The sequence below is a fragment of the Hirundo rustica genome, chromosome 19, assembly GCF_015227805.2.
Source record: "Hirundo rustica isolate bHirRus1 chromosome 19, bHirRus1.pri.v3, whole genome shotgun sequence".
Taxonomy (NCBI): Eukaryota; Metazoa; Chordata; class Aves; order Passeriformes; family Hirundinidae; genus Hirundo; species Hirundo rustica.
Genome location: NC_053468.1, coordinates 1,667,285 through 1,803,461, shown reverse-complemented (window position 1 = coordinate 1,803,461; position 136,177 = coordinate 1,667,285). Strand labels below are relative to the sequence as shown.

The 136,177-nt window shown below is 51.2% G+C and overlaps 8 protein-coding genes and 1 long non-coding RNA gene across 17 annotated transcripts; 7 read left to right on the top strand and 2 right to left on the bottom strand.

Moving 5' to 3' along the window:
* Nucleotides 1-7,199: 7,199 nt before the first annotated feature.
* Nucleotides 7,200-22,337, bottom strand: CA4 (carbonic anhydrase 4). 2 transcript variants are annotated; one of them, XM_040082638.2, is made up of 8 exons: nt 22,098-22,337; nt 13,649-13,699; nt 13,077-13,247; nt 10,483-10,640; nt 10,255-10,347; nt 9,906-9,969; nt 9,631-9,794; nt 7,200-8,762 (listed from the first exon to the last, which is right to left on the bottom strand). In XM_040082638.2, the coding sequence occupies exons 1-8, from the start codon at nt 22,153-22,155 to the stop codon at nt 8,574-8,576; spliced, it is 948 nt and encodes a 315-aa protein (XP_039938572.1). In that variant the 5' UTR covers nt 22,156-22,337; the 3' UTR covers nt 7,200-8,573. The 2 variants fall into 2 exon arrangements, with proteins under 2 accessions (XP_039938572.1, XP_039938573.1); XM_040082639.1 differs by lacking the exon at nt 7,200-8,762 and adding an exon at nt 8,771-9,318.
* Nucleotides 22,338-29,347: 7,010 nt separating this feature from the next.
* LOC120761440 (lysophosphatidic acid receptor 3-like) lies at nt 29,348-30,345 on the top strand. Its single transcript, XM_040082677.2, has one exon. It carries the CDS (start codon nt 29,377-29,379, stop codon nt 30,343-30,345), a length of 969 nt encoding a protein of 322 aa, XP_039938611.1. The 5' UTR covers nt 29,348-29,376.
* A 1,383-nt stretch (nt 30,346-31,728) lies between these two features.
* ZNHIT3 (zinc finger HIT-type containing 3) lies at nt 31,729-32,871 on the top strand. Its single transcript, XM_040082873.2, has 4 exons — nt 31,729-31,813; nt 32,005-32,036; nt 32,102-32,251; nt 32,374-32,871. Exons 1-4 carry the CDS (start codon nt 31,734-31,736, stop codon nt 32,562-32,564), a joined length of 453 nt encoding a protein of 150 aa, XP_039938807.1. The 5' UTR covers nt 31,729-31,733; the 3' UTR covers nt 32,565-32,871.
* Nucleotides 32,872-32,879: 8 nt separating this feature from the next.
* Nucleotides 32,880-57,992, bottom strand: MYO19 (myosin XIX). Of its 5 annotated transcripts, XM_040082864.2 has the most exons (25): nt 50,627-50,683; nt 49,588-49,667; nt 47,830-47,974; nt 47,431-47,579; nt 47,084-47,197; nt 46,230-46,362; nt 45,944-46,013; nt 45,467-45,569; nt 45,157-45,253; nt 44,624-44,700; nt 44,215-44,305; nt 42,726-42,897; nt 42,466-42,539; nt 42,251-42,372; nt 40,647-40,760; nt 40,092-40,268; nt 39,106-39,252; nt 38,773-38,880; nt 38,136-38,206; nt 37,668-37,777; nt 35,743-35,906; nt 35,012-35,141; nt 34,769-34,854; nt 34,153-34,434; nt 32,883-33,711 (listed from the first exon to the last, which is right to left on the bottom strand). In XM_040082864.2, the coding sequence occupies exons 2-25, from the start codon at nt 49,597-49,599 to the stop codon at nt 33,583-33,585; spliced, it is 2,877 nt and encodes a 958-aa protein (XP_039938798.1). In that variant the 5' UTR covers nt 49,600-49,667; nt 50,627-50,683; the 3' UTR covers nt 32,883-33,582. The 5 variants fall into 5 exon arrangements, with proteins under 5 accessions (XP_039938796.1, XP_039938795.1, XP_039938798.1 ...); XM_040082862.2 differs by lacking the exon at nt 50,627-50,683 and adding an exon at nt 57,866-57,992 and having other exon boundaries at nt 32,880-33,711; nt 42,251-42,539; XM_040082861.2 differs by having other exon boundaries at nt 32,881-33,711; nt 42,251-42,539.
* Nucleotides 37,160-48,879, top strand: LOC120761548 (uncharacterized). The gene is made up of 7 exons (XR_005703674.2): nt 37,160-37,294; nt 39,844-39,975; nt 44,234-44,877; nt 45,165-45,271; nt 45,744-45,917; nt 46,000-46,081; nt 46,287-48,879. It is a non-coding gene; the product is annotated as an uncharacterized LOC120761548 (long non-coding RNA).
* Nucleotides 50,812-52,988, top strand: PIGW (phosphatidylinositol glycan anchor biosynthesis class W). The gene is made up of 2 exons (XM_040082871.2): nt 50,812-50,935; nt 51,449-52,988. The coding sequence occupies exon 2, from the start codon at nt 51,463-51,465 to the stop codon at nt 52,981-52,983; it is 1,521 nt and encodes a 506-aa protein (XP_039938805.1). The 5' UTR covers nt 50,812-50,935; nt 51,449-51,462; the 3' UTR covers nt 52,984-52,988.
* Nucleotides 57,124-74,323, top strand: GGNBP2 (gametogenetin binding protein 2). Of its 4 annotated transcripts, none has more exons than XM_040082869.1 (14): nt 57,124-57,214; nt 57,888-58,015; nt 61,840-61,920; nt 63,540-63,793; nt 64,405-64,503; nt 67,032-67,145; nt 68,625-68,828; nt 69,829-70,003; nt 70,882-71,076; nt 71,638-71,788; nt 72,001-72,126; nt 72,209-72,360; nt 72,724-72,972; nt 73,645-74,323. In XM_040082869.1, exons 2-14 carry the CDS (start codon nt 57,923-57,925, stop codon nt 73,846-73,848), a joined length of 2,097 nt encoding a protein of 698 aa, XP_039938803.1. In that variant the 5' UTR covers nt 57,124-57,214; nt 57,888-57,922; the 3' UTR covers nt 73,849-74,323. The 4 variants fall into 4 exon arrangements, with proteins under 4 accessions (XP_039938803.1, XP_039938801.1, XP_039938802.1 ...); XM_040082867.1 differs by having other exon boundaries at nt 68,625-68,834; XM_040082868.2 differs by lacking the exon at nt 57,124-57,214 and adding an exon at nt 57,278-57,366 and having other exon boundaries at nt 68,625-68,834.
* Nucleotides 74,324-75,106: 783 nt separating this feature from the next.
* Nucleotides 75,107-98,429, top strand: DHRS11 (dehydrogenase/reductase 11). The gene is made up of 7 exons (XM_040082617.2): nt 75,107-75,267; nt 85,738-85,947; nt 92,106-92,200; nt 92,645-92,774; nt 93,856-93,948; nt 94,536-94,601; nt 95,795-98,429. The coding sequence occupies exons 1-7, from the start codon at nt 75,136-75,138 to the stop codon at nt 95,834-95,836; spliced, it is 768 nt and encodes a 255-aa protein (XP_039938551.1). The 5' UTR covers nt 75,107-75,135; the 3' UTR covers nt 95,837-98,429.
* A 1,867-nt stretch (nt 98,430-100,296) lies between these two features.
* Nucleotides 100,297-106,123, top strand: MRM1 (mitochondrial rRNA methyltransferase 1). Its single transcript, XM_040082814.1, has 5 exons — nt 100,297-100,961; nt 101,362-101,455; nt 102,015-102,135; nt 105,360-105,479; nt 105,614-106,123. The coding sequence occupies exons 1-5, from the start codon at nt 100,297-100,299 to the stop codon at nt 105,661-105,663; spliced, it is 1,050 nt and encodes a 349-aa protein (XP_039938748.1). The 3' UTR covers nt 105,664-106,123.
* The last annotated feature ends 30,054 nt before the right edge of the window (nt 106,124-136,177 follow it).

Below are 136,177 nucleotides of genomic sequence, written 5' to 3'. Positions count from 1 at the left end.
AAGCTGGAGCGTGGGTGTTGGTTGGGAGCTGGATAACGACAAAGGGAAGCTGCTGCTGCCGCAGGGCCAGAAAAAAAGGATCCAACACCAGCAAATCAAACCCCTTACAAATGGTGTTTGTACTGTGATGTTTGGAGTAGGGAGACAATGCAAGGAACAGGGTGATTACAGAGCTCAGCCCGGACATTGTGAGGCAGATCCCTCCTCCAGGGGCTCCCTGACAGGGTGACAGCTGTCCCCTGGTGCCTGGGGAGGGCACAGGATGTGGGGGGCTTGTCCAGAGCCCCTGGATCCCCGGCAGTGTCCAGGCTGGATGGGGTTTGGAGCAGCCTGGGATGGTGGAAGGTGTCCCTGCCCGTGGCAGGGGTGGGATGAGGATGTTTAATGTCCCTTCCAGCCCAAGCCTGGGATTCCAAGAGAGGGAGGAAGAGCTCAGCAGTGGGGCAGGATGAACATACCCCAGTGTGATGCGGGCTCCAATATTTAGGAATACTCGGCAGGAGCAGAGCTTTTAAATCTGGGCTGTGATGATCCTGCTCAGCTCAGGACACAGCCCCAGCCCAGTTCAGCCCAGGGCAGCTGCAGAGGTCAGGGCTGACGTGGCTGAAGTTGGAGCTCTGGGGCTCAGCAGTTCACGCAGGGATGATTTCAACCACGGCTCAGTGCTGGAGGACAGAAATGTGGATGAATTTTTGATCCGTGGTGCTTTCCTTCTGATACAGAATAAAAACCCCCTTTAAATCAAAGCCATTCCTGTTGTACCCAAAGGCTCCTTGAAGGGCAGGAAAGGATTCCACACAGGAAGGCCCCGGTGCTGCCATGAGCTCATGTTTGTGGCCTTGCTCAGGAGTTATCACATTGGAAATGTTTGCTTGCCGTGTGGCCGTGCCTTTTTATCTGCAGGTTTGATTATATAAAGGTTCCTGTTTAAAAGAAGCACGCCAGGGGATAAATCTCCGGGCCCACAGCCTCCCAGAGCACAGGCAGCCCCAGCATTTAACTGGTAACAAAGAGAGTTGGAGTGGAAGCTTTTTGATAAAGAGTTGGCAGCATATCAGAGGAGCAGCTTGGCCATGAGATGCGAGCAAGGATGTCACATTGGGTGTTTAAACTTCTTACCTTTCCTTCCAATTCTTGGGGGTTTTTTTCCCTTTAAATGATTATGAATGAGTTATAAGATGGAAGGTGATTGTTTTCAGCGTGTATGTGTTCAAATAGTGGCTCGGTTAAAAAAGACATTAAATTTGGATTTTGACATAATCCAGAGATCTGGCTGCTCTAACTAACTGCAGTTTAAGTAGTGAGAATTAAGAGTGACCTGAAGAATGATCAGCTTTTAGCACGAAATCTCTTGTTCAACTGATTTAACTGGGCCCAAACCTCTGGCTATAATTTAAAGTTTTCTTCCACGAGAGTGGCAGGTGCTGCAACACAGCAAAAGCTGAGTTGAGTGTAAGGAAGGGTAGAGTTCAAATAAACAAAACACGCTTAGGGATGACTAAAGGCAGGTGAGGGATAGAACACAGATGTGGATTTCCCTTCTCAATATCTCTGCCTGCCTTTGGCTTTGATGTGGCAGGGCACAGAAACTCCTCCTGTACCTGGGCTCTGTGTTCCAGGCACAGCCCAGCCAGGTTATAAATCTGTAACGTTGCACTCCACCTTTTGTGTCTTGCTTAATGACCTTTTAAAAATAAATGCAGGATGGCTGAGGGGAACAGGATCAGTGGTGGAAAAGCTGACACGTCCGCAACCTGAGCTCTGATCCCTCTGATTGCTCCAGCCCGTTAAACAAAACTTCTTTTGCTTTGTGCTTAAGGGGAAAAAAAAAGGAAAATGGGGACAGGGAAGGGTTTTCTTATCTGGGTTCTCTGTCTTAAAATGCAGCTGTAAAGTGCTTTACTGGGGCAATGCTGCGTGGAGTTGCCTGCCTAAAGAACAAGGGTGCAGTCACCCAAATATCAAAATATTTTCTATCTGCAGTTTCATTTTCATGGAAAGCTGCTGTTTTAAGGGGCTTTTTCCCCCTTGGAAGTGTCATCCTTCATTTCTCTTGCATAAAAATCACCATTTAAGATCCTCATCAGGCTCTTGTCCTGTTTCCCACAGTACTAAATTTAATATGCACAGCCGTAATAGGAATAAATGTCTGATAACTCTTACTCGAATCCATGAAACTGTATGTTATCCCTGAGGAATATCTTTCCATAAAATGTCCTGCACTTGAATGAAAGGAAAACTGCTGTTTCCCACCATTTCAGACAGGGATAATCATTTATTTTGGTGATGATTATAGTGGATATTTTTGATTCATGCGTACAATAGTAAAACTGACACAATTTTCTTTTGTTTGTGTATTTTGCTTAAAATAAAAGATTACTCCAAAGGAAGACATTTGAGGAAGACTGCTTGCAGAGAGGGGCCAGATTTATTTTGGCTGGCTGTGCTGTCCTGTCAGCTGGACAACAACCTGCACCATTCCCAGTCCTTCAGCCCCTCTCAGATTTTCTTTTTGTTTGTTTGGGGTGTTTTTTGTGCCTTTACCGCAATAATTTCCCTGCAGAATCCCTCCTGGAGCTCAGCTGCCTGATGCTGACAACCCTTTGCAAGCTGTACCAAAAACTTTCCAGCAATTTTCCCACTTAGGATTCCCCAAAGGTCTGGGACACCAAAAGCTGAGTGTGTTTTGGACAGGTCACTTGTATAATCTTTAATTACTGCGGTTGTGCTGTGCCCTGTTTGGGATTTTATTTCTTTTGGTAGGGCCCTGATTGAATTTTTAGTTCAGAAGATTGCTGTTTCCATCTAATCTTTGCAGTTTCCTCATGTGCCTGGTGTTGCATCCCTGGTTTGCTCCTAGGAGCAGCTGGTGAATTTGAATTTTGCTGTCATTGCTGGGGATTCTCTTTTAAACAAAAGGCGAAAAGGAGCAAGGGATGGGAGGAGAGGAAATCAATTACATTTTATGTATCTTGCTGTGCACGCTGGTTCTCTTCTGTAAATGAATTTAAAACTCTGTGAGGTGCTTCTGTGAGCCGCTGCGTGCCCCAGCCCTTGTGGGAGCTCCTGGTGTGGCTTCACCAAACTGACGCCTCTTTCCTGAGGGTGAATCCTCCCTGAGGTCATTTAGTGCTCATTAAGGAGCAGTCAGGCAGGATTTTGCTTTTTTAATTAGCTTTACCCGAGGCATTTGTAAATGGCGGCCTGCGGGTGGCCCGCGGTGCCCCCAGGCCTTCACCGCCACAGCCCCAAACCAAGGCCGCAGCGGGAATTGCGCCGGGATTTTTAAAGTGCAATCCGAGTGTTTGTGCTCTGTGAGCTTTAATGGCCGCTTTGTTTAGGATAAATCAATCTGGTTCCATCCCACGAGCGCTCCTATCTGTGGGATCATAAACCCCAGCTTCCCGTTTATGGCCGGGCACCGCCACAGGAACCCGGGTGACACCGGAGCGCTTTTTGCTGTGCTTCATAAGACACCGTGTTCCTGCCAATTAAAAAAAAAAAAAAAAAAAAAAAGTTTTGAAAAAAAAAAGGGGTTATGAAACCCTCGGAGTAAATGGAGCCTTGGCAATTTTTCTGCTCCCAGCCTGCTCTGAGGACTGAGCTCTCTCCACGTTCCTGGGGCTGTCCCAGCTCTCCCAGTCCCCCAAAATGTTCGAGATATTTGAGCTGTGCCAATGATTTGGAGCCCTGAACTTCCCTGAGGAGATGGAAAGGAGGGGAGCATCCTCCTTTTCTGGGATGTGTTTGGCAGGAAGGGCTGCACAGGTCGTGGGGCATCCTCAGTCACAGAGGGTCTCACTGGCAGGGCCGGAGAAGCTTCAGCACCTCCACTGTTGATTTTTTTTTTGTCTTTATCCTGCTCTTTTAAGGTTTAAACTCCTTTTATTTTCCTCGGGGAGGTCACTGCTGCACTACCAGCATTATTCTTACGTTTCTCAGTGGCTCCTGGGCTCCAGGACACGAACCATTACGTTTTACTGCCTCTAAGAAAAGCATTTTGTGAAAAGCTGAGAGCTTTGTGCACCACAAACTCCAATGATTGTAGGCTTACAAAGACACTGCACTCTTGATAGGGATTGTCTGTGATTTATCTAGATTTTAATCTCGACATCAGCACAATCAGCAAAATGTAAAACTCCTCTGCCTTTCTTTCTCTCTCATAAATTCTTCATAACCACCTCCAATCTGCAAACTCGTCCATCAAGATCTCTGCTGCTGGGAACAAGGAGCAGCCCTGGTGAGTGGGGAGGGGAAGGGTGGTGGTGTTCTAAAGGTGATTCCACTCGATGGAAACCAACTGGGGTTTGTGAGGCAATGAAAAGGAAGGGCAGGGAAAAGCTTAGATGGCTTGGAGTGGATTGTGGGGAAACAAAACTCATCAAGACCGTGTCAGCTGTTTGGGTTTCTTTCACATCAAACTGTGTTTGAGTACTGGGTGTCTAAGTCACTTCAGAAGATGTTAATAGGTAAAAGGTAATAAAATAACCCAAATTGATTACCATCTTATACCCTTTATGACATAATTTTAAATGCAAATTGCATTCAACTGCAAGAAGGAAAATAAAGTGCCAAAGGCATTTCGATTAATTGCTGTAGTTAATTACACTCATAATTTTACTTGTGTGACTAATTATAATCAGGTTTTAGCGGTGTATATGGATTTATTTCTGCTACTAAAAGCCCCAAACAGCAGGTTATTTTTAGGAAATGCATTTAAACCTCATAATGAAAACTGCATGTTCCCATTCTCAGCAGTTGTCTTGAAGGAGCTGTGTCTGTTCAGGAGGAGTTTGGAGGAGCTCAGGAAGGAAAAGTGTCCTGGCTGAGGTCACTGTGTGTGGCCCCGCTGTGCCTCCAGCTGGGCTTTCATTGTCCTTTCCACAGGTACACATAATTTACCAGTAAATCCTACATTTCCTTTCTTTAAAAATCCAATTTACATATGATTTTCTCCCACACAAAGCATTTTCCACAGCCATTTCAGTTGCCAGGTCATTTGTTTTTCTGTCATAGCAGAGTTTTTGAATCCCATCTGTCTTTTTTTGTTGTTGTTTCGTGGAAAAAAATCACCAAGTCCACTTTTAACTCCATCAAAAAGATCCTCCCATCTCAAAGAGTAATAATTTTTCATAGAATCATTGCTAGACTATTAGAACCATTTTGGTTGGAAGAGATCTTTAGGATCATCAAGTCCAGCTGTGATTTTTGGGGTGTAGCTCCTGGGCAATGGGATTCCATCCCTGGAGCAGAGGGGATGGATGTTTATTAAACTCTAAAACCAGCCTCAGAATTTTGATAGGCTTTTCTGATTTTTTTGTTTGTTTGTTTGTTTTTTACTGCAAGTGGATGAGTGGATTTTTACATGGATTTGCTGTGTGACATCTTTTTAACAGGGAGGGTGCTGGCAAGTGCTGATTTCCTTGTGGAATCCACATCTGGATGGGTGAGGAAGGAAAGAACAGAGGAAAAACCTTTATCCTCCTCTCCCAGCGGTCACAGAAAACTAATTTTGTCCAGACAAGTGCATTTTGAGCTGGTGTTTTGTCACAGGAGGAGCTGACTGTAAGTGGAGTCGCCAAATTCGTCAGAATTCTTTGTGGGTAATATAAATACGTTTCTCGTGAGTAATGGTTTGGTTTCCTTGTCTCTTTGTGCTTCCTGAGAAAGATGTTTTGCTGAAAACACATTGTATTAGGAACTTTTTTTGTGCCTGCCCCTGCTGTCACCCCCTGCTCCCCTGATGACTGGGAAGGAGCAGTGCCTTCACCTCTCACACCTCCGGAGGCTGCTCTCAAACTGAGGTGCAGCCCAGAGCTGGGAAAGGATTGCTTTTGGGTGGGTTGTACAAAACCCTGTTTGTTGGATTTGTTTTAACCCCAATTTTAATTGCCAGTGTTGTTTCATTTTCCCCAGGACTGCAGCTTTCAGCCCCACAGTCATCAGCTCTGGCTCCAACATATGTGAAATGTATCAGTGCACTTCTGTGCTAAACCCTTCTGGACATGGGAAAATAATGTTCCTGCTGGATCCTTCCAAATGCTTCTGTTCCTCCCCCCCACCCTTTCCTGTACCATGCCTTGGCTATTTGTCCTTCAGGAGTGACTGTCATTTCCTGGTGTCTTCACAATAAAAGAATTTCATGCCAAACGTCGCCGAGACAAAATTCCTGAAAGGCAGCACCTCAAGGTACCTGTGGAACAGCAAATTGCTTTTCCATAACCATCCTCATGAAGCAAATCAGATGTCCCACTCGAAGCCTTCTTGTCTTTTCCTGCTTTTTCCTGGGAATAGCTTCTGCTGGGGGTTTTTGTTTATTCCTTGCGTTAATGCTGGTCCTGTCCTTGTCACCTCCTGCCCCGGAGCAGAACCTGGGTGCAAACAGGGCAGAGGACAGACTGGCCTCAGTCCCTGTGACAGAGATGCAGCCTCTCCCTTTTCCTTATTGCCACAGCACTGAGGCCCTCAGTAAAAACACTGATCCTTGTCCAGGGAGATTTTATTCACGCTGGGCTTGGTGCTGAAGAGCTCCTAGAGAAGACTCACCCTATTTCCAGCAGATTTTTTTTCTTCCTTTTAGTTCTGTTTTAATCTGTTTCGTAGTAAATAAGATGCTCCCACACTGTAATTAGTGGCTGTGCCCTGTGATTTATCATTTATTATTAGCAAAAAGTGACAGCTGTGACAGATCCTGCAGGGTTTATTCCAATCATCCCTTAGAGAGCTGCCTGCAGAACAGGAATTGAGGGAATAACCTGAAGGAGAGGGATGGTGGCTCTTGCACACCTTGGTCAGTGTCCCAAGGAGTGGGATTTCTCACTCTCTCTCGTATCCCAAGGGATGTTCCCATCACTGCTTTTTAGAACAGGAGCTCCCTGTCCAGGAGCTGGCTGGGGTTGGGCACAGCTCTGCTCACCTGGGCACGGTGCCAGACTGCAGGAATCTGCTGAGTGCAGGGAACACCCTGAGGGGGTCAAATACAGCCCCAGAACTCTGCTGACAGTAGAAACATCCCAAGCCACTGCAAACCCCTGCCCCAAAAATGCAAACCCGGCCCTAAACCCAACCCTAAATATTGTGAACAAAACAACGGGGGGAAAAAAGGTCACATTCCTCTTCTGGGAGTTTGTGGATTCCCCTCCAGCAAGGACAAAAGAAATAAAAACTCAGAACAATTCAAATATAGGTCAGTTGTTCACCTTTAATATTTCATTTCTGTTTGTTCTTTCAAAGATTTTTCAGTCACATAAAAATACAGTTAAAGTATTAATCTTTCATTTAAACTTAAATAGGTTCATTTGCTTTCCCCTCTGGGTTTTTTTGGTTTCTTTTAAAGCTTTACTGATTGATTAATATGAAAATAATTTCCCCCCTTTTGGTGAGGTGTGGTTGCTCTCACTGTCAGGATTTTCCTGAAAATATATAAAGTCATCTCTGCAAACACTGCCCTTAAAGGAAAATAAATACAAATCTGCTAATATGAAATCCTATTTTGGTGCGGCCAAAATCTAAAATCCTAAAAGAAGCTGTAACATGTTACATAGCCAAAGGGAAATGTTATATCCCTCTTCAGAGAGAGTGAACTGGAATAATATAAGGAAAGCCCATTTCCCAACATATTTTCTATAAGTAATTGGGTAAGATCTGAAGGAACTGGTTCAAACTACAAACTTCTTGGGAAAAACCATGAATCCTGACCGTATGTGAATATTGCAGGTAGGTTACTATAGAAAAACTATGTATATAAAAGAAATATATATATATATTTATATATAAGAAAGAGCCATTCCTTGAGCTGTCCTATTTTATTAGGCAAATAACAACTACAAAGGATCATCAGAGTCTCCTGCTTCAAAAGGAGCCCTCCAAAGAGAGGGAATTTCCACAGATGTGCCTCTGGTCCGTGAGGATCAGCCTCCCTGCTGCTTGCCCAGCACATCGCATTGGCCATGGCATCCCGGAGAAGGATGAATAAATAACAGAGGAACCTGAGAGCCCCCCGCAGGGAAGGAATCCCGTGTCCTTATCTGAAATGAACTGCGATATTCGGGAGGAAGGAGGGGGATTTGTGTGTTGGGTGGGTGCCCTTCCCTGGAGGGGGTGAGCCAGGTGCTGCTCGGTTGTGTGTGAGCATTTTATCTCTGCTCTGTGTTGTACCTTCAGGTAGGACAGTGTGGGATTGTAGGAATTGCTCCACATTTCACTGCCAGACTTGCTGCAGCGTTGAACGTGCTCCAAACCAACCCCTTCACAGGCACTTAAGGACAGATTCCTTTCCAAGGTTCTCTGTGCAGCTCCTTCCAGTGCTGGGTTCAAACTACAGGATAACCCAGACTAACGCTTTCTCTAAGTGTACTGGCTTTTAAAATTGAATTTTCACTGCTTTATCTCCCAGTTCCTTTGAGTTCTGGTGGTTTGGGTTTCACCAGAGCGGCACAGAAGTCCTTGGTCGGTGTCTGGAGGAGGACAAGGCTATTCTGTATTGGGACACAATCCATGGAGAGGCTGAGACAAAGAACAGCAAAAAATAACAACAAATAAAAGCCCGGGATGTTGGGTGAGGTGGGGGAGGCTCAGTGGGACAGAGAGCTGAGGGTGCAGGTCAGAGCCAGGGGCAGCAGCAGCAGCTTTGCCGTGGGCAGGGCGACGCCGGCACCCGACCACAGCACCTTGCGCCCGTTCAGGGGCTGAGCTGGCCGGAAATTCTCCGTCATGGGAGTGGAGTTCTTCCCATCAAAGTGCAGTACTGCGAACTGGGAAAGCTGCAAAACACAACAGGCTGGTAAATCTTTGTGCCAGGGCACTCTGGGAGTCGTGGTGTTGCAGAGCTGTGCCGCCTGGCTCCGGTTTGGAGCCCGAGGGTTGGACGGGCGCGTTAAACCTGGCAGGAAACGCCGTGGCAGAGGCCACCGGAGAGGTCACCGAGGGATGGCTCCCTGCAGCCTTGGAAATCACGGGCACTTCCTCTGGGGGGGAGCCAAACGCTTTGTGCAGCCCAAGGACCGGTTCCCCCGAGCTCCTGACGCACGCGGCGCCGCGCGCGGCCGCCACGTCACGGTGCCACGAGGCGGGAGCTGCAGGAATTCTGTCCTGGCTCGGATCCCTGGCTGCTCTCTGTGGCCCTGGGCTGTGCTGGGGGCACTGGGAGCACACTGGGAGTGAGGAGCTGAAATGCAGGCGCTGGCTCTGGGCCATCTCTGCACAACTTGTGTTTTCCAAGCACTCGTAACTCCATCTCCTCTTCCCGCAGGTCAAAAATGTGGTCACTTAACTCTGATGCTGATGGGCCCAAGGTTTGGAATTATGTGTTCTGCTGTCCTGGCAAAGGGAGAGAAGCCGTGGAATTGGGGAGGGAGGAGGTGGCAGCACTGGAAGTGCCGCTGACGAAGCGCTGAGCTTGGGGGGGTTTCTTGGCTTTCTCCTCACGCCGTCATTTCCCCTTCCTGCCCCTTTCCTGCCATTTTCTGAGGGATGATTTAACGGGGTCAATCAGCTGGCACCGGGGGGGGGCAGGTTTAGACTGCTGCCAAGTGAGTGTGCATGAGGAACAAGGCAGCTGAGGTGTCACCCTGCGGGCAGGCAGCCCAGGGGACGCAGCCACAACCTCCAGGCTGTCCCTGTGCCACTCACCTGGGGCAGGCTGAGCTCCACTGGCTTCTCAAACACCGTCCAGGTGACGCCCTCGTAGCAGTCAGGGCTGGTGAGGGACCCCTCGTAGCGATAGTACCTGCCCAGGTCTTCCTCAGGTGGGAGAAGGGAACTCAGTGGCAAAGCATCCACCTGCACTGATTGCCCTGGAAAAACCACGGGGGGAAATCCCTTGGAGTGCTTGTGGCTGCAGGTTTTGCCCACGTTTATCCTCGCCCCACACACGGCTTGAGAAATCCCTGGCACGGGTGTCTTACCTTTGTATTTAATATTCTCTAATTTACTCAATAGAGTTGCATAGTTTTTATTTTCTTCGTCAGCCTGAAAGGGAAATGTTTTCATTCCACACCGTGTATTTCTCTACAAGCGGTTGCTTTTAATCAGTGGTGGATAAAGCAGAAAAGGGCCACAAGAAAAAATAACAGCAAGCAGGATGCAGAAAAGGGTAGAGGAACTCAGTGCTGGCAGAATGCCTGCGGAAGACAGGGAGGCTAAAATCTTGGGCTACTGTAATACTGACACAAACTTAAATATTGACACAAACAATCCCTCAGCCAAACTGCCGGCTGAGATGGGAGAGGGGCAGTTGGAAATTTCACTGCCTACCTTGACAAAGAAGGCCAAAACAGCCAAACCATCTGGAGTTCTCTTGGCTTCTGTCACATCTGAAGCATCTTCTCTTATGTGGACGATGTGAAGCTGGAACACAACAGCCAAGAGCGATTTCCACCCTCAGACCTCCCACGGGGAAACAGCCAAGAGCTTTCGTGAGCAGGATCTCAGAGTTCCAGAGTTCTGGAGTGAAATCCACGCTCCACACGCAGTCCCACCTACCTCCATGGGGTATTTCTCTCCATCTATGCTGTGCTCTGAGCCAGGGATGTTCTGTGGCTCGCCTGGGACTCCCCAGTGCAAATGGAATTCTACTGCCTTGTACTTTCTCCTCAGGCCTCCTCCTCCCACTTTAGGGGATGCGCTTAGCGCCACTTTAACTGGAGGAAAAAACCACATAAATTGTTTTAAAGGAGAGGAGCAGATCCTACGTTAACAGCGTGTGAGAGCAGAGATGTTCCTGAGATTCAAATTTATCTTCGAGTTCTCACTTGGCTTTTCAGGCCAAGTGTTCCAGAAATTCTGCTCTGCAGAAACGGAACTCTTACAAAGCCATAGCTAAGCTTAATTTGAGATTAATTGTAACCTTCAGAGCTTCTTATACCTCTCAGAAGACTCTACATTCCTTCATTTTTTTTCTAAAAAACCCTCCTCCATCAAAGTAAATTTGATCCCAGTTTATTTGGGTTTTAACCATCATTTTAATCTCCTGTTGTCTGCACTGTAGCATTTCCTTTGGGCAGGGTTTAAAGATATTTTGCTTTAATTTAGAGTAGTGCTGCAATTTAAGCCTAAATCATACATATTTGAGATCCATTTCAAAATTTTGCTTTTTACGACCCCCACGTTAAGCACAGCTCTTTTCTTTGCATAGGAAAATTCCGGGTTGCAGCCCCGGAGGAAAATTCTGGATCGCAGCCCCAGAGATTTCATTTCTGTTCCGAATTCCAAATGAACTCGGAGAGTGCATGAGTCATTTAGTTCCTTTGCTTTTTAATCTGTAAATGGATGAGTCAGATGTCTTTGTGGGCTTTGTTTATTTTGCTTAAGACCTTTGAGACAGCGACCTTTGCTGTGTGCCCATCGCGGAGCATAACGAGGGTCTAATCTCACCTGCAGCCTCTAACTGCAGCTGTCATTGGAGCAATCACCTCCTCATTTAGCGCAGGAATTGGCTGCCCTCAGAAGGGAGAGGTTTTAAAAGCCCCAGATTAAACCCCTAATCCTTATGCATGGCTGGGGAAGATGAGAGCTCGGGAGCAATCCTTATAAATATTAATTTCGGTGTAAAAGGGGCTGTAATTGGACATCCTGGAGTATCACCCTGTAATGGGAAAGTCATTAATCCATATAGAACTGAAAAGTCAGATCAATCCTTTTTTTTTTTTTTTGTGGTCTGCCGCGACAGCAATGTTTTAAATCGGAATTTCTGGCTGCTGAAATCTCCCCAGCTGCCTTCCCACCTTTCCCTTTTAAATCAGGAAATATTTGCCACTTGCTACTTTCTGCTTTGAGGATTTGGCAGTTAAAACAACCCATCCAGGATTTTAAGAACATCTACACGTAACTTTAAAAAAAAATTAAAAAATAAAAAATTAGACCACAGGTATATTTTTAAAGTAGAAGTAATTGAACATCTTTTTTTTTGGAGCAGCATCCTCAGCATTGTGAAGGAAGATGGAGGAAGTGGAACAGTTCTGAATTACTGTTAATTGATTCACGGTTTACTGATTCACTAAGTAGCTGATCAACATCAGATAACTTCTGTGTGCAGAGAAAACAGGTCTGAATCTGAGAAGAATATAGCTCATTATTTAAGGAGCTAATAACACACAGCACTGGGGATGACTTTCCCACACGAGGCTTTTCTGCAGCAGGATTCTTTGTGCAGAGGCGAGAGCTGGAAAGGAAGAGCCCGGGAACGAAGGGGTTTCAGCAGAAAGTGGTAAAATTCTCCCCAAATTGTTGTCCTGCCCCCAGTCCTGGGCTCTGTTTGGGTTGGGGGTTTTGGTTCAGAGCTTCTGTTTCTGCACAGAAATTCCTGCTGAGATGTTCAGTGACCACAACATCCACAACTCCAAAACTTGCCAGGAAAATTCTGACCCCAAAAAAGTTGTGGGAGTTTCACTTCTGGACCAGAGGGGTGGGATCTCATCTGTGCCTCCCTGCTGGGCTCCAGGGATGGGGAAGGAGCCGGGGGAAGCCCAAACCCATCCCACAGGAGCAGGTTGGGTGCAGCTTTTTTATTTTCTTTTCCCGTCAGAGCCGGGATTAAATGCTTGAGAGACGGATTTTGTGTTCGGACTCAGATGCTTATTCATTCTTATCTATGTTACAGTCTCACAAGCTGTGAGCTTGGCTAACAAAGTGAGAAATGGCTCCATCTCTCTCTCTACAAGGTCTTTTAAGAACAAACTGTCCAATCATGAAATGACACCTAAATTATCTTCACTTTTAAACCAATAACCAACCACCCATGGTCTTCAATGCCGATTTTTCTACCCAATTACAAAATCCCACCCAGACTCATGAAGAAAAAGGTGAAAAAGAAGAACTTAGCCCATGCCCTAAAACCTCCACCTTGCTCTCAATATATATTACCATACACTAAAACCTTAAACTCTGAGATTTGCACCCTGTGATATCGCACACTTCTATCCAAACCACACACCCACAATCCCAGCGCTGGCACTCAACTTTGGGAGCTGTTCCACGGCCTCAGGTCAATGCAGTGTTCTCCTGGGGGTCAGTGCCTGTGGGCACAGCAATCCTGGAATTCCCAGTGCCCAGGGTTCCCACATTTGGGCAGCACTTGCCTGTGTGGCCGTTGTTTTCCAGGGCCCACTTGGCAGAGTCCTTCACATCGTACCCTTCAAAAGTCAGGGGCTGCAGGCTCCTGTCCTGGACCACATTTCGGGTGACAATGTTGACAGGGGACTGTCTGTTCCCGCTGCACGCCGCGCTGACCTGGTGCCACTGAGGAGGATCTGTCCAGGGATTAAGAAAAATGTGGGTTTTTTATTTAAATTTTTTTTTTTTTTCCCTGTAGAAAGCAAATCCTTGAGAAAGCCAAACCTCCCAAGCAAATCAGGGCATTCAAGAGGCATCACCCCAACTTCTGGGGTGATTTTTACATTTGCATATTTACATTTTTGCATTTCTTTGTACATTTCTACATTCTCCTTGGTCGACACAAAATGAGCAGTCACCGCAAACACCGGGGGACTTCAAAATACCCTGATCAGCACTGACACGGTCACAAATAATGTGACCACGATGCATTAAAGGCTGACTTCTGTGAATTTTTTGCATTATTTCTCTCAGCAGCCCCTTTGCAAAGCAGGAGAATCACCAATGTGTTTGGAAAAATGAATTGCTTGGCCAGTACCTTCACACTGTGGCTGCTCACACTTCTGCGACCGATAGCACCAGTGGCCCACTAAAAAGCAATAAATAGAACAGGTGAATGAAAATCTGTACAAATTATGCCCCCCAAAAAGCAGCAGGGAAATGGATTGGCAGCTCTGCCCTCTCTAGATCTCTCTAGATCTCTCCTGATCTCTCATAAATCACTTTACAGCCGTTAATATCCCCCCAAAACCAGTGCTGGCAGGAGCCTTTAGGACTCTGGATCATCAGAATTCTGGATGGGTTGCAGTCTTGAATTTGATTTTCAAACCTTGGCTTCCTCAGCTTCTTGAGGCAAAAATCCCACCTTTGAATATATGCAGTGTTAAAGTAAATTTCCTTTTATCAGCTCTGCACTTGCCAGCCTTTCACAGACTTGTAAATTCACTTATGCAAGGGGATTTATCTCAGCTTGTTCCAGGAACTCCTTTGAAGGTTACTGAGGAATTCTGAGAAGTGAGAAGGATCTCACTTCCTGCAGGATCTTTGGTCTAACTCAACCGGGACTGAATTCTTCAGCAGAACATCTGAGTTTCACTATTTCATTGTCAAAAGAAATACAAAATTCAGAGGAAAAGAGCTGATTTAACTTTATGCATTTATCTAGTCAGGAAAGCAGGGGCTGTTGTTCATCCCAAGTTGCTTCAGTGGCTCTTTATTTACTTTAAACTTTAAATTGACTTTGACAGGGACAGTTCTCTGTGGCCATTTAACTTCCATCCATAACAATTCAAACCCTCTTGTAATGATGATTAATACCACACCTTCTGTTTGCTTGTGATTAGTAAATTATAGACATTTTAATAAATGGGTAATCAATTTTAAGGATAATTATGAAGGAGCCCTGTCACTTGACTGGTAATTACCTTAATTTGTGATTTATAACACACCTGCTGGAAGGTTTTTATCACCTTTATCTTGATATCAGTGGCATAACAATACATCCATCCATTAAGGATTTAGAAGTTATAAATAGGGAATTGTTATAGAGCCTGAGCCGCTGTGACACAGAGGGAGACCTGGTGGCAATTAATATAACATTGAAAAAACGACACTTTTGGTTTTTCCTTCACAAAAAAGAAATTTCTGCTGAAAACTACAGACAACGTTGCCTCATTTTGCAGTTTAGCAAGACCGGAAAGATCAACAAACAAACTTTGCTTTTTTTGTGTGGTAAGAACCGCAGGGATTTCTCTGTTGTTATCCAAAACCTGGGTCTGAAGAGGTTTTATCCTTTTGTATCCTTCTAAACGCACACACAAACTTCACTCCCCACCACTGATGGTTGCTTTTTTTTTAAATTCCAGGAGGGTGGCACCGAGCTTTTCCTCATCCCCACTGGGAAACAGCAGAAGTTCCAAGCACAGGATGTCGCCGAGTGCCGGCATCGATATTTTATTGATAAATGCCTGCAGAATTCCAGCTGAGCTGCTCCCCGCCCTGCCCAGGTGAGCTCCACGCGTGCTTTTTGCACGGATGAGAGACTCCAGGTGTGTTTTTGGCGTCTGCTCTGGGGTCAGGGCGAACTTTTAACAAGCCCAGCGGGGTGGGATTGGGAATTCCTCGGTAATTCGCACACGAACGAACCTCCAGGAGTGAAAAACCCCTGGTGCCCAGCAGGAATCAGCGGGAGGGATTTGCTCCCGAAGCCTTTGGGGTGGAAAGCAGAGCGGGGAGGTGGCAGCGGAGAGCTCCAGGAGCTTTCACTGGGGTTCACTGGAGTGGGACATGGGAGCAGATTCTGCAATGCAAATCCGATTTTCCAGGCATCTGAGCCACAACTGGGACTCGGGGCAGCAGGGCCAAGGCTGTGGAGCTTTTAAAGAGCTCCCAAAAATCAAACAGAGCCACAGGGGGAAGGGAGTGATCCCCAGATTGTGCTGGTGGTGGTCCTGAGCCAGTGTCTGTGTGCCAGAGGGGGAATGGAAATGAAATGGGTTGTGGAGCAAATCCACGTCCCACCCTTCTCAAACCAAGACACCACTGAGTTTTTACCACCTGAACAGTTGTCTCAAATAAACTTGTTGGGTTTAATCGTGTCTCAGCACAGATCTTCCAGCCTGGGCAGCAAAATGATGGGGAGAAAAAGCTGAATGAAATAAAATTTCCTTTTGAAAATCCAGCCATCAGTGGCTGCACCTGCCTCACACCCAGCACTCAGGAGGGTTCAATAATTAGGATCTGATTTTTGCATCTTTCCACCAAATTCCTGATGCCTCTGAACGAGGTAAGGATTGAGTTTTCTACCCAGTCCTTATCACCCTTGTGGTTGGATGGTATCAGTGAAATAGAACAGCGCATAAATTCAGCATTTGGTAACAAAAATGCCCTTGAAGCTGTCAAACCTTAAAGAGCGAGCTAATTAAACATTACAGAATGCCTGAGCAAACAGTGGATTCCTGTTTATGTGAATTAGGGTGGTGGTTTTTCTTTTTCCTTTTTTTTTTTTTTTTTTCCAGGGGGGTGTTGTTTTTTGTTTGTTTGGGGTTTTTTTTTTGTTTGTTTGGGGTTTTTTGGTTTTGACTGGCAGCAATGGAACATTGGAGAACAGGATCCTTTGTGCGGGTGCTGCTCAGGAGGAACCACGGAGTCCCAGAGGAGGAAGATTTGCATTTGGATTTTATCTGAGCTGGATGTGACAGCCTCCTTCCCTATAGGAACCTTGTATGACAATGGCTCTTTTCTTCCCCGAGCTTTGGGGTTTTATTTCCGACGCAAGAAGGGAAGATCCTTGTCACGTCCAGGCACTTCTCCCGGCTCTAGGCAGGATTCTGCCACGTTGTCCAGGCCGCTCTGAATTGTCTGAGCGGCTCCTGCCACTTCCCTTCGAAGACTTTTCCACAGTCCATTAGCCCAGGCTGTCAGGAAATGTTTCCTCTTTAATAGCTTACATTTTCCACTTCCTTATCTGCATCCCGTCACTCCTAGGAATATCACCGAACCTCCGAAACAATTCCTTTCCCTCCCTGGTGTTTACAGCGTTCAATCAGCTCCCTCTCCATCTGGAATTCCTGTCCTTGGCTCCATCCATCTTCTGTCCCATCTCCTGAACTCCAAAGTCTCCCTCTGAACCCTGTTTTTTACAGGGTTTGGGGTCCCCTCAGATCCCCCCCTGCGCTGCCCTTTCCATCACACCTCAGCTCCCACCTTCTCTTTCCTCTAGCTTATTTTATTGCTGGAAAAGCAGGGCAGAAAAATGAGGTTTTCAGTGTTTCAGGGAGGATTTTTTGTTTGGTTTTGTGGTTGAGGTGCTGAAATAATTTCTATGATCTATAACGATATAAATATCTATATATAAATATAGATATAGATAATATAGATATAGATTAAATATAGATAAAGATGTAGGTGTAGATATGCACACCTGCACCCACTGTATTATCGATTATCTCTCTCTCTCATATTTTATTATGGATTTATCTTTGATTTGAGTGGTTCTGTACCATCCCACAGGTGCCACAGTGACTTTATTTGGTTGAATTTAGGGTAGGGCTGGCCAGGCACAGATAAATTCAGGGAGTTTCTCTTGGCACGTGAGCAGTCCCACTCATCTCTGCCTCTTCCTCCTGGAATTTACAACTGCTTTCCTGCCCAAAGCTGCTTTTGGCACGGGGGGTAGCCAAAAAATCCGGTACAATTACGTATTGTTTTCATTTCATTGTAAACGCTTTCAATTGTTTTCGCTGTCGAGCCTCGCTTGGGAGCTCAAGGCAGAATAAAATAAAATGAAATAAAGTGGAATAAAATAAAATAAAATAAAATATTCCTGCGGTTGAGAACTGCCTCTCCTGTCCAGTTACCCAGGAGGTGCTGCTGGCTGCGGCCAGGCTGGAGCAGCCCTGCCAAGGGACCATTGTGTGATCTCAGAAAAGACCCTTCAGCTCTTTGGGTCACGCTCAGATTGTCCAAATTCCATAAAAACCCCCCGAATCTGCTCGGCCCCGCTCGTGCCCTGCCTGGAGCAGCTCGGAGTGCTGGGGGACGGGCTGGCAGAAAATTCCATTGAACCTCCCGTGTGCACTTTAAAAACTCACTGGAACAGGGGCTGCTGATAGAGAGCCTGCTGTTTATCCATTTTATATTCTGCTTCTATATTATCATTTTATATTTAGCGTTTTCATTAACGATATCGAGTGTAAATGATCTTTTTTTTCCCGGTGCAGCAGGGATGTTCTGTGTTGATTTTTAATTCCAATCCCTTTTCTCTTTCACCTGAAGCCCTTTGTTTGTCCCTGAAGCCTCTTGTCACCCTCCCAGCCAGGTCCTGCCTGGCCATTCCCAGATTTCCCTGCTCCCTCATCCTCGGGTCTCAAATCCACCCCCCAAATCTGCTCTCACCTCTGCATCCTTTTCCACGCAAATGGCAAAAGCTGGGCTTGCATGTGATTTATTTTTAGGCTTGGCTTGTGTTGGGCTCACCCTATTTTTAGCCGGCTTTGCGAAACTTTCTATTTTTAGCACAAAAAGACAAAGCAATTGTTATCTAAGCCTGTCTTTCTAATTAATGGCATTACTGAGCATATAGACATGAGAATATTTAGAATATTCTGAAGCATTGCACATCCTCAGGAAGCCCCAGTCGGCTCCTTGGACAGACAGAGGCAGTTCCAAAAGTTCACCCTGAGATTTCTGTGTCTCTGCGAGTGTTTGTGGCCGCTCACCGCTCTCCGCTTTTCACCTGGAATTTGATTTTTTTTCCTGGGGATGCACATCTTTGTGCAGGTTTATGGCTGGACACGATGACAGCCCTGAAAATCAGCTTTGTTGCGGCGCTGAAGCCTCGCAAGGCAGAATTTGCACGCTGACAAACCGCAGGGAAAATCCCGGGGGACTCAGGGATTCGGGATTAACACCTGCAAACCACTTCCTTTGTGTCAGAGAGCGAGGGGAAGGTTTGGAGCCGTGACCTTTGATACTCTGCTGTAGATAATGTGCCCTCAGAAATGTCCTGGATCAAATGAGAAGCTGTAACAAATAAAACGATTATCCAGGGCTAAGGTGACTTCCTTCTGCGAGGAGTTTCGCCTTGCTCGCTTTAATGAAAATGCAATTCAGAGTGATTGATTTTAAAGTATCCCTAAAATTTAATTCAAACCAATCACTTGGTAGCTTTGCTGGCCTTCTGCAGCCTTTTACACCGAGCTTTTGATGGCTGATCCTGTGGCTAAAAATATGACTAAAAAATCTAATGACAGGCCACTGGATATATCCTGGAACACAGCGAAGCATCTCCTGCAAGGCCACAAGCAGGGAAAAGAGTCTGCACGGGGACACACTCAGGATCTCAAGGTTGGTGCTGGTTTTCTGAAAGTGTCAGGGGATTTTCTGCTTCCAGCATCACCCTGGGAGAGCCAGGAGGATCCGTGGCTCGGGGAAATCGTGGATGGAACACAGCAGGATTCATCCTCGTGCCTGGGGAAGGGGCAGCTTGGACTCAGACCTGATGGAGACACCAGAGGTGCCTTAAACCCCTCATCACGTGGGTAATTCCACAATTCCTACAGCTCACTGCCTTTTCTCTGTGTTCCAGGTCTTCCATTGCATTTATTGGCCTCTTTCAATCAGCTGAAAATGCAACTTTTCACCCCAGAGGGTGTCCAAGTGCTCCAGCATCCCAACTTTGCCAGCCCTAAAACGGATTTGGAGCCCAACCATGAACCTGTGTGGGACTGCAAAGGGAAGAAGTCACAGCTCTTCTCTTTTTTTTTAAGCTGCTGCTGGAGCTCTCAGGGATATTTTGTACCTGACTGACCCTGAGGAAAGCCCAGAGTGAGAATTGATGCTGACGTCAATGTCCGCATGGTTATGTAAATTTAATGTTTGTGAAGGGTAAAAGCACGTGAGCAGAGATATAGAAAATTAGAGGGATCTGATCTCATCTAAATCAGAGGAATGTCCTATCAGGCATCGATCTTCTGGAGCACCAGAGCATGGACTCTGGGAGATTTGTCTCCTCATGCCTGAGTCCTGCTCTGTGACAAAGCAAAAGGTTAAAACGTGCTGGGGTTCATTCCATTCCCCCTGAAGAAAATTAATTATCAGTGACTTTGCTGTGACCCCACCCCAGAGCTGCTGGAGGGAGGGATGGAGGGATGGATGGATGGATGGAGGGATGGATGGAGGGATGGATGGAGGGATGGATGGAGGGATGGATGGATGGAGGGATGGATGGAGGGATGGATGGATGGATGGAGGGAGGGATGGATGGATGGATGGAGGGATGGATGGAGGGATGGATGGATGGAGGGATGGAGGGAGGGATGGATGGAGGGATGGATGGAGGGATGGATGGAGGGAGGGATGGATGGATGGATGGAGGGATGGATGGAGGGATGGAGGGATGGATGGATGGATGAGGGATGGACGAGGGATGGACGAGGGATGGATGAGGGATGGATGAGGGATATCTCTGCTCTCTGACTGGCACAGTAACAAAGCCTCACCCTCACGAGGTTTGGAATATTCCTGTTGGAACTTGCAGACACTTTGTCTCTCTTTCCCCCCAAACCAGCGTTGGAGCTCTCAAAGGAACCAGACAGGAGACCTGAGGTGGATCAGCGCAGCTGTAAATGGAATATACTGAGACCTGGACAGAGGTCTGGGGGATGGTTTGATCCCCGGGCAGGGGATGGCACCAGCGTGCCTCAGTTTCCCTCTCCTACAACAGGCATAATGACCCTCCCCTAAAAGCCCTCAGGGGACTGTTCACACTCATTTTAAAGCACAGGTGCTCTGCTGCTCCAAGGCTGGCAGCAATTCCAGAGATTAGCAATCAGTCATTTGACTGTTTCGGCGTGGGGAGCTATGAAGTGCCCAGGTGGAGCTGGGTTCAGTGAGCTGAGCAGGGCAGATCACCCACGCTGCTCCTGAGAAGGGGCAAGACAGGAAGGAAAGGTTTATTCTTAATTAAAAAAAAGATAAAAAGAAGGAATACAACGAGAAGGAATTTCAGCTGAGTCTCAAAAGTGCGGTTTCTTGAAGTGCGTAGCCTTTAACCTAATCAAATGTATCCTGTGGAGCTTCTGCCTGGGGAAAATTTGGAGAAGGAGGCGTAGAGAGCAAATTTCTTGTGTATTAATGACTGTGTAATTTGGGCCACACTCAAGGAAAAATGTGGAAATAAACTGGGGGGGGAGAGGGGGTAAAAAATGCCCACAAATTATCACGTCTGCATTGTGTCACTTCCTTCTGTTAAAGAGGTAAACCGTAATTACTGACCCCAGTCTAATCAAGTCACAACGGTTTTCTAGATAATCTTTTTCTCGTTTCCCTAATAAACCCCCGATGGGGCAGCAGATTTAGCAAAGTGTTGATAGGCAGGAGTCAGCAGCAAGCAAACACGGGGGGCAGCAAAAGCTTTTTTGTGTTTGTGTTTGTATTTGTGTTTGTGTTGTGGTTGTATTTGTGTTTGTATTTGTGTTTGTGTTTGTATTTGTGTTTGTGTTTGTGTTTGTGTTTCCTGCCCCACGTGCAGGAGAACAGCCCTGCACCAGGGGCTGCAGGAGAGGGGAGGGATTGGACCCCTCAGGTAAGAATCTGGGGAAGCCAAGCTGCTGAGGGACGGAGAATTAATTACGAGCAGGGAAATGAACGCAGGGAAACCCTTCAGGGCTCTGTGAGCACCTCTGAACCTTGATCTGCTTCAGCACCATCTCCCTGCAGCAGATCTCAGGGCAGCACTTCCCCCGGAGAGAGCTGGATCCCTTTTCCCCTGACTGCACTCTGCTCTATTTTAGTGCAAACAATGGACCCCTGAGCGCTTGGAAGAGCTGCAGGGTTTCATTTCGAGCCTCTGTGCTGGTATTTGCACGGGAAAAGGGGATTTATTCAGCGCTGCTGATTGAACAGAAGCAGGGGGAAAAAATACCTTCTGCATTTTTCAATACTAATTATAGATCACTATTTAATTGAGCCATCCTAAGTGCACAGTGTACTTATGGTGCCCAGGGAGCAAAAATAGATGGGGCTGCTGGGCTGATGCAGCAGAGACACATTGTTCTTTCTCCCTCAGCAGAATTTCATCTTGGATCATACACAGCAGAGCAAAGGGAGTAGAAATTTCAGACAAGCCATTTCTGTCAGGTTTAAAGGAGTTTTAAAGATAAAGAAATTAAGTTTGGGTATTTCAAATGCACGTACATAATAAAATACAGGGATCAAGCCAAAGCTCATTGATTTTTCTTGGAGGAGGAAGGCAGATGGAATCTCCAAAGGTGAAAAGAAACCCCCAAAGCACTCATTCATTCATGAGAAAATCCTATCCTTGCTCTTCTAGCACAAATAATAAAAGGCAGAGAAATAAATAAATCACCCCTCAATTGCCACAGAGAAGAATCAGAGAGCCTGCAGTGCACGTCCTGCTAGTCAGAAACAAATCAGAAATAAGAGTAACCTTAACGTGGGGTTAGAAAGAGCAGGGAAGGACTTACCTACTGCCTCTGTCTTGAGAATGTGCAGGCAGAGCAGAGCAAGGCACAGCAATCCCATTCTCTATTTTAAATAGGCTGAGTGTTGACACCAGAATTGATTAGGCTCCTCAGGATGTGATCATATTTCTGCTCTCAGTTTTATACTGGAGTAAGAAGTCCAGGACAGACCTGAAAGCCATAGCAGGAAGGTGAACTCCTCCCCTTTGTAATTTCTCCAGATTTGCCCTGCTCCTGATTTGCCTAAATTTATTCATTCTCCAAAGTGAATGGCAAAAGGAGTGAGGCTTTCTGCACTGGGCAAGGAGCCTGTAGTGAATAACTGAGGCTCTGCAACCTGCGCAGGTTGAGCAGCCCAGGAATAAAATGCTACGTTTTTATTTACTGGGAGTTTTTCTCCTGGCAGCCTCATGCCATTCAACTAACGCATGTGTTAATGTTTCCTTAAAAAAAAAAAAAAGCCCAGGGAGACAAATAAAACCCCAACTCCCCCTCACTTTTACCCCACAGCTCTCCAAACAGGATTGGAGTTGATTTGTGGGACTGGAAAATGGGAATTCCATGTGCAGCAACAGGAAATGTTTATTAGGTGACATACAACACCTTACGTACGTAATTAAGCAATGATACATTTTTTATATAATCCTTTTTCTCAGCTTTCTGCTTCTGCCACTGCAGTATGATATAGACACCGATTTTTAAATTTCATTACTGGAATTAAACACGAATCAGGGCCAACTCAGACTTCACACAGCAAAGAAAAGCGGCACAGCTTTGTTACAGAGACACCGTCTCTGGGATTTCGGGGGGTGGGTTTTGATCCAGCTGAGGAAAACAAACGAAGCAAATGTCTTCTTCCCCAAATGTCCTTGTGGGCACAACCTCGGCGCTGGGCTGGGTGGAAGGGGAGCAGGATGGGCACAGTGAGGGGATCAGGATGGGCACAGTGAGGGGAGCAGGATGGGCACAGTGAGGGATCAGGATGGGCACAGTGAAGGGATCAGGATGGGCACAGTGAGGGGAGCAGGATGGGCACAGTGAGGGGATCAGGATGGGCACAGTGAGGGGAGCAGGATGGGCACAGTGAGGGGAGCAGGATGGGCACAGTGAGGGGAGCAGGATGGGCACAGTGAGGGAGCAGGATGGGCACAGTGAGGGGATCAGGATGGGCACAGTGAGGGATCAGGATGGGCACAGTGAGGGGATCAGGGTGGGCACAGTGAGGGGAGCAGGATGGGCACAGTGAGGGGATCAGGATGGGCACAGTGAGGGAGCAGGATGGGCACAGTGAGGGGAGCAGGATGGGCACAGTGAGGGATCACATGGGCACAGTGAGGGATCAGGATGGGCACAGTGAGGGATCACATGGGCACAGTGAGGGATCAGGATGGGCACAGTGAGGGATCAGGATGGGCACAGTGAAGGGATCAGGATGGGCACAGTGAGGGGATCAGGATGGGCACAGTGAGGGATCAGGATGGGCACAGTGAGGGGATCAGGATGGGCACAGTGAGGGGAGCAGGATGGGCACAGTGAGGGGATCAGGATGGGCACAGTGAGGGGATCAGGATGGGCACAGTGAGGGGAGCAGGATGGGCACAGTGAGGGGATCAGGATGGGCACAGTGAGGGGATCAGGATGGGCACAGTGAGGGGAGCAGGATGGGCACAGTGAGGGGATCAGGATGGGCACAGTGAGGGATCAGGATGGGCACAGTGAGGGGAGCAGGATGGGCACAGTGAGGGGATCAGGATGGGCACAGTGAGGGGATCAGGATGGGCACAGTGAGGGGAGCAGGATGGGCACAGTGAGGGGATCAGGATGGGCACAGTGAGGGATCAGGATGGGCACAGTGAGGGATCAGGATGAGCACAGTGAGGGGATCAGGATGGGCACAGTGAGGGGATCAGGATGGGCACAGTGAGGGGAGCAGGATGGGCACAGTGAGGGATCACATGGGCACAGTGAGGGATCAGGATGGGCACAGTGAGGGGAGCAGGATGGGCACAGTGAGGGGATCAGGATGGGCACAGTGAGGGGATCAGGATGGGCACAATAAGGGGAGCAGGATGGGCACAGCGAGGGATCAGGGTGGGCACAGTGAGGGGAGCAGGATGGGCACAGTGAGGGAAGCAGGATGGGCAGAGTGAAGGGAAGCTGCTCCAGCTGAGCCGAGCCTGCAGAGTCATCCAGCAGAGCCTGCACTCAGTAAAAAGGAGCCAAGCTCTCTCCTTGCCCCGCTGCTCTCGCAGAGGGGTCGCTCCGGAGCTGCGGTGACAGCCGCACCCGGAGCAGCTCCTTTATTCATAAAAATAAACATAAATGTCATCCCCGCAAGGGAGATCTGCCGGGAGTGTTTTTCCAGCCCGCACACGGGGATGAGGTAAGGAATTCCTGCAGGGGGGAGGACAGTGAGGGGATCGGTGGAATTTGTCCCTTCCGAGGTCTCTCGGGGCCAGGTGAGTGCTGAGCACGCAGAGCAGCGGGGCGGTGCCGGCTGCAGCTCCAAGGGCATCCGAGAGACAATTCCCTCCTTCCCTGGGATGCTCCTCACTGGGAGCTCAACCAACACTGCTGGATTTATTTTTTTTTCTCCCCCCCTTGCTCTATTTCCTTGAACTCCTCTGTTCAGGACTGAAAAGCTGAGGGTTGGAAATTTTGGTCTTGAAAATCAGGATTCTTGATTTTTTTTTTTTTTTTTAAATTTTTTTTTCCTTCTTTTTGGTTTCTAAACCTTCCAGCCTGTCATTATCCAAGTGACACTGCACTCACGTTAATTAAGCCTTTATTTGAGCCCAGAAGTGAAGGTGCACCCAGGCAAAGACATTCCCTTTCCTTCTAAAGCCTGGCATCGAAATAAGCAGGGCTGGCATAATCTGATCTCCTTATTTTTCTGGGTTTTGATTTTTTATTTATTTTTTTTTTCCCTAAGGAAACTCCCCTGACAGGTGCTTGGATATCAGCTCCTGATGGCAGCGTTGCACTTCAGGAGAGTTCTGATCCCTTTCAAAACCAAACCTGCCCTGAGGTGCAGCGATGCCAAGAACTGGGTGCATCTGAATAAAGACTTTTGGGTATTGAACCTGAAGAGGTGAGAGGATCCTGGTCAGAGGGGATGACACAAAGTTAAGCAGATCTCGGAATCCCAGGCTGGTTTTTCCTGGCAGCTGCAGGCTGGGGAAGGACAGGTGGGAATCTCAAATCCAGTAAAGGCTGCACTCGCTTTGTGGCCTTGAGAGTTACAGCACAAAGGCTGAGAGGGTGAGACTGGCTTGAGTCCAAAGCTGGTCAGAGATCAGCTGGGATTGCCCCTGCAGTGGGGCAGGGAAGCACTTCCAAGGGATTTACACCAGATGGATTTCAGGATTAGCGAGTGGGTGATTGGGAATCCCACCCCGCAGAGCGAGAAAACACAGAGTGCTCTTCATTTCGCTGTGTGCCGTCACTTTATTCCTCAGAGTTCCCGCTCCACTGAAGGGGAAATCTGGAATTTCAGAGCTCGTGGCGGAGCAGAGACATTAAAGCTTCATCCTCCACGTGCAAAACGTGGGCTGGCTGTGGTTCTCCCTGCTGGGAATGCCGTCCCAGCACCGGGGCATTCCACGGAGCAGCTGGGAGCAGGGGTCAGACGAATTCTGACTCCTTCACACCCAGCTCATGGGTGGGTGGAGAGGCTTTGTTTGGCACACCCCGGAATTCCAGGTGTTCGTCTCCCTCCACACAGCACAGCTTCTCCAAAGGGGTGCACTCCAAACCCGGGAGGCAAAAATTCCCCCCCGGGAGCGGCTGGAGCGGGGAGGAGCAGAGCAGAGCCCCGCGCTTCCCAAACAGCTCCGAGAAATCCTGGAAGGAGATCACACACCCCGTTTGTGCCTTCCTCTCCAGAAAGGAAGGCTTTAATCCGCATAAATTGAAACATAAATTGGACAAATGGGCTCCTTCTTTGTCTCACTCCCTTTCCTGGCTGTTTGTTCCTCGCAGGCCTCCCGGTGCCGTGGGGAGCTGGGCAGGGGGAGCTCTGATCCCACGGAGCTCTGATCCCACGGAGCTCTGATCCCACGGAGCTCTGATCCCACGGAGCTCTGATCCCACGGAGCTCTGATCCCACGGCCTCGCTGGCAGCGGCACCTGGATCCGTGGATCCATTCTGCTCACGTCACCCAGCTTCTCTGGCCCAGGAGTGGTGACAGCACAGGGCTGAGTGCAGGGACCAGGGGGACAGAGCGGAACCATCCCATTTCCCAAGGTTTGGCGTCAGGAGCTGAGGCTGTGACGGGGCAGGGAGCAGCCAAGCCAAGCCCCTCATCCTTTTTGGGTTTTCCTGTGACTTCACAGGCGACACCAAACCTCCTGTGCCTGGTGCTACCTCCCCTCCCCTCCCTGGGCTGGGGGACTCCCATCTCCAGCACAGGGATGCTGTTTAGCTCTGTGCCTCACCCCAGGGTGAGGGTGGGAGCTGCCCGAGGGTGGCTGTGAGGGCTGGGGCTCAGCTCCTGCATGAATTCCCTGCTTTGGGATCAGTTTTGGCAGCTCCTGCATGAATTCCCTGCTTTGGGATCAGTTTTGGCAGCTCCTGCATGAATTCCCTGCTTTGGGATCGATTTTGGCAGCTCCTGCATGAATTCCCTGCTTTGGGATCGATTTTGGCGTTCCCTGCCGGGGCCTCTCCCTCTGAGCCCTTCTGGGTGCTGAGAGCTGCAGCTGGGGGCAGTTCTGAGGCTGAGAGCTCAGGTGGGTGCACTTGGATTTTCCACACTTGAACCATCACTAAAAATTCAGCCTGAAGCCGCTGGTGCCTCTTTCTCAGTGTCCTCAGCGTGGTCAGCGGTTATTGTCTTCCCCTCAGGCACAATCAAGAGATAATTCCACAAAATGAGGCCATTTCTTACACACACATCAACGCAAATTGGGCATTCGGATAAAGAAATGTGAATACACTCGCAGAACTAAAAGAAAAACGGTCACAGGACTAAAACAAACAAACAAACAAAAAAACAAACCCCACAAAAACAAACAAAAACCCCAAACGTGCGTTGAAGAAGGTGAAATCTCAGTAAATATAAATCAAAGACTGCCCAGAGCAAGGCACAGTCAGCGTCTGAGGTGTCAGCCTGAGATCCTGGAGATTAGATTGTGTTCCCTGGAATCCTGTGTCACCTTAAACAAACAATGGGATTGTTCTTTCCCCATTTATGGGATGCAGATAACAATTTCCTCAGGAGTGAATAGTGAGGTAAGTGCAGGGAATGCTGCACAGCTCCTGGAATATGGGAACAGAAAAATGCCCTTGAGTCGAGGCTGTTCCGTGAAGAGGTTGGGCTTTAAATTTAAAGTATTTTTCATCTGTTTTTTTGAGAGCTTCAGCTGCATCACAAAGGGTTGGAATATATAAATCTGGGGGTTTCTGTATATCAAAGCCCACTGAAAAAGCAGCTTCCACACTATTGTCTCCCTCAATCCAGACACATGAGGGTAATTTGTATGCAATTCTATTAGGGAAATCAGATTACAAATCTTTCCTGGAGAGCTATTTATACCACTTGATGTTACTTTAATTGCATTCTGCTCTCACATCGTTTAGCGTTTGGCGCTCGAGCACCAAATTTTCAAATTAGAGCAACTTCAAGCAGCATTCTCAGGAATCTCTGGAGCCCTTTGGGGCCCCAATTCACCGAGAAGTTATTTTTTTTTGCCACCAGGGCTAAAAAAATCAGGAGTTTTGCTCTGTGGATGTTCTGCTCATCACAGGTGTCCCGTGCCCACCTGGGACGTGCTGCCACCTCTGCTAGAGCGAAAGGATTTGCTGGGCTGGCACAGCGGTGGCAGAAATAGTGGAGCCTTTGTTCAGCAGCAACCTCACACCAGAGGGGAGGCTGCCAGGGCTGCTCCCGCTGGGGATACAGAGGGTGTTTTATCTGGGACTCTGGGAATATTTTATAGGGTGTTCATTCACCCCCAGGCTTGATTGATCGACTCTCAGCCCTTACTTTTACGCAGTCGTTCGCCCGTGATCGTCTGAAATACCTGCTGCTCACTTTAGACCCGTATCAAGTGTAGTAACCGTACTTTAAAAGCGTATTAATTAATTATAAAGTATTCCTAGCGAACAAAAATTGTGTGTGCTGACGGCACATGTACACTTCAATGGGGGGGGGGGGGGGGGGGGGGGGGGGGAAGGCCCTAGAATTCCCGTTTTTGAACTCCAAGTTACAGCCTAAATTTCTTACATTTTAAATCTGGCAGAGCCATCAGAGTTCCCAGACTCCCATCCCTGGGGCTGGAATTGCTGCTGGAACGATCCGTGCTGGACGGGGGAGAGCAGAAATTCAGCTGAGCTGCTTGGCAAGGCCGGCGTGGAAAATCGTGACCAGACAGGGCGAATCCTCTGCCAAGGTAACAACAAACTGTGAACTGAATAAATACCGTGGATAATTGTCCTGCTCACCTGGGCTGTTTAAAGCCTCCCTGCTCCCTCTGCACCCTGTATTTTATTCCCGCAGTGCCCTCTGCTGAGAGCATGGAATGTGAGTCCCCAGAGCTTTTTCCCCCCACCCCAGGTCTCACGTATTTTCAATCGAAGCTCCCAAAAATCATTGGCCTTTAAAAAGATGGAGAAAGAAAAGCCACAGCGGTGCTGATACTGGTTTATTAATGAAGAAAGCACATGAAATAAACACAAAAACCCGGCAGCAAAGGCATGGGCAGTGGGGTTGGTTGGGGCTTGGCTGTGTTATCATGGAAGGATTACGTGGGAAAAGGGCATTTTCTGGGCTGTTGGGGTCCAGGCCGGTGTCACAGCACTGGTGTTTTATTTCAGCTCCCTCAGCCTCACAGTCCCCCCTCCAAACGCACAGAACTCTGCTCTCCCTCTCCCGCCTCTCCAATCCTTTAGGATGTAACGAATTGGAGAGTTCAAGCCGAATTCACTTGGCTCCGTTTCAGAAGGAAGAGCTCCACAGCGCAGGTGTCACCGCTCATCCCCCCAAGGCCCGGCCGGGTTTTGCTCTTGTCAAAGGTTGCCTCCAGCAGCTCATCCGTGTGGGAAACGTGCCCTGCAGTTTGGGCTGTCCTAGCAACAACGAGGCGACCGGCGCAGCCCCCAGCTGGCAACCCAAATATTTAAAAACAACGCCTGGTTAAAGTTTAATCCCCGTCACGGCGATGATGTGGCAGCAGCAGCTGCGCCTCGGGTTCTGCGCCCGGGGATCGAGGCGGGAGCTCCTGGGGAGAATGGGATGAGCGGAGCCGGCCTCGCCAGGGGCTGGAAGGAGGGATTCCCACCATGAATGGATTCCCAAACTGCTCTGCCAACCACACCAAGATCTGGAGCCATTACCTGGTGCTGGCCCTGGGCGTCCCCCAGCTCACCATCAACGTCGCCTCCATCATCTTCAACTGCGCCGTCATCTTCACCCGCCTGGCCACCAGGGACCTGCACAAGCCCATCTCCATCCTCTTCTGCAACCTGGCTGTCTCCGACCTCTTCACCAGCTTCTCGGGCTTCTGGATTTCCATGCTGTTCATCACCAACCCCGACATCACCGTCTTCGGCTCCCGGGACATGCTGGCTCCCTACGCCCTCTACACCACCTCCATCTTATCCACCATCTACAACCTGGTGAGCATCGGCGTCGAGCGCTACCTGGCCGTGGCCAAGAGCATGAGGACCAGGTTCAGGGTGGCCAGGCACCACTCCGTGGCCGTGGTCTTCATCAACTGGGTCCTGGCTTTCTTCCTGGGCTGCCTGCCCCTGATGGGCTGGAACTGCCTGCAGGCGGAGAGGAGCGTCTCGGTGCTCTACAGCCCCTTCTGCGTCGACTACCTCGTCCTGATCACGCTGCCCCACGTGGTGCTGGCCTTCCTCGTGCCTCTCTTCACCTACCTGAGGATCATCATCATCCTGAGGAAGAGGAAGCTGAGGATGCAGGCGTGCGGCCAAGCCACGGGCACCTACAAGTCGGCGGAGACGCAGGTGGCCAGGACCAGCATCTCCATCTGGCTGCTGGCGCTGGTGTCCTACGCGCCCTTCTTCGCCGGCGTCATCTTCGACGCCGCCAACCAGCGCTGCCACGTCGACCTCTACCCCGGGGCGTACATCTTCAGGAACTGCACGGCCACGCTCATCACCATCACCTGCCTGGGCAACCCCCTGCTCTACACCCTGAAGCTGCGGGAGCTGGGCTCCAAGCTGAGGTCCGTGCGGTGCCTCTCGGCCAACCGCGTCCGGGCCTGCGCCATCGAGAACCTCTGAGCCCCGGCGCCCCGCAGAGCCCCGCCGGCGCCCATCGGGGCTGGACGCGGTGCGTGGAGGGGGCTGGAGGTCTCAGAGGTCTGCTCCAGCCCGGTTCCCTCGCCGGGGTGATGGAGCCTGGTGGATGCTCCCAGCAGAGTCCCCGCTGTCCCTGTCCCTCTGGGCAGCCCTGCTGCGCTCGGTGGGAGCAGGGAGGCGCTCTGCTTGCGGTGATAAATAACTCCATTAACTGTGTTTGCTTTGTGCTCGCCGCCCTCACGTCCCTCTGCCGTGGGCTGTGGCTCTGGAGAGGGTGAAACAGCTGGAAAATTCCCAGGAATTTTGGGGGAAAGGCGGCGCGTTACTTTCTTGTCGAGTCGGTCAAATTGTGACTTCTGGCTGCTGGGTGGATCTTTATTTATTAACAGCACCCAGCGCTGTTTCCCTGCTGTCATTTTAATTGCTGGACGAGGTGTTTTTGTGAGGTATTTTGGCTGCACTTCCATATTTCTGCTTTTAAGGGCACACTCAAGTCCCTGGCTTGTGAAATTTGTACTGTTCCAGGTGAAAACCTTGGCTGGGCTCCTCAGGATCAGAGCTGCAGTCAAGTTGCTTGGACAGAAAGAAATAAAAATGTCAAGACCAGAGGTTTTGTAAAAGAAAAAGGTCTTAACTCCTCCCTCTCAAAAGACAAAAAAAAAAAGAGTTGGTTACTGAATATTTATTTAGCAGATATTATTCTGTCAGATCCCAGTGGAGATGGGTGCTTATTCTTAGTTACACTGGGATATTTCCTAGAGGAATCTCAATGTTTAAACTTCTTTAGAAGCCTGGATTGGATGGATCTTGTGACATCAGCTCATGTTTATGGTTCTGCACTGCTCAGCTGCTGCTCTGTGGTATTTCATCAACGCACAGCAATAAAATTCCATGAAAATCCACAGTGATGATGTTCTCACATTCGTGACACACAATACCACCTACATCAGCCCTTCGAGTTTTCAGGGGCTTCTTTCCAGGTTCTTTGATTTGTTGTTATTTCATCATCTCCCTCTCTCTATATATATACATATATATATTTCCCTATTATATCCATAGAGTACATATCCATATCTCCACCTATATATATATTCTATATATGCCCGTACCTACACCTCTATCCCTATCTCGATATACACATCTCTCTCTCCACTCCCTCCTTCTTTCCCCATATACAGAGCTATCTCTCTATGTCTCTATGTCCCTATATCTCTCCACATTTGTTTATTAATTGCAAGATCTGTGCATATCTCGAGAAAACGCCCGGGTAGGGCTGCGCTCGGCGGTGGATTAAGCGCGCCTGGCTGGCGGCGCTCGGCGGTGGATTAGCGGCCCTGGCCGAGGCGGAAGCGGAAGCGCCGAGCGCGGCCATGCGGGTCCCGGGGCCGTGCGCGGAGTGCGGGGCGCGGGGAGCGGCCCGGTACCGCTGTCCGCGCTGCGGCACCGCCTAGTGAGCGAGGGGCGGGCGGGGAGGGGCGGGGGGCACGGCCCGGGACCGCTTTCCGCGGGGCCGAGGGGAGGAGGGAGCGCGGGGCTGAGGCCGCGCTGCGGGAGCGGCGGGCGGTGCGGGGCCGGTCGGTGTCCCGCCGTGCTCTCCCCTCTCCCGCCGTTCCGCTCCCTTCTGACGCCGTTCTCCCGCAGCTGCTCCGTGCCGTGCTGCCGGACCCACCGCGGTGAGTACGGGCCCGGGGTCGGGAGGGCCGGGGCCCGGCCCGGGGCTGACGCGGTGTGTCCGCAGAGCGCTGCGTGCCCCAGCCCCGGCAGGAGCCGGGGGCGGCCGGGCAGGGCTCCCCCCCGGGCCCCGAGCGCGGCCCCTGGGCCCTGGACGACATCCTGAGCGAGGAGGACGAGCAGGACCGCGTCCCGCCGCAGAAACTCAAACTCCTGGGTAACTCGGGGGATCAGCTCGGCACGGAGCGTTAGCCCCGGCCTGGAAGCGCTAAAAGCTGCGTTTGTCCCAGTGAAGGTTTGTCTGCACGGTGTAGCTCTGGTTTTTTTACCCCGTGACAGGAGAATCGGAGGAGCTGAGGGATTTGCTGCTGAACCCGCACCTGCGGCAGCTGCTGCTCACCCTGGAGCAGGCTCGGGACAAAAGCTCCCTCATGAGGAAGTTCATGCAGGAGCCGCTGTTCGTGGAGTTTGCAGACTGCTGCCTGAGCATCGTGGAGCCTCCCGAGAAGGAGAACGTCCTCCCCGAGTGAGCTGCTGGAGGAACGTTTGGGGTTGTTTTTTTTTTTTTTTGTTTCGTCCTTGAGGTTTTTATTTTTGGAGGTTTGCCAGCAGCCAGAGCTGCTCCTCCGTGTCTCGGCCGCTTTGCCCGTGGTGTCAGTGCTCTGATCTCAGGTCAGAGCTGACAGGCAGGGGCAGGCTTGTGCTGGGACGCGTTTTTACATCCTGGGGTCGAACCTGACCCTCTCTGGAATTCCTTCTGTTGGCACAGAAATGCTGGCAGCCCCGTGAAATGTCGCTTCACGGTGACAATATTAAATACATCTGCATTTATTTTAACCCACCAGTACTCTGAAATGTTTTTGTTCACTGAGGGCTGTTGGGAAGGGTCAGACACCTTGACAAGGCATTGAGCAGTTTATTTTAAATGACATACACAGAGCAGCTGAACATTTTCAAGATCCACGAGCAGCAGAGGGAGGGTACAGAGCAGCCCTGGGCAGGGTGGTGCCGTTTGGGGAGCTCTGCAGGCGCCTGGCAGCTGTGAGAGATCACAAATTTTGGTTCTGTAGATAAAAGCAAGAGCCCAGTCTTGCTCTTCCCTGAGACATCTGCCCTTAGTGCTGCAGCTGGCTGCTCCTCACTCCCTTGGGCACACTCGTGGTCAGCCAGGACGGTTGCACCTCTGAGAATCCAGCGGGAATCAGGAATATTTATCTGCATTATCTGCTCTCTCACGAGCAGCCTCTGGCTCGTGCAGGCAGTGCCAGCAGCATTCAGTTCAAGTATTCATTGCTTCAAGCACCTGATCTGTGTGAATTGATTTGTTCCCTAGTGCTGACATTTCCTGTAACGTGTGGGGGAGGAGGAGCTGCCCCTACACACTCCAGATTTAATTTCATGTGTGTTACGATGTGTGTTCCGTCCCATCACCTTGGGCCTACGAGGCAGCGCCGTGGAAGCTCTGAGGTAGCAGCAGAAGTGGACGTTGATTTGGAAGCAGCAGCTTGCAGAGAGCCCTCCCTGGAGGCCAAGGCCAGGGGGGCACAGCTATGTGGGCACGAGTTCCTTTCTGTCCAGCAGGATCTGGTTGAAGCCCGTGATGGAAAACGCCTCCGTGCGGGGGCTGACGTTGGCGAAATGCAGGGGGGACTTCCTGCAGTGGAACCTGACAGAGCCCTGCAAGGACAAGAAGGGGAGAGTTTTCAGCCAGAAGTGCGGCTGATTTTGTTACTCACGTTTAGTTCTTGAGTAGATGAAACCACTGGTGGATGGGGACAGAGGAACTCCTCCAGAGGAGCCCGCTACAAACGGATTTAAGAGAAATGGTCGCTACCAACGATGCCAGTGCTGTGAACTGAACCTAAACCAGCTCAGACTCTGGAGGATGGAGTGCTCAGCACTGAGCCTGGCACAGGTTGCAGTAGCTGTGGCAGTTCCTGCGCACAGAATTTGATGCTAACACAGAAATGTTTTCTCCCCCAGACCCAAAGGTGATTTGGAACTGCAGATTCTGAGGGGAGCCAGTGCCTGTGGCTGGTGGGAAATGCTACCCCAGCCCCTTCCCAGGCTGGTGGCAGCTCCAGGTGCTGCAGGCAGGAGGGAGGGGTGGGTGGGTACCTGTGGGAGGGCTCTGATGGAGGCGATGCCACAGCCCAGGGCCCCCCTGGAGCCCTCCTGCAGCCCCCTGAGGCAGCTGAGCAGCGCCAGCGCCCGCCGGGGCCCCGTGGCACTGACGGGGGCAGCAGCCAGCACCAGGCCCAGGGGCCAGAACTGGACAATTGCCTGCAGAGGCCACGTTGTGTCCAAAGAACAGGGAGGTTTGGCCAAGGTAGCTCCAGGAGCTGGGAGCTCCTTTCCTTCCCCCTCGTCCAGCTCAGCTGCTGCCAACGCGGCTTTCACCTACAAAAGACACAGAACAACAACGTTCTCAAATGTCCCAGACACAACTTAGGATTGCAAAACAGGGAGTCTGAAAAAGAGGGAATCTGGAAGGACAGCACAGCCCCGTGTCCATGCAGGTAAGGACTGGGTTTGTTCTGCAGGATGAAGCAGAAACAGCTGTGCAGGGGAGCACGGCCCCATTCCAGTGTCCTACAACTGCTGGGTTAGGTTTGGGAAGTGACATCCGCTCTTCCGCTGGAGAAGAGTTTTCTGGAGCACAGGGTTTGCAGCTCCCAGAGTTACTGCTCCTCCTCAGGCTCCCTGTCAGTGCTGTCCTGTCCCCCATACTCACTTTCCATCTCCTCCAGCCACGCTGGATGACACCGGCAGCCCTGCGCATCCTCCGGAAGCGATTCTTGGCTAGCCAGGAGCGAACAGCTGAGGATTGAACAGAGACAAGCCTGAGGCAGGGGATCTCAGAGCTCTTGCACGCGCTGTGAGGGACGGCACTCAGGCACTCGTGCCACTGCAGTCCCCCAGTGTGACTGGGAACGTCCCTCGCTGTGTTCTGTCAGCCCCACCCTTAGCAAGTCACCTGCTTGGATGAGAGTTGCAGAGCGTTTCTCCTTTGCTGTTTTCTTCTCTTTAAATCTTCTCCAGCAGCACTGGATGCAAAATGCCTTCTCATTTAACACCTCTGTTCTCCTGGCTTCCAGGAGCTCCAGCTGCAGTGGGGAACAGGAGCCTGGAGTTAGGGGTGCAACTGTGCTCACAACTCTCCCCTGTTTTACAGCCCCTTGGTGTTTGAGGGGGCCTCAGCCTCATCCCTGTGTCCATGACTGCTGGATTAGCTTTGGGAGGGGACAGCACTTCATCAGTGCTTTTTAGGTAATGTGAAATGAAAATGGAAGTTCTGTGGGGAGGAAAGTGGAGTCTCCCAAAGTCCCAGCAGCAGCAGGTTCATCCCCAGCTCCACTGAAGGGGCTGCATCCTGCAGACTTGGCAGAAGTGCCTTTGTCTCCTTCTCTTTCCCAAGGAAGCTGTGTAGCAGTTGGAGCAGCCAAATCTGCCACCTGGAGCTAAGGAAAGCTGTCATCTTCACTGGAACCCTGACAATTCCAGTGCAGCTCCTTGTCCAACACAGAGGCCATGACACAGAGTGCCCTGCAGAGCTGGGTGCTGATGGGTGCTTGATTGAGTCAAACAATTGGAAGGAAAATGCCCAGTTTTGGCACGCTGGCTTGGCAGTTTTGCCTCCACCATCTGTGGCAGAATGGCCCCGAGGCAGGAGCACTCCAGAGCCATCAGCCAGGGAACAGCACTTACCATGGAATTGGCCAGGAACACTTTGGTTTTGCCACAGTAGACCAAGGGGATTTCTGCTCCATTCCCCGTTTCCTGAGCAGGGGTTTGTCCCCTAACAGCATCCTGAAGGATCTCCAGAACAGCAGCACGTGGTGCTTTGTCATCATCCAGCACTGGAGTCTCACCTGGAAATGAAGCAAGGAGGAAGAGGAGGCGTCACAAAATCTGGAGATCAGGGCCAGGGAATTGTCTTTGCACTGAGATTTCTTGGCCATTTAGAGGGGAAACACCTGCAGCAAGAGGGGAGGAGGAGGAGATGGCTGAGAGCACTTGATCTGGCTGTGTTCAGGGCTAGAATGTGACAGCAGGGATTCCACCAGGTGCCAGCCACCAGGAAACCGGTGTGGGGTGTTTTAACTGGGCTGTGCTTGGGTGCTGCCCTCTCATCTGCTGTCACCTCTGTTCTCCACAGGTAAAACTGTCATTTGGGGTAGATCCAGACTACAACAGGGAGGGCTCAGGGGTTCTCCCATTCCCAGCATTCTGCATGGAAGCACGTGAAAGCAGCAGCAGTGCAATTGAGAACAGACTGAGCAGCTCAGTCCCAAGAAAATCACATTAAATACTCCAAACTCAAAGCTGTGGGAGCAAAGAACAAAAGGCAGGGAACTGTAGCCTTAATGTACTGAAAAGTGCAGGAAGGGGAAACAAATTCTCCACAATTGTACAGCTGTCATGGGGCATTGGGAGCAGCTACGGGGTCCTGTACTGAGCAGGAATTTATGGCAGCAATTACAGGTTATTAAAGCCATTTCTGGGACACAGTGCACAATTCTGTGCATTACAAACAGGTCAGCCAGACAAATCTCTTTGGAGATAGAGACGGACTTAATTCAGACCTGGAACGAGAGATTGTTGCAGGAGCTCCTGCATGCACAGGGCTGGATGGGTTTTGCATCATTCCATCCTGGATACTGTTTGCTTTTCTGCTGTAAATGTTTCTGAGGAGATGAGAGCATTTTAAGGTCCTGAGAGCAAATAGAAGCAATTCTTGCTCACAGGAAGACATCTGGTGGCTCTGATGGTTGATAAGGGAACCAAAAGCTTATCCCCGCGTTTGGGCAATTGTTCTGCTTTGTTTGCAGCTTATTACCCCCTCAAGATAAAAAGGACTGAGAACCTATCACAAAGAGGCTTTGCAGTTAATGGGTTTGTAATCGAGGGGGAAAGATCCAGCGTGTAAGTAATTCTCCAGCCTGCACTTCCTCACTTCACCCCATTTCCACAGGGTGAATTTCCACCTATTTCCCTCATCTGAGCAGGCTGGTCCTGCTTCCCACAGCTGCAGCTTGTTGAACAGACCCACGGGGTGAGGAGGGGATCCATCTGGGGCACAGAGAGGGGCTGCAGTGACCTTCAGTGTTAAATGTAACCACCTGAGGAGCTCCTCCTTTCAGGAGCTCACAGCAAAGGCATTTACCTGTAGGCTGGATTGTGTTTGTTAAGAGTCCATCCTCACTCTTGCTTAGAAAAAGAGAAGTTTGCAAAAGGTGGGAGAAGCAGCAGAGTCCAGGTAAGCTGGAAGGTCAGTGATTCAGCAAGGAAACAAGGGGGGGGGGGGAAGAAAGGAAGGAGAAGGAAGATAAGGCAAAAGGTAAGTGGTTTTCAAATCTACTAAAGAATCAACTCTAAATCAAATTATATTGGGTGAGGGGAAGCCCAGACACCACTGTAACTGTGACTGTTCCACCCAGGAGGAACACAGAAAACCAGCAGCGAGGGGCAAGATTTTAAGTGTTAAGCAAATTAGAAACTCAGGCTGGTGTTAGGTTAAGGAAGTATTTTGAGAACAGTGGTGGATACAGTAATTCTCTGATCTGTGTGATACCAAATGGGTGCAGTGACAATTTCACTTGATGGCAGAGGGATGACCTGAAGAAACTTACCTTTCTTCTCAGCAGGATGGGAGCTGCTTTTATCCCACACTCTCTTTTTACTGGAGCCCCAGGATTTTCTCAGTAGCTCGTAGCGCTCAGTGAAACTTTGGAAGGGGATCCTGAGAGACAAATGTGCAGTGAATTCCAGGCAAGAGTCATTCCTGTAAATAACTGATCCTTTTTACTGTATGGTAAAGAACTCATCCTTTGAAGGGGGGAAATTCCAGAATGGCTTTCTGGATCCAGTGCATGGGATGCAAGCAGACTGATGCCTAAATGGTCAAACAGGCCAGAAAGTCCAGAACTTCTGAAGAAATTCAGATTTCATAATTCAGATTTCCCAGTAACAATAGCAAAGCCTGGGCAGGAATTGTTCTTTGTACAAAATATTTGGGCTTCCTGCTTATCAGCTCTTCTGAATAACTGAATGCCACCCATTGCTATAGAAATGGATTATGCTGAAGAAGCTGGACTCACCTGACTGGGAAACCTGCTGCGCTGATGCTGATGGCTTCCACTATTCCACAGGCCTGGAGCTGGCTGAGAACCTGAGGCACAAATTGAGATGGTTTAGGGCAACGCTGACTTTTGTGGAAGCTGCTCCTTGTGTGCCCCGTCCTGGGCGTCCCCAGCCAGCAGTGCCCAAAGCCAGCAGGGTGTGAAAAGCCACTGCTGGCATTTCCATGCTCAGGGTTGGTATTTCCACGCTCAGCAGACTCCACAGGTGTTTAAAGCCTTGACTGCCCATCAGATGAGGTTCTCCAGTTACAGCTTTAGCATCTGCTGCTCTGCTCCCGAAGCTTCTCAGCTTCCTGGACTCCAGGAGCGAGCAGAGTTTTGTTTTGAAGGGATTTGTGTGCCCAGGGATGCTCAGATCACCCCCATCTCTGCCAGGGCCGCACCCCAAATCACCCCAGCAACGAGCAAGGTGCAGCTGGAAGACCTGCTGTGCTTAGGAGCTGCTTTGGCCAAGCACCTCAGTGACTCTGAAGGGGTGTTTATCTCAAAGGAGAAATTGCTGTTTCAAAATGTGCTGTGGAAAGAGCTTTGCAAGTGACCCAAGGTCCTAAGGAACCCAGTGCACAGCCCTGGGGAAAGGCTTTGGAAAAGTTACCTCTTCTCTTCTGAAAGTCATGGCCTTGCAGTCAGCGTTGGGCTTGATGCAGCGGATGTAATGGGGAGTGGTTCTGCTCAAAATCTCCATCAGATGTTCCAGGGAGCTCTGCAGGAAACAAACACAGGGTTCACCAGGGCTCCTCCTCCTCAGGGCTCTTCCATCCACCCCATGGAGCTGCTCTTGGCGAGGATGGCTTTACAGGCTCAGCGCTGGAGCACTTCTACAGGACAGCTCGAGCAAAAAATCTACTCTGTGGATGCCTTCCTCAAACTGCTGACGGTAAATCCAGAGAGTTTCCAAAATTACAGCAGAAACCTGCATAGGACGTACCTTGAACTTGGACACCACTGTAACAACAGCTGCTTTGTTCTGGGTTTTGGTGTCATTTTGGTTCTTTTCTGTCACGGGAAACAATTTTTGAAGCAAAGGGTCCTTTGAGTTCTGCAAAACGTGGACCAGTTCTGGTGGAACAGCATCCTGCAAACGGACAGGACCCGTCAGCGTCTGGACCTGGCAGGCACCTGCACCTCTGAAAATAACTAAGAATTCCACATACAGAGATAGAACAGTATTTCTGGTGCTAAATTTGATGTGAGCACAGCTGCAGTTTCAAATCTGGTGACGTGCATTCGTTCATAGTCAGATTTAGGAACAGAAAACAATGTTTGGCTGAACATTCAGCAAATCCAATCGAATGTACAACTGCTCCCAACACTGTTCTTGTTCCACAGCCTGAGTGAGCTCCAGCTCTCAGGACTGCTTTAATCCCTGAGGACAGACTGCAGCAGACATTAGAAATATTCCTTTGAATTGAGAGATGGTGTTTTATTGCTAAGTAAACCATAGCACTTGCTGTAATTGCTGGGGATGGCAGAGCTGAGAAGGGACCCTCTCTGCAGACTATTTCACATTTCAGTTCCTCCCTGATGGCCAACATTTGAGTACTTTCAATAGTTAAGCCCATGCTCTTGATTCCCATAAATTTATCTGATTTTTGGGGGGAAACTAAATGCTGTGTTTGTAGTTATTAAAAAGCCCTGATGCCATTAACAATCCTGCATCCCCCAGGAATGGAAGAAGCCCTGATTTGGTGACGGTTCACTTCAACCTCAGCTCAAAGGTGCAACAAAGCTCGTGCCAGTGGTGGTTCAGAGAACATCACCCACTTTTATGTGGCCTGAAGGATTTCTTTGCAGCAAGGTATGTCCAGTACCCAGCACTGAATACATCTGTCAGTGGTGCTTTGGTTTAAATCGCTTTAGGTCTGTAAGATACTTTAAAGATTTTTTTAAACAGCTCTTTCTGCAAACACCTACCTTATTTTTCTCCACCATCGCTGCCAGCTGATAGCAGACTTTGCCAGCATAATGTGAAATGATAAAGTTGGGCTTCTTGCTAAACTTATCTCGACTTAAACACTGATTACTGGACAAGGCTTTCTCAATCCTGGTTTGGAAGAGGTCAGTGTTGGAGGGTCTGTTCAGACGACACTCCTGCAAAGGACACACAGTTGCAGCATCTCTGATTTGTCCCAAAGAACTGACTCTAAAAGCTACAACATTTAAAATTCAAATCGTAGCAGTTTTACCTTTAGAGCTGCTTTGAGTATGCAAGGCCTGAAATATTGAGAAGGAAGAGGGGGAAAGAAGTAATTGAGGCTTCATGTTTGAATCAGAACATCCAGGATCAGAGGGGAAAAAGACAGCTCAGAACAGGAGGAAGCAGTGGCATGATTTTTCTAAGACTGAAACCCTGCAGAAATTTTACAACTGACAGGTTTTCTATTAATTTACTGTTTGTGTTTTCTTTGGTGGTGTGGGATAAAGGCAGGAAACTGGACCCAAAAAATGAAGGCTTTAGATCACACTTACCTCATTCAGCAAGGAAAAAATGCTGAGAGGATTTCCCTCTATCAGATCAAGGCAGTTCTGGTTATCCTGGTAGTTTATGAATGACCACTGCAGGCCTTCAGCTGCATATTCTTCCTGAAGGAAGAGGGAAGGGGTTATTCTGCAGCAGAGGGCACCAGAGCTCAGAACTCTGTGCCCTGGGCAGCTGATCCAGGTCCGGTGTGAGGAGTTAATCCCAGCTCAGCTCCAGGTCAACACCAAGCTTGAGAAAATAAAACCCACATGAGGACATTCTACCCCAGGTAGCTTTTGGGTGTGGATCAGAACCTGCTGGAACAATTTGTCTGAGGATTTGGGAACGCCACGGATTTATCAGAGTGTGCTGCAAGGCTGCTTTAAGAGCAAACAAAGGCCACAGTCACACAAAGCCTCTCCTGGCTGTGCTGAGATCTCCCCTGAAGGACAAGGAACAAGCAGAACTCCTTCCTTGCACCGGGACACACAGCCTTTGTGTGCCAGGCTTTACTAACTGGGCTCCATTTAAAGCAAAGCCTGATCTGAAAGGAAGTGCAGAGAGATACTGGTCGGAATAATTGGTACAATATTTATGCTGAATTACAGGACAAACTGTCAGCAGTGTTTAACAAGCACAAGCTCTGGGCAGTTACTTGAAAAGCCTCCAGCCAAAAGCTTGCTCAGCACAGCCACTAATGGCATTTAAGTGGTTTGGGGGACAGCCAGATGCAGAGGTAAGAGGGCAGGCAGCGAGTGGGAGGGGTGCTATAAACAGAGGTCATGGAGCTGTTTCAAGCAAAGCAATTGTGTGCCTGAACTTGCTTTCCATCTTCCCTGACCATTAACCCCTGGCATGCTGACCAGGGCAGGCAGGGAAAGCAGCCTGGCAGTGGCAGAAGCACAAATTGCAGTCTAAGAAATACTTATCTCCTGAATAAATTGACAGAACCCCGCTGTGAGGCAGGAGGTGCCAGCACGCTGGTGCCATAAAGAAAACAATTTCCCTGATTCCAGTTAATGGCAAAGAGCATTTTGGTAATGGATCTGAGGAGGGGAGGGGTAGAGCAGCAGCCCTGGCAGGGACTCTGCACCTTGCAGGGCACTCAGATGAGAGCTGGAATTAGCAGTGTGTGACCAGGGAGGGACTGCAGGGTGCAAACCCCGCTTCTTTGCTGCTCAGGTGTTCAGGTGACAGGGTTCTGGTGGGCTCTGCCTTCACACCAAGCTCAGCCTGGAAGCTCCCCACTCTTTAGGGATTTTGTGCTTCATGGCTGTAAGCAGAGGCTTCCAAGAGAATCTCAATCCAGGCTGCACTTACCCTAAGAATTTAGTCTCAAGTGTTCAGCTCTTTGAGGAAAAGCAAACAGTCTGACAGGCAGAGATCCAACGGAGCTGGGAACAGATTTCCAGTCCCCAAGAGACAAAGCTCTGTCATTCCCGCTGCCCCACACTCCCCTGTTCACAAAGCCACTGTTCCCTCCCACTGCTCTCTGTGGCGTTACTGACTGAACGTTCCATCTGACCACAGGCACAGCAATGCAATTAAAGTGACGAAAGGATGCTGGTTTAAATCAGATATCAAAGATTTGATCTTCAATTTGGGGTATTACCTGCTGTGCCTTCAGGTAGTGAGCTACAAAGTGCTGCTGCAGTTTCTCGTTGGCATAATTAATACAGAGCTGCTCCAAGTTGTTTTCGGGGAAGGCTTCAAACCCATAAACATCCAACAAACCTGGGAGGAATGTGGGAGCACAGGCAGCTTCAGTTCTGGAGCAGCTTGGAGGGCTGCTGGCCCCTGAGTTAACCCAGGGTGGGATATCCATACCTATGAAGCTGGTCCACCCTGAGGGATCTGTGTAGATGTTTTCATTTATGACCACAACCAGCCACTCAAACAACCTGCAGACAGCAACAGTGGGATTAGCTGGAGGCTCCTTGCTTGCAATAATCAGAATTGTTTCTATAACTGCTGCTTCCATCAGTGTCACTTGGAAGGAAGAGGGATTTCTGACGTGCTGCCATGGAACAGCAGCAAGTAAATCCCTCTGGCCTCCCGCTCCCCTCCCAGAATTAGCACATCCCCACCTGGCATAGATGACTTTGGCCAGGCAGTCCCTCCTGGTCTCACACTCAGCTCTGGAGCAAGGCTTCTTGAACACTTGCTGCTGCTTCCCAGCAGTGATTGTTCGAATCCTTAAAGATTCCAGGAGCTCCTCTGCGGGAATCTGGAGCAGATCCCCTGTGGTCTTCACAAACTCTGTTCAGGAGAACAAACAGTGCAAGGTTACCTGCTGTGCTCACACCTCTGAAGGTGTGGAAGGTCTAGAGACTGTGTAGAAAAATGCCCCTTCCACCAGCTCTCCAAATAAATGTGGATTTTGGATCTTTCTGCCCAGACTTGGGAGTAAGTTTTGCAAAACCAGACTCTTACTTTAGATGTAGAGTGACCCTTGAATTTCGGGTCCTCTCTTTAAAGTGAAGGAATACCAGAGAAAGCTGAAAGTTGTTTTTCTCTCTAGGTGTGTCTTTGTTACTTGTTCACCTCTTTTGAGCAGGGACCTCAAAATACAGACAGACAACTCAGTCATGACCAGGAAGAGAACAGAAGGATTTGGGGATAGAAGGGAAGTGTAGAAGAAGGAGTACTTGCTGACAAAGCATCTAAGATCTTTCTCAGCTGAGCTGCATTCAAAACTATTTTGAATATTAAGCAGTTTGAGTTCAGAGCATGTGAAATTGTAGCAGGAAACTTCACTATTCGGGGCACTTTCAGCTCTGAAGGAAATCCAGATCCACAAGCCCCCTAAAGACATGAAACAACCTCTATTTATGCTGCAATTTAACAGATTTGTTGTCACTGGCTTTTGGCTTTTACCATGAAAACTTCCAAGCTTTCCTGTGAAGAGCCCTGCTCTCCCTCTGGGTCACATTTCTGCCAGCCCTGTGATGGCAGAGCAAGATTACAATCAAGAGCCACAGTTCTGCCAAAAATCCTCCTGAAGTCCCTGGGTAATGCTCCAGTTGCCCTGACCCATCAGGGAAGGATGTTATCTCTCAGGGCAGGGGAGCATTAGGATTTTGTTTGTTCACAAAAACACACCTAAATTTTGGGTTGCTCATGGCCTTGATTGTCTCCTGTCAGCAGGAGAGTTATTGTTCAAGTTCTTTCCTTTAATAAGGAATTCTTTCTGAATTAAATGAAGAAATCAAATGAATTTAAATTAAACAAATTCGATTTAATAATTTGAAATGCAATCAATTCAATACGGTTTAAACAAATTTATTAAATTTTAAAATTAAGATATTAATAAAGTAATTAGACTTTTTAGTAGATAAAAGCAATTAATAGTGAAAAGTAATAGTTAAAATTACTCAAGTGAAAATGTGGTCGATTTAATAAATTTTAATAAATTTAATAAATGTCAATAATTAAATAAATTTAGTAAGTAAATCTAAATTAACTAACTAAATAAAGGAAAGAATTTTCCCCATTCTTTCCTTTCTCTAATCCTTTCCCTTGGGCATCTGCACTGAACTAACGAGGCTCTGGAGCACGGCATGGTTGTTGCCTCACCTTTGGTTTTGTCTTCCAGTTCACAAGGCTGAGATTCATCCAGTGGATTAGAGAATTGAACATTCCCAAGGTGCAGAAGGCCTGACAACACCTGGAATACAATCAGGGACTTTTTCAGGACAGCTGCCCCCTGAGCCTTCCTTCAGCCCCAGGCCAGCTCAACCTTCCTGCACAAAAGGCAGCAAACAGATCCCAAACTTCTCTGTGGGTCCTTAATGCTGCAATTCCCCAAGGCAAACTGAAACTCAGAGGTGCAGACTTTTAGTTCAGACCTAATCTTTGGCTGTGCAGCCTGGTGAGGAGCTGAGGGCCCTCCAGTGAGGAGCAGGGATTTATTCCAGCAGCAGTCCCACCCTGGGAACGCATTCCCCCATCCTCAGCAGCCTCGTGTCCCTGCCGTGTGGCTGACCTTGAAAATATTGCTCTGCGTGGCACGGCCGATGCCCAGGTGGAACATTGCCCCTCTGGTCACCTCGAAGCAGTCCTCTGAAAAGCCAAAGAGTGCTCTTGAAAAAGCCAAGCACACAAACAGGGGCCAGCAGAACATCTCAGCGCGTCCAATCCACCTGGAATGGCCGGTGGAGGCAGGGAAGCTGGGTGCTGCTTGGCTAAATCCCACACGAGCTGGAGAAGCAACCCACTGGTTTCTTCTGCCTCTGTCAGGTGAGGCACGTGCAAAGACAAGACAGTTTCTAAACAGAGATGCAAATTTGCCAGGCCAGAACCAGCTGTTTTAAGCCAGGTGACTGATTTGAAGCTTCAAGACCTCATAGTGCCAAGTGAAACTTAAAAAGAATCCCATTAATGCAGGTGGCTTTGCAAAACATCTGCTGTTGGCTGACCAGGGGATTGAGCAGGATGTGCTTTTTCCTGCCTCCCTTTAAAGTTCCAGCCATTATTAATGGATCGATTAATTAATTAGTTAGTGAAAGCAATCTTTACCATCTAAGTTTCTTTCAGCATTTGGCAGCCAGCGGTACTCAGCCCCTTCTGGAAGGTTCCACTCCAGCCTCTCCTCTGCAGTGGCACCTTTTGTGATCTGGAGACAGAAAACAAGGTAAAAATTGAATTCTGCCTTTGGTGTTTACAGCTCCCAGACAGTGAAGAATAACACACTGGGAAGATGATTTAATTTGGGAAGCCTGGGAGACAGGGGAACTGGTAATTATTAAAAGTTGCAACTGTGCTAAATCCGGTGACTTCGTCCCCGCTGTGTGTCAGAAATACCCAGCAAAATTAACTGAAGGCAAACCTGATAAAAAATATGGAAGTTTCTTTCATTGGGGGCCTGATAGGCAACTCTTGTTTTCTCCAGAAGGAAAGTCTGGATGGAAGCACCAGTCAGATGATGGAATCTAGAGAGGGAAAAAGAGCAAAGATTTCAATAAAACCTCTTCACAGAATCCAAGAGGGGTTGTGCTGATGGGAGACCAATGGACTGTGAATGCTTTGCAGTTCACCTTCAGTTTTGTTCATATTTTATTCAGAGTTCTTAACTACACCTCTTTTTTTCCATTGCTCTTTTTCAGAGATCAGGGTGAGAGCTTGCAGAAAAAGAAAACAAAAAAAGAAGGAAAATAATAACAGTTTAAGTTGGCAGTAAACCAAAATACGCTGGAAAGACATAAAATGTTCTGTGGCGGATTTCAGAAATAAGCTTTAAAGGAACAAGATAATAAAGATTTAAAGGAACAAGACAACAGGTAAGGTTTCCTACAGTAATTCTTACCTGTCTAGCTGGAGCTGGATGTATTTCCCAAACCTGCTGCTGTTGTTATTCCGCAGGGTGCAGGCGTTCCCTGTGAAATTGCCAGTGGCAGACACACAACAATCAGAGTGGTCCCCCTGTGCCGTGCAGCACATACAGGTATTCAGGGTGATCTGGAAACAGCTCCAGATTTTGAGGAATTTGTTTTAAAGGAGAGGATCAAGAGACAGCCTAGACTGTTGTGGGAACAAAGGAAATTCCCACAGTGGCCATTACTTTATTTTGTTGTTAAAAAAGCCACATTTACCAAATGCTTCCATGACAGGGTTGGAATCCAGCACTCTCTTCTCTATCCTTTCCACAGTCTCGTTGCCTTTTGGGGAGAGACCTGAGGCAGCAACAGAGGCATAGAACTTCATAAGGCAGCGAGAGGTCCAGGTCTGCAAGAGAGAGATCCGACAGTGGCTCTTTGTGCTCAACATGTTCTCAGTTGTGTCAGTGGAGCAGTGCTGCCTTCTGGAAACACAGTGTGCAGGGAGGAGGCTAAAGGGAGCAACTCTGTCAGGTTTAGAGCTCTGGCTGAGGGAAAACTCTGTGCCACAGACACACATTTCAGCGCTGCTGCAGTGGGAGTGCTCTGCTGGATGCCACTTCCACCGAGGTGTCACCATCTGGAAGCTCAGCCAGAAGTAACAGCTACTGCCTTGGGATGAATGTGAATGGATTTTGAGTCACTCACATTCAGAAAAGCATCTTGTTCTTGGGCTTAAAAATCCCCTCAGCATTGTTCTGAGCAGGGATGTTCCAGGGCAGGAGCTGAATCCGCTGCTCTGTCTTTACAGAGGGTTTGCTGAGACTCACACGAGCTCCCTGGCAGACCAGGCTGAGGCACTACCTCAGGTGCAATTCCTGCTGAATGATTCAAACCCAGCCCTCCAGAAGTGACAGATGTCACCCGAAGAGATGCTATATTAAGCAGAGTGTGTTTAACTGCAGCAATCACTTAAGGCTTCACACACATTTCAAGAGAGTCGTGCTGGGCAGATTGGCTACGTGCTGTGTCAGAGGGGTTTTTAACTCATTTTTGCTCATTCTCTGCACTACAAATCACTGGCAGAGTTCAAAACTCGGCAGCAGTGTCATAGAAAAGCATTTCCTTACCTTCCCAGCACCACTTTCTCCACTCACAATGATGGACTGGTTCACAGGGTCCATCTGCTTTTGGACATTCCTGTAGGTTTGCTCGGCCACTGCAAAGATGTGAGGTTTTAAATCCTGGCAGTGAAAGAGAATATCCACATTTAAGAGTACAGTAACCACACAGTTCGGCAGCAATAGATAGCAAGGGTCATCTCATGTTTACCTGAAAACAGCACAGCTCTTTTAACAGAACTAATACTTCACTAGAAATGGGGTTTATCCTGGGGGTGTGTTTTGCTTAGGTGAATTTGGAGCAGTCTGACACCTGGGCTCTGCAGAAGGACAGTGATTTCAAACGCAAGGGTTACCTGAGGACAAAGTGCAACGTGGTACTCCCTCATGAGCTCGGGTGAGTAGAGGCAGGAGAAAGGCTGGAAAGGATTTAAAGCCACCAGGCTGCAGCCAGCATTTGTGTAGAACAGGTTGGCTCTGTATCTTGCTTGAAGACATTTCAGAACTGAAAAGCAACACCTTCTGTCAGCATCTTTTGCAAAGTGTGTTTGACTCTTGCTGTGCCCGCTTGTAGCAAAAGTCTCAGGCGTGTTACCTATCAGGTTTAATAAGGATGAGGTGATCAAGAGAGGGATGTGGGTGTAATATGCATAACTCCTGTGTTCATGGTGTTAGTGCAGCGAGAGCAGGAGCTGCCACGTGTCAGTGGGCAGCAGGGAAAGGGATCCCTCAGCAGACACTCCCTGGCTGCTCACCTGTCCTGGTGGTCACCGGGTTCACTTTGGTGAGGTCGTCAAAGAGATGCAGTTTCTCTTCATCACCGAGGAAAGCTCCAACTTCTTCTTCAAATGATTCACTGAGGTCATTCTGGATGAGAGAACCTTCCCTTTGGCCATTTTCCTGGAGGGGATGTCAGATCAGCACCAGTGAAAGGTGACAAGCTGGACTTTCACCTCACCCCCTGTTCAAGCTCTTCTGCTGCTTCCATGTCACCGAAGTTCAGCCTCGGCAGGAGCCAGAGCTCAGGATGTGCGAGCTTCTCCTCCTCCCAGCGGCCCTGCCCCTGCTCTGATGTTAGAAAAGTGTTCTGGCTGTGAGCAAAGGCACTCAGAGAGCGTGGCCCTGGGCTCACACTGCACTTCTGCACAGACACACACCATGTTCTTGCAGCTGGCTCATGTCTAAGCCTCTGCATGTCGTGCATTCAACCCAAGCAGTGCCCTGGGCCCAGGGAAGCAGGAAGGGCTGGCTGCAGGTACAGCTGGAAGCCCCTGAAGGCCAAAACAAATGCAGCTTTCCCAGCAGGGACTCTCATTTTCAGGGTGAAAGCTGCAGAGTGCACGCATCACAGCCAGGGTGGAGGAATGGTGCTGGGAGAAGAGCTGCCCTGCCTTAGCTGGAGTTTTGTCCCCTCTGAATCATTTAAAATACTCAAATCTCAGCCTCTGGGCTCCTGTGTCCTTGACAACATTATTTGGAAGGACACATTTGTGTGTAATGGAAAACCAGCCAGAAGAGAGATTCCAGAACCTGCTTGCCATTTCTGGGGAAGGGAGAGGCCAGGAGAGAAAATGAAAAATGGAAAAGATGCCTGTCCTGATTTCTGCATCCTGTACACTCCTCTCCTGATCTCCTTCTCTTTGACAGAAAGTTCTCCAAACTATCCCTACTCAGCTGTGCCACAAGTAAACCAATGAACAGCACCACCTTGTTCATACAGAAAACACAATTTAGTTAGCAGCTATGTGAGCTGAGCTCATTAATACAGGGGAAATGCACTGCAAACCCCATTTAGCACATTCCTTAAAAAAAAAAAAAAATAGCTACAATAGTGTACTCATTTAGGAGCATTTTTATCTTTTGCAGACAGCATAAGTAGTTCATTTCCAATAATACAGAATTTTACACAGTAAGGGGAAAAAAAAAAAAAGCTTAGCAATGCAGTAAAGCACTGCCATCCAAGTGATTTCTGTTATTCTCCTCTGAATGAGCACTAAGCAGCTTGCTGCTGTCAGAGAACAGACACCACAATTAGGAAACACCCCATGGACCTGAGGAGCTCCTGCCAATTCCCCTTTCTCCCTGTGTGCTCCTGTGTTACACCAGGCAAATTAAACCCACTGTGGGACTGCAAGGCCTGAGGAAGGGCTTGGTTCTGCTGCCTTGCTCAGCATCACTTCAGTTGAGATGACGATTGCTCAGACAAAAGTAAAAGAATATTTGAAAATAAATCCCAACTCTCGTGTCCATTCATTTTCCTGAACAAACACCCTCAGGATGTGCTTGCTGCCTGCATTAACACCTGCCCCTGATAGAGCCCAGGGCACAACAAAAATCACCCCTGGTGTCTCTACCGCAGCTCCAACCCACAGAAAATAGGTCCAGTCAATTCATGAAGCAGGGGTGAATATTCATTAGTAGTTACCTAATCTTGACTGCATGGAAATAAGCCAAGAATTCTCTCCTGGCAGTAAAATTTAATTAGCACACACAGTTCCTGCTTTTCTTTTTACCTGCTTTGGCATCTTGTCCAGGCCTGTGGATGGGAACACTGGAGAGGGCCTTCACTTTAGGGTACTTCATTCAAATCACACTAAAATAGAGAAAACAAAAAGGCATTTAGATAAAAATAACTCTGGGCATGTCATTCTCATGAGGATTCATTCCACAAGCAAATTCCAAAGAATTCAGACAGAATTACTGATTGCAGTGTGGCCCAAGTAACACTGGAGCTCGAAATCCTACCCAGAGCGATGGTGATGTTCTGCTGCCCCTGCAAACAAAGCTTTTTTGGAGGGAATAATTTATCTTCCCCTTCCATCAGGAATAAAACACTTTGGTTCTCTTTAATAAAGCAAGTTTTCTTGGCGAGAAACTTCAGCAACTTGTTAAATTCCTCCTGTTTGGAGAAACAGGACAGATCTGAGGGTCTGACGGTGCCAGGGAAGCCAGAGCTTTGGGAAGGGGAGTGACTCAGAGAAGTTTGTGCTGTCCCCTTCCTGTTTCCTCCGAAAATCCCTGGGAGCCAACCCAAGGTGAGTCAGGCCCTTTGAATTTCTGTGATAAACCCTGAGGTTCCACAGCCAGGAACAATTCCGTCCTCCCTGCAGCTGAAGCTGCCATTCCTTCCATTCCTTTTCTATTCTAATTCTATTATATTCTATTCTAATTTTGTTCCATTATACTCTATTCTAATTCCTTTTTATTTCTATTCTAACTCTACTCTATTCCGTTCCTCCTCTTCCATTGTTATTCCTATCCCATCCCCAGTTTCGTTCTCAACCCGGCATGAAAACAGCGCTCGGAGTCAGTTGGGAGCCCCGGGCGCGCTCCCATCCCCAGACCCCGCTCCGATCCATCCCGTTCTCCCGGCAGAGAGAGCCTTTAGTGCGGGTGCCCTGGATCCCGGGGGACACGAGGGACACACGAGGGACACACGGAGGACACGGGGGACAGACGCGGGCCGTGGCCGGGTCTCCAAGGTGGCCGCGGCGGTGCCCCTCAGGGCCGCGCTGGCGGGGCTGAGGCGGGCAGGGCGGGCTGGGCACTTACCGCGGGCGGCGGCGGGGCCGGAGCGGGGCCGGGGCCGGGGCCGGGAGCGGAGCGGGGCCGGCCGGGGAGGCGGAACCGGGGCGGGGCTCGGGCGCTGCGGAAACGGCGAAAGTGCGGGCGGGGAACGCGGCCCGGCTTTACCGGGCCCGGCTTCCCCCCGGCTCGGCTTTACCGGGCCCGGCTTCACCTCAGCCCCGCTTCACGGCGCCCGGCTTCACCCCGGGCCCGCTTCGCCCCGGGCCGGGCCGGGGCCGTGAGGGCGGGAGAGGCGGCCCCGGCCCCTCAGCGCCATCCGTCCCCCCGCTCCCGGTAAGCTCTCGTTCCGCCCCGGGGCTGAGCAGAACCCGTGATTAATTCAACGCTTTTTCCGTCCCGCGGGGTTCTCCCCGGCGGGGCTGCCGTAAAAAAGGCACTTGGGGGCTGCAGCCGGTGGTTGCACTGACCGGGCAGCACAAAGTTCATTAGGGACACGTTTTTACCTATCTGTGCCATTTACAAGGCACAGGATATGGCAGAGTATGTTCTACAGAGCAGTAAGGTTATTCACCATGTGAATATTCGGTGGGGTGTTTTAGTGTTTAGAGATCTCCCTCAAAAATATAGGAAGCATCTTGTTGGGATGCAGCGGGATGTAAAATGCGGGAGCTTCCTCAAGCCTCTGCCTGTCCTTGGCTTCCCAGGTCAGCTCCAGTGCTGCTCTGTGTTCTTTAAATTGAAAAGTAACTCGGTAACTTCTGAAATCAATGTTGTTTTAATGAACTGATTTCATGTTTAAGGAGTTCTGAGACAAAGCTCCCTCAAGTTCACATTTTGTGTTTTCAGAGGCAGGAAGAAGAATGTCCCAAAAACAGCTGAAAGAAGCCTTTATCAGCAACCTAAACGGAACGAGTTTGCTGGAAATTTCCGCAGGCTTGTCCCTGCCTCCGCTGTGCCTGCTCTGCAGAGGGCTCCTCCTGATCCTGTACTACCTGCACCATGGAAAACCTCTAAGCTCAAGGAAGTACAGCCTGCTGCTGGACTTCCTGGTGCTGGTGTCTCCTCTCCTGTTCTCCTGCACCGTCTTGTCTCCAATCATCTTCTTCATACCAGTTATCCTCGCTGCCTTCTGTGCCGGAATATTTTCCAAAATATACAGCCGGAGAAGACGGGAGGCCAGAGCACCCTTTGGGCAAATCGTAGGAGAATTCCAGAAGGCGTGCTTGGATCCCGAGCGCATTCCAGCGATAACCGTGTTCCGTGTTTATGTCAACGTGCTGACGTCCATCAGCATTTTGGCTGTGGATTTCCCGCAGTACCCCCGGCGATACGCCAAGGCCGAGACCTACGGCACCGGAGCCATGGATTTGGGGGTGGGAGCCTTTGTCTTTGGAAACGCTCTCGTTTGCCCTGAGGTTCGACGGCGGTCCCCCACGGCGCAGCCCAGGTTCTCCGGTCTGGCCAGGCAGGTGTTTTCCGTGTGGCCGCTGATTTCCCTCGGTGTCGGGCGGCTGCTGAGCGTTAAATCCATCGAGTACCACGAGCACACCTCGGAGTACGGGGTGCACTGGAACTTTTTCTTTACCCTGGCGCTGGTGAGACTGGCAGCCTCTCTGCTTTTAGCCGTATTCCCCAAACATAAGGCTTGGCTGGTGGCTCTGGCTCTGGCTGTGCTCTACCAGCTCCTCCTCAGCACCACCTCTCTGAAGACGTTCATCCTGCACGGGAGCGACGGCAGAGGCTCGCGGCTCGGCTTCCTCGATGCCAACAGGGAAGGGCTGCTCTCCCTCTTTGGCTACCTGGCCATCTACCTGGCGAGCGTGCAGGTGGGGCTGTGGCTGCTGCAGCGCAGGAGCTCGGTCAGGGGCTGGCTGGGAGCCCTCAGGGAGCTGGCTCTGGCCGTTCTGGCGCTCTGGGTGTTGCTGCAGCTGTGCCAGGCGTGCACCGAGCCCGTGTCCCGCCGCATGGCCAACCTGCCCTTCTGCACATGGGTGCTGGCGCACTGCCTGCTGCTGCTGGGCTTTTTTGTGCTCGCCGACCTCGCCCTGGTGTTCGCAAAGCTGCTGGTGAAGGGGTCCAGCGTGCCCTGCTGCTGGGAGGTCGTGCAGCCCCCCGATTCCAGGGGAAAGCGCGGAATGGAGGCCGTGCCGGTGGGGAGGCAGGACGAGCTGTCGCAGCTGTGCCTGATTAGTGCTATTAACAAAAATCAATTACTGTTTTTCTTGCTAGCGAATGTCATGACTGGTGCTGTGAACATCCTGATAGACACAATCCACAGCAAGGCTGCCTTTACACTGTGCGTACTGCACCTGTACATGCTCTTGAACTGTTTTATCATGTATATATTGCACGCCAGAAATATAGTATTAAAGTTTTGGTGATTCCACTTTGGCTGAGTGGACTAGCTGGACTTTGTTTGCCGTAGTTGAACGATGGTATTTAATGGAAAAATTAGTATTTTTCCTGCAGGTGTTGCAACAATGTGTAATTTAGCAGAGCTTTTTATTATTTAGTGTTGATTACTTTTTAATGGTTCGTTTTACCAAATCATACAGTCGATGATCTTACCCCTTGGGAGTTGTTGCACGTTATCATGAAAACTTAGGTTTGGAGATTGCTGAATATTCCTGCTGCTCCTGAGAGTAAATTGTATTTACAGTTAGTGAGCTGTGCTCATACCCAAGGAATTAGATAACAAGGCAGAGTAGAAACCAGATGAAAAGTAAGAAGATGAGTGATTGTATGGAGAGAGAGAGGCCTAGCAGTGTCAAGATTTACCTAGTTAAGGCCCTTGCATAAATAATAGATAAGAATAATTCTCTATATAAAATGTATTGAATAAGTGGATACTTGAAAATGTTTTGGCCCCAGTCCTGCAGAGAATTATGCATATGCTTGACTTTGATGGTAGTAATTGTGGAATGTTAATCATATACTGAAACCTAAATTAGCCTTTGAATTAAAGCTAAATTTTACTTCCATCCCCGCTGATGAATATAAATGAAGACCTGAGATAAAGTGTGATGCTCTGAAGGATAAACTCAACTGCAGATGAATTCATAAAGCAGTTGTTGGAGGTTGTGGTGCAGATAATAAGAGCAACACTTCATAAGAAAATACAAAGATACCAAACGAATTCGGCTCCAGCCTGCAGACCAGCACACTGAATACTGTATTTTGCCTGCTGAGATGTCTCCAAGGGGGACATTTGGTATTAATTTTTATTAGCAAACAAACAGGGTGCGGATGGAAAGAAGGGCAGTGCCATAGGTGAGGGTTCTGGCAGTGGCTTGAGAAGGGAACTGCTCAGTTTCTCAGTCTTCCTTGCAAGGCCAGAGCAGAACATCCTCTTTGTTCCCTTTCCTGACTGTGACAGTTCTTCCTGACCTCATAAAGTCGTTGGGAAGAGAAATACACTTAAGGATTGTGAGGAATTCAATAATGGGATATAAATACTTTAGGAGTAGAATAGCAGTGGTAGTTGATGATAGATGTCCACTGTCAGTGGAGTTACAGCAGTACACATGGGCCATATTTCATATTTCTTGTCTATCACAAGTGGTGAATCATAAAACCTTTGGAGAATAAGCCTCCAAATCAGATTCCTTAAGGCAGACATGCTGTGGAATTTATGAGGTTCTCCAAGCCCCTGGCCAGCAGAAAGGTGAAGTCTGAGGATTACAGGCTGTAGCCACGCTGAGTTCACTCTTGTTTGCTTCCAACTTAAAGCCATGTAATCTTGAGAATTAAAGCAAACCAGCCTGTATTATCCTGGGGACAAGAACTGGCAACAACCTCTTAGAAACAGTTGTCAGCTTATAGCAGAGTTTTCTGGTAACTGGTGGACGTGTTTATTTTAAAACACTTCCTAGACTTGCCTAGGGAGGAAAAGTCTCCCTCGTGAACCGACAGGCACCACTCATTTATGCAGAATTACTCATGGATATTTATTTTTGAAATATTTAAAGCCCAAGACCTGCAGCCAGTTCTGCCTGTGAGCACAAGCCTGTCGGTGTGATTCAGAACGAATTGGGTGTGACAGGCAGAGCTGTGCCCGGACAAGCACGGGGCATCCAGGTGCCAGCTGCAGCGGGTGAAGCAGGGAGGACGTGGGAGGTCTGCTGGGCGAGCTCCACACGGGCTGGTGCTGCCAGTTCCAGGGCTGCAGCTGTGGTTGCCACAAGAGCAGCAATCCCAGAGGATCTTGTGCACCAGAGTGAGAACGGCCCTCTCACCAACGCCAGCTTCTCACCCTGAGACTTCTCCTGCTTCTAAAGCCCTGAGGAGTAAGTCAGAGGTTCTAACCAAGGTGGGTTTGGTCTCTTCTCCCAGGCAGCAGGCGACAAGAAGAGAGGACGTGGCCTCAAGCTGCACTGGGGGAGGTCCAGGCTGGGCATCAGGAGGAATTTCTCCATGGAAAGTGTGGTCAGGCACTGGAAAGGTGTCCAAGGAATGACGGGATGTGGCGCTCAGTGCTCCGGGCTGGTTCGCAAGGGGTGGATCAGTCACAGGTTGGGCTCGAAGATCTCAGAGGTCTTTTCCAGCCGAAATGGTTCTGGGATTCTACCAGCTGTTCACCAGTGAATTAATGAGAGACACTTAATTCTCAGTGCTTGTTGTCGATAACAAATGCAGCGAGCTCTGCCCTGAAGCAACTGCTGCAGTTATGAATGCTGAGTGTTGAGCCTGTGAACACAAGATAATTGCCCAGGCCTCTGAAAGAACTCAGAGATGCAAGCGAGCATCCTTTGATCACAGGACCAGCAAACAGCTCTGCTGGGGTTTGAAAAGATGTGAGAAGCGAACACCAGGACACTGCTGCTCTCCACACACCTCCACAGCTGCTGGCTGGGTGTCTGGAAGGAGCAGGAACTCTGCATTTCACTTCACTCTGCGCTGTGTTTAGACACAGGACCCTTTGTACAGATTAAAGGTATATTTTTTTAAAATCAGAAACTTTAATTTAGTCATTACATAATGAGTAAAAGTTTGAGATATTTCAGCTGGAAAGACTAATAGTTCAATGGTTCATGCGTCACCTACTTCAACAATAGAAAGCAAAGGAAAATTGTTTTGCCTTTGCTGCCATAATTGCACCAAATGACCTTTCTGTAGGGCTGCAGGGCGGAAAAATGCTGGGATATGGTGGGAGATTAGAGCTGATTACATTTATCCTTAACCTTTTATCAAACATCACTAATTTCTTAACACATCTCGTTATTTTTGAGGATCAACTCTAGCATGCCTCCTCTCCCAGCTGCAGTGGTGTCTCTTTTGAAGTCAGATGTTACCCTGAAGACTCCAGGCAGTATCCTATTTCAAAGGGACGCTGTCCCAGAGAACAGGTATTTCTTCCAGGCAAAGAGGGCCATGCAAATGAAGGCTGGCTGCCTTTCCACCTCCTTGGAGATAACAAACACGCCGTGTGTTCCAGCCACTTATAAAAAACCAGTTTAAAATCCCTGGATAAAAATGGTATGAAATGAAATGGTGCTTTTCCTATCAATGTGCACTCCAAGAATACAAAACCTGTGACAATGCTTTTGTTGGTGTGAACCAACCACATTCTGGGAGCGGGGAGTGATACAGCAAAGCACATCCCTGCAAAGATCTGAGCTGATCGTGGTTCAGAGTGCTCTGGTGTGAGAAACTATCCCCCGTCACAACCCCCAGCTGTTCTGCTGCAGAAAACCACGAAAACACCGACTGCAAACCGTGCAGCACCCTGACTCCACGTGTACCCACTGCAGCTGCTGCACGAGGAGCTCGAGTAAATTAACTCCCCCACTAAACATCGTTTTTATGCAGACACAAGGAAAAAAGAAATAAAGAATCCTCCTCTTTAATTACCCCCCCCCCCTCCGCACTTTCTTGTGAGGGCTTTAGTGCCTATATCCATACACAACAAGAACGAACAGGTCAAATAATTCAAGAAAGACTTTTTTTGTTTTGGTTTTTTTTGTTTTTTTTTTTTGGCGGGGGCGGGGGGGTGCTGCTTAATTTAGGCAGCCACAGGATTTCGAGCTGGCTGCACTGGGGTGCTACAGGCGCCAAGCAGCAGCGCTGTTAAATCCTGCCCTTGCCTGGCTTGGCACCAGGGCTGAGCCGCGTTTGATGCCGGGGCAGCGTCCGAGGAGGAGAACTTAGCGAGCCCCAAGGACATCGGCTCCAACGCCTATCCCCGCACAGGACATCGGCCCAAAAAAACCGCCTCAGAGCGTTGAGTTCAGCGCGTTTTTGATCAGTCCGTGCTCCCGGCGGGGCCGTTCGCACCCGCGGTAACGCCCGGCCCGGTCCCGCTCGTTATAACCCCCGACGCCGCGGGGCCCGCACCCGCCCCCGGCCCAACCGCCGGCCCCGGGGGCCGTTCCGTTCCTGCCGGCGCCGGGGCCGTTCCCCACGCCCTCGGGGAACGCAGCCCCGCGTCGCTCCCGCCCGGCCGCAGCGGCCTCGAGGCCAGGCCGATGCCCGGGGCGGGCCCGGGCGGTGCCCGCGGCTCTCGCGAGAGCGGGGCGGGGCGGCCCCGGGGCGGGCAGGGAGGAGGCGGCTCCGGGACCTGCGGTGCCGCCCGCCTGTCACAGCGCCCGGGCCGCCCAGCGCCGCCAGCAGCCGGTAAGGGCCCGCCGGCCGCGGGGCAGCGCTACCGTGGGGGGGGAGCGAGGGGAGGGGCGGCAGCTCGGTGTTTCCCCCCCCCCCGCCTCTCCGCCGCCGTCGTAGCCCCGCGTGGGGAGCCGGGCGAGGCCGCGCAGCGACGGGAGGAAGGGGTGGGTCTGCCGGGGCGGCCGGGCTGCAGCCCGCGGGGAGGCGGCGGGGCGGGAGCCGGGGCCGCTCCGCGGGGCGCCCGGGGCAGCGCTGGGCAGGCGGCGGCTCCCCCCTGCGCGGGCCGCGGGCGGCGGAGGAGCCGCAGAGCCGCGCCGGGCTGGGCGGGTCCCGGCCGCCGCGCTGGGCCGGTGGCGGGCGGGCGGGCGGCGGCTCCATCTCCCCGTGGCGGCTCCATTTTCCCCCGCGGGCTCCATCTCCCCTCCCGGAGCTCCATCTCCATCCCCGCCCGGGGCTCCGTCTCCCCCTCTCTCCCCGGGGCTCTCCGCTCCCCGGCTCGCCGCCCCGTGCGCTGCCGCATTCCCGGCCCGTTGCCGGCCCGCGCGGGTCCCTCCCGGCGGGGTGGGTGGGCCGGGCTCGGCGTGGTGAATCAGGCGATGGGGAGCGCAGGCTGGGTGCCGGCTGCTGGTGAAAGTGTGGCGGGGAAGCGCGGCGGGTGTTTACCTCCGGCCGGGGCCGCCCGCAGGCTGGAGCGGGGAGGAAGCGGCAGCAGCAGCAGCGATGGCGCGGCTGGTGGCGGTGTGCCGGGACGGCGAGGAGGAGTTCCCCTTCGAGAAAAGGCAGATCCCCCTCTACATCGATGACACCCTGACGGTGAGTCCCCGCGGGCCCGTCCCGCTGTGCCCGCGCCTCCCGCGTGTTGCAATTCCCAGGCCGGGCCTTTTCCTCCTCGCCGGGGCCTGGCTGGCTCCTCCTCGGGCTCCTGCGGCGTTAATCTTTGGGACTTTGCAACACTTGGGGTTAATAGAGCTGAATGTGGCAACTTTTTTTTTTTTTTTTATTTTTATCTGATGGCCGGCTCTGAAAGCGGGCGAACCGCATAATGAGGGAGTTATCTCTTGTGCCGGGGCCTGTGCACAACTTGTGCCGGAGCCACAAGCGTGGCTCGGTGCTCAAGGGTGGAGCAAAGCCATTTTTCTGCTGGGAAGGAAGGGAGCCATGTTAACGTTAAACCCCGGCTTAAAACCGGCTCGAACCCGGCCGATTGTTCTGCTCTTCAACGGGCGAGAAGAGGCTGAAGGCGTTTTGGGAGGCTTTGGCGTGGGGTCGGGGTTATCGAGCCTGCAGAAACGTAACAGAGCTGAGAGTTCCCGTTTCAGGGTGTTGCTGTGGATTGGAAAACGCGGTGGTTTGGCCGTTTCCAGAAGGTTCAGTGGAAAAAATCAGCTAAATGCAGCTTGGAGGTTCTCAGGTCCTTCTCCTCGTGAGTTTAGAGGAAGGTTCAAAAATTGCATTGTTGGAGAACGTGGAGCAAATGGAAAAAAAAAAAAAATTCCCTTAACTAGCCAGCTGCTCTTTTAATTTTTAAAGCATGAAAATGCGTTGAAAATAATATTGCCCTTAGTGTAATTTGGCATTTTAATGATCCACATTTGATTTCTCTTGACAGTGGGACAGTAACTGTTGTTACTTTAAGTGATGTAAAATGGGGGTGATTTAAATTCTTAAATCTAATGCTTAGGATGGATGAATCCCCGAGTTTTAGCAGCTAAGGAAGGTGTCCCTGCACATGGCAGGGGGATGGAACTGGGTGGTCTTCAAGGTCCCTTCCAACCCAAACCATTCTCCACCTTCCAGAACAAAACTGTTGAATGTCTTCAGACAGTCCCCATCTGATTTTGCTGCATTTGAAGGAAGTCCTTTTGCTGTATTTTAGTTTTGATCCATTCGAATGGTGGCATATTATTAATTTACTAAATATGGTCACTATTTTTGGCTTCTCCCTGGTTAACTGTGTTCAGGTGTTAGGTAAAGTTTCCCCTAAAGTTGTCCAAAGCAGTATCTGCCTCTCCTAGAGGGGCTGATGACCTGGAAAAACCCAGCACTGTGCAGGAATAGTGCAAGTTTGAGGTTTTTTTGGTGTCTTGGCCACACCTTGAAAGTTATTGTGCTCATTCATTTTCCGTGTGGTTTTAAGCTCTTGGATTTCTCTCTCTTTTTTTTTTTTTTTTTTTTTTATTTTTTTTTTTTTTTTTTTTTTTTTTTCCCTCCCTGGACTCCCTGTAAAAATCACCCATTAATTTGTGTCGTGTAGACTTGCCATGCTTTTGGTGTTTTTTGTTGTGTGTAATAGGTTGAGAGTGAAAATTCAGCTCTGCCAGATGGATGACTTCAGCAGGCCTAAAATTCCATTTGTGGTTTAGTCCCAGAATTTAACACCAGGCCCAAACTTTGTGTAATTGCACTGTGTTGTTGTTCCCCTTATGCTTTTTACACCACAATCCTCATGATTGAGAGGGTCCTCCAGCTGTAAATCAGTTTTATATCCATCTGGAGGAAAGGCATTTATGCGAGTGCAAGTCATCCTCACCATGAAGAAATCTTACCTTGTGTTCATTTTATTTTATTTTTTTGTTGTTGTTCTGTTACTGTTGTTACGGTGTTTGGATTTCTAGGTGGTTTCTGGAGGCTTTTATTAAAAAAAAAAAACCTGCAGAAGCAAGTGAATGAACTCTGAGCTTCCTTGTCTGTCATCTATAATTTATTTTTTAAATACTTAATGAGAGCTATTACAAGACATGCAGCTGTCTTTGAAACAGAATTTTACATCTGCAGCACTACCTTTAAAAAATAATGGTGGTTATCAATAGTAACTTGCTTCTGTTGTCTCTTTGAAAACTCAGGTTTAAAAAAATAATAGGACCAAGGTGCCTGTTAGCTGAAAGAGTTAATCTGTGCCTTAAATCTGGAATCGGTGAATTAGCGATTGCAAATGAGTGAAGGCCATGTGCTCCTCAGCTGGGACGGTGCTTTGTGCTCAGGTGCAGGGAGGTGCTGCTGCCCTGAGTGGATTCTTCGCCACCACACTTCCCTGTTCCTTCTGGCTCAGCCAGAAATTAAAGGAGGTTTCAATATTGAGCCCTTTTCATTTCTTAAGCAGCTTTTATGGTTTCTAGAAGGCATTCCATTTGATGTGGTATTACAGGATTTTTTTTTTTCTTCCCCTTCCAGTTCAGGGTGTGATGGTGGTTGATGTTTAACCACTTAATAAAATCTCATCAGACACATGAATTAATTTTGTCTTTGATTCTTTGGCCGTGTTGTACAGAATACCTCAGGGTGTTGTCCGATAGTGGGAGATGAAGGTGGGGGGGGAGAAATAAGCAGATTTATCTCTTGTCTGTGTTATTAGCAGATAGAGCTTTTACTTTTGCTTGTAGCTCCTGGCCCACAGAAACGCCACATTAGCGATGTAGGAAGGATGAAATGTGCGGCAGAAGCCGGTGTGGATGGATCAGGGGCGAGGGAAGCTGGAAGAGGAGCTGAGGGTCGGGGTTGGCAGTGGCTGTGGCACTGCTCTGCACAGAGATAAGGCCGCTGTGCCCGTGCTCAGACTGGGGCACATGGGACAGCAAAGTAATGCCTTGTTCTCAGAGATGGTGTTTATTTTGGAGTGCTGCTCAGCACCTGGGAGAGGGAGTGCTGAGTCCTCTGGGGCAGTGGTGGCAGTTAGGAGGCAGCAGGGAATTCTGCCTTCACTAGACACTGGGGGAAGGTGGAAGGAGGAAAAGGGATGGATCGGTTTTATTTGGTGTTGGTTCGTCTTGGGGTTATCAACCAAAGTTGTTATTTTGTCTCTCAGGTTTTAAAGTGAACTTCGAGTGTTCATATTGACAAATTCCCTATTTCTCAGTTTGGATAGAGAAGAGAACTAAGCCAGGCTTTACCCGTTTTTCTAGCTGCTTGCATTTTATTCCATGGTTGCGCAGTTGGATTTTTTTGGCTGAAAGTTACTTTCCCGATTTCTGCCTCCTCCCAAGAAATTGCCCTCTTTGTTTCTCAGTAATTTGATAAGAAATGTTATTAATTACTTACAAGTAATCACATTGTTCTGTAGGCTTACACATTTTGCTTTGAGCCTCTTGAGAGTTGCAGCTGCAATCACACAAAGCAAACTATGCCTTGGAGTACCTTGTTGGGTTAATATGGTTTGAAATTAGCCTTTGGAGGAGCCGACTCTGTCATTAAACTGTTGTGACTGTTTCCTCAGAGCTTTTTAAATTGAGTTAAGCTGTTGGGTCCATTTGGATTCCGGTGTGTTGAAGTGTTTTTTTGTGGTTTTTTTTTTTTTTAACTGAAGCAGGGTCTTAAGTCGTGTAGATGATAATATAAATACCGATGGTCCATTTAGCAACTCTTGCTTTCTAACAGCTATTTAAGGGTTGCCATTTATAAACTGCTTCTAAAACATTATATTAATGAAGCATTCATTACTTTGCTGAAACATTCACTATCTGAAACAGTTGCTTTTATCCTTTCCCAAGCTCCAGCAATTATGTGAAAAGAAAGAGCATTTAACATAATTTCACTCTTATTTCCCCCAAGAAAGTAAAACAACTAATGCTCTGTTCAGCTTTGTTTGTTTGTTTGTTTTGTCTGAAAGCTCCTCTTTAAATTGTTTTTCCTCTCTTGTATAGATGGTGATGGAATTTCCTGATAATGTGCTGAACCTCGATGGACATCAGAATAACAGTACACAATTGAAACAGTTCATCCAGGTAAATAATGTTTCCTGAGAAGAGAGATTTTTTTGCTTTCCTCGGGTTTGTGGTTTTTAGCTTCTCCAGGAGGTTGTGACTCCTGGAATGCCTCAGACACGTCAGCACCTGAGAGCAATCACACTTTGGTACCAAAGTGCACTGGGTTCAGTTGTGCTGTGGATTCCACAGCATTTATTGCACCTTGTCTTGTCAGGAGGCAATTGCTGCATTTCTGAGAGCTCTGAACTTAAAATGGGAACTACAGCCTCTAACTACATCTTGATTTTCATTTCTCTGAGCAGTTTTGAGCCTCCTTTTCAAGTGGAAGCGTGGATTGCTTGAGGTTGGGTTCTTGTGATTAGTGCCCATACCAGGGTAGAATTTGTGTTACACAGATAAGTAGTGAGAATTGGTTTTGTGGTACCCCGGAAACTGATGTGCCAAATTCTGGCAGATAACTGTAGTTGTGTAACACCTGTAGCAGCTGCAGAATGGTGCCACTGGATGTCCAGAGGGGCAGAGTTTGCTGCTCTGCAGTTGCATGGCCTCACTCAGGGTTGACAGCAGCAGTGCAGACGCGTGCTGCATGCCAAGTGTGCCTGGGTTGTGAAAATAGCTCGTTCCTGCTTTGCTGCGACTCCTGCAATTAATTACAGGAAGGAGGGTTATTGCAGAGTGATAGTGCTTGGCAGATGGTTTAATGGGCCTTCCTCTAAGAGCACAAACCTTAAATGTTACCTGATGGTGCCTCTGCTCTCCATATTGCTTAGAAGGAGCTGAGAACGCCTGGATGTGAGTTCTGCTCTATTGTGTGGTCTTTTCTTCCTTTCCCCAGGAGTTGTGGCACAACGACCTTTGTGCATGAGGAATGTTTGGGTGGTGTGATGTGACAATAATACAGAAGATACTCTGGTGGCATGACATTCCCTGTGCAGATACCACTCAAGTGTGGGATTGTGTCTTGGGGTGTGAGGAAGGGACTCTGCTGTGCACAGCTCTGCTGGTGGCACTCCAGTGCTGCTGAAAGCCAAGGCAGTAGTTCAGCGCTGGGAAGGACAAGAAGGGAGTGTCCTTTTTGTGAGGACGTGTGCCTGGATGTGTTTGACAGGGGCCAGGAGACACATCTACAGTTGTTTACTGATGTAAGCAATATTGGAAGGTGTTCTCATTAATCCGCTCCTAATAGCAGCCATTGGATGTTCACTGCTGAAGTCAAAGGCTTCGCCCTGAGTAGTAATGTGTGCTTTCTTTAATTCCAGCTAGTAGGACTGTGATGGGAAATGGCATTTAGCCTTCCAGGAAAAATACTGCTAAATTGTCATGGTCTGAGCAGAACGAGTTGGTCGTAAATGAGATTTCCATACATGCCAAGGAGCGTTCGTGAATTTCCTTTCCGTGTGCCAAAGATAAAGCGAGTGTGAGCAGAAGATGAAAACTTGCAGTTGGTGTGTGTGTGTGAGACCTTTCCCTCCACCATCTGTGCTGAGGTGGAGAACGAGCATTTCCCAACTGGGACGGTTATTCTGGAGCAGCATTTGCGGCGAAAGGAGGCAACAAAGAGGAGAAACAAACCGGAGAGCGAGTGCCGAATGATTTGATTTTTTGTGGTTTTTTTTGTTTTGTTTTTACTTCTGCAGAGACACAGCATGCTGAAGCAGCAGGACCTGAACATTGCCATGATGGTGACGTCGCGGGAGGTGCTGAGCGCGCTGTCGCAGCTGGTGCCGTGCGTGGGCTGCCGGCGCAGCGTGGAGCGCCTCTTCTCCCAGCTGGTGGAGTCGGGGAACCCTGCCCTGGAGCCCCTCACCGTGGGGCCCAAGGGGGTGCTCTCGGTCACCCGCAGCTGCATGACCGATGCCAAGAAGCTCTACACGCTCTTCTACGTGCACGGGTCAGTGTCTGCCGGCTGCTCGCGCTCCGAGCGGCGCCTTCGTGGCCGTGCCGGGCTGTCACAGCACGTTCTCCTCTTCAGCATCCCATAATTGCAGCTCGTTGTTGCCTAAACTAGGGGGAAAAAAGCAAACCTAAAAAAGGAAACCTGATCTTTGATGCCGCCAGTTGCAGCTGGAAGATGCCGATGTTTAATGTTCGGTCGTTAATCTGATCCAGGCGCTGAGGGGTTTTCATGGGTTCTGGAAGAGGGGTGTTTGCCGTAAAAAAAAAATAAAATAAGTGTTAATTTTTTCCACCAAAGTTTGCTGCTCTTGGGTAGAAAGGTAGCGCTGAGAAAGTGAAACCGTCTGTGCTTGGTGAGCACAATAAATACCCCAGTGCCATTAGTTCCTCAGCTGTCAGCAGAGCAAACAGTGAGTGCTCAGCACAGTGTGCCTTGGCCTTCCAGTTGGCTTCAGCTCGTTCTTCTTGCTCCAGTTAGCAGGAAAAGTGGGGAAGGTTAGTGCAGAGTTGAGGAGATTAAAACGGGGAGTGTGAGGTGTAGTGTAACCTGATCCAGTGGTTTTCAGAAGACAAAGTTCCTAACTTTTTTTTTTTCTCCCCCCATAGGTCCAAACTGAATGACATGATTGATGCAATTCCCAAAAGTAAGAAGAACAAGAGGTGTCAGCTACACTCCCTGGACACACACAAACCAAAACCTTTGGGGTAAGTCTGTGTTTAACATGCACAATTGAAATATTTTAAGGAAGCAAAGTATTGAGACTAATTTATTTTTAAGCACTGTGATGAATTTTTATGCTCTGATCCGTTTTCCAGAGTAGCAGTTGCATTGTAGCAGACCTAAATAGTTGTTGTGGAGAGGAGGAGAAGCACCAGGAGTTTTGGGCATGCTCAGGGCATGGATGGCTTCTGCACTGTGATATGAACAATGCTCTAGAAAGACAAACTGGTTTTTGTGCTCTAGACCAAAATGGTTGCTCAGCAGATTTTCTCACATTGAGGTCAAAGGGTACACGCTAAATAAATATACATCATTCTGCTTGGGATTATTAAATATGCCTTGCACAACTGTTAACCAAGGGCTTTGTTGTGGTTGGATGCAGGGTTTAAACTGGAACTCCATAAAATGCATTTTCTCAAAAGTGACAGCGTGTTTTGAATACACCACTGAACAATATGCATATATGCCTCTGTCTTGAAGTTGAAATGATTTATTCCAGCTGGTTAAGCAGAAAAAAACACTCCCTATAAATCTATTGTGGATTTTGGGGAGGTTTCTTGTTTGTGGGGTGGCTCCTTTTGTAGGTTTTTTTTTTTTTTTTTCGAATGATGACAAATAAATTAGTCTCTTGGGCTTAATTGAGTGTTTGAACCTTTTTTACCCAGCTGTGCTCTGCTGCTGGTTAAGCCTCCAACCTGTGAAAGCTTGCTCGTGGTTTCCAGTTACAGGACATGTATTTCTCTATGCAGATTGGAGTCTCTCTGGGTTTAGTTAAATCCCCTGGGATACCAGGCATGTGGAATTTGACACTTGATTTTTGCTTGTGCTGCTTGAGGATACTGGGAACTAATGATTATCTTCTATTGTGGCTACGGGCCTTTCACAAAATTGGTTTAAAGCTTATGTTACACAAGGTCCTGAGAGTATAGGGGTGTGTATATATTTTTTTTCTTTTTTAAATAAAGAAAATTCATAGCATCATGAAAGTGGGTTTTGGGTTTTTTTTTATATTTAGCAAGTTTAATCTTTTCTGTGTGAGAACAGATGCTGTGGAACCTGCAGTTAGCACTTTAGCAAGGTAGAGCAATTCTGAAGCTGAATGAATAGAGAGGAAAATGGTGCTTTTATTTCCTCAATTCATGCTGGAATAAATCCCCCTAGTATTTAGGATGCTGGCAGGTTAATAGGGAATATGAGGAAGAAGGATATTTTATACTCTGCAGGTAAAACTTTGGGGTTCTCAGAGAGCGTGGCCTGTGGACGAGCAGGACTTGCACTCCTTTGCTGAGCTGAAACCCCTCTGCTCTGTACAGAAGTGAACAGGGTGTATCAGTGTTGATATAAATTGGCCAGGGTGTATCAGTACTGATAAAAATTCAGATTAATCTGCCTGCAGTGGACACGAGCAGGCTCTGGCTGGGCTGTGGAGGCACCCAGTTGTCACAGAACAAACCGAATTTACCAACACAGAGCTCGTGCTCCACATCCTTAGGAGAAACTCCTTCAGATGAGTTGCATCTGTTGGGCATTTCCTGCACACAAAAAAGGCTTTGAGCTGGGGCCGTGTGTTTAATTAGAGGAGTTATGTAAGCAGCTAATGCCACTCGAGGGTTACTTGATGTCCTCAGTCTGTGCCTGGCTTTTGGCTCCTCAGCTCCGTTTGGGGCTCAGGAGCATTTGAAACTCTGCTAAATGCAAGCCCTATGACCTGCCAAACTGGGAAATGGCACATGGAACTCCTCTCATTAGGAAAGAGGGCTGCTGCTTCCCATTTTCCAGCTCTGTTGTTATCCATAAGACAAAAATGAGCTTTCTGATCAAGTGACAACTGCAGACAAACCTGTAAAAAATCATGACTTGTTAAAGTCCATTTCTTGCTCACTTTTAGCATGTCCAAAAGTGAGTTGTAAAGTTATTTTGATATTCAAACAAATTTTTGAAATTTGAGGTAGGATGTTTTCATGGTGAAAGTTGTTGGGGTGTTTTTGGTTTGCTTTTTTCTTTTGTTATTTTACCAAATTGTCTTCAGCTGACAAGGATTAAAACTTGCAGCAATATTCTGAAAATCATGACTGGTTTGCATTAGAAAGTCATGATGAGTCTGGGTTATAAACATGGACAGCAGAATTTGCACCTCAGTTCTGACCCAAACCTTGATAGATATTAAGGCTTAACCCATAAAGAATTCAAATCAAATTAAGGAACAGAGCAGCATTTTCCATAGGATTTGTTTAGGAAAAAATAACTAGCTGACAATATATATGTTATAGGTCTGAGAAATGTTTGGTAATACTATGTGACAATGAAAGGAGCAGTAGCAGACTCAGTTCAAAGAAACTAAGAGCAGTTAAGAAAAGTAGAGAAGACAGGAAGAAGAAAGAGAGCAAGTGTAGCATCATTTTCTGCTATGGACCTTCCCAGGGAGCAGTCAGGTAAAGAATGAGCCTCTGCTGGGCTTCTCTGCTGACCCCCGCCAGGAAAATGAAGAGTTCTGTGTCTGGTTTCCGTGCAGGGGTTGCTGGATGGATGTGTGGGAGCTCATGTCCCAGGAGTGCAGGGATGAGGTGGTTCTGATCGACTCGAGCTGTCTCCTAGAAACGTTAGAAACCTACCTACGGAAACACAGGTACGTGAGAGGAGCACGCCACACCTTCCTCTGGAGAAATGAGTGTTTTAATGAGGTCAGCATGTAGAGGATTTGGGGTTTTTTTTCTTGTGAAACTGAAGATCTCAGCTTGCTGCTGATGGGGGTGCTTTGCCAGGCTACCCCGGGATTGGTTGATGAGGCAAGGATGGTGAAATAATCTTTGTGCTTAATGAAAGGGAAAATGTGGAGACTCTGATGTCATAGCTGCTTGTCTTAATTTTTTGGGCTAGGCTTAAATGCTGATTTACAGTTTAATGTTCAAAAACTGTGTGTTCTCATTCACTCTTTTCACTGCTCTTGGGCTGTGCCTGTTTTTAGGTTTTCAGGGAGTATATGCCACTTCAAAATCCTGTGACCTGCACTAGTGCAAGCAGATTTTAGGGTTGGTGTTGCCTTTAAAGCACTGTTTTAAACCACTTGTTTATGCCTGGTGCTGTTAAATCTCTCTGGCAGGGCAGAAATAAACCATTAAATTATAGTTGCATGTGCACAGGAGCTGCCGTGCTGATTGAAAAGTTTTCATTTCCAGCAGTCTCAAGGTTCTGATACGAACCGTGGGGGCACAGATGGGCGCGGGGGTGGTGGTGCTGTGGAAATAACACTTTGGAAACAAAATAACTTTAATCTCCTGTGACATTAAACACTGCCTTGGCTGCCTTCCTGGTGCTAACCTTCAATAATACTGCTGTTTTCTCTCCTTCCACCGCAGAAGGCAGACAGGTATCGCAGCTCTAACAGCAAAATATGTTTGAGTTAGAGCTGTCAAATGGCTGGAGACACTAGGAAAGGGAAAAACATCATCCAGAGCTGGCATGGGGAGCCGGCTTTCTGAGCTGAAATGTGAGCAGCTGGTCTGACTTGCATTCTTAGAGTCATCCGGCAAGAGATCTTGTAGCCTCTTGAAGGTTACTCCTCTTATGACACAGAATGAGCTTAATTTGCTTGTATTTTAATTATAAGTATACTCCTGTCATGCAGGAGCTGTCACAGGTTTAAAACGAGTACGTTGTGTTATAAATAACCCTTGTTTGGCCATCAGCACGGCAGTCTGATAATTCAAAATATGTTTGTAGTGGCAGCAAGGATCGCTCTTGTACAGCAGGCACCAGAGGAAGCTTTGCCTCATTTCTTATCGCTCACTTGAGTACGCTTTAAAAGAATTGCTAGAAGGTGATGTGGCAGGTGTTACTTGAGAGAGGGATTTTGCCCTGTTTGCTCACTGTTGAGATTTCTGATCGGTGAGTCGAATTCCCTGTGGGAGTTCCTTCAAATCAAGGATTCGCTTTGGGGGATGGAAGTGTGATATGCAGGTTAGTAACGTAGAGCAGGCGTGTTAATTCATGGTCAGTTTAGGTGGCTAATAACCAAGCCATGACAATAATTACACTTTTGGGAGCACCCCCACGCTGCGGCGCCCCAGCTCAGCCGCGTCTCCACTCTGCGCTCTCCCCCCCGCAGGTTTTGCACCGACTGCAAGAACAAAGTCCTGCGTGCCTACAACATCCTGATCGGGGAGCTGGACTGCAGCAAGGAGAAGGGCTACTGCGCTGCCCTGTACGAGGGGCTGCGCTGCTGCCCCCACGAGCGCCACATCCACGTGTGCTGCGAGACCGACTTCATCGCGCACCTCTTGGGCCGGGCCGAGCCCGAGTTCGCAGGAGGGTATGAGTATGTAATTGGCTAGAGTGGGCTATCTAGCGCTTTGCTTCTTTTATTTGACTCTTCAATGTCTTTGCTCGAAGTGGCTTTTTGTATTTTTATTTTATTTTAAGGGTTTTTTTGCCTCTTTGCCGTGCGATGAACTCGCGGTTGTGAGTAGCGGTGTAGGGCTCGGAGCAGGAGCGCTCGGGAGGAGGAAGGAAGGAGTTACCAAATGTCTTCCAGCTTGTTGTTTGCTCCCTAGAGCTGCCTGCTTGTCCACTGAGGTGTTCAAATATGCGAAATAGAAAGAGAGCCTCGGTTGAGTTTTGCCAAATGCCAAGCTTTCGAGTTAGTTTTGTTGCCATTTGTGTATTTCTGAACCTTTTTTTAAGCATCTTAAAATAAAAAAACCTACCAGTGAAAAGGACAGTTCTGAGCTCAGCGTTGGAGAATCACAGAATGGGTTGGAAGTGACATTAAAGATCATCTGGTTCCAACCTCAGTGCCTTTGAAGCTCAGTCATACCTGTTTAATGAGAAGGGTAAATCTTTTCATAGTAGTTTTCCCTTAGCAGATTGACCAGATTGCTAGATAATAGATGGGTAATGAACAGATTAATACCGAAATGTTTTCACTCTGCACGGTAAGTAAAGTACAAAATTCCCCTGCGTGTTTATTCAGCTTGAGCGAACTGGTGGTGAAATAATTGCTGTGAACCCCAGCAAATTTCAGGACACAAAAGAATGAATCCCTGGCATTTAAACTCTTGATCCCTCCTAGGAAGAGCAGGGTGTGACACCTGAAGCCAGAGGTGCCGAGGCACAGCGCTGCTTCACAGTGGTGGCTTTGACCCGTTCCTTTCTATTTTGCATCTGCATGCAGCACAGCAGAGCCCTGCCGGGCTGCTCCTGCAAACACAGCTGCAGCTGTACCTGCGAGGAACACGTCAGCCCCGCTTTGATCCCTTGGTCGGCTTCCAGCCGCTCTAACAAAGCTGTGCTTTGCTTCCCCTTTCCCCCAGACGGAGAGAGAGGCACGCCAAGACAATAGACATAGCCCAGGAGGAGGTTCTCACCTGCCTGGGCATCCACCTCTACGAGAGGTTGCACCGGATCTGGCAGAAGCTGCGGGCTGAGGAGCAGACGTGGCAGATGCTCTTTTACCTGGGCGTTGATGCTTTACGCAAGAGCTTTGAGGTAAAAACAGCGAGTTTTGTCCAACTGGTGTCTGAATTGCAGCAGGAACTGGGGCCCCCCTTGTCACTGTCATTTGTTTTCGAACTCTGGGCTGGAAGGAGTGTCCAGGCTCCGTCCCCTCTTCAGTTGTGTGACCGCCGTGCGCAGCACAACTGGAGTGTGTTCCCATGTGGAATAAACTGGAATATAAAAGATTGAGGATTGCTTTTACATTCAAGCTGCCCATTCCAGTACACTGAGCCTTCTGTGTTACTAATTCTGGTTTTCTACCTGATTGCATTTAAAGTAGCTCGGGCTGCAACAGTTTTTGGTTGGTTTATGAGTAAAAATGGAAGATGAGTTACAAAAGCGGTTGCAAACTCTTGTGTTCAGCTTGTTCCGAATGCACTCTGTTCCTGTGGGGTCCTGAGCTTCAGACAGAACTCCTTTAACATATACCAATACTTAATATTAATTACCAATTTATATGACATGGATCTTTTTTGTTATGGTCATCTTCCATTCATAAGATCTGTTGTCTCTAAAAACTTCTAAAACACCAGAGAAAGAGGAGGAAAATCAGTTTGGGAAAAATCATTGAGCTGGTTAGTTCTTGGAGTTTTTTTTTACTCCCACAGGATCTGAGTTATCACAGATCCAACAATGCATTAAAATCTGCAACTCCTCACTGAAAAATGTGAATCTAGGGCATAGGTGCGACCCAGAGCTCCCCCACACATGAGTTTCCAGCAATCTAAACCAAGTGACTGCATGTCATTTTTCTCCTGTAGTCAATAGTTGTGTTACTGGGATTTCATTCTTCTCCTTCTCCTTTTTTATAAATGTAAAAGCTTGAATTGTGGTAACTTCTGTAACTGGATCTCACCTCTTGGGAACAGATGGCTGTGGAAAAAGTGCAGGGCATTAGTCGGTTGGAGCAGCTCTGCGAGGAGTTTTCAGAAGAGGAGAGAGTGAGAGAGCTTAAACAAGAGAAGAAACGCCAAAAGCGGAAGAACAGACGGAAAAATAAATGTGTGTGTGAGATCCCTGCTCCTCTGCAGGCGGCAGAGGAGAAGGAAATCAATCAGGCAAAGGTAAGCATGGCTAGCTGGGGCTTTTTGGGGCTCCGTCCGTCCGTCCATCCATCCATCACTGTTCCATGGTAGAATTCTTGAGGGATTTTATTGTATTTTGGTCCCTGGTGGAATTTAATTTCAGATGAGCAGAGCCTTTGTAGTTACCTGGGACTCTCCAGCTTTTTTTGGTTTGGTGGGGTGGGTTTTTTAATCCTAAATCTGAGGTTCAGGTTAAACCAGATTATTTTTCAACTGTCATTTCTTAAAGATCACTCAGAACCTGAGGACTCAAATGCTACTTTTAGACAATTACCACTGAATTTTTGGAGAGGGGGGAATCTTGAAGTGCAATTATTATTTATTATTCAGGATCTCTTGGCTGACCTTAATGGGCTGTGCCTGTGGGTCAAGGTGAATTGGTTGGGGTTTTGTTTAGTTGTGTTGTACTCGTGAAGAATTCTAAGCAATGCTGTTATCAGTCAGTGTCAGCCGGTTTTTCTCATGGAAAGAGTATCCTTTACAAAAATGCTGGCTGAGCAGCTTTCAGTGCCTGCAAGTGTTTTTTGTTTCTGTTTGAAGGAGAACTCAAACTTCACGGAAAGCAGCTGCAAAGCCTGTGGTAGCACCGAAGAAGCCAACAACTGTGTAGAAGTAATTGTTACTAATGAAAGCACTTCTTGCACTTGTCCTAGTAGTGGTACCCTATTAGGCTCACCTAAAATCAAGAAAGGTATGTTCAATGTTGGTATTTTTCATTTTTAAAAATCATTTGCCATTTATGGGGTGAACTAGAGGAGTCCCTGCCCGTGGCAGGGGGTTGATTTCTAAGGACCCTTCCAACCCAAGCCTGTTGGGGTTCTCTGAATTCTTTCTTGTTAGAGGCATAACTAAAGAAGGTGCAGCAGTTCCTACAGAAGGCAGTAATTGTGGCCTCTGTCTCAGGTTTATCTCCACACTGTACTGGCAGCGACTGTGGCTATTCCTCGAGCATGGAGGGCAGCGAAACGGGGTCCCGGGAGGGCTCGGACGTGGCCTGCACTGAGGGCATCTGCAACCATGATGAAAATGGTAGGTTTGGGATGAAGATAATGATGCTTTCATGTCCCCAGAGCTGCAGCATCTCAAGAGGGAACTTGGCTGTGTTTTGCAGGGGACGATGCCTGCGTCCATCGCTGCGACGACAAGGAGGAGGACGGAGATAGCTGTGTGGAGTGCTGGGCTAATGCAGAGGAGAGTAACACAAAAGGCAAAAACAAAAAGAAGAAAAAGAAAAGTAAAGCTTTGAAGTGTGAGAATGACCACGTAAGGAACATGGCTCTGCCAGATGCTTCTCTAAATGCTTACATTTGAAAGTAGTTAGATAAGGATTTTAATTTCCGATTGAGGCTTAATGCAGAACATGGGACAACGGGGATCTCCTGTTCCCTTGTCATCCCAAGTTTTTGAATCGAGGTCCTTCCTAGGGTAGGTTGTGGGGGAGTCTCTTCTGTGTTCCTAAGCATGTGCACTTTTACTCACTCTCACTGGATGTGCCACTCCACAGCTCTGCAGGCATAAATATCTACACCTCTGAACCGTCCTCTTTTCCCTCTGCTTCCATCTCAAACTCAAACATCCCACGTTAAACGCCGCTGGCAGCTGATTGCAGGCTCTGTTCTGTTTCAGATTCAGAAGCTTGGGAGCTGTCTGGCAGATGCAGGTAGCAGAGAGACCTCAGGAAATCTCACGCACACAGAGTTTCACCGTGACAAGACCAAAGACACACACGCTGAGAGCTGCTGTAGCGCAGACAAAAGCGGCCAGCAGTTGCCTTGGTTTGAGCATATGAAAAATGTGTCACAGTTTGCAGAACCTACAGAAATGTCACTTGTCCCTGATACTGGAAAAGGTGCCAAAAGCTTAGTGGAACTCCTTGTAAGTAACCGCTGCCTTCGAATTTTGGGTTTTAGCGTCCCGCTTTAATCTTTGGGGTTGAGAGCTCAACTCTCAGTGAGGAATTGAGTCCCAGCATTGAGTTCAGTTCCTTGTGCACGTTCCCTGAGAAGTTTATAATTGAATGCTTTGCAGAGGAGGAGAAATTGTCACTGGAATGCAGTGACAGAACTTGTAAGTGCTCATTGTCAAGGATTGCATTATTCCATAACATGACGTGGGCATTATTGCTGCCTTCAGGCCTCAAGTGTTACTTCCCACTGCAGGCTCCTGGGGCAGCTTTCTTCTCTCTCCTTTCCTTTCTTTCTCCTTCCACTTATTTAGATCCTTTGCTCTCTTTCCCTGCTTTTTCCTTTTCTTTCCTTTAGTTTTTCTTTTAATCTTCCCTCATTTTTCTCTCTCAGGCCCCTCCTTTTTCCCCCCTTTTTCTTTCCCAACCTTTTCCCCAAAACCCTCTGATAAAACCCATCCTCTTCCCCTGGGAATGTGCTGAACTGAAGCGGATTTGGATCCGTTTCGTGGCTGACTTGGCTGCTTGTCACCCCAAAGCAGCAGAGCCGTGTGTGAGCGGGGTGTCCGCCCGAGGCAGCTGGGGTGACGGGGAACGCTGGGGACAGACGTGCCGGAGCTCTGAAACCCCCGTTCTCGTTGCAGGATGAGTCAGAGTGCACCTCTGATGAGGAACTGTTCATCTCCCAGGATGAAATCCAGTCGTTCATGGCAAACAACAAGTCTTTCTACAGCAACCGGGAGCAGTACCGGCAGCACCTGAAGGAGAAGTTCAACAAGTACTGTCGCCTCAACGATCACAAGGGGCCGGTCTGCAACAGCTGGCTGGCAACAGCTGGAGCCAACTGAACCCAATCCAACTCTGTCTGTCACTGAAACTCGACATGACTACTGCGCCTTCTCCTTCCAAACTTAATTTAGTGACTTACGGCAAAATTTTATCTTAAATTAATGTGATTTTTTTTTTTTCCTTGGTTTTTTTTTTTTCCTTTTTTTTTTTTTTTTTTTTTTTTCCGGGGGGAGGCTGGTGGAGGTGATTTCCTTAATTTTGTTCTTTCTCCAGGCTTGTATCTTTAGTTGAGTAGCTGTGCAAGCCTCTCTTCTAATTTAAGCCATCTCTTTTCATTCAATGTTTCTCTTCCTGTGAGACTTACAAAAAGCAAACTAGTGGCAAAGTAATGTTGTACCTATAATTCTGTACAGAATGACAAGGAGCTGAATATAAGATTTTACAAAGTAGACATCCATTTGCAAAATGTTTTGGATGTAATATGTTAAAGCGCAATGTGCAAAAATTTAAATAAAGAATATTTATTAATATGCAGAGTAGAGGTGGGTGTCTGCGTTTGTGCTCGGAGTGCTCAATTCCTGATGTGAGGGGTGAGGTGAGGAAAGCTGCTCTGGGAAAGGACAGATCATGGGAAGCCAGGGTCTGTGCTCCTCAGGGATGTGGTTTGGGATGCTGGAGGTGCTGCCAGCCCAGCAGTGTTGGTGGCATGGTCCCAACCTGGCACTGCTCAGCCTCAGGTGCCTGTTCTGCTTCCAGGAGCTGGGAGAAGGGGTGGCCGTGGAGCTGAGCTCTAGAAATCCTGGCCTGAGGGCTGTGCCCAAGGGTGCCACGCTTTGGGGGCAGGGGTTGGATGTGGAGGGTGCAGCTTGGGGTGTTGTTAAATCCCACCCTTTTCTTTCATCAACTCACTACCTCTACTTCCGCCTCTCCTGTTCCAATTACTCCGTTTCCTCGCACATTTCTGGGAATTACCGGAGCATCCTTGGCCCTGGGGAGGGGGATAACAGCCCCTTCACCGCGCTGCTCCTCCTGCTCTCCCCACACGCACTCCCTCCCTCTCCAGTCCTCTCTTGGCCGCTGCCTCCCCGCTCCACTCATCCATCGCGTGCCTTTCCAGGCGGGGGAGAAGGGAAAACCCCAACCCGGCTCCCATCTCCCATCCGGGAGCAAACTCGGCGCACGGAGGGTGTGGCCCGTGGGCGTGGCCCGTGGGCGTGGCGTGTCCACGGGGCGTGTCCCGCGGCCGGGGCGTGTCCCGGGGCGTGTCCCCGGGGCGGGGCGTGTCCCCGGCGGACGGGCGGGCGGCGCTTTGTGCGCGGCGGCGGCGGCGGGGCCGGGCCGGGGCCATGGAGCGCTGGACCGGCCGCGTCGCGCTGGTCACCGGCGCCTCCGTGGGCATCGGCGCGGCCGTGGCCAGGGCGCTGGTGCAGCACGGCATGAAGGTGGTGGGATGCGCTCGCAGCGTCGATAAGATCGAGGTACCGGCGGTGGCGGCGGCGGGGCGGGGGCCGCTTGCCTCCCTCCTTCCCTCCCTCCTTCCTTCCCTCCCTCTCTCCCCGTGAGGCCGCGGCGGAGCCGGGCGCTGACACCGCAGCCCCGGTGGGGTGGAAGGTGCCCGAGAGAAGAGCGCGTTCAGTTTTGCTGGGTTTTTTGTCGGTTTTTTTTCCCTATGAGCTGCTTCTTATCGAGGTTAAAAATAGCATCTCCCGTGAGCGGGATGGGGCTGCGGGGCCCCTCCGGCCCTGGGGGATGCGGCTGTTCCCAGGCGTTTTTAGGAGTTGCTGTTAAAACAGGCTGCGGTCCTGCAAGGAGCATCTCCACAGCCGCGTCAAAAAACCTCATGGCGCTGGCGTGAGAATAGAGATGCTTAAAAGAAGTGTTTTATCGGGATCCCTTCTGTGCCTCGCGGTGCCGCCAGCTAAAGCTTATTTGCAATTTAGGAAGTTTCCTCTCAGGGAGGAAATAAGTTTCAGTCGTCTTAAATGTTGCCATGCTGGGTGTCTGGAGCTAAAGGAGACCTGTGCAATATCCAGGGTTGTGTTTCCCTAGCCAAGGAGATAAGGGCTCTGCACAGCTGACTGCACTCAGAATAAAGGGTCCAAAATTCGTGGGAACCAAGGCTTGGCAAAGGTGGCGTTGTTAAGCGGGGTTGGGTGAAGAAGTGCTTGGGAAAAGCCCAACTTTCCCCCTTTTCCATTGCGTGTCCTGGAGGCGCCGCTTGCAGAGAGGAGAGAACATCAGCGTGACTTAGTGAACTGTCCTTTGAGGCTTGCTGCTAATTTTGGACTTCCCAGCGTTTTGATGCTGCGGTTTGCAGGGAAAGCTGAGCTCTCCAAAGGCTTTCCCACGTGCAGCTGCCGGTGGTGGATGTGCTGGAGCCTCGGGGTGCCTGGCAAAGGATGTGCAAAGGATGTTGTTGCTTCCCATTCCCCTCCAGAAAGCTATTTCCAATATTGCTGTTTCCAGCAGCGCCCTTATCTTGGATTTTGTTTTGGAATCTTTTCATTTGGGAAAGAAATCACTGCGACTTGTGTTTTCCTTCGGCGTTCACGTGAGTTTCCTTCCTTTCTGAACCTTTCCTGGCCAAAATACAGCGTGGGCTTAAAAACCAGAGCAGTGCTGTGAGGCTCTGTATTGTTTGTTTGGTGGTTTTTTTTTTTTTGGACGTGCACCAAGAGCAATCACTCCTGTATCGATGATGGATCGATCGGCTTTGCTCGGGGTGCAGATGTGCCTGAGTGCTGGCAGCTCCCAAATGTCCTGCGGTGTCTCAGACACGTGTTCCCACAGCAGCTGATGTTTGTCCCCGTTCCCTCCCTCCTCCCTGGGTCCCAAGTGTGCCCGCAGCGCTGTCATTTGTTTTGGTGGGTGTCTGGACTGTGTTTTGCTCCGCTGCTATTCTGGGTTTATTTATTATCGAGCGTGTTTCCTTAACGAGGAAGAAAATCCCAGCAGCGCTGCCCGCCCGGGGAAGGGAAGGTGCTGGCGCGTGGGGGGATCCAGGGTCACTGTGGGAACAGCTCTGTCGCCTCCTGGATGCTGTGGGAGAGCTTTGTACCCAATCCTGCCGTGCTTCAGAGCAGAGCTGTTCATGGAGCTTTCCTCCAGGAGATTCGCCTTGGGGCTTTTCCTTAAAAAAGGAAAAATAAATAAAATAGGAAGGTATCCAGACTATTGACTGGGGAGGATTTCAGGGATGCTCTGAGGGCTGGGACGCAGTGATGGAGGGAGGAGAGAAGAGGAATGTGGAGGAGCTGAGGGTCTGGTGATGCCAGAGCATCACTGCTGCAGTTAACAGAATTAGGGAATCCCAGGAGATTCCCTAATTCCCTGGTTTGGGTTGGAAGGGACCTTATAAACCATCCCATTCCTGACCCCACGGGCAGGGACACCTTCCCCTAGCCCAGGGTGCTCCAAGGCAGCTTGACCTGGGAGCAGGACAAGCAGCAGGGTGTAAAACCTGGAATACAGAGCTGGCTTTGTGGCACAAAACCATCATATTTCATCAAAGTTCATGAAAGCAACCGGTTTTAAGGTAAAATGGCTGGAACCCCCGTGTAAGGTGGTTTTGTAACCTCCAGCTAACTGAAAGAGCAGGTTGTCTAGTGGGGATTTAGCTCAGGCAATAAATGCTATGTCAAGATTTCTTAATCTCTTGGAAAATCAGATAAGGGCTTGAGGCAAGATAACGAAGGATTTGCAAAGTTGCGTGTTTGGCATTAAACCCCGTGTCACAACTTCAGTGGTCTTTACTTGGCTTTTGCAATGAAAATGTTAATGGCTCACAAAAAAACCGAAAAAAGAAAAACCCTAAAAAAACAACCTGCAGAAGGATCTTTTTTTTGTTTTTTTCCTTCCAGTGGCTGCACTGGCCACGTTTCCCTCTCTGCTCCCAAGCAGCTCCCTGCTCCTGCTGCTTCTGCTGCTGCAGACTCTTCATGTGGGTCATCAAACAGGAACTTTTAACAGTCAGACATCGAGGAATAAAATATAATTAAACTGGCTGCATTTTCCTTCTGCATGCCAGGAGGTAATTCAGGTTGAAGGCTTGTTTTAAATGCAGAGCCTGGAGGTACTAACAGCTGTCAAGGACTTTCTGGCGTGCGCTCAGCGAGTGTTTGCTGCTCTCCAGACACCGCCACGCGTTCCAAGTCAGGAGCTTTAACCAAAGCCAAGCGTTTTTAGCTGCTTGGAAGCTAAATTTGGGGGGAAAATGCTCCTTGGGAGATGATCACCCTCACAGGAACCCCCTTGGTGTTCCTGGGGTCTCCAGAGATTCGCTGAGGTTTACAGCCACTCTGGTGCTCTTCAACTTCCCTGCCCCTCGTGTTTTCCAGGGATTTGTGTTCAGTGTCTGGCTTCTTGCAGCAGCACAAAAAAGGGCAGAATTTGCACATGCATGGGACAAACTGTCCCCCCTGCCTCTCAGCTGGCAAACCCCTCTCTGGTCTTTTATTCAGTGAGATATGTGAGTTGTATTTTGCAGGGTTCATCCCCAGGGCGGGGGAGAACTGGGAGGGTTTTTCTGGCTCGGGGGGACTCTGCAGCTTTCCTCTTGCAGCACAGGAAGGCAGGAGACAGGGAGCTCTTTCTGACGGGTTGCAGTGATGCTGGTACTACGCTTTTTTTTTAATAATTAAAATTGATTTTATTTCGTATTTCTAGAGCATGGCAGAAGTGCTGGCAGGTGCTCTCCGTCCATCCATGGTGTCAGAGCCCTGTCACTGATGGGAGATGCTCAGGTGGGACACTCCCACCTGCTCCAGGTCACTGGAAATCTTCCAGCAGCTGGTTCATCCCTTGAATGCCTTGCTCTGCTGTGACCAGGGGCACCGTGGGTGCCGTGTTCCAAAAGAAATCCATTTTTTTCCCTCCTGTCTTTGTTGGCGTGCTGAGAGCAGAGCCGTGCAGGAAGCAATAAACGTGGCTTAAGATACAAGGTTTAACCAATTAATTCCGATGCATTTGTGACAGGTATTGATCAAAGGTAACATTTATAACCAGGGCCTGCTTTGTCAAGGTTAGATCTTGCTCAGGAAATAGCCTTTGGTAAGCTGAGCAATTGATTGCAGGCTGGAGCAGCCCAGTCTCTGAGGAGGGTGTGTGGGAGGAGGAGGAGGAAGGAGCTGAGTCTTCCTCGTAGGATCTGAGCATCCAGTTTTTGGGCTCTCTGGTCACTTGGTGCACCCTAAGGTGCAAGGGAGGCTCTGGACCCCGTAGGTGCTTCGAGAAGGGTAATTAACAGCTAATTGTCGAGTGTGGTGTTTAATTACTCGCAGGCAGATCACGTTGATGGTTTGGAGGTCCCCTGGTTCCCTTTTGGGGGTGTCTGTCCCTGTGCCCAGCAGCTGGGCTGGCTTTCCTGGGCTGTTCCCACAGGTTTCCCAGGTTTCAGGAGCAGCAGCTTCGGCCAGGACGATCCCAAGGCACAGGTCCCTGTGGAGTGAATGACCTTCAGAATCTCCTTGGCCTCAGGGAGGGATTGTTTTGTGTTTGGCCAAGGCTTTGCCTCGGGGATGGTGGGCTCAAGGCCGCTGAAGTGCTTTTATTGCCACTCGACCCTGAGCAGATCCTGTCCTGATAAACAGCAGAGATCCCATCATTGCTGCCCACAGTGGGGGGAACAAACACTGCTCTGTGCCCGCGATTTTCCTCGGCCTTGAGGCTCAGGGGGCTTAAACCAGGTTGGATTCCTCCTCTTTCTCCCCCAAAATGTGCTTTAAGAATGTCACTTTGCAGCAACCTCCCCCTTCTCTGCTGCTCTTCTGCTCCCCTGGGCTTTGCAATGGAGCAGCAATACCATGCTCAGAGCCCTAAAAATAAATAATAACTGAACCTTTCCCGGGATTTTGGAGCTGGGATGGGGCGGCGTGCTGCAAGGAAGGTCAGGTGGCTGTCCTGTGCCTCAGTTTCCCTGTGTAAAACCTGGCAGCTGTCCTGGGAAGGTGTGAGGGCTGCATTGGACACAGAGGGGACTTTCTGGCTGGTTTGGGGTTTAAGGAGAGTGCCCAGGGCAGGGAGGTGTGAAAAGAGCTGTGAAGAAAATCCGATGGTGCTTTATTAGCAGTTTTATTAGTTTATTAGCAGTTTGAGCTGTGCAGAAAGCAGTGGCTGTGCCCAAGTGGAGATTTCCCCTCTGTCCTGAGCCGTGTCCCCGTGGGCAGTGCCGGTGGGGATTGCCCGGCCCCTGGCAGTGATTCCCGGGTGGGTTTGTGCCGCCCCGGCTCCGCGAAATGCCGGATTTCTGTCCCCGCCGGGCCCGTGGGGCTCAGCCTCAGCTCTGCCCGGCTTAGCCGGGATTAGGCCGGCGTGGCCCCGGCGCGGCTGCAGATGTTGGATCGGGGCGCCCGCAGCTGCGTGTGCCCCGGGCAGGGCTGGCGCCCACCGCTCCCGCCCGGCCGGGATGTGCCGCAGCCTCCTCCGCCTGGCCGCGGGTCACAGACCCGGGCCGCAACAAAGCTCAGCACCTGCCAGCCGAATCTGGGAGCTGGGAGCGGCCCAGGGCCCTCCTGGCGTGCATTAATCTGCAGAAGAGGATTCCTGGGGGATTACGGGAGCTGAGGAGCACAGCGGGGAACACCCAGCCCTGCAGGAGGGCCACGGCCAGGGGTGCTGGCAGGAGGAGAGGACATCCCCAGCTCCTGTGACACTGGGGACCCGCAGTTCTGGTGCTGGTGGAGTGGCCCAGCCCCGGTGCAGCCCCTGGGTGCAGTGGGGTGTGCCCGGGACCCCCAGCTCGGAGCTCTGGGTGCGGCGTGATCCGCTGGGGCTTTGGCAGGGCTGGGGACGGTCCTGGGTGTCCCCAGGAGAGCTCCCAGCTCCTGCTCACCTGGATATTCTCAGTTCTGCGTTTTACTCAGGGTGGGTACGTGATGGTTTCCATGGGCCTCTGATGGCACATTCTCAGGGCATCTCAGACCTCCACTGCCGCAAGATTGGGCGGGGTTTGGTTTCGTTAAAATAATAATTTTTCCAGGTGGAGGTGACATAGGAGGCAGCTGCCAGGGGCTGGGGCTGTCAGGCAGGAGCTGGGGCTCAGCTCTGGGTGTCTGTGGGTTTTCTGGGGAATCTGATCAATCCCAATCCCAGCAGTGACCCCAGTGGTGAGGCTGGATCCTGGCTCTGCTGGATCCTGAGGGGTTGCGGGAGCTCCGTGGGCAGCCAGACAGCAGCTCCAGCCCTCGGCAGGGTTTTGGGGAGCAGCTCCAGCCCTCAGCACAGAGTTGCGGAGCAGTTCCACCCTCAGCAGTGCTGGAGAGCAGCTCCAGCCCTCAGCACAGGGTTGGGGAACAGCTCCAGCCCTCCGCAGGGTTTTGAGGAGCAGCTCCACCCTCAGCACAGAGTTGGGGAGCGGTTCCACCCTCAGCATGGTTTTGAGGAGCAGTTCCACCCTCAGCATGGTTTTGAGGAGCGGTTCCACCCTCAGCAGGGTTTTGAGGAGCAGCTCCAGCCCTCAGCGGGGTTTTGAGGAGCAGCTCCAGCCCTCAGCAGGGTTTTGGGGAGCGGTTCCACCCTCAGCAGGGTTTTGAGGAGCAGCTCCAGCCCTCAGCGGGGTTTTGAGGAGCAGTTCCACCCTCAGCGGGGTTTGGGGCTGCTTCAGGAGGCCGAGGGAGCTCTGTGCAGGGCCCAGGGGCAGGCTGAGCCCAGGGACAGGCTGAGCCCAGGGACAGGCTGAGCCCAGAGGCAGGCTGAGCCCAGGGACAGGCTGGGCCTAGGGACAGGCTGAGCCCAGGGACAGGCTGGGCCCAGGGACAGGCTGGGCCTAGGGACAGGCAGGCTCTGTGGGGCCGGCTTTAGGACAGGCACGGCTCACAGGAAGGCAGCGATATTGCTCTAATGAGCTGTCACGCTGGCAGCAGTGTCTCCTCCTCCTCCTCCCCCACGCCAGCCTGGAGCAAGAAGTGAGAAACTAAAAGTGCCTTGACGTGAGGAGGGACGGTGTGAGTGCCCGGAGGGAGCAGGGACCTCCTTTCCATTGTCTCATGGGTGACAGTGGAAACGGAAAATAAAGTGAGCTGAGGAAAACATTCCCTGGGATGTTTAACTGCTGGGAAAGCGCAGGGAGCAGAGGAGGCTTGGAAAAGCAGCCTGGGAGGAGAGCTCCCAGCTCCGGGGACGTGTGAGCATGGCTCAGCCAGACCCAGCTCTGCAGGAGCCTGGCTCCAGTGCCTGGGAAGAAGTGTGGGCTAGTATTTATCATCAATAATCAATACTTATCACAAAAAAAAATCAGTATTTATCACCAATAACCAATATTTATAATTTATGCCATCCTTGGGCCAAAAGGTACCCACAGCTCTGAGTGTGGTTCTCTCCACCTGACAGCGCTCTGGATCTCGCTCATGGTCACAGAGCCCTATGGAAATAAATAGATAAACCTCACCATAGTGCTTTATTCACTGTGCATCTCTATTGTGCCATTGTGCTGTTATTAAATCTTAATTAAAAGCGGCTTCAGACTTGCCAGTCAGTGGAATGAAAGGGTTTGTAAGCCCGCAGTTTTCTTTCACAGCTGCATGGCTGTTTGTTAGAATTTTTCTCCTTCATTTCCTTTAGATAGCAAAAGTAATTGGGGTGACTTTGGTGCTTTTCCAGTTGGTTTCTTGGTGCAGTTCTGTGTTCAAGCACGAGCTCAGTCAGTGGGACACGAGTACCTGTGATGAATGGCAGGTTAGATTAAAAATTACCTAATGGCTTCCTCGGCTTTAATCTCTCTGAACTAAATGCGTCTGAAGTTAATGGGATGGTTTGCCAAATAAAGCCCAGCTTGACTCTTTCTTCTCCCTCCTCTTTAGAGTCCCTTACGTTTTTGTACCAATTAGTTCTGTAAGACCATTTCAGCAGGACTGAATGTGAAGGCACTGTGCCCCATATGCACAAAGAGCATTTACCGTTTCTGGGGAGAACTGCCGGTTTCTGAACACAGCAAAAGCTGTCCCATCAATGTCAGGCATCCTTCCAGACTGGGTCACACCTGGCTGCCCATTTCCACACACCCAGAGATAATGATGTGGTACAGAGGTGCTGGAGGTGCCCCAGGCCAGGCTGGACAGGGCTCGGAGCAACCTGGGGTAGTGGAAGGTGTCCCTGCCCTTGGCAGAGGGGTGGAACTGAATGATCTTTAAGATCCCTTCCAACCCAAACAATTCTAATTTCAGATTTCCTTCTCCAGCTGCTGACTCGCACTGGCTTTGTCTGTATTGCTGTTGCACTACCTGCTCACTCTCAGATTGTTTAGGGAATCTGGAAAGCCATCTTTTTTCTCTTTTTTTTTTTTTCTTTCCTCCTTGTGCATGTGGCATGCTCAAAGTGGAATGAGCATCACTTGAGTGACTTAATGGATGCTCTGAAAAAACCCCCTCTGCGAGCTCCTTAGCTCACAGAGTTGCTTTTCAAAAGTCTCTTGCAAACTTGCCCGCAGTTGATGTTTCTTTGAAGAGTCTGTGATGACTCTTTATCTCTAGATGGTTGAAGCATTCAGCCCTGCCTGGGTGTCAGCAGCGTTCAGCACTTGGTTTTCAAAGAGAATTTGTTAGCACGAGTGCAGCCTGAGAGATGAAAGGATCTGAGCCTCCTTGGAAGAGACACCAGCCAGGGAAAGAAGGGTTTTGAGAGAGAGATTTGATTTCCCCGGTCAGTTGTGTCAGAGAAGCTTTCTGCCCAGGGACAAAGTCCTTTCTCTTGGTGTAGCTGGAGGCTGACGGGGAGCAGAGGATGGGCACTGGAGGCCCACAGCCACAGTGGGCAGCTTGGAGGGACCACAGTGAGACATCTGATACAACCTCCCTGCTCCAGCAGGGTCATCCCAGAGCAAATCACACCCCTTGTGTCCTCTGCTCCTTCGTCTGTGTCTGTGCTGAGGGGCTGGGCTGAGCAGGGAAAGCTTTCTCCAAATGGTGGAAGTGGCAGCTGGATGTGGAAAGGGAGCTGTGAAGCAGCCCTGTGTCGCTCTGGGCTGTCACTGAGCTCGTCTGTCCTTTCCTGTCCATGTTGATGGGCCCCTCTTCCCTCCAGCCAGCTCTCCTGGCACGGGTCCTTCTCTGGGAGCTTCCTCCCAACCCCTTGTGCTTGTGTTTCTCTTTTTTCAACATCTTCGGCGTTACCTGGTTCGCGCTCTCGCACCAGTTCGTGGTCCTTTTGCCCCTTTCCCCCTCCTGTATCTTTGCAGGAAAAAGGCCCCATCCCTGGAGCACTTTAGAACCTTCCAGCAGCTCACTCTTCATACTGCTGTGAATTTTCTAAATGCTGCTCTTGCAGATTTCCCCCACCTCTCGACTGTTTTTTCAAGCGTGTGCTCCGATGGTGAAAAGGAAGGTATTTTCCCACTCCCATCAGCGCATCATCAACAAGGTTGCCTGCATGGCAAAGTGCAGGCAGCCCCAGGAGGGCACAGAGAGGTGGGATCCAGTCCCAGGGGCAGCTTTGTTCAGGCAGAGCCGCTGTCAGCTCAGCCCCAGCAGGGCTCTCCGGGGATCCCGGTGCTGCCGGGATGGATCGATCTCCTCTCACGTCCGTCCCCTCCTTGCCTGCTGCTGTGAGAGCAATAATAATCATTCTTGTGTTACTGCAGCGCCTTCTCCGAGCTGGGAACCAGGCAGGACAGCAGCTCCTGCACCACAGCTGCAGGGGAGAAACGGGGAAAAAAAAACCCTGGGCTGGTTTTGGCTTGTGGTCTGTGAAAGCTGCTGGGCTCTGGGAAAGGCAAAGCTGCAACTCCCTGCTCAGGGCCTTGTTCCAGCTCTGTGGTGTGCTCAGCTGCTGGGAAACACTGAAAATCCTTTACCAGACACAGCCACTTGTCCCAGAATGCTTCAGATGAAGGTGTTTGGGGGGCAGGGAGGGGCTGGCGTTTGTCCCTCTGCAGGGCAGGAACTCTGAGCTCTTCGTGCGCAATCAACTTCCAGGAGATTCCTGCGCTGGACCTCGCTCCTCCTTTTATGAAAGGCTGGGAATTGCAGTCCTTGGAATGCAGGGAGGAGCTGGGAAAGCTGCCCTTGGCAGGAGCAGGGTTTATTGCACCCGCTGAAATGTCACTGTTGGTGCCGCCGCCGTGGGCGCCGGCGCTGGAGTGATTTGGTGGAGGTTTGTAGGCAGAGTCCATCTCCCCGCAGGAGCCAGACATCATGTGGCTCCTGCCTGGCGCTGGGAGCTGTCACTGTCACTGTCACTGCTGTGACACATCAGGGAGGAGATGCTGCTCCTCATTAGTGTCAGGGGTAGAGGGCATCCTCGGGAGGACGCAGCCGAGGCAGCAGCTCCCGGCCTTCCCTTGGCTTTGTACCACCCAGCCCGACAAAGGTTGGGATATTTGGAGGAATTCTTGGTCATGGCTAACCAGGAATTGTCAGGCACATCCTTTGCCAGCGTGGCAGGCTTGCAGCCTGGTGCCAGGGCAGGATTTATTTGTGTTTTGCCAGCACTGCTCACCTCAAGCAGGATTGCCCAGGGTGATGGACGAGCACCGAGCATGCCCTCAAGTTCAATAACTTAAAGGCTGAAGCTCTCAGCTTCTCCTGGATATCGAAATCTCCTTTTTCTTAATTAGCATCGCAGTAATTCTTCCCCAGTGCCTGCTTTTCAGCCCATGAGGTGGGTTTTGCAGGAAGCGGCTGGATGAGCTGCTCCACAGGGAGAGGGGGCTGATGGCTGTTTTCCTCCTTCCTGATGGCTGTTTTTCCCCTTCCTGGTGGCTTTTTCCCCTTCCTGATGGCTGTTTTTCCCCTTCCTGATGGCTGTTTTTCCCCTTCCTGATGGCTGTTTTTCCCCCTCCTGATGGCTGTTTTTCCCCTTCCTGATGGCTGTTTTTCCCCTTCCTGGTGGCTTTTTCCCCTTCCTGATGGCTTTTTCCCCTTCCTGATGGCTTTTTTCCCTTCCTGATGGCTGTTTTTCCCCTTCCTGATGGCTGTTTTTCCCCTTCCTGATGGCTGTTTCCCCTCTGTCTCCCCTAGAAGCTGGCAGCTGAGTGCCAGAGCGCCGGGTACCCGGGCACACTGATCCCCTACAAGTGTGACCTGTCCAACGAGGAGGAGATCCTGTCCATGTTCTCGGCCATCAAGACCCTTCACCAGGGCGTGGACGTCTGCATCAACAACGCGGGGCTGGCCCGGCCCGAGCCCCTGCTCTCGGGGAAGACAGAGGGCTGGAGGACCATGATAGATGTGAGTATTCCCCAGAGGGAGCAGCAGCCACTTCTCTGTCTCTTCTGGCCACCATCCACTCGTTTTGGAGCTGGGGATCTGCTCCCCAGCCTGCCCAGTTTTGCTGGGCTTCCCCTTTCCAGAGTGGAAGGACATCCTGCCCCGCTGAGCCCTCACCTTGGAGGATGGAGACACAGCAGCGTTTTTCCTTCATCTCACTGGCTTTCCTGGAGGGTGAAGAGCCTTGCTGCTTGTTTTTTTTCTTCAGTAAAGCAGGAAATCGAATGCCAGGCGCTGGGTTTTGCAGCTAATCCTGTTAGCTGTGGCAGTGGGTTGTAGGAATGGGCAGATTCTTTTGGGCTTAAAGAGCTGTAATGCTTTTTGTCTTTATAGCTTAATTTTCTGCCAATAATCTGGTTAGGGCTGGATGTGAATGGGAGCATTCCATGTGCTGAAATGGGAGTTGTGCCCATGACTCATCCCATTTACAACTCCTCCCTGGGTCCTCCTGTCCTGAAGTGCTGCTGGGCATCTTCCTGTGACTTCACCATTTTTTGTCATTATTTTTCTGCACACAGCAGTGGCAGCCACAGCTGTGGGACCTCGGGATGGTGTGGGTGTCCTTGCAATGTCTCTGGCCAGTGAGGTGCTGAACCAGGAGTGATTTCCACGGAGCGATTTCCCCTCCCATGCCGCCTTCTCTTGTGCATGGGAACGTTTTCCTCACCGGAGCGGAGCTCCTGGCTGTGAGCCGTCCTTGTGGCACCTCCAGCAGCTCTGAGAGCTTGTCCTGGTGAAGGGAAGGGCACGTCTGAGGAGCTGTTTGAAGCTGTGGGCTCAGGGCCACTGTGTCCAGCAGTGGAGTCAGCTGGGACGTGTCAGCCCCCTGCCTGTTCCTCCACAGTGCTCTCGGGGGCTGTGTGAAGCAAGACAGAGAAGCACAGTGAGACCTCAGCCTCCTGCTGCCAGGCCAAGGGCTGCCATATCCTGGCTAATTAAGTTCTTGTTAGGATTTTGGCCCGACTGCTGGCTGCTGTGACCGCAGCCAAAGCAAGCTGAGCTCAGCTTTGTGTGCCCAGCCAGGCTTTTGTGGGCTGCCCAGCCTGGGTCACTGCACAGCCACATCTCCCCGGCCCCCGTTGCCATGGAGGCTTTAAAGAAAATGAAGTGAAGTGGAGCTGAGGCTGAGCTGCTGTTCAGCAGGGCAAGCTGGGCCCTGGGGGTCACCTGGGCCATGGAAAATCCTTGTCCTGGTCCCCGGGATGTGCCCTGTGTGGATCCCTCAGGGATGCCGTGTGTCCCTCGTGCTCCTTTGTTTTTATCAGCTGGGCAGGCTGGGGGGACTTGTGGCTTTTCCCAGCTCCCCCAATCCATACTCCCTTCCCTGGCTGCTCAGCTGGAAGTGCTCCCTTCATCTCACCTGCCGCCACTTTTAGGGAGAAACGTTTTGGAGCGGGGATTGTCCTGTACAACACGCTCCAGTGCTGGTGTTTACAGCAGCTCAAAGTCAGGGGGTCTCCCTGCTCGTGGGGGCTGCTTTGGGGTGGGATGGGTGGGGAGGAGAGGCAGGGTGGTGACCCCACAAGGGCACTGTTAGGAGACCAGGCTGGGGGGCTGTTTTACTCCCAGGGACGATCTGCACGGCTCCCTCCGCTCCCACTGCTTGGCACAAACGCTGTTGTAGCAGCCTGAGACACCCCAGCTTTCTCCCTGTGCCGGCAGATATTGCCCTCTCACCATCCTCCCAGCAGCTGCTGGCGTGGCTCCTGGTTTCTGTGCTAATTGAACAACCCTCCAAGGGAAAGGCAAAGCCCTGGGATGCTCCAGAGCCCGAGGCTTCACCCAGCCCAGCCTGGGCAGCCCCACAAGCCTGGGCTTTGCTTTTTTGTATGCTGCCGAGGGGTGGGAACGGCTCCGTGGAGTTGTCCCTTTTGTCTGTGCCCCTGTTCTGTGGCTGCACAGCAGTGTCCCCTGGCAGTGTCCCCTGGCAGTGTCCCCTGGCAGTGTCCCTGTCCCCAGGCGGTGCAGGCGCCGTGGCAGGGCTGGGGGGGCTCTGCAGGGTCAGCCCCCGCTGCCAGGGCACCCTGGCAGCCCTGGCCAGGCTCCTTTCCCTCCCAGGGAGGGCTGCCAGCACCTTGCACGGGCCACTGGGCTTTGTGGGGCTGTGTGGCAGCAGGGAGGCTTCTTCCCAAGCTTCCTTGGAGAGCAGCGCGCTGGGAGATGCTGCTCAGTTGTTTCTCTTTCCTTTTTTGATTTTTTTTTTTCTTTTTAGGAAGCAAATTTCAAAGTGAAAAGGTTCCCATCTACTGTGTAACCGCTGTAGGAGCTTTTCACTCTGTTCCTCATCTCTTCCTCATCTGCAGTGCTGCTGTTACAAAGGAGTGAGATGGAAACACAGCTCTTAAAATGACTTTTTTTTGCTCTTAAGACTTCATATTCCTTGAAATGGAAATCCCTCTCCAAACCAAGTTCTAAAAACTAATGTTAAGTAGGATGGATATCCAAGATACTGAGTTTAGGAAACCCAAAATAGATTTTGCATTCCAGGAACGAGTCCATCTCAGGTGTGTTTCACCTCTGGGCTGCAGGATGGGAAAAACAGTTTCCAAACAGCCGTCGATCCTTCGATGCAGGAGGCATTAGGGCCTTAAATTAAAGGCTTCTTTTCTTCTTTTTTATATTTTTCTTTTCCTTTTTGGTAAATTGATTTTTGCTTCCATGCATTTTTTATGAGCTTTGAGGCTCTGTGTCCTTCCAGATTCCCCTCTCAGTATCCTCCCTCTTGCTGTATATCCAACAGTCGGAACCATGTGATAATTTACTTATTCCTCTCCTTTTCTAATGCTCCGGTTCTTTATTGTCTGGTATTTATTCCCAAGCTGGGAGCTGCTTCTCCCCAGGCTGCAGGATGTTTGGAATGGTGGATGAGCTGCCTTGCAGCAGCGCAGAGCCCTGCCTTGGCAGCCAGCAGTTCTGCTGTGGGTGCAGCAGGGAAGGTGTCACCTCAGGCAGGTTCTGAGCCCATCCTCCCCTGGTTCACAGCCTCCCCCGTTTTCTCCCTGGTTTGTGAGGCTGGAGCAGAGTCCTGATGTGCAGCAGGAGCTGGGGCTGGGTGCTGGGAGCCTCTGGGGGCTGCAGCAGCTCCTTCACCTTCCACCCGCTGACCTTTCCAGCCAGGAATTCCAGCCGAACTTCCCCTTTTCCCTGCTCAGAGCGCTGCAGCACGCATCCTCCCGCTCCCATAGACACCGAGTGGGTTTGATTCTTGGCATTATGCACTGAGTGTGTTCAGTGGATACAGGCTCTGTTCTCCTTGCTTTTCTGAACCATCTGTGCAGGGATGTGTTTGCTGTGAGCCGCGTTTCCATACGCGCTCTGGAGCCGGGGCTCTCGTTTGGACGCCTCGGGAGAGGCCGATTCTGGGAAAGTGAAATGCTGAGCACTTCTAGGAACGGGATCTTTTGTGTGCTCTGATCTGGCAGCTGGAGATCCTTAATTGCTGGGAAATGTGGTTTGTGCCGCAGAGCTGCTGCCTGTGCACCGAGCAGGGCCCAGGTGTGTTGGCCATCCCCGCCAAGGGACCTTGGAACCTTTTCTCCTTAAAATGGGAACGAGGCAGAAAAGTGTCTGCTGTGGGGGTTTGTAGCAGCAGCAGCCTCGGGGTGATGCACTCTTGCTCATTTTCCAGGCCTGTTTTTAGGTTCCTCGATGCCTGCTCCACGCTCTGAAATGGGATTTCACCCCCCAAACCAGTCTGTGCTGCTGGGAAAAGGCCATCCCAGCTCAGCTGCCCTCCAGCCAGTTGTTCTGTGGTGCCCTGGGGTTTTATCACAGGGCTCTGGACTTTCCCATGTGGCTACTGACTGGGATCTCTCTTTGCCAGGAGCTGTCAAAACGCTGTAACTTTGCCCGGGCCGGGCACGGCTGCTGCGTGAGTCGCAGGCTTTGGGATGATGTTACCCTCTAGTGGCCTTTGGAGAGGGAGTTGGGAGCGAGCGTTCCAAAAACGAGCTGGGCTGGGGCATCCTGGGGCGCCCAGGGAGGCAGGGATCTTGTTTGTCACGGAGGGTTTTACACCAGCAGCTCCCAGATCCCGACCCCAAAGGACTGGGTCAGGCTGGAGCTTTCCCTGACCGCCCTGCTGCGGAATCCCAAATCCCTGCCTGCTCTGGGCTCTGCTCCAGCGCTGGGGAGCCCTTGTGCCACCTTCTCTGCTGGTTTTCCTCCTGGCACGGCGCAGGTGAATTCCCGGGTTAAAGATTCATCTCTGCGCTTCCAGGTGTGATGGCCGAGGTGGCCGGCAGTGACTCTGCTGGACCAAAGTGCACTTGGGACGGGGCTGATGGCTCCGCTCGTGCTGCCTGGGTGCTCCCAGGATCAGAAAAACGCCCTCTTTATCTCTGGCCGGGACAGAACCCTCCGGGATGGCCTCTGCCAGTGAATGGGGAGCAACCACCAGACAACAGCAGATCCTTGAGCTGACCCCGCTCCTCTTTGTGCTGCTCAGTATTGCATCTCTCAGCTCCATCCCTTCCCAAGCCGGTGTCCCTCCCCTGCCTGTCCTTCTGTGCCAGCTTGTCCGGGTTATTCTGCCCCATTCTTGTTCCTTTCCCAGCGATGATCCCCAGCCCTTTCCCGTCTCCATCCCTCCTTCCTGCTGCTCCACCCGTTTACGGCGGCACCTCCCTTCTGATTGATCAGAAAATCGGTTCATCCCGGAGATTTCACCCTCTGCGCTGTGCTCAGACCCTTCCCTGCTGCTGGCAGAGTGACTCGGGCTTGGGCAGGACCTGCCCGGGGGTGCTCACACCCTCCAGCAAACCCCCTCCCAAACCTCAGCCACGCGAGCAATTAGCAGGGATTGTTGCTCATCAGTCCTGCACGTACCTCTGGGCCCTTTGTATCCCAGCCGGGAGAATTTCCTTATCTTTATCTCCCCGGCGGCTTTGACTCTGTTTTACTGTCGCGAAAGGCTGGAGGCAGCCGAGCGTTAATGCTTGAGGTGATAGGACCGAGTTTAACCGAGCCAGGGCAGCGCTGGTCCAAAGAGCGAGAGCCTGGAATGCTCTGGATGCTAAAGGAGCGGGGAAATCGCGGCCCAGGGCTGAGGAAAAGCTCAGCAGGGTGAGCTGCCCGCTCTGGTGTTCCCTGGGGCACAAAGTGACCTTTGGTTGCTGTGCCCGGGGGCTCCTCTGAGCTGCTGGCGCTCTGACAGGCAGGATCTGGGGATTTCCTCGTCAAGGAGCTGACCTAATTACCTGCTGGCAGTGCCCTGCCAGCTGGACAGCTCTGTCTCCTGCCCGGTGCTGCCCGTGGGTTTGCCCTGCCTTCATCTGGCCTTTGCACCTGCCCCTAAAACAACCAAACCCATTTACTTCTGCTCTCTCTGGGTGTCTGCGCGTGTTATAAATACACATAATATTGTTGGCTTTTGGCAAATATTAAGATAAATGCTCCGTGTGTGTAATGTTAAAATAGCTTTGCTTTTATTTCCGCTGTTGACAAACACTTAAGCGTAGTAATCGTAGTAACTAATAGTTTTAGTCAGAGTAACAACTAAATAACAATAAACTTTTAGTCAGAACTAAATGTTTAGTCAGAATAACGTCCAGTGAACTTATGATAAAAACCCTACTATTAATATGCCAACTATCAGCATCTATCATCTAAAGAAAGTATAAACCAAAGCCCAAACTAGAAGTAATAAAAGAGAACAGACCAAAAAACAGACTCTAAAAAAGCAACCCCCAAAAAACCCCCATACAAAATAGTTCCTAAAATATGTAAATAAACTAATTTATAGAAAAATATAAATATACATAAAGGTTTATAAATATACAACAAGTTAATACAATATAAATATTTAAGAAGTATCTCCCAAAAATAACAGTGTACTCTTGGCTAAATGCCGAACACCCAGCCGTTTTTAACCCTTTACTTCATTTCTTATCTCCTATTATCTTTTTATTAAACATTTAATTTTACAAAAACCAAACAAGGCTCGTTTTTCACAGCTCCCCCCCTGCCCTGTGGCTGCAGCCCCCAGCTCAGGTGTGGGCTGTGAGGATGGGGAATTCCCTGGGGACAGCGACTGGAGCCGATATCCCGGATTTTGGGCAAATCCAGGGGTGCCAGGCGGGGCTGCTGGCCTTGATTTATTCCTCTTTTCTCCCACTCAGGTCAATGTGATGGCTGTCAGCATCTGCACCCGGGAGGCCTATCAGTCCATGAAGGAGAGAAACATCGACGACGGGCATATAATTAACATTAACAGGTGAACGGAGCGGGGTGGGATCAGCCTCGGGGCCTTCCTGCTCCTCCCTGCGGCACAGAGAGGATTTAAACACCGGGAGGGGTCAGCCGTGGGCGCTTCCTCCTCCTCTTCCTCCCTCCTGCCTCACAGGAAGGGTTTGAGCGCTGGAGTTTCAAGCTTGCTGTGGTGCTGATGGGGTTTTGAGACTCCAAACTTAATCTTTGCTGGTCTAAAGCAAGGGAGACCAAACCAGGGAGGAAAGGATAATCCAAACCAGAGAGGAGAGGACGATACCAGCCGCTCCAGATGGGTGAAGACTGATTTCTGGAGCGGGTCAGGAAGTTCTGGCTGTGTCCAGAGGAGCCTGGGGTGGTGCCAGCCTCTCAGTGGGTTTGCTGTGATGCTGTGAGTGCCCCATGGGGTCCCTGCCAGGTGCCAGCAGTGTCCCCTGTGCTCTGTCCCCAGCATGAACGGGCACAGCGTGGTGCCCCAGTCCGTGGTGCATTTTTACAGTGCCACCAAGTACGCGGTGACGGCGCTGACCGAGGGGCTGCGGCAGGAGCTGCGCGAGGCCAGGACGCACATCCGAGCCACAGTGAGTGCCCGGGGCCCCCTGCTGCCCTCTGCCCTGCTGGGAGGCAGCCTGGTGGGGCAGAGCCCTTCCCTTCCCCAGCCTGGGGATGGTCAGGAGATCTGTGGGTTTTCTCATCTCCTTTTCTCCTGTTAAAACCGGGATTAATGCTCTGAGGTGCGCTTTCGTGTTCTGACTCAGTTGTTTGTTAATTCTTGTCTATGTTACAGTCTCACTAGTTGTGAGTTCTGTCTAACAAAGTGAAAAATGACTCTGTCTCTAACTCTTTCCAAGGTATTTTAAGCATAAATTGTCCAATAATGAGATGACACCTAGATGATTTTCACTTTTAGCCCAATAACCAAGCACCCGTGGCCCGCAATGTGGATTTTTTCACCCAATTACAAAACACCACCCACACTCATGAAGAAAAAGGTGAAAAAGAAGAACTTAGCCCATGCCCTAAAACCTCCACCTTGCTCTCAATATATATTACCATACACTAAAACCTTAAACTCTGAGTTTTGCACCCTGTGATATCTCACACTTCTATCCAAACCACACACCCACAATCCCAGCGCTGGCACTCAACTTTGGGAGCTGTTCCACGGCCTCAGGTCAATGCAGTGTTCTCCTGGGGGTCAGTGCCTGTGGGCACAGAAATCCTGGAATTCCCAGTGCCCAGGGTTCCAACTGAAATCCTGTGGGAAGCTCAAACACAGAGTTTGAGAGCCAAACTCTGTGGTTCTCTTGCCCAGGCAGGTTGGGGCACAGAAGGTCTGGAAAGGGATTTTTTTTTTTTTGAGTGCACAAAGTGGGCAGTTGCTTGTTGGGAGGTGTCACATCAACAGAGGGAGGCACTCAGCTGGGGTCAGAGCTTTTCCATGTTTTTCTTTGCTTCTCTGTCCCTCTGGGGTGTGAGGAGGGAATTACCCACCAGAGGTACCTGCCCCAACAAGCATTAAGGCAAGGTCTGCTCACTTCAACTGTTCCCTTAAAAAACGGGTGGGAAAGGAGAATAACAGACAATTTTGGGTTTTTTAAAAAATTCTTTTACTGAAGGGGAATTACAAATCCTATTAGGATGTGCTCTGCTTTTTTCCAGTGTATATCTCCAGGACTGGTGGAAACAGGATTTGCTTTTAAACTTCATGATAACGACCCCGAGAGAGCTGCTGCAACCTACGAGAGCATTCGGGTAGGACTTGGAGGAGTAGAAACAGAGGGGAGTGGCTCTGATTATAACTGAACAACCTTTCTCCTGCCTGATGCTTCCAGAGAGTGCCCAGTGCTCTCCAATCTCAGCCCTCAAACCTCAAATTTTCCACTGCTGTTCACACGCTGTGCACCGTGGTTCAGTTTCCAGCTCCTTACGTTTTTCCCCTTTGTTTTGATGCCTCTGTAAATAAGTGTCAGTCAGCTTCGCCGTTCTGCAGGCTCTGACTTCCTCACGGCACAGAGGGTGACTTCCTCACGGCAGAGGTGCCAGCGCAAGGAGGAGCATGGGGTTTCCTCTGGGAATTCCTGGTGAGGATGGCATTGCCTGACCTGGCAGCGTTGCTGTGCCAGCACTTGAGGTCACTCACGGCAACCGAAGATTTACCAGCACCAGGCACATCCTTGGTTAAATTTGTAATGGCTTGGGCGTCTCCTGCTTGCTTGCACCTTCTGGACGTGCCCCAGTGACGCTGTGTGGCCTCCCTGTGGGTGGGCAGGGGAGGAGGGATCTCCTGGGGAGCTCTGTGTGCTGCCCTTTGACCGAGAGCCCCTTTGCTGTCGTTGCAGTGCCTCAAGGCTGAGGATATGGCCAACGCTGTCATCTATGTCCTCAGTGCCCCTCCTCACGTACAGGTAGGCTGGGGCTGAGCCTGGGGCTGAGGGCTGGCCTGGCCTGGCTGATCCACCACGGGGTCAGCTGGGAGCTTAGGGAGATTAGCGGGGATCACGTTTGTTGAACTGCCCGGTGGCAGCTCTGGGATGGCACTGCTGGGGCTCTGGGGTTGATCTGGGTGTGGGATTGCTCTGGGATGGCGCTGCTGGGGCTCTGGGGTTGATCTGGGTGTGGGATTGCTCTTGCTCAGGGTGTGAGATTGCTCTGGGATGGCGCTGCTGGGGCTCTGGGATTGCTCTGAGTGTGGGATTGCTCTGGGATGGCACTGCTGGGGCTCTGGGGTTGCTCAGGGTGTGGGATTGCTCTGGGATGGTGCTGCTGGGGCTCTTCACATCCCTGTGGACCCAGCAAAGGCTGAGCTGGCTCTGATTCTTCCCCCAGAGGGTGCTGGGGCACTGCCCAGGCTCCCCAGGGAATGGTCACATTCCCAAGGCTGCCAGAGCTCCAGGAGCGTTTGGACAATGCTCTCAGGGTGGGATTTTGGGGTGTCTGTGCAGTGCCAGGGGCTGGACTAGATGATCACTATGCGTCCTTCCCAACTTGGGATATTCTGTGATTCCATGATCCCAGAAAAGGGCTGTGAGGGCCCGGGCATGCTCTGCCCTTTTGGATGGTGTCATCTGAGATTTGCTGGGGCTCTTGGCCTCTGCCAGTTGCCAAATGACATTTTGGACCTGTTCCCCCAGGAAACAGGAGAGAGGGACTCTCCTCCTGAGGAACAAGAGATACTTGGCCAGCTTTGGGCTGGAGGCAGGAGGAGCAGAGCTGCTGTTGTGGGAGCAGACTTTGATCCCCAGAGGTTCCTCAGTGTCTGGGATGAACTCTGCTCCCTGGAGCAAGGCATGTCCCCTGGCACTGCATCCCTGGGGATAACTGGCTTTTCTTGGCTTAAAAAGATAAAAAACCCTGCCTGAGGCAGCTCTGAGAGCCGGCCCAAACTGCAGCCTTGAGCCCTGGGGTTCACCCTGCACCTTTTCTATGCACGTTTGAGCTTTGGCCGCCTGCTGAGGGCAGAGCAGATCCCTTCACCTCTGCCTTCCTCAGAGCTCTGCTAATCAGGCTCGTTCCTGGTCACAGGCTGGTGCCAGTGCACAATTCCCGTGCACAACTCCAGTGCACAACTCCAGTTCCAGCCCACGTTGTTCTCTTGCAGATCGGGGATATACAGATGAGGCCCACGGAGCAGATCTCGTAGCAGGGGAGGAGGATGAGGAGGACCATGAGCAGCACCCTGCCCACTCCACTTGGAGCCCTCTGGCAGCCCAGGGTTCCCTCGGCTGGCTGGCAACGTTTTAATCAAGTACCAAGGATCATGCTTGAAGAATTATTTTTCTCTCCCTCTCTCTGAGCTGGTGCTGGTGCTGAGCCAGTTTGAAAGAAAAGAAAGAAAGAACCACAAACTCGTAGTGGGTCTCCTTCTCCCCCACTCCTTTCTGAAACTGCTTAAGAGTAAAAAAATGTATTTGAAAATAATGCAGGGAAGTGGTTTGTGGAAGGTGGTTTGTCTCCAGGCTGGTTTATTCTTCCTTTTGCTTTCTTTTCGAGGTTTGTTTGATCTTAGTTGCTGGTGCTGCGTGTGGACCTGGGTGAAGTGGCACAAGGTGTTTGCCAGCTTCAGTGTGCTTAGGGCTTGAGATTTTCAGTGGATGCCACACATGAATCCATCGAATATTTTGAGTTTATTTTCATCAGGTTGATTACTGATGGTGATGATGCATGTGATGTTTTCTATTTCTTTTGTATTCCACCGCCCTGACCCCAGTGTACAACCTCCCCTTCACATGAATCATGCCTGCCAAGTTTGAGGGAGTATAAATGTGTGTGCTTGATATTTCTCTTTTTTTTTTCCTAGGTAGGTAAATAGTTGGAGGAAAAGCACCTGTCCCTGTGCAGGTTAGGATGATAATCTTAAGTGGCATAGTTACAGTAAGAGTGAGTTGTTTGGTATTTTTAATAAAAACTAAACGTGTGCTGTCTTGTGATCACCTCTATCCTTGGTATCATCTCCCAGCACTCTCGATGTTCTGTATGTGTTATTTGCATGCATTGACACTTTTCTGGAAATGTGGATTGCTCTGGTGCTGTGGAAATGCTGGTGCTGAGGAGCTGGAAGTGCTGGAAGTTTATTTTTATGTAGAGACACAAACTGAGAGAGAGAGAGAGAGAGAGAGAGAGTGGAACGAGCCGTGCCGGAGGTGTCCGGAGCGAGGAGAGATTTGTAGGGGCATTTTGGCTACAAAAAGCAGCAGGTGGAAGGTCTGGCTGAGATCTCGTGTTGGTGCAGCCCCGGTGTTCGGCTCTGGGTTTACTCTGAGTTGAGGGAGAAGAGAATTGGCCCCAGAAGCAGAGCTGGAGCTGCCTGGAGACTCTCTGCAGGGAGGTCTGTGTGTGTCCAGCTCTCCGTGGAGCTCTCGGACACGTTGCCTTAAGACTGCAGACCCTGTGCAGCTCCTGCCGGGCTCCAGGCAGCGTCTCAGAAGGTCAGGGACGGTCAGTTGGTGGGAGCAGAGGACGGAGGGCCCGGGAAATCGGGGTTGGATCGTTTGGCTTACACCAGGAGAGCCCTGGGAGTTCACCCACGTTTCCCCTCCGCAAGGGAGACCAGAGCTGGGCCACCGGGACACGAGTTCAGCTCCCTGTACAGCCTTGGGCAAGTCACTTTACCTCTCTGCCTCAGCTTCCCCGTCTGGAGAATGGGGATAACGACACTCACCTACCTCACAGGGGTGTTGTGAGGGCTCACGAGCTTTTGTAAAGCACTTTGACCACGACAGGCGCTGTGTAAGTGCTGAGTGTTGATATTGAAGTATTATTGTGAATTTAAACCTTGTGATACCTAGAATTCCTTGTGCCAAAGGTGAGCAGCCGGAGGAGGATACAAGGAGAAAACTGGCAAAGTGTTCCTTTCATGATGGCAACGACAAAAGGCAGTTTGCCCCCCTTTTTTTTTTCCTCTTCATTAACACACGGTGTGTTCTGTCCGTTCCTCACCTGTCACCCGTTTCTACTGACAAGTGCACCTGGGATTTGGCTTTTTAATTTATTGTGAGTGAAGTCCCAGCCCCTTGGGAAGCCTTGCACTGCCCTGCTCCGGGATGCCAAGGTGGTGCCTTTGTGTGGATTCCCAGCAGGTGCCCTGGGCAGTGTGTGCCATATTTAGCAGAAGGTGGTTGAACTACCATAAAGAGGCCAAAAAAAAAAAAAAAAAAATTTTTTTTTTTTGAGAAATTAGGAACTTCTGAGCAGAAAACGACCGAGCAAGGATGTGGGCAGCAGTGGTGAAACACTGAATTGTGGCAGCAACTGTGTGCAAAGTTCAGCAGATGTTGAAATGTGTGGCTGAGGAGGGGCTTTACATCTCCCTGTGCTGTAAAAGGAGGATTTGGAGAGAATTGCTTAAGGTGCAGAGCCTTGACAAAGGGTTTGTCAGGGTAGTTGCTCCCTGCAAATACAACCTGGCTGCCCTGCAGCCCTGCGAGTTGTTTGGTTTTATTCCCCCAAGGACATTTGTAAGTCTCTAAAGTAACCTCGAGATGACGTGCAGTATATTTTTCCATCCAAAGTCTGGTTTTAGGGGATCATCCCTGCTGCCCTTCAAGCTCCCCCACGAAGGAGGAGCTCCTCGGGTGGCCTTGGTGGCACCTCCTGCCACCTTCCTGGGATGAGATGGGACACGACTCCGAGGCACTGAAACCCCTGGAACGCGAGGATCAGTGAACTGTGTAATTTATCAGTAGGTTTCTAATTGTGAACTGTAAAATAAAGAATAAAAAGAGAGGCACACTGTGGTTCGTTTGTGGCGTGTTCTGTTATTTTTGTAGTTGAAACTGAACAGCCTTTTCTCTGTTCACAGCCATAGTTTTGTTTGGAGAATGACCCAAACAGAGAATCCTTCCATTTTTGGGGTCTTTATGAGTTAAAAAATAGAATTTCTTTCCAGAGCTGGACAGCATCCATTTCTCTCAGGAATAACCTGTGGAGATCTGTCCGGGAGCTTTGGGGTTCCCCATTCCCAGGGTCTGTCTGGGAGCTCTGGGATGCTCCGTCCCTGTTACCTGGGGTCTCTCTGGGGTCCCTGGGGTTCCCCATTCCCAGGGTCTGTCCTGGGTCTCTGGGATGCTCTGTTCCCGGTGTCTGTCCGGGATCAGTGGGGTTCCCCATTTCCCATTCCCGGTGTGTGTCCGGTGTCTCTGGGGTTCCCCATTTCCCATTCCCGGTGTGTGTCCGGTGTCTCTGGGGTTCCCCATTTCCCATTCCCGGTGTGTGTCCGGTGTCTCTGGGGTTCTCCATTTCCCATTCCCGGTGTCTCTCCGGTGTCTCTGGGGTTCCCCATTTCCCATTCCCGGTGTGTGTCCGGTGTCTCTGGGGTTCCCCATTTCCCATTCCCGGTGTGTGTCCGGTGTCTCTGGGGTTCCCCATTTCCCATTCCCGGTGTGTGTCCGGTGTCTCTGGGGTTCCCCAGTTCCCATTCCCGGTGTGTGTCCGGTGTCTCTGGGGTTCCCCATTTCCCATTCCCGGTGTGTGTCCGGTGTCTCTGGGGTTCCCCATTTCCCATTCCCGGTGTGTGTCCGGTGTCTCCGGGGTTCCCCATTTCCCATTCCCGGTGTGTGTCCGGTGTCTCTGGGGTTCCCCATTTCCCATTCCCGGTGTGTGTCCGGTGTCTCTGGGGTTCCCCAGTTCCCATTCCCGGTGTGTGTCCGGTGTCTCTGGGGTTCCCCATTTCCCATTCCCGGTGTGTGTCCGGTGTCTCTGGGGTTCCCCAGTTCCCATTCCCGGTGTCCCCGCCCGCCGCCAGGGGGCGCTGCCGCGGGGCGGGGCCGCCGGAAGCGGAGCGGGGCCCGCGCGCGCCCGGGGCTCGTGCGCGTGCCCGCGGGATCCCCCGCGTGTGTCCGGTCCGTCCGTGCCCGCCGGGACCATCGCTGCCTGCCCCGCTCATTGCCCCGCCGGGATCATCGCTAACCCCGCTCCGTGTCCCGCCGGGATCATCGCCGCCTGCCCCGCTCATTGCCCCGCCGGGATCATCGCTAACCCCGCTCCGTGCCCCGCCGGGATCATCGCTGCCAGCCCCGCTCCGTGTCCCGCCGGGATCATCGCTGCCAGCCCCGCTCCGTGTCCCGCCGGGATCATCGCTGCCAGCCCCGCTCCGTGTCCCGCCGGGATCATCGCTGCCTGCCCCGCTCCGTGTCCCGCCGGGATCATCGCTGCCAGCCCCGCTCCGTGTCCCGCCGGGATCATCGCCGCCTGCCCCGCTCCGTGTCCCGCCGGGATCATCGCAAAACCCCGCTCCGTGCCCCGCCGGGATCATCGCAAAGCGCGCTCCGTGCCCCGCTGGGATCATCGCAAAGCGCGCTCCGTGCCCCGCTGGGATCATCGCCGCCTGCCCCGCTCCGTGTCCCGCCGGGATCATCGCTGCCAGCCCCGCTCCGTGTCCCGCCGGGATCGCCGCAAACCCCGCTCCGTGTCCCGCCGGGACCATCGCCGCCTGCCCCGCTCCGTGTCCCGCCGGGACCATCGCTGCCAGCCCCGCTCCGTGTCCCGCCGGGATCATCGCCGCCTGCCCCGCTCCGTGTCCCGGCAGCGCGGCTGCGGAGCGGCGCTGGGTGTTTCCCCTCACGCCGTGCCCGCCCCGGCCGCCGCGGGCTGGCATTCCCCGACATGGAGCGGGCGCTGCTGCCCCGCCTGTGCCGGGCCCTGCGGCTGTGCCGGGCCGGGCTGCGGTTCCGCTCCAGCCGCGGGGCTGAGGAAGGGGCGGCCCGAAGCCGCGATGCCCCCGCAGCCCTCCCGCAGGGCCCGGAGGCCGGGCGGGGGTCGCGGACCGGCCGGGAACTGTGGCAGGCACAGCAGGACTTTCCCCGGGCCGGCAAGGGGAAGGGGCTGCGGCGAAATGCGGTGACCCTGGAGAGGACTAAAGGCTCGGAGATCCTGTTCGGGGTGGCCCCGTGCTGGCTGGCGCTGGCCCGGGAGCGGAGGGCTCTGTTCCGGCTGTTCCTGAAGGAGCAGCGCGGCGGCTCCGGGCGGCCCCTGAGGGCCGAGCTGGCGCTGCAGGCCGCGGCCCGCGGGCTGCCGGTGCTGCACGTCCCGGGCCGGGCGCTGGACGCGCTCTGCCGGGGCCGGCCCCACCAGGGGGTGTGTCTGGAGGCAGCCCCGCTGCCCTTCAGGAGCCTGCGGGACGCTGAGGAGCCGCGGCACGGGGATGGAGAGAGCGGGAGGCCGCTGTGGCTGGTGCTGGAGCACATCCAGGATCCCATGAACATGGGGGCCCTGCTGCGCGCCGCCTATTTCCTCGGCGTGGACAGAGTGGTGGCCACCCAGAGCAACAGGTACGAGCCACAGCGACAGGTACGGGCTCCTCCAGCCCCTCTTTTCCTCCCAGACAGGTTTCCAGGCTGCGTCACTCAGCTGTTGCTTGAAGAGCTTGCTGGGGCTGATCTGTAGAGCAGGATTTGGGATGCTGCTGCTCCGCAGGCAGGCTGTGGGATGTGGGATTCCAGGCTCGCCCTGGGCTCTTGTTGCTTTAACCCGTTCTGTGTTTTGGTTGTCCCACCTGTGACCCATTTCCTGTGTTAATTTCTGAGCCCTCCTGTTCTCCCTAGGAAAACACATCCGTATAGCGAGCGGGATCTGGAGGAGGGTTGCAGAGGCAGGAGAAGGAAGTACAGAAACAAAAATTCACCTGGATTTCCTCGCGTGTGATGCTTTCCCGTCCTTTTCCCCTTGCAGCTGCCCCTTGACTCCCATAGTGAGCAAAGCCAGCGCTGGAGCCATGGAGGTCTTTGATGTGTACAGCACAGATGATCTGCAGGGCTTTTTGAAGGTACAGTGAACCACTTTATATATATATATTTTTTTCCTTTCCTCCAAGAAAACTCAACCACCACAGGCATTACACAGAGGGGAGGCACGGGGGGGAGCCCTGAGTTGTTTGCAGTGCTGCTGGGAGCACACCCCTCCCAGCCCCATTCCATCGGGCAGGGAAGGAGGGTGGCTGTTTTTTCTGGAAGCTGGCGGCACCAGGAGAATCCTGCAGCTCTCCTCGTGCCGGGGTTTGTCTCCCTTCTCCTCGGGATGTGTGGCAGAGCAGCATCGCGGGGCCCAGGCACACGATGGCAGCATTGGGCAGCCTTTGGAGCAGGGAATAGAGGAGGAGCCAGGGCTGGGGGGAGCTGCTGGGAATCTTTTTACATTTTCCATATGCAGCGAGGTGTGAGAGGGAGCCCTTTGCAGGTAAAAATTTAAGGGATGCCAAAAAAAAAAAAAACCAAAAAAAGCCCTCAGTCAGCTTAAGCTCAAATGTAAATAAAAGAGTGTTGGCGTACATGACTTCTTTTTAAGCTTGAATATTTGGCAATTCTTGATTTCTTTCCCTTCTCTAGGCTAAAAGTGCAGAAGGCTGGGAAGTGGTGGGAACAGTCAGCAGGCCTGAGGATGTGGAGGACGTTCCTGTCATCAGCTGCTCGGAATTCCAGTGGGACAAACCCCTCATTGTAGTGATAGGTATTTCCAGAGCTGTGGGCTGGGTGAGGGGCACGCTTCACTCCAGGGATTGTTCCAGGTCTGGAAGAGAAGAGCTGGGAGGGAATCATGGGCTGGTCTGGCTGGGAACGAAGCGGGGACCGAGAGGAAGGAGGGGAGCGGAGTGGGCTCCCAGTAGGAGCGGTCTGTGGAGGGTCTGGGTGGCAGTTTTGGTGCCAGGGCAGCCTCAGTGTGGTGTTTGCAGTGTGTTCCGTGTTTTGATCCCGCGCCGGAGCCGCAGGTTTGGATTTTCTGTGGTGGTGAGCCCCAAGCTGAGGGAGGGCCCTGGAGGTGTTTGCTCTCCCTGCTCGGGGGCAGCTGTGCCACATTTCCCTTGAAAAACAGGGATGTGTGCTCTGGGGAGAACCACGAGGGGCTGTTGCTGTGCTGCCAGCAGCAGGTGCTGGCTGTGGAGCAGGAGCAGAGGAATCTCCTCCCCCCTGAGCACCTGAGCTGGGCAATTCCTGCAGGGAATTCTGCCCACTCTCTCACCTTTTGTCAGCACAGTTTGGGCTTGTGCAGCCTCCCAGAAGGTGAGGGGAAGGGGAGTGGCAGCTTTGTGGCAGCTGGAGAAAGAAATTCCCCCAGGAATGCAGCTCCAGGCCTCTGTGCATGGCCGTGCCGTGTCCCCCACTCCGTGTCACCTGGCACAGGAGCTGGCTGGAGCTTTTACGCTTGGAAATAAAGTCCTGCTGGCCAGGAGCCAGGGAGGGGCTGTAATCCTGCCCCGTGCTGGGGCTGCCTTGGCTCGGAGATCATTCCTTTAATTAAAATGTTTATTGAACTCCTGGAAACACTGACAAGACAACGCTGCAAATCTGGCATCTCTACAAGATGTGTGGAGCTGTATTCCAGGGGGAGCAGGGAGGCTGGCAGCTCTGCTGATTGCCCACAAAGAAATGCATCCCACAAACGGCGACAGCACCCGCAGACAGGCAGGGGCTGGGAGCGGCAGCAGTGTCGTTACCTTGAGTTATGAGAGATTTCTCCAGGAAAAAGTCCAAATATCCTTTTGTCAGGGGAGATTGGAGGCTGATTGGTAGATGCATGAGGAGAGCTCCCGGACCTTGCAGCAGTAATGATTTCAACTCTCTGCTGAGCACTAACTCTTGGCTGAAAAGAAAATTGAACATTACGGTCGTCTGATGCTGGGCTTGTTGGGAGAAACGTCCTGGATCTGAATATGGAGCGTTCCTGCAGCTGCAGGGAGCAGCAGAGATAATTCAGCCTGGGACTGAGCTCCCTGGCACCGCACAGATTGTCTTGTAAGTTAAGCATTTGCAGCCTCCAGTTCCCCCTCCTGGCATCCTGGCTGGCTTGGCAGAGAGTGATTTGGACAGTCCAGCTTAATGTTGTCTGCGCTGGAGTCATTGCTGGAGGCCACAGACAGCTCGGACTGGGAGCCTGGCGCACACAGGAACAGATTGGGAGCACTCAGGTGGCTGAGTGAGAAGAGTTTCTGGGTAATTTGTTCTTCTTAGACCTTCGGTCTTTAGCTCGGGTTTTAAGGCTCCTCACAGAGCTGGTGATTTTATGGAGATGCTCATTTTGCATATTTTTCTGCTGCTGGATCTATTTCCTGCAGTCGTGAGCGATGTTAATTGTAAATGGGGCAGGAAATGTGTTTTATCATTTCACAGGCTCTGAGCCCTGCCAGTGAGGGACAAAGCTGAGAGGTGGAAGTTAAAGATCTGAAGTGGGGAGTGTTTTGTCCACCAGTGTAAACCAGGATTTAATCTGATTCGGTCAATACTCCCTCCCTTGTGTCACACTGTGCAAGTCCCCTTGCCCTGAATTTATCCCTCCTAATTATTTTAAGCAGCCAGGGCCATAAAAAGCATTGTAAAAGCTGGAGGCAAAATCGGTGCCTTTACTGGGAATTTTAAGAAGATCCTTGTCAGGGGCAGGAGAGGATTTCTCCAGGAGCCATTGCTGCTGTCCCAGTTGGAGAGTCCCGTGGGAGCGTGGTGTGAGAGGCTCAGCAAGTACCTCTCTAAGGTGTACAGCTTTTCCAGGATGCTATTTCTGGGCTTTTTAGGCATCCCTGGAGTAGTGGTGAGGAGACAGCAGGGCCATGGAGGCCTGGCTTGGATTGCTGGTGTCACCCTGTGACCTTGGGTAGCTCCCAGGCGCTGTGTGCTCTGCTGGCTCACACAGGAGGGAAAGACCCTCCAGGATGGGCTGGGGGCTTCTGAGAGCTCACTGAGCCCAACCAAAGAGCTTCTGCCACGACTGATTTCATCTGGGGAGGTGATGCAGGATGCATTACCCAAAGCATCCTCTCCCCTACCCAGAGTGCATCTCAGATCAGCCCAGTAAAGCCTGAGGAGTGAAAAAGCCAGCTGGGAACGGTGCCACGTGCCATCCCTGCGTGGTCAGAGGGATCAGGGCGCCCTGGCAGTGCCATCCCCGACCCCTGTGGGGCTCAGCCCTGTCAGGCCGTGGCTGTTGGAGGGGAGCTGTGGCTGCCACGTGCCGGGCCTGTTTGCCAGAGGTGTTTGGGATGAGCTGGCCAGCCCTGGAGCTGCTCCAGTAACAATGTGGAGGAATTCCTGGGGGAGCCAGGCGGGCTGGGAGGTCCGTGGCCCTCTGTGTTTTCACCTGTCTGCACACAGCATTGTTTAAAGCCTCTCCCTTTCCATTTCCCTTCGTGACAGGGTGAGTCAAACAACTACTAATGACCTGGGATAGATTTCAACTCTGTTTCACCAGTGTATCAGCCCAAACACATCAGGGCTGCCGGCTGGTTTAACAACTAATCAATTGAAGCCTCTGGTTAAACTGTCTGCATGCACAAGTTGCGCCCAGGCCGTGCTGGGGCTGTGTGAGCGTGCTGGGAAGGCTGGAGCTGTCTCTGGCAGTAGGGATGTGGGATTTGCTGGGGCAGAGCTGCCCTGTGGCCCCTCGTGCCAGTGCCAGCAGCCTGTGCCCGCGGGGAGCTCTGTGCTGGCGCGGCGCCTGCTCCCCGTGGCACCTCTGTGCTCTGCCTTGCTCAGATGTTCCTCAAAACCACTTCAGGTGCTGGAGAACAGATCCAAGGAGGGAAGGAGGGAGGTGCCTGGGTCCCCTCTGGCAGCTCAGTTTCTGTGTGAGGTGTCTGAGCGTGGGGAGAGAGCGTCAGAGGGGCAGAGCGTGAGGAAGCGGTGCCCTGGGGAGGGGAAAGGACGTGGCGGTGCTGTGGGCTGAGCAGTGTGTGTGTCCTGCAGGGAGTGAAGGGGAGGGCCTGTCCCTGGAGACTCAGCTGCAGTGCCAGCGGATGCTGGCCATCCCCCCCGGCAGGGCGCTGCACCCCGGCATCGACTCCCTCAATGTCTCTGTGGCTGCAGGTGAGAGCAGTTCTGGGCACCGAACCCCCACCTCTGCATTAACAATCAAACATCCAGGCCCACCGAGCGATTTTCTTGCGGTTTGAGGGAAAAAAATAATCCCTGAGTATTTATTTATTTTTGCTTTCCTACAGGAATCCTCCTGCACTCCATCTGCAGCCAGAAACGGAGGCACGGAGGTTGAAATCCTCTTTATTTGGTGGAGCAAGCTGCTCAGTGCGGGTATGGAAATGCTCTTCCCAGGGTCTCCACCATACTGGGAGTTCAGGGAGAGCCCCAGTGACCTGAGCTGCGTTTTGGCTGCTGCAGAAGCCTCCAGATCCCTGCCCTGACACCGAAGGCAGACACCTGATGGCGTGGGTGCCACCTGTGGGGAGGCAGACGGGTCTGGGAGCAGCACTGAAGTTTAGGCAGGAAACACCCAGGGCTGGCTGCCAGCACTCTGTGCATCACTTGAACCGTGGGGACACTTTGGGTTGTGGGTGAAGGTGGCACTGTGCCCTTCTTGGGCAGCAGCTGCTGAGTGCCAGCCGTGCTTGGGAACCACTGGAGCTGGCTTTTGTTTGATTTTAAACCAGGTGTGCAGCTGGAGTGGGGGGAAAATGCAGCCCGTGGAAATAAAGCTTTTGTAAAGATTGCTCGTAGACTCAGATCCATCCATTCTGTGTCGTGTAAAATCCAGATTATTCCCTCAGGTGGGAAGGGGGATCTAGAGCTCGTTTCCTTCTGGGGCAGTTTCCTTTCCAAGCTGAGCTGAGGTGCCCCAGCACCACTGTCCTGCTGATGGCACTGGGGTGGCTTCATCTGCAACTCTCCTTGAAAAACCAGGCTGGCTAAATTACTGAGAGCCAAAAGAATGTTATCACTTAGCACCTTAATTATTTTATTTAGCTACCGTGGCCCCTTGCATAGGATTCCTCATTAACACTTAATTTACAGTGCCCTTTAGGGATAATTTCAAACAATTCCGCTCAGTCTTCCCCCTCCCCTCTTCCAAATGAATAAGTAAATCACTCTGAGTGACTAATTAGGACTTTCCTTTGAGCTAAATGAAGTCTGCAAACCTTGGTCTGGGGGTGTGGGGGTGTTCCCTGTGCGTCCCCGGGAGGCTCTGGCTGGTGACACTGGGGACACTCGGGGTGCCTGGGATGGGGGACAGGGCACGGAGCTGCTCAAAGGTGTCCGGGGCTCCCTTGGGTGGCTGTGATGGAGAGGAGGGTCGCTGGGCTGGGGACACGTCCCCTGTGTGTCCTGAGGGAGAGGACAAATCCCAAACCCCTCTGAAACGACACCATCGTACATTTGTTACCCAAATCCACAGGGAGCTGAAGAGCCCCGTGCTGGTGCCTTGTGGTGCAGTTTTGGGGGCTGAATTTGCCCTTTTTTTTCTGGTTCAAAGCTGGAAGGAAAAGGCTGCAGGCCCAGAGGCCTCGGCCAGCCCTGTGGAGCTGCTCAGCAGCCGAGGGTGCCCCAGCAGAGGGTGCCCGTGGCTCAGGTTTGCTCATTTTCCAGAGGAGAGATTCCAGCATTCCGCACTTGGCTAACTGAATCCTTCCTCTGGAGCAGCAGGGACCAGGGTAGAGGCATTTCCTCATTCTCGACCCCCAGGTAAGTGTATTTATTTCCCCTCTCACAGGAGCTGCTGTCTCTCCCTTTTCGTTTCTCTTTGTTTTTAAGCCGGGCTCAGCAGTGGGGCGGCGCTGCCCGGCGCCGTGTGCCTGGGAAAGCCGGGCTCTGTCCGGCCGAGCTCGGCCGTGTGCTCAGCCCCTCTCTCGAGGAGGCAGCTGAGGAGCCCTGCAGCAGCTCCCTTCCTCCGGGGAGGCTCCCGAAGAGCACCGGAGCGGGAGGAGAAGCTCCTGCCTGGCGTCCATCACTCCAGCAGCCGTCAGCGCTCTGCTGTGAATTCCCCAGTGCTGTATCCACGGAGCGCCTGAATTTGGCACTGGGCCATCAGACAAGGCTTTTCTGGGAGTTGCCTGAGCTTGAATTTTAGGATTTGAGGGCGTAACTCGGGCTGCAGCTCGGACTTTGCTGCTTGTGAGGGCACTGAATCCCAGCCTGACCGGCTCTGCTGCTCCCCCTGACCCCATTTTCCTCTGTTTGGGGTAAGTTTGAGCCCCATTTTATTCCACTGGGCTCCACCTGCAGTGACTTCTGGATGGAGCTGATGCTTTGTCCTCCTGCCCCAGCCCCATCCTGAGACTCTGAGGAGCGTGAGGACCTCTGCACTCTCCTGCCTTTGGAGCTGGAGCTTTGTGCTGTGCCGTTTGGCCCCGATCTAATAAATGCAATCCATTAATTGGATCATTGCCCGCTTCTCCAGTTAATTTCCTGGATATTTTTAAATGTTAAAATGTAGTTTTTATAGTCTTTCATTATTTTTAGCCTTAAGCTTGACTATAATTGTCCCTGTAATGTAACTGTAAAAAACTCCCAGCTTTATATCATAAAGAGGGACATTAATTGTCATTTTTTGTGTACATCAGCAAGATCAAACCACGTTTCCTGATTACTTCTGTTTGCACGTAGAGTCTCTTTGATATTTAGATATGAATAAAGTGTGTGTGTGTAATTTGAAAGTCAATTCTCCTCTCCCTGCTGCTTGTCAGGATTCCTTTCAGAGGCTTATTTACCAAATTGATTTTAAAATTTACTAATTGCCCTTCCAGAATGATTTCTCAATAATCAAAGTGTCTCTAAGCACAGTGGCAAAATATTTGTCCTCCTCGATTCAGAAGATGAGTTTGGTGCCGGCGCTGCCTTAATCTTCAGCCAGGGGAAAACACAAATCTTCCCATCTCCCGAAATCCACCCGGAGAGCTCTGGCTGGGAGAGCAGCTCAGCTCCTGCCCCACACTGCCCGTCTGTGCTCGGGGTGTCACCACCACGGGAAAAATCCCGTTCCACCCAGTCCAAGGAGTGAAAAAATCCCATTCCACCCAGTCCAAGGAGTGAAAAAATCCCATTCCACCCAGTCCAAGGAGTGAAAAAATCCCATTCCACCCAGTCCAAGGAGTGAAAAATCCCATTCCATCCAGTTCGTTGCTGGGTCCCAGTGATGTTTTGGAGGCTGGAATGGCTTTGGGACAGGGGACACCGTTCCCTCTCCAAAGCCCAGGAGGGTGGCAGGGGAAGGGAGCAGCCTGGGGTGCAGCTGGAGCTGGGAATGCCCCTGGAGCTGGGAGTTGGGAATGTTGCTGGAGCTGGGAATGTTGCTGGAGCTGGGAATGTTGCTGGAGCTGGGAATGACCCTGGAGCTGGAATGCCCCTGGAAGTTGGGAATGTTGCTGGACCTGGGAATGCTGCTGGAGTTGGGAATGCCCCTGGAGCTGGGAATTGGGAATGCTGCTGGAGTTGGGAATGCCCCTGGAGCTGGGAATTGGGAATGCTCCTGGAGCTGGGAATGCTGCTGGAAGTTGGGAAAGCTGCTGGAGCTGGAAGTTGGGAATGCTGCTGGAGCTGGGAATGCTGCTGGAGCTGGGAATGCCCCTGGAGCTGGGAATTGGGAATGCTCCTGGAGCTGGGAATGCTGCTGGAGGTTGGGAAAGCTGCTGGAGCTGGAAGTTGGGAATGCTGCTGGAGCTGGGAATGCTGCTGGAAGTTGGGAATGCTGCTGGAGTTGGGAATTCCCCTGGAGCTGGGAATGCTGCTGGAAGTTGGGAATGCTGCTGGAGCTGGGAATGCTGCTGGAGTTGGGAATGCCCCTGGAGCTGGGAATTTTGCCCACGGGGCGCCTCCGGAAGGCGCAGCCCCGATCCCGGTTTGTAAATGTAATCAACCTTGAGGTCTTGTTACTTCCACAGGTGCAATTAACATCACCATCTGCTAATCCGTGATTAACGATGTTTACAAATACGCTACAACACGCTAAAATGTGCTGGCGCTCTTTGGGTTTTTGATTTTTTTTCCCCTTTGTTTTTCTCCGCTCCCTGCTCCAGCACAGGAGCTGTGCAGGGTGGGATCCCCCCATGGAACGCTCCCCCTACCCCGCCCTGAATTCACAGGCATTTTACCTTTTTTTTTCCTGATTTAAAAGTGCTGTTAAAAACTCCAAACCAGCTGCAGGAATGACGAGTTCAAATCAGAAGGTCAGTGCCGCTAAATGGGATTTAATTGCACGGGGCTTGAGGTACAAACTGATGAAGCTGAATAATAAAACTTTGTGGGGAGCAACATATGGTGCAGTTTAAAGTAAATTTTTATCGATCATCCCACAGCCGATGTGTTAATGGGGTGGCAGCCTTTGCTTTGGGTTTGATATCGACGTGGAGTTTTAATAATGTCACCCGGGGATATTGTGGAGGGGTTTATCATTTAAAATAATTTTTTTTTAAAAAAAAGAGTGTTTTCTATTAACTGCTGCCTTCTTTTCCAGGAGAGAGGAATACATTACAGGGCTGCCGTGTGTCCTCCAGATCTAGGTTACATGTAATTGCTCAGTAATTGGTAGAACCATGTAAAAGCCATGGTATTTGCCAGTAAACCCTCCTAAGTTACCATGAAATTGAAGTGTGATATTTATTCTCTACGAAACCGGCTGCCCAAATGCTGGGTGGGATCTGTTGGTCAGCGCAGAGGAGTTCCTGCAGGAGGGAGGATCCTTTAACCCCTCTGGGTTTCGGATTATCCACAGAAATGCTGGGATGGTTTGGGTTGGGAAGGGACCTCCGAGATCATCCCGTTCCACCCTGTGCCGTGGGCACCTCCCGCTGTCCCAGACTGCTCCAAGCTGCCCTCGGACACTCCCAGGGATCCAGGGCAGCCACAGCTTCCCTGGGCAGCCTGTGCCAGGCCCACCTCCCTCACAGGGGAGGATTTCTTCCTAATATCCCATCTAAATGGCAGCTATTGATAATCTAATATATATCTATATGTTAGAAATAATAATCTTCTAATAACCCTCTAATCGTCCCGGCTGTTTCAAGGCCCAGCTCAACGCGGTGGAGTCCTTGAAGTTCTCGTGTTTTCCGTGGGCAGGGAGCAGTAATTCCACTGATGATGTTTCTGGGAGCCTTTGCAGGTTAGATGTTTCTCAGCACACTGGGGATTCCTCCGTGGCTCACCTGGGTTTCACCTTCTTGTTAAGCAGGACATCCAAAGCTGTTCCCAGCCTGGCAATTTCCGTGATTTAACCACGACTCCAGCCCTGGGGCCTCACTCGGCGGATTCTCCAGGGGATTTTTCCCTCCCAGGTCGGTGGTGGCTCCGTGGCCCTTCCTGGAGCAGAGCAGCAGCGATTGCCGGGCCCGTGCTCGGGGGTTTTCCACTTTGAATCTGCGACAGCGTGCTGGGAGTTGATGCAGAGCTCGGCCCGCCAGGCGTGCAGGTTTTTGTCTGGCCTGGTTGAGGAGCTGGGCAGTGATGTGACCATCCCATCCTGCACACCCCCTGGGTCCAGCCCCGACCCCAGGGACACACTCAGGGCAGGGTTTGGGCTGGCGCCCCGTGTTCAGCGTGCCTGGCAGGGGTGACAGCAGGGACAGCCCCCCCTTTCCCACGGGGACCCTTCCTGGCACAGCAGGGCAGCACTCTGGGGTGGGTCTGGCAGTTTTCATCCCTGCCCCGAGCTCTGGCACAGCCTCACCCCTGGGTGCTGAGCACGGAGCAGGCTGGTGCCACCTGGCTGCCCAGGGAGCTCAGGAAGTGGGGAATAGCTCAAGAAGAGGGGGATGCAGGGGTGGCTGAATTCCCTGGCGGAATAACGAGGTGGTGCGGCTTCGCCAGCCCTCATTAGCACCTCCCAGCCAAGCACAGCTCATCCCAGCTGCATCCCAAGCCTTCTGCTGGAGATTGCATCCCTGCCTCATATGCATTTTTATATAAACAAGGGTACTAAATGGCCTTTCACTTCCCTCTGTAATGCCTTTTTTAATGGAAGGTCCTGAATTAAGAACATATATATATGACTCGAAGAATTTTCTAAGTGATATTGAAAACCTATTGTAGAGTAGGATTTCTCCCTGCAAAATTATTTTAATGAGGTTCCAGTTTATTTTCTGGCTATATTTTACTTATTTAATCCTCCAGAGGGGCTTTTCAGAGGCAGCATCTCATTTTCAATGCAACTATTCTTAACATTAGGGAAAAATACCTTTCTGAAATGCATGAAGGGAAAAAAAATCCCGAACCAGAGGAAGATGTACGAGATAAGAATAAACTTGAAAAGCTTTGAGGTGGTTTATGGCTTCTCTGGAAAGAATAACAGTTCATGTATTTTTGTTATGGTGTGGTTTAATGATGCTTGCAGAAAAAAGATAAGGTAGGAATGGAAATATAAAATTAAAGCAGCAAAGTGAATGTGATTATTTTAGTTACCAGTATTACCTGGGGAAAACGCTCGGGGTTTTTTTATCTCCACTAAATATTTGCTTTTCTGAGAGGAAAGGGCCCTCTGCATCTCCTGGCACGAGGGTGGGAAGGGGAATTCTCCTGTGGCCCAGAGGGAGGAGGAGGACGAGGATGGAAGGAGCCCTGGCTGTGCCAGTGCTGGTGTCCTGGGAATGGGACTGGCATGGGGCTGTGCCAGGGATGAGGAGGAGGACGAGAGGGCCCCAGAAGGGGTTTCCCAGCCTCACCCTGTGCCTTGTGGCACTGCGTGTGCCCCAGGCAGGGTGGGGAGCAGGGGAGGCACAGTGGGATGTGTGCGCCCAGCATGGGCCTGAGCTGAGGAGCCCGGATCCTTCACTGGCATCTAGGCATGGCTGGTTCCTGGGGAGACATCATCCCATCCATCCCACCCCATCCCATCCCACCCCATCCCATCCCATCCCATCCCATCATCCCATCTTCATCCATCCAATCCCATCCATCCCATCTTCATCCCATCCCATCCCATCTTCATCCCATCCATCCCATCCCATCTTCATCCCATCCATCCCATCCCATCCATCCATCCCACTCCCATCCATCCCAATACCATCCATCCCATCCCAATCCCCATCCATATCCCATCCCATCCCATTCCATCCCATCCCATCCCAGTCAGTCCCAGTCCCAGCACCAGTAGCCCAGCCCAGCAAAGGAGAACCAGCCCATCCCCATCCCATCCCCATCCCAATCCCCACCCCACTCCCAGGTCCCAGCACCATCCCATGCCCATCCCATCCAATCCCAGCCCCATCCCATCCCAGCCCATCAGCCCAGGCCCAGTCCCACCCCATGCCCAACCCCAGCACCACCCCCCTCGCCTTCCCATCCCAGCCATCCCATCCCATCCCACTCCCATCCCATCCCATCCCATCCCATCATCCCATCCCATCATCCCCAGCTCCCATTACGGCCCATCCCAGCCAGCCCACCCCCAGCCCACCCAGTCCCACCCCATCCCATCCCATCCCATCCCATCCCATCCCATCCCATCATCCCATCCCATTATCCCACCCCATCCCCGGCTCTGGGTGCACCCCCAGAACTCCCCCAGCACACCCCCAAACCTGCGGCACCCCCAGCCCAGGAGCTCTTGTTTTCCCCGAGCAGCCCCACAGGTCCCGGTCTGGGATGGGGCGGGGGCTGTGGGATCAGCAGGATCGGCCAAAGCCGCGTCCCCCCGGCACCGCAGCTCCCGAGCATCCCACTCCAGCCCCTGGGTCACGAGAGGCAAACCCCAGCTGAGCCCGGCCTGTGGCCTTCAGCCCACCTGGGTTGTTCATTTTTCAATTTCCTCCACGGATCCAGAAGAGCAAAAAAGTTTGTTTATAATTAAAATGCTTGGGGTTTTATACTTTAATTGAAATAGCTGAAAAGAAGCAGTTCCTATGTAGGTTTCTTCACCATCCGAATCTAAACCAGATTATTATGTAAATTTTCTCGATCCTAAATTCGTTACAATATTCAATTTCAGGAAATGCTCTTGACCATCTGCTGCTGCTCCAAGAAATGAGTCTTGGAGATTGTTTACCACCAGAAATGTTGTAGGTTTTGAGGGTAAGGGCAATGTTCTGATTTCTGAGCCTGGTTATTTAACCTGGAGTGCTGAGGCCAGGAGCTGAGCTGGGAAATGCATCAACAGCAGCAGCAGCTTCGGCTCTGGCCCTGTCCTGGTGTCACCCCCTCCCCAGCCATCCGTGAGCAGAGGGTTCCAGTCCTTCTCCGATGCCTTCAGGTTTAATTTCACGTGTTCCATGTTCTGTGGTGCCCAGGTGCAGCTCTGAGCTCACACTCGGGGTCACTCAGCTCTCTGCACACAGCAGCGACACAAAACAAATCCTGTTCCTGCTGCACACCAAGGACAGCTTCCAGCCCAAAAGCACAAACAGCGGTGGCTGGAGGGAGGAACAAGGATGGGGCCTCACAAGCTGGGGATGGAATGGGACAATTAAACCCCAATGTGCAAATGGACCCAAACTGATCAAAGTGTGAGACCTCGTGGCCCTTTGTCCATTTTGTGTCCATTTTTTGCCCATTTTGTGCCCATTTTGTGCCCATTTTGTGTCCATGTTGTGCCCATGCTGTGTCCATTTTGTGCCCATTTTGTGCCCATTTTGTGTCCATTTTGTGCCCATTTTGTGTCCATGTTGTGCCCATTTTGTGCCCATTTTGTGCCCATTTTGTGTCCATGTTGTGCCCATGTTGTGCCCATGTTATGCCCATGTTGTGCCCATGTTGTGCCCATTTTTTGCCCATTTTGTGCCCATTTTGTGTCCATGTTGTGTCCATGTTGTGCCCATGTTGTGCCCATTTTGTGTCCATTTTGTGCCCATTTTGTGTCCATGTTGTGCCCATTTTTTGCCCATTTTGTGCCCATGTTGTGCCCATTTCCCCCGAGGTCCAGTCGCCCCCACGCCCTGGATGGCCCAGCGCCGGCTCCCCGCAGCGCCCCGGGAGTGTCCCCGTGTCCCAAAGGAGGGGTGAGCGGGGTGGGGATGCCGTGCTGGGCTGTGGCTCGGGGGGGACACTCGGGGACAGGACACACGCTGGCCTTTGTGTGCCTGTGCCCAACAGATGTGAACAAACCCGAGTTCGATCTCCCGCACCGCCTCGGGAATATGGCTAACTAATTATAGAAAACAGAAGATGCGCTCCCCCTCCTCTCCCCTTTTTTTTTTTTTTTTTTTTTTTTTTTTGATAAACATTGTCTCCTCTCAACAGCTGAGTATTTAATTAGTGTTGATTGTTGTTCCCCGTGTTCAATAACCACTCATCAGGAGGGGGGTGTCCGCTGGGGCGGTGTGGCCCGGAGCACAGCGGAGCCCAGGGTGTTCATAATTAAGGATGCAATTTATTTGAGCAAGTCATGTGTACAGCACCCTGTGTTTTAGGTTAATTTTCAAGGTTAAAGGGGGGGAAAAAAAAAAAGAAAACAAACAAAAAAAACCCCCCAAACAACTTTGGAGGGCGAGGAGAGACGGCTGGAAACTCAACATAAATAAATGTGTGCGTGCAAAGAGACGCGCACGAGAGCCCCAAACCTCTGTGTGTGCGTGTGAATGCTCCCCGGGGTGCTTCCCACCCTCTTTCCTTACACGCTGAGCCGCTTTCCCAAGTTTGGGCTGGAAAATGCTGCCACGTGGAGCCGGGCTCCCCAGCCCTGGAAAGGCCCTGCAGGAAACAGGTGGGATAACGATGTAAAAGCAGCTTTTTTCTCACCCTGCTGGCAGTGGGAAGGGCCGGGGTTCATTTCCAGCGGGGGTTTATCAATTCCTGCCCCAGGTTCAGCTGAGGGACCGCAGAGAGTGTCGCGGTGCGCACCCCGGGCAGGGTCTGGGCTTTGCACCCCCAGCACCTGGCGGATCGCTCCCTCCAGGGGAGCAGAACCAAACCCCGGCATTCCCGGGCGGGTGTCGATGCTGTGTGCAGGTGCAGGATGAACACGGGTGTTCTCTCTCTCCCATTTTCACACTGTGTCCAGCCTGCGCCGATTCCCGAGCAGGGACAGGATGGGAGGGGAGGAGCGTCCCTGCTCCGGGGATGCGCGAGTCCCTTCCCGGAGTTTTAGGACCAGGCAGCACCTGCCTGGATCCCCCGGGAGCTTTAATCCATGGGGAAGGAGGAGAAGCTCTGGGGACAATCCTCTGCCCTGCTGCCATGGGGAGGGGGCAGCAGGTAGAACACGGAATTTGGAAACGCCTCGGTGGTTTCCCCGGTCTCTATTTCCACGTTCCCCCTGCCGTGGCTCTGCCAGCAGCGATGGAGCTGTCACACCTCGGGCTGGTGCTGCAGCGCCTGTCCTTGTGTGCTCATCCCTGCCCCACACACTAAACGGGCAGGAAAACCAAACCTCATTCCGTGCCATTGATTTCATTCCGAATTTGCCTCTAATATGCTTTTCGACCACTCCTTGATTTTTAAATTTAAATTAATTTTATTTTTTTTCCCCATTTTTCCTTTCTCTCGGCCTCCCAGGGAGTGAGGGCTGCGCTCCCTGTGCTGCACACACCGGAGCAGGGAGGAGAGCAGACACCTGAGGGGATTTTTTGGCTTTTAATGGCTGGTAGGGACGATCCGTGTGCTGAGCCTCCTCCTGAGGGACAGGTGGGACTGAGCAGCTGCTTCTCCTCTTTCTCCCTTCCCCTGCTCTGGTGGCTGTCAGTGGGCTCCATCAGCTGGCTGGGTGCCCGGGGGCAGCTCTGGGGGGCTGCTGCTGGTCCCAGCCCCTGGCACTGCTCAGCGCCAGCACAGGCTGGGCTGTGGGGCAGCTCCAGGCTCTTGGATCTGGGGTTTTTTAAGTAACAGGAAGGGGCTGCTGGGAGAGGTTCCCTGCTCGGAGCCAGCCCGGCCCTGGGCAGGCTGGGGCTCAGGGGGGCACAGCAGGGCCTGGCTGGGCTGGGCAGCATCGGGTGTGGCAGGAGAGAAGCTCCAGGCTCCCTGGGGACAGCAGGGAACGGCTCAGGATCAACCACGGCCCAGGATTTGCCGCCCCTGAGCCGGCCTGGCACGCAGGGAAGCGGGCAGGCACAGGGGGACGGCGGGTGAGGTGTGTCCCCAGCCCTGGGGACAGCTTGGCAGGGTGGCACAGAGTCCTGCCGTGAGCTGGGGGCAGCAGCTGAAGGGTTAAAGGCGCTGGGATGCAGAGGTCACTCCCTGGAGCTCTCTCTTGTCCATCGATATATTGAATATCCGCTAATCTGGATCAGAGGGATCTGGGAATGAGGCGGGGACAGGCACAGCTCCCTGGGGAGGGAGGGAGGGAGGGCGGGCAGGGCTGGCCCTGGCACGGGGGACACGGGGGACACGAGACATTCTCCTCGCCCTCAGCATTCCCTGGGCACAACCTGAGCCACCGCCTGTACATCACCCTCCCAAAGGTGTGAAAATCAGGGAAAGAGACCCAAAAGAGAGAAAATCCCCGGGATTGCTCCATCCCTTCCTTCTGAGGGAGACCTCGAGGCCACGTCCTGACCATGGCCAGCAGTGCCAGGGGGTGCACCCCACACCCACAGCCCTTGGGAGACACTCCAGATTTATTGCAGGAGGAGATGTACTTAGGCTCAAGGCGGTTCAGTTGTGTTAATTATGAAAATCTAAAGATAATCTATATTTAATGTCAAATTTTTCTCAAATTTGCTAAAGAAGGAGGAGAATACGTGCGCGTGATGACATTTAAATGAAGAACAAGGTGCAATTAAACTCCGAAACGTACCGCAGACTAATTGGGGAGAGGATGACAAATATAGTTATCATCAGCAACTAATTAGGGCCCTGCTTTAGCCTTCCCCGCTTGATTAATCTTGACTAGGTGTTAATAAGTTCCGTGGGCCCCGGCAGCAGTTGGGGACAGGCTGTCGGTGCCTGGCGTGGCTCAACTCTGCCAGGAGGGAGGTTGGACAATGAGGAATTGGTGGTTAAAGAGCTTGGAATTCTTTTTGGAGAGCAGATTTGGGTGGTGGGATTGTCCCCACCGAGCCTGGGAGCAGGGAGAGAGGAGGAGGAGGAGGAGGAGCATCCACGGCCCCACGTGCCAGGAGCGCTCTTGACGCGTCCCTCGTCTCCCAGATTTGCGCTCTGATCCTTTTTTGCCTTGCCAGGTAAGAGCAATAGTGAAATGTGAACGCTGTGCTCCACGTCCCACGCTGCCCGGGAGCGGGGGGCACGGCACGGCAGGCAGATAAATCCCCCTGAGCTCGGACAGCCATCCCCGGCAGGCTGGGTGACACAGCGCCTCGGGAAAAGGGTCACAGCCCCTCGGGAAAAGGGTCACAGCGCCTCGGGAAAAGGGTCACAGCGCCTCGGGAAAAGGGTCACAGCGCCTCGGGAAAAGGGGTCACAGCACCTCGGGAAAAGGGGTCACAGCACCTCAGGAAAAGGGTCACAGCGCCTCGGGAAAAGGGGTCACAGCCCCTCGGGAAAAGGGGTCACAGCGCCTCGGGAAAAGGGGTCACAGCGCCTCGGGAAAAGGGTCACAGCACCTCGGGAAAAGGGGTCACAGCCCCTCGGGAAAAGGGGTCACAGCCCCTCGGGAAAAGGGTCACAGCGCCTCGGGAAAAGGGGTCACAGCCCCTCGGGAAAAGGGTCACAGCACCTCTGGAAAAGGGGTCACAGCACCTCGGGAAAAGGGGTCACAGCACCTCGGGAAAAGGGGTCACAGCACCTCGGGAAAAGGGTCACAGCACCTCTGGAAAAGGGTCACAGCCCCTCGGGAAAAGGGTCACAGCGCCTCAGGAAAAGGGGTCACAGCACCTTGGGAAAAGGGGTCACAGCACCTTGGGAAAAGGGGTCACAGCCCCTCGGGAAAAGGGGTCACAGCACCTCTGGAAAAGGGTCACAGCACCTCGGGAAAAGGGGTCACAGCCCCTCGGGAAAGGGGTCACAGCACCTCGGGAAAGGGGTCACAGCCCCTCGGGAAAAGGGGTCACAGCCCCTCGGGAAAAGGGGTCACAGCGCCTCGGGAAAAGGGGTCACAGCGCCTCGGGAAAAGGGTCACAGCGCCTCGGGAAAAGGGGTCACAGCGCCTCGGGAAAAGGGGTCACAGCCCCTCGGGAAAAGGGGTCACAGCCCCTCGGGAAAAGGGGTCACAGCCCCTCGGGAAAAGGGGTCACAGCCCCTCGGGAAAAGGGGTCACAGCCCCTCGGGAAAAGGGGTCACAGCGCCTCGGGAAAAGGGGTCACAGTCCCTCGGGAAAAGGGGTCACAGCCCCTCGGGAAAAGGGGTCACAGCGCCTCGGGAAAAGGGGTCACAGCGCCTCGGGAAAAGGGGTCACAGCGCCTCGGGAAAAGGGGTCACAGCCCCTCGGGAAAAGGGTCACAGCCCAGACCCGCTCTGCTTTTCACCTGTGCGCTCCCGGAGTTTGGGTTTAGAGAATTAAAGAGATTTTTAAACGTGCTGCTCCCTGCTCCCGCTGGGCGCTGGAGAAGCCTGGGAGCGCTGGCAGGAGGATGATGAGGGTGGGCACTCGAGCTGGAAGGAGGAGATGAACAGAATTCTGGCCAGGGAACCTCCGTGCCTGGTTTTCCTGCTGGGTTTGCAGCTTGGTGCAGCTCCCTTGGAGAGATGAAGCCACACAAAGCCCTGGCCTTGGGGGAAAATCCCCACGGCTCGGCCGTGCGGGGGTGGGATGGATGCGCTTCCACAACCACCCTACAGCCGCCTCCTGCCACCATCCTAAATCCATCCTGGGCTGGAGGAGAAGGGGAGAACCAACCCCAGGTGCTGCCGCAGCTCCTCGGGCGCCGTTCCGGCACGGAGAACCTGGCGGGGTGACGATGCCAGCATCCTCCGAAGGCGCCCCAAATCCCCCAGGAGGCTCGGGGTCGGTGTTTTCCAGGCGGGATGGAGCCGCTGATGGATCCGAGGTTGTTTTTTTCCCCAGGAACAATCCCGGCGGAGGTGGGAGAGCAAAGCCATTACCGCGGAGGATGAACTTGGCTCAGTCGCCATGGAAACGCTGGCCGGGCCCGGCACCGCCGCCGTGTGCACGGGGCCCGTTGACCTCACTTAGAATTATTACCTTTAGCCAAATAAAATAATTTGTGTTAATAAAGAGACCATTTTCGCTCGGCTTCCAAGCGAGCCTTCCCCAGAAGGCAGAGTGACTCCTTAATTACACTTTTACTGCGAGGTGATTAATGTTCAATATGTGATACTCCGTTTAAATAAGTCGCTTATTAACACCTTTAATATATTTAATTTTTTTTCCCCCCCTTTTTTTTTTCTCCCTTTCCCCCCCTCCTTCCCCCCGGCCCTGGCGGCGGGAGGGGCCGTGCAGCACTAGATGGAGCTCCGATATTGGGCACGGCGGTGCTGGGGGCTCTGACCCCTCCCGCAAGGACCAAACGACGGCAGAAGCGGGAGGGGAATCCCCGAGTGCCGAGGGAAGGGGCTGGGGTGCGGAGCGGCAGGGGAAACTCGCTTTGCCCCGCGGCTTTGCGGCCGTGCGAGGAGCAGGAGAGCGCTCAGCCCTCGGGCGGGAGCGGCAGCAGCTCCGGGATGCTGGGCTGGAGCCGCTCGGACACTCCCGGAACGGTCCAGCCGTGCCCATCCCTGCAGCCGCATCCCTCCTGCGGGAGACACGGGGCAGGGCTGTCCCGGGGCACTGCAGAGGGCTGAGGAAATGGGGAATTTCCTCCCTTCTGCTCATTCCTCCCTCAGTCACGGAGTTGTTTTTTGGGGATGGGTGACAGACGCTGCTGGCTGCTGTTTAAAAGCAGAAAACAGTTACTGCCCGAGATGGATTGTTGCTGCTGATTGCTGCTCAACTGCTAAATGAAAGAAGTAATTTTACTTTATACCAGATTCCTCCCTTTTAGAACTATTTTTACTCGTGCAGCAAGAGCTGCTTGTAAATACATGTTATTATTCACCGCAGAGAGAATGTGTAATTCCCCAAAACGGGAACTCACGGAAACAAACCCCTGGCAGCGGTGCAGGGTTTGGAAATGCTGCCGGGAGTTCCTCCTGTGGGCAGGCAGGGAGGGGGGCAGCGAGGCCCTGGAGGGCGGTGGGCACAGGAGGGTGGCACGGCCCTGATGTCACCGTCCTTGCAGGGGAGCCCCTGGGCTCTGCCACCCCAGCCCCACTCCAGCTTTTCCTTATTCGTTCACCCGGAGCAGCAGCTGCCCCCCGGCCCCGAGTCCCGCAGTGGGGAGGAGCAGCAGGGGAGCTGCAGGGAGGGAGGGCAGAGCTCTGCTGGGCACCACCCTGGCGCTCAGGTCACCCATCCTTGCGCTCCAGCCCCCGAGAGGGAACTGCGGGACGGGGAATCGGGGAATCACTGGGAAGGAGGTCAGGGATGCCGAGTCCTGCTGCAGGTGATTCCCTGAGAGCCTCGGGGTGTTTTCCCCCCAAATCCAGGCTGTGGGTTCCCAGAGCTCTCCAGCAGGAGCAGGAGCAGGTCCCACATCCCCCTGCCTGGAGTTCCCTGTGATCCATGGGGTCCCAGAGCTCCAAACCCTTCTTAAAGAACTCCATTTCCTGCTAGAGTGAGCACAGGCTGCTCAGCAGAGGGGAAATGGAGACGAGGGCATCCTCGTCTGCAGGCATCTCAAAAGGACAAACACACCGGCTTTGGCATTCTCATGGCAGAGGGGAGCTGCCTGCCTGCTTGGGCTCCTTCTGCTTTTCACCATCGACTCTGGGCCTCCAAATTTCTGCTTGGAGCCTGCCCAGAGCTGGGTGGGAAGAGATGTTCCAGCAGCCCCAGTGCCAAACACACCGATTCTGGGCTGAACTGTCAAAAAGTGCAGCTCCACGTGGAGGTGGCTGACTCCATTTCCCTCCCTTTTCCCTGCTTTCTGCTGGAAGTGAGGTTAATGACATCCACCGTCACGTGTGGGGAAATATTCTGTGTGTTGTACAGAGAGAAATGTTCGAGGGAACTTGTAAAGATCTGCCCTGGCTCTGCTGAGGGTGTGTGTGCTGGGAGCTGCTGCGGAGTTAAAGAAAAATGCAGAGAAACAAACGATTTCTAAATGATTTTGTGCATTAATCAATCCCTGAGAGCTCCTGAGGAAGCGCTCAGCTGCTCCCAGTTACCAGACCGGGGGAGTTTTTCCTTGGGAACCTCGTTCCCCCAACCAGGTTCCAGGTAGGGATTGCTGCAGGTTGTAAATACCAGAAATGCTGATTAACTCCTGCATTTTATTTCCTGCCCTCAGCTCGGAGCCTTCTGAAGGGAATTCCAGGTTTGGTGTTTGCAGGGCTGAGCTCTGCTTCCCCTGGTTTTGTTTCACCGCCTCCCACTTTCCTCCCTTCCTCTTCTTTTCCTGCAAAAAGGCATTTTTCTGGAGGGATACCTCTGAGACCCCGGCTCCAGCTGCTCTCCCTGCCCTGAATTCCTCCACTTTATTAAAATTCTATTAATAGAAGCTGCCTTGTCGAGCCCTGTAAGGGAGGTAACACCTCTGCTCTGCTTTGCTCTGTGCTTTTTCCCGGGCTGGGGGATGTTGGCTGGCTCGGGTTCAGTTTCTCATTTCCTTTGGAGTGCTCTGAAAAAAGGCAAGAACTTGGCTGCTGCGAAAACCTAAAGGAGCTCTGGAGGAAATGCTGCTTAGCTGGTGTAAACAGCGAGCCCCCCGTTAATTTCAGGGCTAAATGAGCTGTTTTCTCTGATTGTTTATCCTGCGAGCCCTGCTCTGGCAGCGGCATCACGGTGTGTGGGAGTTCAGAGGCTGAGCTATGCATCACCTGGCATTTCCTACCAGCCACCTCTTTCGGGACTAATTCCCATCGAAAACGAGCTTTTATTGTGTTAAATAAAACTTCAGGGAATGCTGAGGAATGATGTTTCTCTGGTGCTGAAGGCCAGGCTGGTGCTGTTCAGTCCTGGAGGGGCTGCAGTGGGCAGGGCTCTCCCCTCACTCTTTTATTTTCCAGCTTTTGTACCCTTTTTTTTGCCTGCAGCTGGACATTTTGCTCTGTAATTCCTACCCGATCTGAGGGTGCCTGCTCTTCCTGAGCAGGAAATAAAATGGGATTTGTCTTGGCTGTGGGGTGGCCACGAGCCAGGGGTGCTTGGCCACGGGATCCGGGATTATCCCGGGCTGGAGGAGAGGCTCAGGGACCTGTGCCATCTCCGGGGTGAGAGGAGAGGATTAACCAGGCCAGCACCACCCTTCTTAAAATAGAAAACAAACGTGTGGGGTGTGCAGGAAGCAGCTGGGGGACCCATCCTGGCATGCCCCAAGCCTGGTGCCCTCCTCCTGCCCAGCCCCATGAAAAATTCCTTCCAAACCCAGCAGCGAATGAATTCCTTTCCAAAAAAAATTCCTTTCAAACCCAGGAACGAAGCAGCAAAGGTTTATTGGCTATAAAATTGAAAATGAATGTAAGTTAATTCTCATAAAGCCTCCTGATTGCTGCTGGTCCGGGCTGTGGGGCTCTGCCCCGCTAATGGGGGCTGATTAAGGGTTAATTAGTGCCAGCCCTGGCTTGGGTGGCACCTTCATAGGGAGCTGCCCTGGCCTCTGTGCCCAGGAATTCCGCTTCTCCCTCAGAGGTTTCCTCACCAGGAATAATAATTTATAATATTTTATATTAATTTATAATAATTTATCACATTTGATAAATTATTATTAAATTTAATATTTTTTCCAGTGGCTGTTGCATCTGAAAGTTTTGGGTTTTTTTTTCTCTTTCCCCTGACCAGCTGTGCTGAACTCCCTGTGATGTGACTAATTCTTGGAAAAATGTTTAAAAACGCCCCCACACCTCGGTTTTCCTCTGGTTTAGCTGGAGCTAAACCAAAATGAGAAATTCAGGAGACAAGCACAGGAGCCTGTGCCTCTGACTTAGAGCCTGCAGTGGGTTTTTATGGGGGTTACTTATTTTCCCCGAATTGATGAGGCTTAAAGGGGAAGTTAAACTTTTCACCGATATCGAGGTGAAATAATATTAAATTCCCATATTAAAGATCATCATTAACCTGTTTGGGTTTTATTGGACTAACGGTAAACACGACAAGCTGTGAACAGGGTGCTTAATTAGTGCCATGAATATTCATAGCGTCCAGGACCCTTAGAGGAAATAAAGAGAGGAAATCGTTCTACAGCAGTTGGGAGGGTGATGAGCCAAGGCTCAGCTTTAGATGGAGGGAGGAAATAAAAAATACACTGTAAATGCTTGGTGCCCATATTTATAATTCTGTTTATTTTTATCTGTGCTTTCAAGGAATGGATACAACTCCTACCAAGCAACTTATTAGAGAATAATTTGTTTTCAATGGACACTAGGTGTGTTTAGAGTAACTTTGGTTTGGAAAGAAGAAGTATTTGGAGCCTGATGCTGCAGCATAATTCAAATATCATCGCTGATTTCTGTAAAAATACGGGATTTTGGCTGCAGGGGCCGCTCCCTTTCCCTGTTTCCATCTTTCTGCCGTGCCCTGCAATAACTCCAAAGGTGCTTTCTGCCCGTGCTGGGTGTTTTGGGAGTGGGTTAAATAAGAGAAAAATCCCATAGGGAGCGAGTGATCCGCACAACTTCTCCCTGAGGATGTGGGAGAGGCCCCGGAGCCCTTTGTCCCCCGTTTCCGACAGGGACGGGTGCATTTCCAGCTGCACAGGGAGCTGGGAGGCACGGAGCTCCTCTACAGTGGGATGGGTGCCATAAAGGGACGTGTGGCTGCTGAATTGAGGCACTTGGGAACTCCCGGGATGATGGCTCAAAATGACTTTATTTTATGTCCGAGTGGTGCTGCATGTATTGGTTGTATTTATAACTTAATAGCTTTTCTCAATTTTATGGTACTTTTTTTATGGGACTTGTGGCTTTATGGCACATCACCGTTTTCCTCAGATTCATTAAATCCCCGTGGAGGGCGGAGCTGGTGGCATTCCCAGTGCCAGGGAGCTCTGGGTGACCTGCTCCATGGAAGGTGCTCCTCCCTCCAAACCCAAACCGGGCTGGGATCCTCAGAAAGCCCTGGAAAGCGAAGCACCAGCTCCAGGCTGAGCTCACACGGTGTGGGGTGAACCTGGGATTGAGGGAGAGGATGGAGTGGGTGCTGAGAGCTGAATTCCAGCAGCTTGGCCTTCGGTATCGACAAATTCCGCGGCGTTTCTCCCATTTCTGCGCCGCCCTTGGGCTGCCTGCGCTTTGTTTGCTGCAAGCTTTCTGTGCCAGAGGTCACGTTTCAGCGTTTTGGGGGCGTTCAGGGGTTTTGGTGGCACGTCCTCCCCAGCCCCTGCCAGCACAGGCTGTCCCCTGGCTGTGGGCACAGCGCGTGGAAAAACCTCTCTGCAGCTTCTTGGCTCTGGTTCCTCCTTGTGTGCCCAAAAATCCCCCGAATCGGTGCTGAATTTCCCAAAACTCGGCTGTGGGGAGGAGCCTGGGCCGGCCACGGTGTCACAGGAGAGGAAGGGGAAAGTTTGGGACACTCTTGGGAAGGGTTGGGCGGCTCCGAAATTGGAATATCTGAGACAAAACCAGCAGCATCTCATTCCACGTGGGGTTTTCCCCCCTTAAAAACACAAAAAACCCCCCAAAAACCAACAAAGGGAAGCAACCTTGGGAACCCCATCTGGTTTTACACGAAAATGTCCTTTTGGCTGGTACTGAAATAGAGGGCGAGGCACAGAAAGGCCGCGGGCTCTCGAGGGCAAACGCCGGGCGAATTCCCGAATTCCCAAATTCCCGCTCCTTGTGTGGGAACGGCCCTTGAGGAGGAGATGCTGCTCTCCAGAGACAAATCCTCTCCTTAATGCGTTCCCAGGGGAGTGGGAGACGCCGGGATTGTTCCCTCCGTACAGCTGGGAACGACTGAATCCCAAATTCCGCTCGGGGGGAGACGGGAAAAGGTGGAGTTGGCTTTTTTCGCGTGTCCGTGGCCCCGCGGGAGGGGGCTCCGGGGCCCCTCACCTCGCCTGCCTCCCCCTGTTTATGATCCCCAGGGATAAGGAGCTTCCCACCCCGCAGCAGCTTCGTTACAGGCTCTTGGTCTGCGGGCCCGCAATGCATTTATAATTTTTATTGTTATATCTTTTAATTTTATTTTGCTTTCCTTGCTGTCTGCGAGGAGGGGAGATAGGAGTCCATATTTATTACAGAGCAAACGATCTACCTCTGCGAATGTATGTATCAGTTAATTTAATCTCACCAGTTTTATTTAAACTGTTTTTCCTTCCTTTCTTTACTTCCCTCCTCCCATCTCTCCCCCCCCTCTTCCTCCTCCTCCTCTGGGCGCAAGGTGATCAGTTTGTTTAAAAAAAAAAAGAGAGAGAGAGAGAAAAGGGACGGGGGGGGGGGGGGAAAGAAAAAAAAATAAATAAAAAGCTGGAAAGTAAAACTATCCCGTGCCTTTTATAATGTGGATTGAAAAGGCTTTTTCTGGTTGCTACGGCGTCGCTGTGCCTTTCAGTGCTTACGCCTGTGTGCCTCCCGTGGCCCCCGTCTGATTGACATTTACAAATTACCAAGCTGAGAGTGTTCAATCTTTGACCCGTGTGTTTCTATTCAGCAATGAGTGAGATTTGCAAGCATTTTGTCATATAATTACTGCAAATCCCTTGAAAATTTCCACAACAACGCCTAGATGAATGGTAATTTGTGCAGACAGCCGCTGGTGCCTTTACAATACACTCAGATGCAAAACAGTCTAATTTTTTTTTATTTTTTCTTTTTTTTTCCACACTAAGATTTCTGGGGAAGGGGGGAAAAAAATGTTCTGCTTGTGAGCGCGTTGTAAAATATTTGGATTGTTAGATTTATTTGCTTACACAACCTATATTTGTGCTGATTTTATTGTATTGACTGTATGCATTTTTTTTTCCCCCTCCCATTCTACAGTTTTATTGTGCCTTGGTCATATGCATACATCACCCTCATTGTTCTCCAGGAAATTTATTCCACCTTTCAGCCTGCTCTTGATAGGACTTATTGCATTACTAGTTAAGTGCTGAGATTTGCTACTACAAAGATTTGAAACAGCCCCTTGTAATGTTTATTTGCCAGGCACGGCTGAGATCATACGTTTGCATGGCGCTCGGAGCGCCTCTGCCTTTGGGGGCTGGCTGGGGTTGGGGTTTGGTCCTGAGGGATGGATTGGGCTCCTTCCCAAGCTGGGTGGCCAAGGGAGAGCACCGAAGAGCCGGAAGGGAGTGGGTGTCCAACACCTGTTGAAGTATTTGTATTTATTCATGGAATAGGATCGAAGAATTGTTAGGGTTGGGAAAGGTCTTTGAGACCATCGACCTGGCTCCACCCCCATGTTCACTGCTACACCTGTATGGAAAACCCCAGAATAATTTAGATTGGAAATGGTGTTTAAAACCAACAAATCCAACCATTCCCCCCTGCACCAAAGCACTGGTGGCACATCTACGCTTTTAGATCCCCTAGGGATGGGGACTCCACTGCCCTGGGCAGCTCCTGGTGCTTCAGCAGCCCCTCAGGTGACCTGCAGCTCCAGGAGTGAAGGGTGGAGATGCTGGCTGGAATTCTGGGTGTGTGAGCTGTGGTTTAAAACCAGCTATTTCGGCAAATAATGTCTTGGTGGAGTTGAGTAAGTATTTGCCTTCAGCAAACGCTTTCAACTCGCCTTTCCAGAATTTCCCTAGGCTGCTGCATGTATATGTTTATATTTTTATTTATATATAAGCGCTGTGGCAGCAGGAGGCTCCAGCGGCTTTGGCTTTCTCAGTGACCTGTGCTCGCTGCCTGGCGTGAGAATCGTGATGTAGGTTTTGTTGGTGTTTGTTGAAACAGCCCAGTGAGAATTTAAGAACTAAACTGGGTTTTGGCATTGCCTTTGTTTTCTGCCTCCTGATGCTGGCTGAGCTCCTGGCCCAGGTGGAAGGGCGGGAACTCTCCTTTTGATGGTTTATCTAAGGTGAGGGTCCCTGTGCCTGATGCTGGTGTTGTCACAGGGAGGGCACAAACCTGGGGGTGTGTTGGGGTGAGCAGAGGTGCGAGGGGCTGATGGGGATGAGCCTGGCTGGGGGCTCTGGTGGGCCTGGAGAACGGCTGCTGGAGAGTTCCAGAGGATGATCCTGGTGTGGGAGCAGCCCCAGAGCACAGGGATGCCGGGGCCGGGCTGGTTGGGGTTCTGGGGCCAGGCTGGTTGGGGTTCCGGGGCCGGGCTGGTTGGGGTTTTGGGGCCGGGCTGGTTGGGGTTTTGGGGCCGGGCTGGTTTGGGTTCTGGGGCCAGGCTGGTTGGGGCTTTGGGGCCGGGCTGGTTGGGGCTTTGGGGCCGGGCTGGTTGGGGTGCCGGGGCCGGGCTGGTTGGGGCTTTGGGGCCGGGCTGGTTGGGGCTTTGGGGCCGGGCTGGTTGGGGCTTTGTGGCCGGGCTGGTTGGGGTTTTGGGGCCGGGCTGGTTGGGGTGCTGGAGCTGGGCTGAGGCAGCTCGTGCTCCCGCAGGCTGCGCTGCTGGAGTTCCGTTCCCTGCCGTGCCGAGCACCTTCCACGGCCCACGGATGATTGTTTATCACCACTGTGGCGCTCCTGCCGAGTCAGCCCTGACTGCAGTGCAGCATTTTCCCTCGGCTGAGGAATTCCCTTTGCGGGCGGTTCTCCCGAACCCCGGCTTTGGCATCGGGGAGCTGCTGGCTTTGGAGAGGTTCCCTCTGACCACTTCCACATCAGCCTCTTGTGGGAGCAGAAGGAGTGGGGTGGGAGGAGATCCGTGCTGAACTCGGGGGGTTTTGGCCGGGCCGAGCTGTCCGGGGCGGCGGTGACGGATCGAGGCAGAGCTCCGGCACCGCGGGCCGGGAACAAACCACGGCTGTCATTAGGCTGGAAATGCAATCTCTGCGAGGGAAGAGGCCATGGGAGGCTTAGCAAGATCCGCTCCCGTTATGGGAATTTAATGCACCTGGTAGAATCTAACTGCAGGTCATCAGGTTTTATTGGCACAGCGCAGACGCGCAGGGTGATGAACTGATCTGGCAAAACATTAGCAAAGATAAAAAATAATCCCGGATCGGGTTTTGTAGCGGGTATCATTGAAATCAGAGCAAATGCCGCTCTTCAGGTACTCGTGTGCTCATCCCAGGTAATTTCTGCTGCTGTGCTGCTGGTGTAGATAGTCCTTTATATGGAGTTTGCAGATAAATTTTTGTCTGACACATATCTAGAACTTATATAGTCACCTACTAATTTAAACCAATTTGCCCTAGGTGATGGGTGAATACACTTGAAAATTAAATGGGTCTGATTTAAGCATCCCTTCTCTGAAACCAAAGATTATATAATTAAATTAACAGAAAATGTGTTTTATAATAAACTGTATTTCCTCTTGGCAAAATCCAATTTTGAAACAAGATTGTAATATCATATCTAAAAATGTTTTCCCATGGGTATTACCAGTCTATTCCATTTAATTGTTTTCACCCATCATATTACGTGCTTTCAAAGCAGCGAGATGAGTGCGGTTTGTACGAAGAACAAGGGAGGAAATGGCAGGGAGAGGGAAGGTTGGCTCCTTTCCCAGGAGGAGCTTCTGGAAAACCAGGGGTGGGCACCTCATTGCCCGCCCCGGGCCCTCAGCTCCCGACCCTGGGTGGTGGAAGGTGATGCCACGGCCAGCACAGACTGTGCCAGGCCCTTGGCATCTCAGTTCTCCTTCTCTGGGCAGGGTCTGGCACAGGAAGGAGCTCGATGAGCTGCACTGTGAGGATTTTGCACTCAGGCAGAGAACATTTAACACTTCGGGCAGCTGGGAGCTCCCTGCCCAGCGTGGCTGTTCGGGTCAGTGCAGAGGGGTTTGGTGATGCCAGAGGTTTTCCAGGGTGTTCCCCAGCACGGGGATGAGCAGGATCAGACCCTCAGGGTGACAGGGACCAGCAGAATTTTGGGGTGGGATCCCTGTGGGTGCCACAGCCACCCTGCCGTCCCACCAAGTGCTTAAACCCGGGGTCAGGGGAAGAGCCACATGAATATAGGATCCATTTCCAGTGAAATATGAGCCAATTCACCCGTAATTAATATGCCCATTTTCTTCCCCCTCCATTTATCTGTTTGTGCACTGTCCCTGTGTGCCACCAGCACTGCAAAGGGAGATGGGCGTCACTGCCACCATCACACTTCTGGTGGTGGTGGCTGATGAAAATTGGAAGTGGATGCTTCTGATTCTCTGCATTGTTTTGGCAAATGTTGGCAAAATTCTTCGGCAAAACATTAAGAAAAGCTGGAATCGTGCCCATCCCCTCATCCTGGTGGATCCTGGTGGCTCTGCTGGAGGTGCTGAGGTGCTGAGAGATGGGGGCAGAGCAGCACCTCGGTGTCCCCACTCCTGGCTGGACCCTTTATTTCCTAGCTGGGGTTGGGGGTGTTTATTGTGCCCAGCAATTCCTTCATCAGGAGTGGGGAGCAGCGATGAGCGGCACAGACATCCACAGAGCTCGGCACAAGCCCTGCGGGGAAGGAAAACGCCCTCCCACTCCGAGAAATTCCACCTCTCCCATCCCACATGCCTCCTTTTTTATTTGGTTTAGAGAGCCCTGGTTCTGCTCTTTTTGTATTTATTGTTCTTCCAGGGGTTCCTGACAGCTTTGGGCATCCCCACCGGTGCGGGCAGGCTCGTGGTTGTCACCGTCCTCTCCCTCTGCGCCTTTCCCCTCCAAACAAAAGGACTTTTCTCCTGGAAAAACTTCCTAGAACTCGCCGATCTTTTTACTGCTGCAGGGTTACAGCGCTTCCCCCTAAGCTCGGGCACAGATCGAGTCAGTGCCAGCGTCCCGGGGACATCCCGGGTGCCCCCAAAACCCGAGGACGAGGGAGGGAGGGAGCGGCGCGGCGCTGCCTGGCAAATCCTCGCACGCCTTTCGCAGGGACAAACGCGGGCGCTGTGCGGGATAAACGCCGATTAAAGCAGCGGCCGGCAGGAGCTGGAAGGCGAATGTTGCGGGTTTTTATCGCGGTGGTGCTTGCCCGAGGCGGAGCGACGCTGCCCCAGCCCGCCCCGCTGTCCGAGCGCGCCCGGGGGCATCGCGCCCGGGGGCACCGGGGGATCGCATGGGAAGCGCTTTCCACGGGCGTTCGGCTGCCGTCAGCCATTTTAGGCTCTGAATCCTATTTCCCTGGTGCTTCCGAGAGAAGCTTTTGGGGGAGTCCCCAGCTAAAACTCAAATTTGCATTTAAATGGAGATTTTTTTTTTTTTTTTTTTTTTTTTTTTTTTTTAATGAGCAGGATGCATGGGAGACTAAGACTATTAGGTTTCCTTGTGGGAGAGTGCGGAATTCTCTCACCTTTTACATCCCACCCCCGCAGCAGCCCCTTTAACGCACACTTTAAATTAGACGTTAAAAAAAAAAACCAAAAAACCAGGAACGGTGCGTCTTTAAGGAGAATATAATCATAAACAAATAAGTCTGGTTGCCCTTGCAGCAGAACTAATCTTCCCTCAGCTGAGCTGTGATATAGATCAGTAACAAGAGCCACGCGCAGGGGGTTCCTTTGAAATGCATAATACCTCCTCGTATAAATTGGAGTTGGTGTGATGGAGCTGTGAGATGACATATTGTGGCGTGACCCCTCTCTACTGATTGTGGGTGAACCCTGCAAAGGTAAATCTAACACGGCGCACACATCAGACAATTTCATTTTCATCACCCAGGGACAAAAACATGGCAACAGAATCTTTTCAAATGATAATCTGCATGCTAGGCGGAATATTTTCCCTTCCTCCTTTCCCCTTTTTTTTTTTTTTTTTTTTAAATGTTCAATTCATGATGTAGGTGAAAGGAATTACAAATTGCTTCCAAAGTTCATTCATTCCCTTCTTCTCATTCCTCCCTTTCTTTTCCTCCTTCTCCTTTGGCTTTTGTTCTCTCTCCCTTTTCCTCCCTTTTTTTTCTTTTTTTTTTTTTTTCCCCTTTGTTTCCTTCTCTTTTACTTTTTACTCTTCTTTATCTCTCTTATTTTTATTTTCCTCTTCTGTTCCCCTCTTTCCTCTTTTTTCTCTTCTTCCCCCCCAATCTTTAATATTTTATTTTCCTTTTTACGTACCCCTTTTTTTTTCCCCCTCTCTCCCTTCCCTTTTTTCTTCCTCCATCTAAAAGTTTGGCATTGTGTGTGTGTGCGTGTAACTGATTCATTCTTCTCATCCCCTCAGGGACATCCAGTAATAATGATTTATAGGAGTGCAAAAATCTCTGCTCTTGCTGTTACCAACTAATATCCCTCCTACCCTCCAAAAAGGGAGTTTTCTGTACAAAACCTTCTCCCTCGCTTCTCTCCCCTCTCCCCCTTTGCCTTCCTGCACTTCTCCAGTCAAATATTAGGGGAATTTGGCTGGTTTGCCTCATGCCAACCAGGAATATTCAGTCCTGCAACCCCACCTCTCCCCTGGAAGTCGTGACATCGACCCAAATGGTGCCGTGGCTGCTCTTTGTTGTGTGTCCAGCTGGTTTGTGTAGGGTTTGACACTTTGAGACTGAGAAAATGTAGAAATTCCCCTCTAATGTGGTGTCTCTGGCTCACCAGAAACCGTTCCCCTCCCAAAGCCAGGTGTGTTTCCAGCCCCAGGAGCTGCCTGCGGGGATGGGAATCGCCAGGGCCCATCCAGGGCACGGCGCAGGGGGTTTGGGCAGGCCCGGAGGGTTTGTGGCTCCAGGGCTGGGCTGTGCCAGGGCAGCTCCAGGGCACTGCCCGCAGCAGGCACAGCGCGCTGGGCTCCTGTGGCCAAAACCTGTGCCCAGCCTCAGACACCCCGAGGAGACTGAGGGGCGTTCCAGCACTCTGCCCTGAAGGCAGAGAGGAGTGTGGATGCTGGGCCCAGGATTAACCTGGTAAGAGATGCCAGTCCTGCCTCTGAACGCTCCTGTCTGGCCGTTGTTACTGCTAGGATCTGTACTAATTAATCGCTCTGCTGATCACCACGCTGGCCGTGCCTTGGGCTGGCTATTTGTGGAAGTGGCTGCGCCGCTCCGGGTCCTGCTCCCCTCCAGACAGGAACCTGGAGGAGTTGGGGACACTTCTGTGGGGTCACTGACACCGTTCCTCCTCCCTCTGTGGGATTATTGCTGGCACGACTTTGGGGGTGGCACAGGCTGGGCGCTGCAGAGCAGGGGTTTTCCCTGGGTGTCCTTCCTCCACTGTCCATCCCTTGGAGGGAGCAGGGCACGGCTTTGGGGAACCTCCACTGAGCCCCTGCCTCAGTTTCCCCATCACCACAACAGTTTGATTGACAAAGTGGAGCAGAGAGCTCTGTGACCTCACAGGTTTTACCCCCTCCAGGACTTCTGCAGGTGCAAGGAGACACCGATCCCCCTTGGGAAGGAAAAACGGACGGAGCAACGAGGTTTTGATGAAAGCGCTGACAGTGAAATCATCCTGCCCCGGCCAGGAGCGAGTGGGAGGCTCAGATCTGCTCCCAGGCTGGTTCCATCCCGTCAGAGGCACGGGTGACACGGCCACTGCCGGCGTCAGCCCGTGACACCCAGATGAGTTTGTCGGTTCCGCGTAGCGTGATTGCCATCTCCTCCTGGCGCAGCACGGGAGCCAAATCGAAGGAGAAAAGGTCGGAAAGCCCTGGTCATCCTCTCCCTTTCTCCCAAATCACTCGTTCCCCAGGATGGAAACGAGAGATGGCAGGTCCCCGTGGCACGCGGGAGGCAGCAGCCCGGGGAGAGGCAGCGAGGAGTGCAGCCCGTTAATAGCTGACACCAAAGCCACACCGACGAGTCCTCTGATCAGAGAGAGGTCCCCACCGCTGCCTGCCCCTGCAGAAAGCTTGGTGGGAGGCACCAGCCTCTGCTTAAAATCCTTGATGCACAGGGAGGTCAGCTGGGGAATGGGAATCTTATTTTTTTTTGTCTTTCCATTTTGGTGCAGCAATGTGTCAGCTCAGGTCCGGGAGAATCGCGGCCTGAAACCGCTTTTTGCTTGTTTGGTTTGTTTGGTTTGTTTTCCTCTTCCTTTCCCCATTCTTCAAGTATTTTTTTTTTTAGAGAAGTTATTGACAGCACCCATCCAATGGTTGGCCCCCTGCAGTTATCCCTGGTGTGAAGAGCACCTTACCTCAGTGCTTTCCAAGAGAAGTGTAATCACTTCGGGCTCTTTTGCACTGCTAATAGTTTTTTTTTCTATTTTTATGCAAATCCTCATTAGATCCTTCTAAAAAATTACTATTTTTACAACCCAGCACTTTTATTTGCATTTCAGGGAGGAAGTGCTGCTCTGAGGAGGCTGGAGAACATCACAAAGAAAAAGGGGGGATTCAATATTTGCCGCAGATCTGCAGGACCCGGTGGCAAAATGGGATGGGGAAGGAGATGATGACAGGTAGGGAAGGTGAGAAGTGGCTGCGGGATTGTCTCTGTCGAGGTAGGTGAGATAACCCAGCTCTGTAATGCCTCACCCAGCTGCAAAGCTGCCCAGAAAATTCATCTGTTCATAATATTTTTACCTGCAGCTCTTCCCCAAGTCCCCCTGGGATGTCTTTAATGGGGTGCATGGGATTTTCTTTCTTGCTTTCTTGTTTGTAGAAGAAAAACTTTTTTTCATGGGAAACGTGGGGAAACAACCCCTCCCTTCTTCTGCTGGGAAAATAAGTGCCAGTTTTGTTCACCTCTATTTCCGTGTAAATGGGGTTGTTAGGAGGAGAGACTGTGCCTGGGGTACGCAGAGCCTCACCTGCCTCACAGACAAAACACATCACGCCTGACAGCACCAATTCAATGATTTCACCGCCTTTCCAGTGGGAGAGGAAGGCACAGAAATGAGAGGAAGAGAAATGCACGCTGTCCAGGTGGAAACTGCTTCCCCAGCGCTGTGATTTTTCCTGGGAGCCGAAGCCAGCCGACCTCACTCTCTCTCCGTGGCAGGGCTGCTCTAGAGGCAGGAACTTTTCCGGCTGCTCGCCCTCCCCTCCCTGGGTGCTGCTGCTTCTGTGCAGCTATAGATTTTAAGATAAGGTGCTTTTGTTTCCCAGTCGTGTCTGGGTCACCGTTTGGAACTGATATGACAGGCCTGAGGCTAGCAGAGGAATTTGTTCCAAGTTCCCATTTCGGGAACGTGTCGCCAGTCAAATAGCCTATTTACTCTCTCGGGGATCTATTTTTAAAAGTTATTAGCAGATTACTGGTTTTCTATCAACCTCAGGCACCAATCTCCCAAAGATACTATTGTACTTTAATAAGGTGCATTTGATAATCCTCAGATAAAGGCATTTGAAGTGAGGGGGTGGAGAGGGAGAAACTCCTGCGCCGACTCAAGTGAGGGACACCCAGGCCAGAAAAGGGTTAAATACACTCGTGTTTCTAAATGGCTGAACTACTGTATGTTGTAGTTTTCAACTGCAAATCATCTTTAATAGCAGACATCACGGGATGGCTCATTACATTAAGCTATTTTTCATGCTATCTCCTGTAATATCCTTTAATCCAATGCGTTTCAAATCACCTCAGGCTAAAATAAGAGACATAGCGATGTAATAGCCTAGTGTATTAGTGGGTTAATTGCCCTGTTGTACTCTCTAGTAGATATCTCTGGAATGAGTTCTATATTAATTGTAAATTGCTTAATACATTTAACTCCTTGAGCAGCTCGGTCCTCCTCTCTGCCTTTGATGAACGAGAAAACTTTGGGAATAGTTGGGATTTTTGGCGGCAGAGCCCGCAGGGTGCTGGGCCCTTCCCCAGGAGCTCTGAGTGCTCACGTCAGCCCCTGGCACTTAGGGAGAGTCAGCCTGAAGCACTAAGAGGAAATGATTGCTTTTTTTCCTGGCAGGTGCCAAGTTCTGCAGCCTGCAAAGCCACACCACCTCGCTCAGAGGGAGCTCGCAGCCGAGCCCCTGACCCGTGGCAGGGCCAGGGCTGGCACTGCAGAGCCGCAGGGCGCTGTGCCCTGGCCATCCCCGAGCTGGACAATCAGAGCAGGGGGAGAAGAAAGGGAAGGTTTAAATAATACATAAGGTTTCATCTTGCCAGTGCCGTGGCCAGAAAGGGAAGACGGATGAAGTGCTCTGCAGCTCTGCCAGAGGATGCAGCAGTGGGTCACTGACACGTGCAGCTCACAAAGTATCGCCCATAACGTGCAGCAGCTAGTTTTCTAAAATGACTTCTGCAGCACCAGGCAGATTTGCAGTCACTTTTCTGAAGATTGGAACATAAGTGTCACCAGGCTACCAGAGGGTAATATCACTAATTTCTTTGGATTGTTCCCAGTGTGCATCAGGGGGGTGCAAAAGGAACGGGCACTGTGGAGGTTGGGGCAGGTTGTGTAATTTTCAGGTGAGACATTCTTTATTCATTTCTTTTGGGGCATTCTGGATCCTAAAACTCCTGGTAAAAACGTAAGTGTCGATTTAGAGGAAAGGCGTGGAGGAGGAATGCTGGAAAGCTTCTTGCCTTGGAACTTCAGAAGGGATTCTTCTCTGAAGTGCCACCCTAAACCCAGCAGGATGGCAGCAGTGGGGAAGGGCACTGCGTGGTCTGCATTTCACCTGTGTGACACAAAGCCCCTCCACCTGCTCTGGCCTGTGCAGCTCAGCCTGTTCCCTGCACAACGTGGCCGTGGAGCAGCGCCTTGGCTGCATGACCGATCCCTTGCTTTACACCTGACATCAGTTATGTTTTATGTATTAAATAGGATATCATAAAGGTGCCGTTCAGGACACCCTTTGTGAAACTTCAGCTATCAGCTCAGATCCCAGGGGTTCTGATGGAGCAGCTCCTGCCAGCTGAAGGGCTTCCCAGAAGAGCTGCTTTGCTTCAGGTTTGTAACAGGGGGCTCGGACAGGTCTTGCCCACCCCTGACCCCTCCCTGTGCTTTACATGGATAGGTTGGGCTAAAAGAAATATCATCCCTCTGCTTTAAAACCTAAGGTATTTGTGAGAGAATGTGCATGAGAATTTCATGACTTGTGAAGGAAGATGCCTGTGAAACTAGG

Coding starts and splice junctions, on each gene's coding strand:
- LOC120761440 (XM_040082677.2), top strand. CDS start 29,377: ATGAATGGATTCCCAAACTGCTCTGCCAACCACACCAAGATCTGGAGC.
- MRM1 (XM_040082814.1), top strand. CDS start 100,297: ATGGAGCGGGCGCTGCTGCCCCGCCTGTGCCGGGCCCTGCGGCTGTGC. Junction 102,136..105,359: donor ACCCCTCATTGTAGTGATAG/GTATTTCCAGAG, acceptor TGTGTCCTGCAG/GGAGTGAAGGGGAGGGCCTG. Junction 105,480..105,613: donor CAATGTCTCTGTGGCTGCAG/GTGAGAGCAGTT, acceptor GCTTTCCTACAG/GAATCCTCCTGCACTCCATC.
- GGNBP2 (XM_040082867.1), top strand. CDS start 57,923: ATGGCGCGGCTGGTGGCGGTGTGCCGGGACGGCGAGGAGGAGTTCCCC. Junction 63,794..64,404: donor ACGCTCTTCTACGTGCACGG/GTCAGTGTCTGC, acceptor CTCCCCCCATAG/GTCCAAACTGAATGACATGA. Junction 67,146..68,624: donor ACCTACCTACGGAAACACAG/GTACGTGAGAGG, acceptor TCCCCCCCGCAG/GTTTTGCACCGACTGCAAGA.
- MYO19 (XM_040082862.2), bottom strand. Junction 45,254..45,466: donor ACTTCCATATTTTTTATCAG/GTTTGCCTTCAG, acceptor TTCTGTCTCCAG/ATCACAAAAGGTGCCACTGC. Junction 35,907..37,667: donor CCATCCTGCTGAGAAGAAAG/GTAAGTTTCTTC, acceptor CTTCATTTCCAG/GTGAGACTCCAGTGCTGGAT.
- PIGW (XM_040082871.2), top strand. CDS start 51,463: ATGTCCCAAAAACAGCTGAAAGAAGCCTTTATCAGCAACCTAAACGGA.
- CA4 (XM_040082638.2), bottom strand. CDS start 22,155: ATGGGATTGCTGTGCCTTGCTCTGCTCTGCCTGCACATTCTCAAGACA. Junction 13,248..13,648: donor TGAGCAGCCACAGTGTGAAG/GTACTGGCCAAG, acceptor ATCCCTGGACAG/ATCCTCCTCAGTGGCACCAG. Junction 9,970..10,254: donor TTTTGGCCTTCTTTGTCAAG/GTAGGCAGTGAA, acceptor TTTCCCTTTCAG/GCTGACGAAGAAAATAAAAA.
- DHRS11 (XM_040082617.2), top strand. CDS start 75,136: ATGGAGCGCTGGACCGGCCGCGTCGCGCTGGTCACCGGCGCCTCCGTG. Junction 92,775..93,855: donor GGACGCACATCCGAGCCACA/GTGAGTGCCCGG, acceptor GCTTTTTTCCAG/TGTATATCTCCAGGACTGGT. Junction 93,949..94,535: donor CAACCTACGAGAGCATTCGG/GTAGGACTTGGA, acceptor CTGTCGTTGCAG/TGCCTCAAGGCTGAGGATAT.
- ZNHIT3 (XM_040082873.2), top strand. CDS start 31,734: ATGCGGGTCCCGGGGCCGTGCGCGGAGTGCGGGGCGCGGGGAGCGGCC. Junction 32,037..32,101: donor GTGCTGCCGGACCCACCGCG/GTGAGTACGGGC, acceptor GTGTGTCCGCAG/AGCGCTGCGTGCCCCAGCCC. Junction 32,252..32,373: donor GCAGAAACTCAAACTCCTGG/GTAACTCGGGGG, acceptor ACCCCGTGACAG/GAGAATCGGAGGAGCTGAGG.